The following is a 121896-nucleotide window of genomic DNA, read 5'->3' on the forward strand; positions in this document are numbered from 1 at the left end:
GATAGAAGTGTCAACCAGGCAATTTCATGGTAGAAAAAGGTGCACTCTACATGCCAAAGCCTTGCATCCACTCCAAAGATAGGACTGAAGCATAAGATCTCCATAGTCTTTGTGCTCATATGCCCAATGCATATACAACAACATATCTAAGTGAAAATGAGATAGTCCATGGAGAAGAATTGGGAAGATATACATATGGTACAATTTTCAAAGTGAAAATTACAGGTGTAGTTGGGTTTGATCCTAGTAGAATCTATGCTGGAAAGTGTTATAAAGGGACAAATTATAGAAGGCAAGCAGAGTAATGCAAGGAGATCATAATGCATATTAGATACCAAGTACTGGTGCGTGTCATTGCAACCACCGCTGAAGAGCCCCTATGGACAATTACATTGTACTTTAATGGAGGTAGTCTTGGGGACTTCATGACCCAGCTCCCTTTATCGCATGGACGATTCACAATATTTTTTCACCCATGCAGTGGCAAGAGAAGGCCTGATGAAGATAGTCAATTATCAAGTGATCAAATATGATGAATTATTATATTTTGCAAATGTGTCTTGTCTATTATTCATGCTTTAATTTTGGGAATGTGTTGGCTACACAGAAATATTGTTTTGGATTTTGTTTCTGAAGTGTGTCGTGTGGGAATAATAGACTGGGGCAAGGCTCTGGATTTCTTAGAGCAACGAAGGGCATTTGCAAAGCCACCTAGAGAGTGGCGTGATGATGAAGAAACATATGCAAGAAAATTGAATCACTGCAAAGTAGATCATGCACGAAGAAATATTTTTTTGGATTTTGTTGGTAAAGTGTGTCGTGTGGGAATAATAGATTGGGGCAAGGCTCTGGATTTCTTAGAGGAACGAAGGGCATATGCAAAGCCACCTAAAGAGTGTCATGATGATGATGAAATATATGCAAGAAAATTGAATCACTACAAAGTAGATCATGTTGCACGAAGGAAATGACTAGTCCTTGAGTTAGAAGATATAGCATTGAAGGGTTATCATACACCCATGTCAGATGTTTATGCATTGGGATGGGTGCTAAGAGAGATTTTTCAGTTCTATGAGGATGCCTTAGACTACTTTGACTTAACAAAAGCTATTGCTCCCTCCTTTCAAATGATAAGACACATGTCTCAAACTTTTGAAGAAAAAATGATGAATATAGATCTAACAACAAGTAGAGTTTCCTCTGAAGAGATGAATGAGCTTGTTTGCAAGCATCCTAGCATGAATGGGGAGTTGGCTATGCACCCCTTTGAGAAAATGGAGCCAACTTCCACATGAATAATTTGTGGCACCATGGAAATCATGATAAATTACTGGTTACTGACTTCACTTCACACTATCTTAGGCCATCTCTTTTCTATTGTTCTTTTTTCTGTTGAGCAATGGAATGTCTTGCATAGAGGCATGTATCATTTTGATATTGCTTCAATTTGGTGAATTGTATCTTATTTCTAGATAACCTAGGTCTTTATCCTTGAACGTCTATTGTAAATGTAAATTAAAGAAGTAAAGTATATTTGTTTAGCGAGAAAGAATTTGTGCTTGTATACCAAGTAGTTGAACCATAAATCATATTTGCATTATATGGTACAATTACCTGTTATGCACGTACTCTTGTATAATACAATCATTTGTGAATTTTTTCGTTGGTGTGACTGCATGTTTCCTACCCCTAAGAAGCTATTGATTAATATCATCTCTTTTTCTATCCTATACCTAGATACAAGGCTGACAACTCATGGCTTTAAAGACTTGCATGAAGATTTTTGAGCATAAATCTAGTGAGAAAGTGATTTTGGGGCATGTCCGAATTGTAGCTGATTCCATATATGGTGCAATATGACAAGAGATAATATAGGATGGGCTTATTTGTGGTTCATTTAAATTTATCATTGAATATGAAGATGAAAACAGTGCATGTTGCACACTAAACCAATACAAGAAGAACATTGGCACGTAGAAAATGTCAAATTTATCACTATAAGGAGGGATTCAATCATAGTAGACGAGATTGGGGGTGAGGGTCAGCCTAGAAAACGTATGTGTAAGGACTTGGATGCTATTATAGAAGTTACGGGCTTCAAAGCAAGCAAGAAAGCTATGCACAATCAAGTTGATAACCCAAAGCAAGCTATAAATAAGCTCAAGAGCACATTGCTTTCAAACTCTACATTTGAAAGTTGGCTAACTCAATGTGAGAGTACTTGCAAGAAGTTGAGGGAGCTCAATCCACCAAGAGATGATAAGTTTGAGCTTACCACAAAAGATCTAGATGGTGGACCCTTGGTTCGAGTATGGTGCCATGAATGTGGATCTCCTTATGGATCATGAGAAAGTGCCATGCAATTTGCCTACTCATGCCTTTCCAATTTCATGAGAGCCCATGTATTGGAGAATCAAGCACATCAGAGAAGGTATCTAACAAACCAAGGGTTGAAGGTTGGAGCAATATCTAGCTTAAAGGATTTAGAAGAAAGCAATGAAGATGACATGACAACAATTTTAGTTGCTTTAGAGGAGATGAATATTTTCAATAGCACTCATGAAGGCAAGTCACTTTTTTTTTTAAATTGAGACCTTGAGTAAATTGTTTTTTTATATGTAGCAATTGCTAGTTTAGGAAAGAGATGTAATTTGGATTCATTTAATGATCGCATGTGCAAGCATTTTAGAGTTGATCCCTAATCCCTTTGGATATTAACTTTGTGATTTTAGCTTGAAATCATGCAAGATCTAATTTTGAGCTTGCTGAGGCAACCTTACATGACTATAAAGATAGAGGAAGAGTAAGAGTTGTATGTAAGTATGATGAGAATTGGTTGCACTTGTGTCCTTGAAGACCAAACTTGCAAACACTCCTTATAGAGCATTTTAAGTCAAAGTCTCATATCATGGCTATATCCAAAACATCATCCACCAACCAAGTAGTTTCAACAATTTCTCGAGTACGACCAAGAAAGATTTTTGAGGTGGATCCATGAGAAAAGTCATTGGGTGCCTTTCTCCAATCAACCCAAAAAAGTGCAACACCAACAAATTTGGAAACACCTTCTACTTGTACAGGTGACTCAAACATGTCTCCTTCGTGTGAGTTGAATTTGCTTTGTTGGGGATTAAGGCAAAGAATTGTAACTTACAAAGCTTGTGATTCAGATATAAAATCTATGCTACATGACCTTAAACTAGGGAATGTGTGGTATCTAAAGCCATACATAAAAGTTACCTTATATAACTAATCTATTGAAATCAAGCTAGATGGATGCTATAGGCTTGTGAATTGTCTTCATATTTTGTATGGTGGAAAACCCTTTGAAAATTTCACTTGTGATTATTGCAAACAAATTTCCACTTGTGATTATTTTTGCATGAGAGTGTATAGAGAGAAGGCTACTATTGAGAAGAGAGGGGCTAGGAACACAGGAGGAGGAAGACGATTAGATTATCTTAGTGGTGAAGAGCTAAAAAATGTGACAATTGAGACCAAGAGTAACTTGAAAGAGGCCAAGAGGGAGCTATGGTGGTTGCAAGCAAGAGTTCTTGTGCTTTTTGTGAGGATCAAGTCCTTAAAAGAAGCAAACTTTGAATGCCTAAATAGGAAGGACGTGTGGCGCTTTTGTAATAATATAGTTGAGGCCCATTGACAAGGTAAATTTGAAGGTAAACCAACCTTGTGGGACTTTTTTCAAGATGTAGCAAGGAATGTAGTGTGAGCCAAGTAGGTAAAACGATTCATCGAGTCTTCAAATACCATATTTGAGCTTGGGGTGGGCCATGCTTGCATGACTTTTTGAGTGCCAACCTTGGAGGGCCATCCATGTCTACTACAAAAAGGCAAGGAAAGAAAGAAATTAACTTCATACCTAGAGAACATGAATACATCTTTTGAGGCGGTGGGTAAGATATATATGGATGCAAAAATAAAACATGGATACCATCAATGGTTTTGATCATCATCATTGAAGATGAGACAACCATTGAACATCGCACAAGGTAAGCTTGGATAGCTCTAACATGTTGTGGCTTACATTTTTCTTTACTTTCCATCATGTACAGAAGGTATACAAGTGATAAAAATCTAAAGAAGACTTCACTTTGTGTAGGTGAAACACAAAGGATGACACTCTTATTGGGTTTTGTGCAAGTAAGGGAGAACATCATCAATGTTATTGCAATGATACAATTGTTGTGGGAGAGGAGGGATCACAAGGTTATGACAGGATAGTGGATGCCTTTCAAAACCGTGTGGTGGGGAGCTATGCAAGACTTTTGATATAAACCCTCTTCATGAGAGTCTTCCACAACTAGCTTTGGTGGCATAAGCCACGTGTAATTGATTTGATAGTGTTTTTGTCATAAATCAAGGGAGTCTTGTGGAACGTTTGTGGGATGCAAAGCTAAGGGATACAATAGGCCGGATAATTGGGCATGCTTTAAATGGGGACAATAGACGCTGCAAGCTTATGCTTCAAGATTATCTTGGAAAGAACCTTGGAAAGAAGAAGGACCAGTTCTTTATTAATTGGTTTGGATGGAAATTAAAAGGAAGAATTGTGGAAGGACATCTATATGGTCTACATGATCAAGACTTTATACACTGTGGAAAAAAGCTTGTTGGTACACTCAATAGCCCTATGACAACTTGCAATTGGTAAATGTTTGGATTACACTCAATCATGTACAATGGTCTACAACTCATATTCCATCGATCAACACAAGCTATGAGATGGAGATATACAAAGAGATAACCGCTAGAAGTGGGCAGTTGTCCAGAGGATTGTAAGCAAACAAGTGCAACATTGTATGAGGCAATGACAAAGGAGAGAGAGAGAAGTATACACATATAACTTGAAGACAAAATGCATAAGCAAGGAGACCTACACAGATATTCAACTTTCATGCCATTTTGTTGTGCTTCTCATAAACATGTTTTGTGAACTTTTTCATGCTCTCAAGTGTCCATTACATCTCACTGTATCAAATGCAGCTAAAATTTATTTTAGTAAAATTGGAGGTATGGTGGGACAAGAAAGAACCTTTGACTATGGAGACCTTTTGCATAGTGTTGGTATTTTGAATAAGATCACCATGCATGGATGTAATTGAAATGGGCTAATCTTCTCAAGGGCTCACAAGAAGCATGAGCAAATATGGAAGTGTTTGAATAAACAAGAAAAAAATTCAGATGTAGATCTAGGTAACTATGAATGTGTGGCTTCAAACAAAATAATAGTAGATGCATTGAAAAATATCTTACAGCAAGCACAATTGTTGTGTCACTCATTGGGATTGAAACCCAGCAAGGTAGATAACTTGAAGTGGTGGTCACAGCCTTGGGAGGATACAAATTCTATGTGGTCAAAGATAGATGACGAAATGGGGGAGGTTGATGAATATGATGACTCTGGACAACCAACTAGTGATGAAGAACAATTAGAGGATTCAAATGGGGATGATGACACCATTGCTCTTAGTGAGATTCAACATGAAATTGATGGGCTCTTAGATGAGGTTCATGTCTCAAGTATTGTTACAAAAAATTAGAAGATCAACCCAATGGTGGAAGTTGATGGAAAGTATATCTTCAAGACTACGTTGGTCATTCAATTGAATGGGAGTTTGACTTTGTCAAAGGATCGATTGACAAGAGTGAGGCAAGGTGTCTACTCTAACCCTAAACCAAAATCACAATCGTCAAGCAATGTGAATTTCTTTAGGATAGGTTCTGATTGTGTAGTATATTTTGTGTATGATAAACAAGATTAAGGAAGTGGTAAGAATCCAAAGAGAGATGGAAAAGCCACAAACTTGAATAAAATGGATGGGTCTTGTAGCATGTGATACCTTGGTAGAGTTCAAAAGATGAGGAAAAAAGTAGGAGGTAGATATGTGGATTGTAAACGAGGCTTTGATTTGACAAATCGAACCCAAGGCATAAAAGTTCAACTTGATTGGTACTAGAGGGTAAAAGAATCATGTATGTTCACATATGACTTAACAAACTTGAACATGATTTCCGTAGAGTCGGTGATCACATTGGAAAATATAACATACAATCCATCAAATGAAAAATATAAATTTAAGTTGTTCAATGACTTTCTCAAGTGTGTTGAGTAATCACATGCGTGCTCAAAGTAAGTAATTTCAATTTGGAACAATCTTTGTATTTTCTTTCTAAATAAGCTTGTTACGCTTTTTATAGAGTCTTTTTTCCTATAGGAAATGGATCTTCAAGCTAGCACCTCACAACGCTAGGACATACTCTTTGCAGCTGAAGTATAGCTACTAAAGGGTTTTTTTAGAGCTCTTCGAACTAGTCTTATGGTAAGGTACTAGGTTGACTGAAGTATATTTTTGTTGCTAAAGTATTAAGGTGATGTATTGGGATTATATCATGGCCAAACTATATTGTATGTAGTGTTTGTATTGTCTAGTCTTCTTTTGATTTTAGTTGTGCTACATGCTTTGTATGTGCTGTTGATAAGAGCTTGACACAATAGATTTGTTTTTGTCTTGCTTTCAGAACAATTTTGTGTCATTTTGATCTTTTGGGATTCTCCAACGACATTATGCATGGAGATAAATAGTGATGAAAGCAATGGGAGACAATATACTTATGTTAGCTTCTTTTATATAGTGCATGTATATGGATCTTCTTACACTATAGAGTCCAAATGTATGGGATATACTTTGGACATGTGGGTCTTGGAGATTTTCACATATAGCTTTATGTCATAGTGCTATTGTAAAATGTTGTAACATCCTTTTTGCAAAGTAGAGAAAGGATTCTTGCACATATTGTAAAGTCTTGAGTTTTTTTTAAGTTAGAATATGAAAATTTAGAATGCTTGTACGATTATTTAGTAGGTGGTGTCAATTATGGTGTTGGTTCTTATGTTAAAATGTCCTACCGTCAAGACCATGATCTTGGGAGACGATGAAAGCTTCAATTTATTTGCTAGTGATGTAATGAAGTATTGGGTGCATAGGAACATTCTTGAAGAGAAGAATCAAAGAAAACTCGAAAAAACATGGTTTTAGCATGGTGAATGTGATGCCATCTATATATGTTATGAAGTTGTATGGAAGAACTACAAGCATGGATTGGAGGTTACAATCATAAGCTTTTATTGGGGCTATCTTGAAAATTCACATGAATTCTTTATGTTTTAGTTTATCACTTTTTCTATAGTGAAGGTTGAGATTGATGCTATGCCTAAAGTTGGGAAATCCATTGGTTTCTAGAGACCCTTTCATAAATGGGAGTTTCTCACATTATCACAAAATTCTTTAAAATCTGATCCTGAGCCATGGTCTTGGTCTTGGTCTTGAATGGAAAATCTATGTTTTATATTGTGTAACTAGATCCATGGGTCTAGAAAATCCATGTAATGGGTGTTTCTTATATGGGATGTATTCACCTTTTCAAAGATAGAAACTTTTACTCAAATGAGAGCCCCTCCAAATCTCCCTAAAGGTGTAATTGATATCATTTTCTGTCTTAAGCTAGTCTAAAATATGTCCCTTGTATATTTTTTTGTATCTACTACTCAAGCTCATGACCTTGTATCTTATCTTGGCTCTTGTACCCACGATTAGGCCATGATTATCTATAGTTGTTGTGTATGGTTCCCAAAGAGGAGTTTGCCCTCTAGTAGGTGGCTCTTGTATAGGGTTGTAAAAGTGTACAAGATTGTGCACTCTAGTGTTTGGATATTCAACTCAAATTATCATGAAAAAACTTGACATAAAGTAGTGTGCCATTGTGTTTTTATTTGAATTGTATATAGAAGGGGTTATAAAAATGAACCTTGTCTCAAATTTTAGATTTACAAAAGGATATAAACATTGCCTTCAAAATTCACAAAAGGGGTATACAAAATGGTGCAAGGGGGTTTTAAAAATACCATTTGAACACATGTTATATAGAGGGTTAACCCAAGGTGGACTCCCCGGGGCTCAAGCTCACGGAGAACATGGCTTTGATACCACTTGAAGGGAGAAGCCCAAGTGGAAGCAAGCAAAAGCAAGAGAGGTGTGAGCTATGGCAAATGGAGCAAGAGAGTAAGAGAGAGAGACTCAAGATGTGGGAACTCCAACCGTCACAATGTGTGACTAGCCTTCCTTTTATTCAAATGTCTCTAAAAGAATCAAGAATGAAGTGACAATGATGGACGCCCATCGCCACCTACAGTGTGTAGGTGTGGGTATTGTCAACGTAGTAATACACGGGCAACTAGGCACAAGTGCCTTTACCCCCAACAAGCTTGAGGGTGAATTTTTTACTGATGTATGAAGCTGCTACCCTTAAAGGGTGAAGAAGCGGGCTCAACCCCGATAATAAACATTGCATAAGATAGTTAATCAATTTTATATATTATTTAGAGTTTTTCTTGAATCCTAAACCAACAAAAAGGCTCTCAAGCCTACATGGCACAATGAGAAGTCTGGTAAACACCCACATAAACAAACACACATGCATTCTCTCTCTCTCTCTCTCTCTCTCTCTCTCTCTCTCTCTCTCTCTCTCTCTCTCTCTCTCTCTCTCTCTCTCTCTCTCTCTCTCTCTCTCTCTCTCTCTCTCTCTCTCTCTCTCTCTAATATAGAATATGACCATGGAAAGGGGAAAGTGAGCCTTTGAAAAATTGTATATTGTGTGTGTGTGTGTGCGTGTGCGCGCGCGCACATCTCTCTTTGTGTTTTTCCTAGAGAGAGAGAGAGAGAGAAGAGAAGATATGAAGTTTCTTTTTTAGTGAATATATAAAATCACATGATATTTTAATGGTTGACTATGTGCATGCTATGTACACATACTTCAAAATATTGAGAATGTATATACACCATAAAAAAGGTTTAATCTTTTTAAATTGAATATATGAGACTAGATAATTGTTTTAATGGTTGAACATGTTCATATAATGTATAGATACTCTAAAACCACTCACTAATGCGCACAAACTATAAAATCGTGTGAACAATAAATGTATACATACACATGTACACCTGCACACATATGTGCAAACACATATCTACATGTACAGATATACAAATGCACATAGACCATAAAACCACATAAACAACAAATGCACACATATGTACGCATTCACACATATGTGCAAACATATATGCACATGTACACATACACACATAACTATGCACATATGCATACATGCTCATACACACGTAAACATATGAGTGAGAAAAAATGTGGAGAGAGGGAGGGAGAGGGAGAGGGAGGGAGAGAGAGAGGAGAGGAGAGGGAATGGATACACACTTACAAATGCACACATGCATACATGCATACACACATCCCCACACAAAGATATACATGTACACATACAATGCATACACACACGTGCATAAACATGCACACACACACACACACACACACACACTCTCTCTCTCTCTCTCTCTCTCTCTCTCTCTCTCTCTCTCTCTCTCTCTCTCTCTCTCTCTCTCTCTCTCTCACTCTCTCTCTCTCTCTCACTCTCTCTGTCTCTCTCTCTCTCTCTCTCTCTCTCTCTCTCTCTCTCTCTACAATCGAAGCATTATCATTTTCAAAGTCCTTGACAATTCACAACCATGTGAGTTTTCTAACCCCATATGGCCAAAGCACCCTAGTGTAAAAACTTGACTTCTGGAACACACGAGAGTGGTCACACCCATAACTAAGCCTTGACACTACTCAATGAGGGCCGATACGACAAGAATCCCTGCATTCACATTGAGCACAGAGAGAGAGAGAGAGAGAGAGAGAGAGAGAGAGAGAGAGAGAGAGAGAGAGAGAGAACAAAATGCATTACTATATTATTACGTTTTATTATATTGTCATTACATTTTTAGTATTTCATATTATACATTATTATATTCTTATTTTATATTAGAAATGATTAGTATGTACAATATTCATATTATCATCATTACATAATATATTGATGATAGCATTATCAAGATAGTAATTAAAAATAACAATATGATATTAAAAATGTAATATAGTGTATACATTTATAACATACATGTAAATAAGTATATACTCTCTCTCTCTCTCTCTCTCTCTCTCTCTCTCTCTCTCTCTCTCTCTCTCTCTCTCTCTCTCTCTCTCTCTCTCTCTCTCTCTCTCTCTTTACTCACATATTTGTCTATATGTATATGTATGCATGCATAAATATTGATGCATGACACAAAAGCTTTAGGGTCTCTCATGATTGATTTGTTTGTAACTCAACCACCCATTAACCCTCTTGCCACATGAAACATGCATTAGATCATGAAATGTACTAACTATTATTGATGTCAGTGCTTCAAACCCCAAGAGGACACATGGGTGAAGTGCTAGGAGAACATTGATGTGAAATGCCAAAATAATCTAGGCACGAAGCACCTGGTGCATTAAAAAGAAGGACTCACTTGGATAAAAAAGATGCAATGTAGACTATAAGATGTCACTTTTAAAAATAATAATGTGTGTGAAATTTATATTATCAATAAGTATTTACATTTATAGGAATGGACAAGCATAGGCCAAAAACTTATACATTCTTCAACAACTTGACATAAGCTACTTTGAAGATGTGGCCTCTCTTCCTAACAAGACTGAACTTTGGCCTCTTTTAGCCACTTGTCCTCTTTCTTGTGCAAAATCTCTATCAACAATATAGATTCCTAGTTTTCAAAGCTAAACTTGTCTTTGGCCTCTTAAAATTCTAGGACATTGAGGTTACTACTATCCCAAAGGTCTATCCATCTAATTAGTCCTTTGCCACCATCTTCTTATAAATATTTGCATTGGAAGATAATGGGGCTTTCTTGTCCTAAAATGCATAGGGGAAGGTCTAGAAGGACTACAACAATTCTATGTCCCCCTTCCTCGAGTCACCCCTTCCCCATTCCAATTCCTCTAGTTGTCTCTTCCACAATGCTAAAAGTTTCCTAATGGAGGCATGGTCTTTTAATCTAGATCCTGAAATCAACAACTAGTACATTGTCTTTCCAATTGAGCTCCTCCCATTAGCTTCCTTCCACCCAAGCTTGACCTAGAAATGACTTGGTGATTAGGGCACATGACTTTTCCAAATCCAATCTAGAGAACGACTTGAAGGCATGCCTCTTAGCCTTCTCATGCATAGGCCTAGCCCCAAACCACAATATATTGTATCTATAGTGACCGTCTTCTAGGAGATGTTGAGCCATATCTACTTCTCTCCATAGCTCCATAGATAAGCTCACATGATCTTTTCCGCCTTCTCCCATTAGGACGTTGTAAAGGGGTTAATTATGGTGACAAACCTAATTGCATGTGATGGTATTTTGTCTAATGCCACTAGCTTGCCACCAAAACTTATAGGAATATAGGCTAGCTTATCAAGTTTTTGTTGGAGCTTGGTAATTATCCACTACATTTTGGCTGATGTAGATGAGCCAAAACTCAAGGGGGCCCCAAGGTACCTAATACCTCCCTTGGCCTTAGAACCTTGAACCCCAACATTGTTATATAGTTGGGTTGGTCATCACCTCCCAAGTAGAGGAGCTTTGATTTTGTTTGCTAATGTACTTCCCCGAGGCTTTGGAGTACACCTCAAAGGTGGTTAGAAGCTCCTTGATGTTACTATTTTGTGATGTGCCCACTCTGAGGCATCCTTAGTGGTATGATTTAGTGGTCTATCGAGATGATTTTCTAGGCAATTCCGCTCAATACTCTTTCAAATAACGTAAAGTTTGCTGCCTAGACTCTCTTGAGTCTACTTCACAATGGAAGGTCTTGGCCCTTCCCATGAGAATCAACTTAAATTTTGGGTTGTAAGTAAACTAAGGTCACCTATTTAGATTAGGTTTTCGAGCATCTACTTATGCTAGATTGCTTGAACCAAAGGTGACTCATATTACACTTGATTCAAGGAGAGTGAGAAATGAGAGGGAGTATGGTTACGTTGACCCCTTTGCCCTTGCTCACTCTGTTCCCCTAAAATGATATGGAGTCAAGGTTCTAATCGATTCTATGGGTCAATGTTCCCTTTATTATAATGCATTGAAATGCAAAGAAGCTCTTAGTTTATCGAAACCACCTTGCCTTAGGGAAAATTTGTCAGGAATCTCGTCCTTTCGCTTCCATTGGTTAGACAGTTCTAGTTATCTACTTACCTAACATATTTATGTTATACAAATAAAATAAACTTCCATAATTAATTCTTTTAGTCATAGTGTTTGTCTATGTAACCTAAACCACAATAAGAAGCAATGAAAACGATCATTTCAAAGCAATCATTCATTTTCGTCCATATGGAAGAATGATCTGAAGGCCTTCATTTTACTAATATTTTTATCTCTAATTAGTACCAAGGCCCTCAATAAGTCCATCTTTAGTCACATAGGGGTTTGGACAATTCCTAGTAGCCTAAGAGTTTATTGGCCAGAGCTCCCCTAACATCCTCAACTTCTCTAGTCCAAGGATCCCCCTACAAAACTACCTCTCACCATCAAGGTTGGTCTGAACTCTTTGAGAGGCAACAAAAACCAATCCCCCTTGTTGGTGTTGGTGTTGGTGTTAGTGAAGGGATCCACGGCTAGCCTTGGGGAAGGTTTACTGCACTTTTCTTTTATCCTGTTGTAAAATTCGTACACTAGGGTTTTGGCTAGTTCAATCAAACTTCCTAAGTGCATCAAGTAAACTCCTATACACCATTTGCAAGCACAAGGAATTCTTTTTCAAGCAAAATTTTTACACAATAGGGAGGCAATCACATTAAGGTTTTAACCTAGTGGCAATTCTTTCCAACTTGGTCTTGTCCCCTTCTTGGATTTTTCTTAGGTTCCCTTTGGAATCTCAATTCTAATTAGTCTTATTCATTGAATCTTTCCTTAGTTTTTATTAAAAATTTCAAATTTTTTAAACCTTTTCTCACAATCTTTTTTGACCTAAACCTTTGTGCGAGTCGTGACTATTTTTCTAAACTTTACATGTTAGGACATTGTTAAGATTTTTCTTAGCTTGTGGAAGCTAGTTCGAAAACCTTGGAATGGAATCTATGTAAGCCAAAAAAGTGAGTATTTTCCTTAGGAATATTAGGCTTCTATTTTCTTGAAAATTTTTATATCAGCTTTTCAGTTGCTTCATGAACTAGGGTTTGTACTTCACTTTGTCATGTTGGCAAAATGAGTCAATTTGAATATCCTAGACTTCTAGTGGCTACATACGCAATTTTGTAATTTCTAATGGTTACGTATGTAATTTAATAATTTTGTCTTAATTAATAATAGTAATATTTTCTCTATTAAAGAGGGTATTTCTACACAATGAATTTAATGACCTGCTTTTAACTATCTTAATTCACTTTTTTCTATATTCATATAATTCATAAATACTAAAAAAGTATTATTGATGCAATTACTTGATTCCTAATTCTTACTAATATTTATTGTTAAATTTTCTAATCATTCTTTTTGAATTAAAAAATTAATTTATTGTATATATGTTGTTTATATGTAGCTAGAATAATAGTTTAATTCAATGCATTATGATGTCATGCAATTTATCCTACCTTTTAAAAATTAAAATCTAAATTAATTGTTCCACTTTATTCTAGCATTCTTTTCTTGTTGAATTTCTATTTTTGTCTATTTGTTGAGCTATATATTTTTAATCAAATATTGAAAGACCTTTGATTTATGCTCCTAATCCTTATAAAATGAATGAACATTAACCTATGAAGGAACCTAGGTTTGCATTACATGTGATGTTGTGTTGTGCATGCTCACAATTGTGTTTGTAACTCTTGCACTCCTCGCTCCAAGGTATTGTCTCTTCGAGGCCATTGTGAATAAGATCCTCGTACGCTAGCCTTCCAAGCTCCATCGGTCTTGAAAATATGATTGGAAAGCTTGAGTGGCTAGATGGATCCTTAATGGAGACTTTGTAGGGAGAAGAAGGAGCCATTAGAGGCAAGAGGGTGGACAAAGTTTTTGCAAGCCAAAGTGCCGCTCTCTTGTCGATGATTATGGTCTCCTCTTGCTCTTCTCTTCCCTTACTACTTTCTCTCTTCCTCTTCTATCTTTCTTATTCTCCTACTCCCTTTCCTCTATTATCTTTCCCTTCTTCATCATTCCTATATGTTCTCTATTACTTCTTTCTACCTCCTCCTTCCTCTCTTATTTTCCTACTATTTTCCTTTCTTACTCTTCTTCTTCTTTTCTCCTTCTTCTCTTCCTCTCACACATCCTATCTCCTTATTATTATTATTATTATTATTATTATTCTCTCTCTCTCTCTCTCTCTCTCTCTCTCTCTCTCTCTCTCTCTCTCTCTCTCTCTCTCACGCGCGCACACACACACACACACAAAAAATTTGATTGCAACAATTGGTGCACTAAAAATTTTTGAGCCCTTAATAAAGGCTTTTATAAGCCTTAGTTCTAAGGCTAATGCTGATGATATTGGGCATCCCCTCCTCAAAATTGTCTCGTTTTTATCCATTGCAAGGTTCATCGCGTGGTGCAGCATGGTGACTTGCAATTTTATCATTGAGCATGGCAATTATGATTTTGAAGGTGAATGCAAGTCGCACAATTGGGGGGAGAGGTGTCAGATCACAATGATGATGAGGCGGTTGGTGGTGATGAGCTCAAGGTCATTTGGTTTGATGGCAGCATGACCAATTGGTAGTTCACTTATTTTCTTTTCCTTTTGTGTTTTTGAAAGGTTAAGGTTCAAAGGCCAGGACACACCTAGGATATTACATCCTCTTTCCCTAGAGGAATTGAGATGCACTTATCTCGAAGTTAGGGAATAAGTTGGATTGTAGGACTTGTAGTTAGGGCCCATCATGCTTTTGCTGCACTACTCTAACTACATGTAACATTGAAAGTTTAAAGCAATGTAATGATTACAAGGACAAGGTTAAATAGCCATTGCAAGGTAGTTCTTATTACATGTGTAGGGCTTATTATATCTCACGAAGATCTTTCTAAGATTTCTAATCATCTTCAAGATTTCACTGGGCTCTAGTCCTTCATCACGAAAGAAACTAGGGATGTTGCTTATATAAGATATCTTCATCTATCCAAGTGGCATCCTCTTCAAGATAGTCTTTCCACTGGTGGATGAGATATTCCCTAAGGGGTGTGTATTCTTTTACATCAAGTATTTTGTCAAGTTTAAGCTCAAGGATTCCTTATAACTTGTTGATCATCAAGAATATGATTAGGATTGGGTAGATGAGTAGGCTAACATGAAATAGATTGTGAACTTTCAAGTATTTAGGAAGGTGTAACTTGTAAGCATTGAGTCCTCGACACTTAAGAATCTTTTATGGCCCACAATATCTTAGGCTTAGCTTTTTTAATTGCCTTAAGGATAGAGAACTCTTTCTAGGACAAACATAAACAAAAACCATGTCTCCTTCCTTGAAGATCTATTCTTGGCTTCCTAGATCAACATATGCTTTTTGCTAATTCTTGGCAACTTGGATATCTTGTGTGATAGCCTTAACTTGTTTATACATCTCTTCCAACATCTTCTTGGAAGCTTCTACATTTAGAGTAGGGTCAGAAAAGTTTAGTGGAGTTAGGCATTCTTATCCATACAAAGCTTAAAATGGGGTCTTCTAGACGCTTTGATGATAACATGCATTGTAGACAAACTCAACCAAAGGTAGGTGTTGTATCCACTGCTTAGGTTCTCAGTAGCAATAGTAAGCTCTAGTGCATCTTTGATGACTTGGCTAAGTCATTTGGTTTACCCATTGTTTTTGTGGATGATAGGCGGTGTTGATGGCTTCAAATAAGCTCTTCCAGAAAGTCCCTGCGCGCCGCCAGTCCCTGCGCGCGCTCTGCACCTGCGCGTGCTGACGCTGCTCCTACAGGCGCCACCTCCTGAACGTGCAGCTGTCCGCCACTAGGTTCGCCAGTCTGTTCCTATGCGCAGACATTGCCTCGGGATCCGTGCCCGTCGTCAGTCAGCTGCAATCATTCTGAGAGGTAAAATTTTGCATTTTTTAATTCAAACACAGGAGTTCGTGCAGAAGCAAAGTCAGTTTTCTGCCTTGGGACACGTGCTTGTGTCTGTGACAGACACATTGAATGCACATTCTGGGGTATTTGTGACAGAAATTTTGGCAGAAATTTTGGGGATTTTGATATAACAGTGTTGCTGAGCACTGTTTGCACCTTGGGAAGCGTGCATTAAAAGACAGTTTTTTGACAGAGTACGCCCTTGCACATTAATTGCAGAAGTGTGTTTGCTGCAATTTTTGGAAATTTGCAGATTTCCAGTCCTTACTGCTTTGACATTGCTCATTTGTCTTTGGAAATTTGTCATCATGGCAAATCAGGGAGGTGATGTCTTTACATATGTATCCAGGAAGACAGATTGGACGGAAAGAGAATCACAATCACTGATGATCCTTTTAGGCGATCCATGTAGCCTCAAGGTCTCCTTCATAGAGATTCTTGCAATATCTAAAGCCTTGTAGTTGGTTTTAATTGGCATAAGATGGGCAACCTTAGTTTGCATATCCACAATCACTAGGATTGAATTGTATCCTCCTTAGACACAAGGTTATCTAACTACAAATCAATGCTAATAAATTCCCACTTCATTTGCGAGATGTCAAGTAGTTGGAGCTTTCTTGGCATCTTAACATGTTCAACCTTTACCCATTAGTAGCTCAAGCATTTAGTGACATATTTAAGTACATCTCCTTTGAGCTTTTCCCAATGGAAGCTTCTTCTTATAGTGTCAAGAGTCTTCACATAACCTCGATGCCCTAAGAAAGGGGAATCATGGGCTTCCCAAAGTATTTTCTTATTGAGAACTTGACTCCTCGGGATGCATAGTCTTCTCTTGAAGTAGGCAACTCCTCCCTATGTAGATAAGTTTAGATACTTGAAATTGTGCTTAGGGTTTATCTCCTTGGATAGGACCTCTTTTATCATATGTTGATACCTTGGATCCTTACCTACTTCTTCTTAGGCCATTCCTATGATTAGATTACTAGGCATTGACATCATTGCCATTAGCAACCTTTCCTTAGAGGATTCCTACGAGATAAGGGCATTGAGAAATACTTTGTAGCTTAGGGCATCCACAATGGCATTCTCCTTACCTGGCTTGTACTTGACCTCAAAGTCATACTCTTGCAAGACTTCTATCCATCGTCATTACCTCATGTTTAGGTCTGGCTAAGTGAAGATCCATTTGAGACTCTTATGGTTGGTGACTAAGATAAACTTGCTGCCAATAAAATGGTGTCTCCATAATTTGAGAGCATGAATTATAACAAGTAGCTCCAGTTCATGGGTAGTGTAATTCTCCTTGTGAGTTTTCAACTTCCTAGAATAATAGGCTATCGGATTTTCCTTCGTGCATGAGTATACATCCTAATGCAAAAAAGCTTATATCAATGACTTTAAATTCTTAGCTCAAGTCACGTAGTTTCAAGATAGGATTTTTGATCAAGCTTTGTTTAAGCTTCTCAAAGTTAGATTATTCAATGGGAGTCTACATGATAGCAACTTGCCTCTTGAGTAAATTAGTGAAGGGTACAAAAATCAAGGCATAGTCCTTAATAAAAATATTGTACCATCGAATTAAGCCCAATAAAGATTCAATAATCAATGTTGGGGATCCCCATTCTTGCACATATTTAACCTTAGCAAGATATACTGCAATCTCTTCGTAAGAGACTATATATCCAAGATACTCAGTCTGCCTCTTGAAGAAGGCACATTTCTTCTTCTCTTAGCATAAAGCTTGTGTGTCCTCATTGTTTCAAGGACAACTCAGAGTTGTCGCTCATGATCCTTAGCTTTGTTTGAGTAGGTCAAGATATCATCGAAGAAGACAAGGACAAAGTCGTCAAGATAAGGCTGAAAGATGTCTTGCATTAGGATATTAAAGATTGCAAGTGCATTGGTTAATCCAAAAGACATCACGATGAATTCGTAATAGTTGTACCTTGTATTAAATGCAATTTTTAGAATGTCTTATTATTTGTTCCTTATCTGATAATAACATGATATTAGATCATTTTTTGAGAATATCTTTGCACCTTGAAGATGGTCAAGTAATTCATCTATCCTTGGAATTGGATACTTGTTGTTGATCGTCACCTAGTTTAGGCCACGGTAGTCGATGCAAAGATGGAGGGTTCTATAATTCTTTTGGAATAGCATCGAGGCTCCCCAAGGGTAATTACTTGGCCTAATATATCATTGGTCTAAAAGTTACTTGAGTTGTTCTTTCAACTCAATGGCTTTAGAAATTGATATACGATAGGGTTGCTTTGCTACTAGAGTAGCTCTTGGTGTTAGCTTAATCTCATGATCAAACTCTCTTGGCGAGGGAAGTTCTATCAGCTTGAGGGAACACATCTGCATATTCCTTTAACCAGGGTGGTTATTCTTTAGCTTCATTTCCTTAAACTTATTAAGTTTGATTAGGTAGATAGACAATCCTTTTCTTAGCCCATTCACTATTTGAGAAGCTTTTGCTAGTTGGATTCTTGGGTTTTCGGGTTCTCCTTGAGTAGTTACTAACTTCCTTTTTTATCTAGAAACGTGATTTGACCTTTCCCACAATGAATATGAGCATCATTGGGGATTAGCCAATATATCCCTAGCAAACACTTGTAAACTCCTAGATTCATAACTCTGAACTACATGTTGGAAAGATTGACCCCTAAGTTAGATTCCACTCTCCTTGTTTATTGAGTAGAAATTACCTCCTTCCCATTTGCTAATTCTACTAATAACTTAAATGCGGGTACATTGTATTTTTCTAGTCTTTTTACACACTTCAAAGACAAATGAGTGGGTGCTTTCGCAATTAATCAAATATTAAAGGCTTTACCTTGATTGGTCGTGGGGATCTAGGTCACTGAGAACTAGTGATCAGGGTCCTTATTGAGAACAGCATGTATTGTTGCATGTTCACTTCTAAAGTGGGATCTTCACCTTTGTCTACTTCTTTGTCCTTTCCCTTGAAGGTTACCTTAGTAACCTTTTTTTTTCTGTTAAACTTGCTCAATCTTGGCTACGAATTGTCCTTGGGGGATTGTTTAGCCTAATTTTGGGCATTGTCTTTTGAAGTGGCCGAGTTCGTTGTAATGGAAATACCTTGGTGCCTCCTTATTTGTCGACCACAAGGTGCAAAGTTTCCAACTGTGCTTATATTGGCATTCTTCCTTTGATTAGTTTGGTATTGTCCTTGGATCCTTTTGACATATCCACATGGTTCTTTGTATGGAGGATTCTATCCCCAAAATCTGACACTCTTGGATGTTGTTTGAAGCTCTTGGACAATGGGCCTTACTCAAATTAATGTGTCTTGTAAGTCAGACGGGGCACATTGCTTTGAGATGAGTATCCAATGGATGGTCTAGTCCATGGGAAAACTTTGATACTGCTAGGTGATGTTCATGGTGGGTGGGGCATACTTCAAAAAGGGATACAAAACTAGAATAGTAAGCTTCCAAGCTCAATCCATATTGCTTCAAATAAGGAATTTATTCATCTTTAATGTGCGGTATGCCGGTGGGAGGTATCATCCGCATATATCTTCCTTTAGCTTTTCGCCAGTGTTGGTTGCTTCCAAAACCCCTTGGTCCTTGCACCATTGCTTCCACCAAAGTCAGACTTCACCTATCAACTTTACCTTAGCTATCATTGCTTGGTTAGAAGGAGTAGAGTGTGTGAAGCAATGAAATAATCCTCCATGGATTTTATCCAATTTTCTGCTTCAGACTCAACATCCTTTCCTTTGCCATCAAACTCAATTAGTTTAATTTGCTTGAGAAAGAATTTATTCTCTTGTTTTTTAGCCAGAGTAAGCATAGGTGGTGTAATACCCTGGGTTTATTAACATTTGCAAGATTAGATATACATTTTATGTTTAAATTTACAACATAAGTCTAATATGAAAGTACACGTTCTTGCAAAGAATTCAAGACTCTTTTATTATTTACGATTATAATAGTGCTAACCAAATTTCATTATTACATCAAATAGGGATAATTGAGATCAAGCTAGGAAGATTTTTGAGTTACAATAGTCTAATTGTGAAATTCAAATACATCCATAATTTTTAGGTTGGAGGCTTATCAAATATATGTAAAACTTTGTATTTTTGGGGGATATTTGGAAAAACATCTTTACAATAATTATTGTAGCATGAGCGTCCTAAAATGACATCGTGCTTGGCTAGGAGAATGGGGAGCACTTGCTTGTAAAGGTAATGGTTTTGGTGAATTCGTTCTCCACCTATGTTGAGGATGGGATTTAAGTGTGATTCTTCAAATATGAATAGCTTCACTAACTTAAGATCTTCCATCCACTTGATTCTTTTGAGGTTGTTTTGAAGACGGGTAACTCAATTGGCATTGATGAAGCAATAGACTTTGTTTCACATCCACTAATGCTCCTGATATAATGGTGAAGGGTTATACATATGCTCTAAGATTCTCACAAAGTAATCTTGCCAATCAAAATCAAGGGAATGCATTGCAAAGGTAAACATTGCTCAGAACACCAAGAATGTTTTACCAATCTTCAGTATTTTGAAAGAGATTTCATTGATTTGTTAGAGGGTGAATCATAATTGCATTGAACTGTCCCTTAACCAAGGTTGCAAACAAATCTTTCTAAGAATTCATTCAGTTTTCTTCTTTGATAACATGTGTGATATGCTCACTTAGAGACATCCTCAATGGCATGATTTAGTGGTCCATTGAGATGATTTCCTAGGTGACACTGCTCGATACTCTTCCAAATAACACAAGGTCTATTGCCTAGACTCTCTTGAGTCCACTTTACAATGGGAGATCTTAGCCCTTCCTATGAGAATTGACCTGAATTTTGGGTTTGAAGTACACTAAGGTCACCTATTTAGATTAGGTCTTCAAGCATCTAATTGTGCTAGATTGGTTATTGCACTTGGTTCAAGGAGAGTGAGAAATGAGGGGGAGCATGGTTATGTCGACCCCTCAGCCCATAGGGCAAATTCTCACTCTATTTCCCTAAAATGATATGGAGTCAAGGTTCTAATTGATTATATGTGTCATGTTCCCTATATTATAACATGTCAAAATGTAAAGAAGCTCTCAGCTTACAGAGACCACCCTACCTTAGGGCAGATTTGTCAATAATCTCACCCTCCCACTTCCCTTGGTTGGATAGTTCTAGTTATTTACTTATCTAATATATTTATATTATACAAATAAAATCAACTTCCTTAATTAATCCTTTTAGTCATGGTGTTCACTTACATAACAACCTAAATCACAACTAGAAGCAATAAAAACAATCATTTGAAATACAACTTCTTTATTTAATTATAGAATTTTATACAAGCATTCATATTTCACCCATTTAGAAGAATGATACAAAGGCCTTTATTTTACTAAGATTTTTGTCTCTAATTAGTACCGAGGCCCTCAAGAAGTCCATTCTTAGTCACACAGGGGTTTGGACGATTTTTAGTAGCCTAAGAGTTTACTAGTGAGAGCCCCCATAGCACCCTCAACTCCTTTGCCAAGGATCCCCATATGGAACAACCTCTCACCATCGGGGTCAGTCCGAACAAAAACCAATCCCCCTTAGTGAAGAGATCTATAGCTAGCCTTGGGGGAGGTCTAGTGCACTTTTCTCTTATCCTGTTGTAATATTGGTATATTAGGGTTTTAACCAATTCAATCAAACTTCCTAAGTGCATCAAATAAATTTTATGCACCATTTGCAAGTACAAGCATTTCATTTTCAATCAAATTGTTAACATGATAGGGAGGCAATCACAGTAAGATTTTAACCTAGTGGCGATTCTTTCCAACTCAGTCTTGTCCCCTTCTTGGATTTTTCTTAGGTTCCCTTTGGAATCTCGATTCTAATTAGTCTTCTTCGTTGAATCTTTCTTTAGTTTTTATTAAAAAATTTAATTTATTTTGATATTTGCTCGTAATTTTTTTAAACCTAAACCTTTGTTGAAGGCTGGTCAATTGACCTTATTATGAGTCTTTACTATTTTTCTAGACTTTATGCATTAGGAGATGGTTAAGATTTTTCTTAACTTGTGGAAGCTAGGTTGAAAACCTTAGAATCTTGATTTTTACCTTGGAAGCTACACGAGTCAACAAAACAAGTATTTTCCTTAGGAATTTTAGGCTTTTATTTTCTCGAAAGATAATTATGTCGACTTTTTAGTTGCTTCATGAACTAGGGTTCATACTTCACTTTGTCATGTTGGCGCAGCGAGTCGATTTGAATATCCTAGACTTTTAATGGCTATGTACACAATTCTATAATTTTTAATGGATATGTACACAATTTAATAACTTTGACTTAATTAATAATAGTAAGATTTTCTCTATTAAAGAGGATTCTTCTACTCAACAAATTCAATGATCTCTTTTTAACTATCTTAATTCACTTTTTTCCATATTTATATAATTCATAAATGCTTAAAAAATATTATTGATGCAATTACTTGATTCATAATTCTTACTAAAATTTGATGTGGATTTTTCTAATGATTCTTCTTGAATTTAAAAATTGATTTATTTGATACACTTTATTTATATGTAGCTAGAGTAATAGTTTAATTTAATGCATTGTGATGTCGTGAAATTGATCATACCTTTCAAAAATTAAAATCTAAATTAATAGTTTCAATTTATTCCAACATTCCTTTCTCATTGAATTCTCAAATTTACCTATTTGTTATGCTATATATTTCTCATTGAATATTAGAATATGCTTTATTTATGTTCCTGATTCTCGTAATAAACAAACATTAACTGACGAAGGGACCTAGGTTCTCATTGCGTGCAATGGTGTGTTGTCCATGCTTGGGACCACATTTGTAATTCTTGCACTCCCTACTTCAGAGTCTCGTATCTTCAGGGCTATTGCAAATAAGGTTCTCATAGCCTTCTGAGTCTTCTTGTTCTTATTCTCTCTCTCTCTCTCTCTCTCTCTCTCTCTCTCTCTCTCTCTCTCTCTCTCTCTCTCTCTCTCTCTCTCTCTCTCTCTCTCTCAATTTGATTGCAACAACTTGCACACCAAAAAAAAAAACCTATTGACCCCTTAGCAAATGCTTTTATAAGCCTTAGTTCCAAGACTAATGATGACGATATTGGCCATCACCTACTCGAAGTTGTCTCCTTCTTGTTAATTACAAGATTTGTCATGTGGTGTATGGTGACTTCCGATATTATCATTGAGCATGGTAGTGATGATTCCGAAGGCAAGTGCTAGTCACACAATCTAGGGGGGGTTGATCGTGAGATGACAACGATGTGGTTGGTGGTGATGAGCTTGAGGTTGTTTGGTTTGGTGGTGAAATGACCAATTGGTAGTTTGTTTATTTTTTTATAGTTTGGAAAAGGTTAAGATTAATACCTTTATTGAATTTTCATTCACTTAAATCTCTTTCACATGCGGGGATTATCGAAGGTCGAGATGCACGTGGGACATTAGATCTTCTCAACCCCAATGATACTCAAATTATCATGAACTAAGAGTTGAGTGCACATTTGATTTCCATCAAGAAGAGGCAACCCCCAAATTATGCCCTATTAGATTTTATGGCCAGACAGTCTAAATACAGGTTCTGCTACCACAACAAATAGTACTAGGGCAAGAGGGCATCGTTGCCTCACTGATCTCTTAAGTTAAAAACCATGGGATGTAAATCCATTGATTCTCACTTTGGCAATTGGACTAGTGAATAAAGTGGCCACCATATGGACAAATCCCACCCCAAATTCGAGCTTGGGCATAACTGCTAATAGAAAATCCCAACAGAGCTAGTCATATGCTTTGTCCAGATCCATATTAAGTAGTGCGAATTTACCTTTGCACTCCACCGTCTCTTCCATTGCTACCGCCAAGTTTAGGATTGCATCTTGGATCTTGTGGCACCAGAAAAAGCCATATTGGGATTTGTGAAGCACTCAATTGAGAACAAATTTGATTCTTAGAGCTACAACCTTGGCAATGATCTGGTATATTGAGTTGGGCATAGTTAAGGGCAGAGGCACAAAGAGAGAGAGAGAGAGAGAGAGAGAGAGAGAGAGAGAGAGAGAGAGAGAGAGAGAGAAACACATTCATAGATTATTATATTTTTATTATATTTGTAGTATTTCATATTATATAGTATTATATTTTTATTTTATTAAAAAATGATCAGTATGTACAATATTCATAATATTATTATTACATAATATGTTAATGATAGCATTATCAAGATAGTAATTAAAAATAACAATATGATAATAAAAATGTAATATGATGTATACATTTATAACATACATGTAAATAAATATATTCTCTCTCTCTCTCTCTCTCTCTCTTTCTACTCACATGTATGTTTGTCTGTATATATGCATGCATGCATACATATATACATTCATAAATACTTATACATGACACAAAAGCTTTAGGGTCTCCCATTACCAACTACACTAACTTGGTATAAAAGATGTAAAAAGACACTTTTTTTCATCATTGTGCTATAATCTTCTTTCTCTTCTCTCTCTTCTTTAGATCCTTTATTTTGATAGTCTCTTGGCACCATACCCTTGGGGTGGGATAACAATTCTCTATTCTAGATGTGTAGCAAAAAGGTAGAGCTAAGAGCATGAGTTGTCAAATTCAAAATTTAGACATTGATATGAAAAAGAAAAGAAAAGAAAAATTACATTGGGAGGAAACATATGAAGAGTTAGAGACTTTGAACAATTTAAAAGACAATAAATATGCAAAACTAGTAAGAGAGGAATATAAAAACACAATTAGATTAGATGACAAATGCATGGAAGGTGAAAAGTGCTTAACAATGTGGAATAACTCCAAAACTATTGGCCATGCATACCACATACGATTGATTTCTTTGTAACTCAAACCCCCCATAAACCCTCTTACCACATGAAACATGCATTAGAACATAAAGTGCGATAACTATTATTGACATCGGTGCTTCAAACCTTGGGAGGACATGCTTAAAGTGTCGGGAAAACATTGATGCGAAATGCAAAAAAAATCTAAGTGCGAATAACCTAGTGCATTGAGAAAGAGAACTCACTTGGATGAAATAGACGCAATGGTAGACCGTTAGAACTTTAGATTTCACTTTAGTGGCCCCTTTACGTGAACTTTGAAGCAGGCCCTTGTGACGACATCACCTCCTAGGTCGTGTACAAATACTACAAATGTTTCATTGCCTTGAACCGAAGAGCGAGGGAAAAACTATAAAAGTTACCGTCGAGTTCGTATATTCTTCTCAACTCAAGCTTCCTCGCGTCTGCCATCAGCAAAATGTAAGTAATTCGCATTCCTCCGCGCCCTCCCTCTTCCATTCATTGTTGCTCTTCTTCTTGCTGGTTTGCCTATTGAGATTACATTTTCTTGTGTGTGTTTAATTTCTCTGTTTGGCTTGATTTGTGGAAGTTTTCAGCTCCAGTTCTTCATGAAATGCATGTGTCCCTTTGAGGATCATTGCATCATTACCACATCATTTGTTTTCAGTTGTATTTGGATCAGTGTTCACGGTTAACCTAGGGGCGTGTCAAGTGAATCGGGGGGGGCGGGGGGGAGAGGAAGTCTAGGAGAAGGTTTTAAAATTCAAACCGATAGTTAATTTCAGTTATGTGATCGTGAAATGCCATTCTGAGCCTTGGAAAAAATTCACATCATTTGAAGCTGAAGGGTTTTTTTGTGGGTTCTTGGAATGTTTGTGGAGAACACTCGGAATGTTTGTGGGAAGTACTCACAGTTTTGCATGCAAAAGCCTAAATTATGCGATTTTCAGGATATATTTTGGATCAGATGCGTCTCACACTAGTTGATGTTGGCAGTTTTATGCACTAGGTGCCCAGCTTAATAACAACATAGGTCACAAATACTATAACGATTGGGAAGCCAATATTAGTTTCCAGCAACATATTATATGATAAATCTGCTTCAACTTCCCCTTTTACCTGCAAAGGTACTTCAAGATAAGTCTGCTTGAGCTGCAAGGATGAATTTTCCTTTCCCTCAACCCGTTTTCTTGTCACAAGGGTTTAACCCTTCTTCACATGTACGTGCGTGCACACACATACACACAGAGGTATGATTGTGGTATGCTGTTTTCTATGTATGTAGACTCTTGTGGCTTTCCAGCATACACAGAACATCTTGGATGGGTTATATTTGAGTGGCTACATAATATTCAGATGTAATCATTATCCAGAATGACAAAAAAATTTCACCCAGGAAGTACTCCAAATAGTACCAATTGATAGCCTGCAATTTCAGCTTGATAACAAACTTTAGTAAAACATATGCATCAGCACATGTTTCTCTGTGCTCTTAATATTTCCAGGTTTTCATAGGAGTATTGTTTTATTATATGCATTGAATTACAAACTGAACATCCATGCAGGGAGGAAACTCAGGATAATACACTGCGGATTTTAGTGGCGACGGACTGCCATCTTGGCTTTATGGAGAAAGATGAAATAAGACAACATGATTCATTTAATGCCTTTGATGAGATTTGCTCAATAGCTGATCAGCATCAGGTTTGTCTAGGTAGATGATCCTTGAGTTTGTCATGAACCTATTGCATACATCAGAATTCTCATGGTTTCTTTTACCCTCCATGTTTGGAGAGCATTCCATGTTTGTACAGGGTGCACATGTAGCTAATACAGGGCATGCAGTAAAGCTCTTTTGATTCTCCCTTTTCTGTTTTCCTTTGTTATGGCTCATTTACTATAATCATGTTACATCCTTACTTTCTTGTTTACACCAATGAGAAAGCTAGAAACACTTTTTATAGATGGATTTCTAGCTAAAAGAAGTTGAAACATTGAATTGAAAAAGTGGGTTTCCCAAAAATTGTGTGGCAAGGGAAATGTCAGGGTATGTTATTTGGAGGCTTTTGTTGCTCCCCCTCTTCTCAAGTGCTAGGGAGATGTTTCTTACACCCACTATCTTTATTGAGGAGGCCCTTGAGCTGGGACTGCATTTCATTTCATTGAATTCGAGGCAGCATGTGCAGCTATTAGAAGTTAAGAGCATTCTGGATAACAGTTGTCTTACAGTGATTTTTTGGGATTTGTCACTTGCTTAATTCTCCTCATAATTTATTAGAAACGAGGCTTGCAGGTCTTGCAATTAACCTTATCTTGGAGAGGGCTAAGTGATGCTGAGCCCAAAATGTGAAATGTGCAAAGGATTTGAGACCAATGACTTTGCTACTAGTTTTGTACAAATTTGTTACTTAGATGACGACATATAGAGGCTTGGCTCTATTTCTCTTTGAGGGACTATAATAATATTGATGTATAAGGACTACGAATCGTGGATAATGTTTGAAATTGACCGTATGCTACATGTAATACTTCTTTTCTAGTTTGATGTGGACTATACATATAACCCATCGGGATCATTTGGAAAAAGTTGTGGAGGTTGTAGGGTTTGTGCTTTAGTGGATGGGGGGGGAGAGATGAAGGAGGGAGGGTTTGAGGAAATGCTAGGGTTTTTGGAGAAAGGATTGCGAGTGACAATTCAGCAACTAACAAAATGATCTCAAACAATAGGGTTGAAAGAGAAAAAAAAGTATACAAGAACTTGAAGAACAAATTGATAGTCTAATTAATCTAGTGCAACCAGTGAGCTCCATGAAGCAAAAGGCTGTTCGACATTGTATCTCAAGGCTGAAGTCTTTAGATTGTACGGTTGTGTTGGCCATTGGGCCTAAATCCATGAATGGTGATCACACAATGAATGTGCACAAGGGGCCTTGAGTCCTATAAATTGGACTTAGGAGCCGTAACCCTAAAGTGCCCCTAGTGGAGCATTAGGTCATTCTATGACCCAAGGCTATGACCAATGTTGCTGGTGCCCACCCAAATATCCAAGGATGTGACAATAGGGAATCCACTATGAGAATCAAAGAGTACAATGGTTGAGTGCCAAGGCTCTTCAACACTGTATCTTAATGTTGAAGCCGTCTGATTGTACAGTTGTGCTGGCCATTGGGCCTAACGTCCAATGGTGATCACACAATGAATATGCACAATGGGCCTCGAGTCTTATAAATAGGACTCAGCAGCTGTAAACCTAAAGTGCCCCTAGTGGAGCACTAGGTCACTTTATGACCCAAGGCTATCACCAATGTTGTTGGTGCCCATTTGAATTTCCAAGGAAGTAACAATAGGGAATCCACTATGAGAATCAAAGAGTACAACGGTTGATTGCCAGTTCATACACTCCATAAGATCCCTCTCTTCACACTAAGAATCTAGAAGTAAAAACATATAAATGGCCACAATGCCCAGACCAAGAATTTGCAAGTACAAGTATGGTTAGATGTTGTGTGCAAGCTTGCAAGGCCTACAAAACCTTGTTCTAGTTGCATTTTGATGTTTTGGACTTGGTGCGATTGTTGGCTAGTCTTCTTCATTGTAGCACGGTGTGTGACTCTCTGATGATCAAAAGGAGTAAACCCTATTAGTAATTACAACATAAACAATAAAGTTAGCAATTTAAATAATCACAAATGGGAACTAGGGTGCTCCTACTAAGTAGAAAGACATCAAGTGGCTCCAAAGATTGGTGCCTCTTTTGTTATTTGTTTAGATTGCTGAGAATGGCTTAAAATGGGTACAACTTACTGAAAGTTCAATGGTTTCTCACATTGTGGTTGATCATTGTAGGCTTCATGGCTTTGGCACCTTGAGAGAAGGTCTTGATCAAACTCTAGATCAATTAGAAACTCATTTGATGACTTCGGCCTACTAAACTTAAGAAAAGGGCCTCAACACTTTGCACCCCAATCCAATGCGCATTCGTTCCTTTGGCTGCCTTGATGTGACCTGTTGACTCCTTGGTCAGTCTCTCTTGCAAACAAGGTTGGTGCTTATGACAGATCTACCGTGATTGACTTTTTGTGTTAAAAGCATTGTAATGTTGAGATCTAAGAGAAACAAGGGTGATCTCAGCCCCTTGGAGTTGGAATAATCGATCCAGGAGAGAAAAACATGAAAATCGACAGTGGAGAAGGCTAGTTTCATTGCTCCAAAACTGCCATATTGATTCCCAATGGCACAAGAATGTGAAACGTGAATGAACTCTTAACATTTTCATTAAACTTCACATAAAATTTCCAATTAAATTACTTTAACTTAGGTAACCCTAGCTTTGGGCATGGTGAGAATTGCATTGGTAGTGAAAGATATGGGCGCTAGGCATGCAATAGACGAAGTCTAGACCATGTGGCACAAGTACAAACCAAGAAATGAGTCTAGAACTTACAAGATATTGGTTTTCTAAGGTTAAATGTAAACTTTCAAATATTATTTTTAAAACCTAATTTGCAAGCAGTAGGACCTCAAAACTTAAGTTTGGGCAGTCATTTAAGTTTTTTTAAGTTTTTAAGTGTGGATGAGCGTATTGGAAAGTTAGGGGCAATTTCAACTTTTGAATAGTAAGTAAAGATGTGAGAACAAGTTTAGAAAGACTTTTCTTGCCACCATTGCTCAACATTGTAGACTAGTACCTCCTTTAGCAGACTTACCATCTTGGATCACCCCAGGATAGATATCCTTGCCTTGAGGAGAGTACAACATTTCTAGTGATGCCTATTGATCAGGTTGGGATCATATAGATCAATTAGAGGGTCATTGAGAGATCACTTCGTACATGATAGCGGTCTATACTTGTAGTTCTTATGATTGTAAGCATTATGTTGTTTTCATTGTTGTTCTCAAGTCAAGACAACATGGGTCATCTTCCTTTCTTCTCCTATCTTGGCATTCCATCTCTATCTTGCCAAAAGTGGTCTACCATGATCTTGGAGTGGTAACTCCCCAAGATCCAATTGCCAGCACTGTCAAAGAAGCTTGCACAAAAGCATCACTCCAACACCATCCCAAATATGAGTATAGAAACATACCTTGGCAGACTTGTCACCTACAAAAGATGTCCCTTGTGTACACCCTTCTCACTAGTAGCGTCCCATACTACCCTATATCAGATTAGAGTGTACTTGTTTTAAGTGTGGACCATCACAATCGTGTGAGTAAATCTTAACTTTGTGCATATCATTGTATCCTACACCACAAAGTAGGTTGATACTTTAATACTAATGAAATGTCCCCCTAGGATCCAACCCACACACGAGATGTGACACTGATGTACATTGACAGAACAGCCTGATTTCAGCAGTTCCTTCAGTTGAAAGTGTGAGAAAGGTGAGAATAAGCACCAAAGGCTGAGAGGACAACTTGCCATGGCTGATACACAAGGTCCAATGGCTACTCCACTCTTCATCAAGGCTGAATTGAAGAAAAACGAGTCAAAAACCAGTAGGGAATCTTTTTGGGAGGACATCAATAACAAACATGAATGAGTTTTGATTACCTTATAGCGTTACCAGGAGTAAATATGAACAATAATTCAATTGAGCCCTAAGAGAGAAGATTGGTTTGTGCAATTGTAAGTGCGCATGCAAGCAATTGATCAACAGGCTGAATGCAGATTTTGAAACGACCTTCATCAGAACAATACAAACAGATACAATAAGTTCAATAAAAGAACAAAGGCAGCTAGAGGTCTCTTGCACAAATACTTAAGTAGATCACAGGATTGGCCCAAAATCTTTGTGCCTTTTGCATTATTTCTTCTTTATTCCATGAGTCCAAGGTATATAAAAGCACAATTACACGGCACTTCCACCACTCATGAGTGATCCAAGATCTCCCTTGAGTACAAGGTTTGGTACATGATCGCAGTTGCAAATTCATATGCACTGAATCAATTCAGCCAATCTAACACAACCTTGGATCTCTTTCCTCATATGCCGGGTCAGCCTCCACAAAGTCAGAACAATAGCTTGACAGCCAATTAGCCTCCACAACAAAGAACCCAGCCAAAAACAGCTTTGTACAGCTTTGTCTGAATATTGCTAGGGCAGCCATCAACTTCTTTGGGCAGAATCAGCAATAGATTTGTTGTAATCTTGCTGTAAACAGCAGTGTGAGCATCTAGAGCAACAATGCTACTGTCAAAGCATGTTGTATTGATCACTAGATGCCCTGCTTTGCCTGGAAAAGGCAGCATTTAGCCCTTTTTATGTTGCTTTGTACTCCTAAATTGGTAATTGGGGTTTTTCCCTGCTAGAGATGCAAAGCAAAGAACAAAAGTCCAGCTTTAGAAAGCATAACACAGCCACAGAATCTGAAAAAGAAGAAATGAGCTAGTTGCGACATCAATAGGCCTGTTGAGACACATGTCATGTTTGTAGTCAAATTAATTGTCTCTAGTCATACTTTTGATCTTCACGATTTCTTTCTCTAGATGATATTAATACAAAAAGTTAGAGACTTGTTCCTAAGCAATTTTTTACACATCCATGGACTTCTTGACCAGAATTTCAGTCAAGGTTCCATACATACACCACCACATCCCCTTGTCTCCCCTTGGTGAAGATATGCTAGGGTTTGCACTAAGAAAACACAAAATGTACGGACATAACTAAAACATAGTAACTCATACAAAAACACAACAATGCAAAATAGAAATGAAGAGAAATTGATGAAGTTGAACAAATGCTGAATGTAAATGACTACATGGACACAATTCTCAAAGGTAGGAACTGTCCAACAGCCAATGGCTCTTGTGGGAGCAGGTTGAGGGAGGTGTTGGAGTATGATGTCCACTAGAGATGGATCCCAAGTGTTGCAACCACTAGTTGGAGCTAAGAGAAGTGGGCAAGCAACAAAAATGTAGCAGTAGCAATGTGTTGAAGTAGTATGTGACCTCTAGAAGCTGTATAGCAGCAGGGTGGCTGATCAGACTGAAAATGCAGCTGTCCATAAAGATTGGATGAACAGGGCAGTCCTTGAGAACACCTTGATAGGAGCTAGAGCAGTCGAGGAAGCTTTCCAACATGCAGTAGACAAGGACCAGCAGGCAGGCAGCTGTAGAAAACAGCAAAATGCAGTTGGCCTGAGGTCATGGAGTTGTAGAAGATGATGACACTAGCAGTTGGGAAAAAGCGCAGCCTGTAGGAGCCTCTAAAAGGCCAGGAGGTAGTTTAGGATGACCATGGCAACAACTGGAATAAGGTGGTGGCAGCAAGCGATGGGGTTAACATCCATGAGGAGATATAGACTAAGTGGGGCAGATTGTAACTGAAGACAAGGGATGCTAATGATCATGCACACCATCTATTTATAGATAAGGAACTGACCGAAGTATGGAGGTTTGCTCATAGGACACCAGAAACAATTCTAGCATTAAAGTTTGAGTTTTGGGGCTGGTTGAATGAGTTAATTAAGGTTTAATGTGTAATGCATCTTCTTTAGCTTAATACCCCCTCTCAAGTCCAAAATGAGAACTAGAAGGGATTGTCAACATAGCTCACCCCATTTTATCTCGAGATGTTTGACCCCAAAGTAGCCAGCACATCAATCAATTGGTGCACGTTGGTTGCCCAAGAACTTGCCAAGACTATAGGCCATGGTGATCTTCCCTTGGGTATCCAAAGGGCCACCTTAGAGAGGCCAAGGGATTGGACAGAGGTTGCTTCTTGGTTGTCTAGTGGCCTACCAGGACCTAGAAAGGTGATGTGAAACCACACACACACACACACACACACACACACTCTCTCTCTCTCTCTCTCTCTCTCTCTCTCTCTCTTTCTTGGGGGGGGGGGGATGATATATGTGCCCATCCATCTGGAAGAGCTAGGGAGAAGCTACCACCATGGTAGTTGTTGGAAATGGAGAGAGAGAGAGAGAGAGAGAGAGAGAGAGAGAGAGAGAGTGGGCAGCTGTTAGACGCTCAAAAGGGATTGGACAGAGGATGCTTCTTGGTTGCCTAGTGGCCTACCAGGACCTAGAAAGGTGATGTGAAACCACACACACACACACACACACTCTCTCTCTCTCTCTCTCTCTCTCTTTTTCTTGGGGGGGGGATGATGAATATGTGCCCATCCATCTGGAAGAACTAGGGAGAAGCTACCACCATGGTAGTTGTTGGAAATGGAGAGAGAGAGAGAGAGAGAGAGAGAGAGAGAGAGAGAGAGAGAGGGCAGCATTTACGAAAAAAAAAAGAGAGTGGGCAGCAGTCAGACGCTCAAAAGATGTAAAAACTAGAATGATAGAATGAAAGTACAATAGACCTTAAGTTCTGCTTCAGACGCTCAAAAGATGTAAAAACTAGAATGATAGAATGAAAGTACAATAGACCTTAAGTTAGTTATCCCTAACTCAACTGGAGTCAAATTAACTCTCAAAGTAGTGACACAACTTATTAACTTGATTGTGTCCACACCACACACTAAAACATTGGGCATTGACCATAATTGATCAATTCTAGCACCCCTACAGTGCTAATGTGATGATGTACAAGGAGTGAATCAATCGACAAAAGGTAGTGAGTTCAAGGATTTTCAAAATTCCTCAAACTTTTCATATGATAGTTCCTTGTGTAAATATCTGTAACATTCTTTTGTGTGGGGATGTAGATCATGCCAATGTCCCTTGCATGTGATCTCTCTTTGACATAGTGATAATGTATCTCAATGTGTTTCGTATGAGTATGAAACACTGGATTCTGGCTATTGCAATAGCACTCTGACCATCAAAAAGTATATGAGTGGGTCTCTCCAAATGAACATGAAGATCGACCAAGACATGGCGCAACCAAAGTTCAAACACATTCGAATGTTGCTGTGAAAGCTACCTTGTACTTAGCTTTAGCTTTCATAAGATGAGGTAGCCACAATAGGTTGCCTCTTGCTTAGCCAAGAAATGCATGACTAGCCTATGAAGAAACAATGTCCACTAATAGATTGCCTTGTATCATTATCACCAACCCAATCCGAATCACTTGTAAGCATGCATTTGCAAGTTTTCCCCTCCCCCTTGGAAAATAGCAAACCATACGACCATGTTTCTTGCAAATAACGAAAAATGCACTTAACAACTTGCCAATGTAATGTCCTTGGATTGTGCATGTATTTGCTTACCTGTGATACTACATATTGCATGTCAGAATAGGTGTTACACAAATAGATGAGACAAGCAACAACTTGGCTGTAAATAGCAACATGTGATAGATTACTACCATCATGCATTGAAACTTAAAAGCTTCAACTCTATTTCCATAGGTGTGCTCATAGGTTCACAATCTTGTATGTCAAACCTTACTAGCAACTTCTGAACATATTGTGACTAAGACATAACAATACCTTTCTGATTTTGGGTGATTTGAATCCCAAAAAAGTAGTGAATCAGCCGTTGTGTATTTGACATATCAAAAGTAGACTGCAATTCAGCCTTGAAATCTAAATTTTTTCTCTTATTTGGTCCAATGAGTAGCATATCATGTACAAAAAGAATGACGATGATTAAATCTGTTTTGGAACCCTTGTGCGGTCAAGAATGCATCTATCTTGGAGTACTAAGCACATGGAGGCCTGTTTTAAGCTATACAAGGCTTTATTCAGCTTGCAAACCTTGTGTTCTTGGCCTTGCGCAACAAAGACTGGAGGTTGTGCAACATATACATTCCCTTCTGAATCTCCATTTAGAAATTTTGTCTCTATATCCAATTGATGTACATCCCAAGTGAAATGTGCAGCCATAGCAATCACACATCTAATGGTGGTCATCTTGGATGTAGGAGCAAACTCTTCTCATAGTCAGTGTCAATTGGCAAGCTGAAAAGGAAATCTGATGGGTCTATTGACAAATACAAGGCAATGTTGGTTGCGAAGAAATATGCCTTTGGACATGAAAGAGGTAGCTCATGCGGTAGAAGCAACAATGAATTGGACCTAGGTGATTTCCTGAGGCCATCCAATAGTTAGTAAACAAACAGGATGCTCAAATGCGACTAGAACACCGAGGTAGACCTATAGAGGACATCATAGCAGATCTTGAGGAGGCCTAGCCATGTACAATCAGGATCAACAAACTAGGAGTTTGTGCCAAAGAATGGAAATGTGAGTGATCTAGAGAGTGCTAGCCCTAGCAGGCAGAAATCGATCGGAGAGAAAAAGAGCGCTAGAGGGAGACCTCACACTGAGCGAGCTTTTGATGAAGTGACTGCTAGATAACACGGCAGCAGAGAAAAGTGTTGTAGCATTGGCAGCATCACTGCTAACAGGGTTAGGGGTTAACTAAACCTCTAAGTGCCAATCAAAAATTCCTATGGTGGTGAAGCAATTGGACAAATACCAAGCAAACGACGACCCTTACAGCTTTATGGAATAGTTCAAGCAGGTCTACAAGGCCAACAGCCTTACGGATCCTACTCAATGCTCCCAAGCTTTTGGATTGTGCTTAGGTGACAAGGGTCGGGGACTTGGTACACGATTTTGGATGTTGCAAAGCATGCCAATTTCAATAGCTTGAAAAATCTCTTCATTAAGAGATTTTCCAAACTTGGGTACTCTGATAACTTGCTAGTATGACTCATGAATGTCAAGCAAAGTGAGAAAGAGGATATTCGAGATTATGTGACCCAACGCCACCCTAGATTGATTGTGCCTATTTATAGGCCACTCTCTCATTCATTCCTTATGGCTGATTCATTCAGTCTGTCACCTCTTCTCTCTAGCCTCTCCACTGCCTTCACACCCCATCAGGAGGACATTGCGGTTCGTGGTTCGTGGCTGTCTTCATCATCTTCCTTGTGCTACGACACCCTTGTTCCCTTGTTTTACATTCATTCCATTCATCAGAGTTTCTTTTCTCTTCTCTTCTCCATGTTTGTCGAGTTCACTCCGTGTTCCTCCCCGCAAACCCTATTGTCTCGCTGGTTTATCATATTTTGACATGGTATCAGAGTTGGATTTGCTCAAACAACGGCAAAGATTCTCCACTCCAGTGATGGCAAAGACTAGTGGCGGGTTTGGCATCCACTTCTCATCTTCTTCCACTGCATCAAAATCTTGTTTTTGCAAGTTTCAGGTGTTTTCGGCTTGCTGCCCACATCCCTTTCGCGGAGGACATCGCAATCTCAGCTGTCCCTTGCTGTCATCTACAGTATGGCGTTTGTTTCTAGCCTTCCACCCACAGTTTGCAGCTATTTACAGCAGAGCGACTGTTGCTGATCACTCTCCATTCAGAAAACGCGTCTTCCACTAGACACTCCTTGTGCCACCTCTCCTTTCTGGGCCACAGAGATCGCTCTGCATCGGCTATCGGAGTATTATGCTCAAGGCAATAAGCTGCACCCAACGCACACTAAGACCTTTCGAGGATACGGAGGCTCTAAGACCTCACGAGGCGATAAGCCCTCATGGAGACCACCCCACAGCGCAGAGGTTTCCTTCACTTACTTTCAAGTACAGTGGCTTCCATGGGCCACATCTCCTCCATAGTCCACTCTCCTGAGAGCTTGTGATTGTTCCCCAGCCTTGGCTCATCCTGAGCCTTCTTTTTTCCACCCTCTTTCACTCAGGTTCGAGAGGCCACTTTTGGGTGCTTTTTGGCTTCTTCTTTCGAGCCCCAAATACCTTCTTCGGCACAACCGGGGAGACTTTCTTTGTCATCAGATGCTTCGCAGTCCGTGAGCCATGAGTGGTTGGATTTCCTTTCTCTCTCAGACTAGGATTCAGTGGGGGATTTTCTTACTTCGCCCTTAGAGGGGGCTTCCAATTCTTTGGCTTCAGAGGGGGCTCCTACTTCTATTGCTTCCGATTCAGAGAGGAACCCTATTTGCCATGAAGTTTTTCACACACCACCACCTTTCACTTTCAAGGAGTGGCTCTCCATAGGGCAATCATTTTCTCTACTCATACCTAGGATCTAGAGGATCTACCTAGATTGGGGCCCTTGGGTCTTCAATAGCGACTTGGTGCCTAGGCCTTCCAGCATGGAGTCACGGAGCTAGTGGCTTCTCTCCCAAGGTCATAGCAGCTAGAAACGTCAGAAACATGTTTTGTAAGTTTCTTTCAAGAGGGGGTAAAATAAGAAACGCGGGTTTTTTTATATAGGGATTTTTAATAGTTTTGACGGGGGAAAGAGGTTCTAAACCTCTATGGAACTCTCTCTTAAACAAAGAATGGCTAATTGAGTTTGAGTGATAATAGAGTCAATTGAGAATAATACATTATACGTTACGTATCCATGATCCATTATTGACTTGTCACTTATGTCAAAGTTAGTCTTTGGACAAGCTATACTATGGTTTAGAACTCAAAAATTATGATTCATACATATCATACAAAGAAAATTGAAATTAACATGTAAATACCCTATCTATAATATGGATTGGGTCAAGTTGCAACATCATGATTCTCATTTTAAAACAAACTGACAAAATGGCAAAATCAAGAATGATTTGTGATATATCATAAATAACTTATAAATGAGACTAAAGTCGTATAATATTCAAATCTCAAGACAAGAATAGATACTAGATTGACAAAGTCCAATAACTAAACAAAATCATAAAAAAATCTGTCTCTCATCCAAAATCTTGAGTCCTCACGAGTCATTACACATCATCATCATCATGTTTAACATTGCCCATTAGTTTTTGTCAAAAAAACCATGTTTTGGATTTCAACTCACCAAAAAAATTAAAAAAAAGTTAAAAACGTCCACATTCTTTACTCTAAAAACGTTTCGTACTTTAAGAAACGTTTTGTAAGTTTCAAATTCAAAGAAACGTGTTTTTTAGCTGCTATGCCCGAGGTTGAGTTTCGGGTTCTATAGCTCATCCTGTCTCTTGACTATCTTCAAAGGTCTCCTTTCAGGTGGTATTCTCAGATTACAGCGTGGATCTTCTTCGTCTCTTGGTTAGCATGGAGCCAACTCTCGAAATCGAGTACGGGCATATCCTTGTGGTTCTTGGCACCACACAAAGTCTAACATTCCTTCTATGCATTGCATGTTTTCATCATCTTTGTACTAGGGGTACTTGGGTAAGTGAACAATATCCCCACGAGGGACACTGTCCAAGTGGCACTTGTTGCATGAGCATTCTTCAGCATGTAGAAATGCATCTCCACCTCACTCTTCTCTTGTTCCCCTTTTTGGGCCTAAGAGGGGGTGTTGAGAAACCCTTCACCCGCAGTTTGTATTTTTGCGTTTTTGTATTTTGCGTTTAGGGTTTGCAGCCCCAAAAAGGGGTGCCACCGTAGACTGATTGTGCCTATTTATAGGCCACTCTCTCATTCATTCCTTATGGCTAATTCATTTAGTCCATCACCTCTTCTCTCTAGCCTCTCCACTGTCCTCACATCCCTTCAAGAGAACATTGTGGTTTGTGGTTCGTGGCTGTCTTCATCATCTTCCTTGTGCTACGGCACCCTTGTTTCCTTATATTACGTTCATTTCATTCATTAGAGTTTCTTCTCTCTTCTCTTCTCCATGTAACATGTTTGTCGAGTTCACTCTGTGTTCCTCCCCGCAAACCCTACTGTCTCGTTGGTATGTCATCTTTGGCATCAATGGCCTTTTTACTAGAAGGCAAGTCAACAAGACTGTAGGTGTTTACTCAATAGAGTGCATCTCATCATTTCATGGCTTGCGCCCAATACACATCTTATTGTGCATTCTTAAAACATGTTGGCTCATCTTCTTCCAAAAGAGTACTAGTAAAAGCATATGCTTCCTCATCATCAATAAGATGGCCTATATTGAAAAAACGTGTCCCCCTTGCATTTCTAGCACTGGAATGTGTACATTGAGGCAAAGGAGCATCCATACTACTCGCTTTAAGAGTTTGTAATAGTCACCTAGGGATTGTTTTACCTGTATGTATAGCAACCCTTTCTTGCATAACTGTGTCATTCACTTCCCAGTGAGAAACTAGATTAGGTGGAGGCTGATTTTGGGCAAGTGGGGCAGGTTTAACATCCTTTAATGGCTGATTTTTAGCATCAAAATCAACCCCTGAACCAATAGCATATGGAAAGAGACCCTTCAATACATCCAAAGAGTCCGAGAGTCTAATGTGGCTGGCATTTCAAATTCAGCATGTATATGTGTTGAATTTTCAAAGGATATGACATCTCTACTCACAAAACCCTTGTGTGTGGAAGGGTTGTATACCCTATACCCTTTGTTTTCTATGCTATACTCAACAAAAATGCATTTTATTGCCTTGTCATCGAGCTTTCCACAAAGCTCTTTGGGTACATGTGCATATGCAACACAACCAGAAACATGAAAGTAATCCACACAAGGCATCTTGCCATACCATGCCATTACATAGTGTAATGGTCTTCAATTCTTTTGTAGGAGCACGATTCAAAACATGATTTCTACACATAAGGCCTTCAAGCCAAAATCTATGAGGTAGCCCTTTGCTCTTCAAGATGCATTTAGTAATTTTCATAATAGTACAGTTTTTGCGTTCCAGCACTCCATTATGTTGAGGAGTCATCCTTACTATAGACTAATGTGCAATGCCATGGTCTAGCATATAAGCCTCAAAGGCTTTAGACATGTACTCTCCCCAACTATTTGTTCGTAGAGTCTACACTTTCAAACCAATTTTAGTTTCCAATTTGACAACCAAATGTTTGAAGTATATAAATACATCCAATTTGGCCTTCAAACCATACATCCAAGTGTACCTAGAGTAGTCATCGATAAATGTGACAAAATAAAGATGACCTATGTATAAGTTGTAATTTTTGGACTCATGTGTCCATATTGAGCATGCCATAGCTTCGGCTTTTGCATAGCAGGACTAAGTGTATTGACTGCTAGAGCATGATGAGGTCTCTTATCATAAGTATCCAACAGAAAGAGACCTTTGTACAAAGCACTTGACAAACAAAGAGTATAATCAAGCTCTCTATCTCTGACAATGGATTTATCATCTTCAAAGATGATCTGAAAGTGTCATGAGGACATATATTTTTGAAACCTCACTTAACATGTTGATTAATTTTTAATCACATGGTTAAGTAAATGTTGCACATGTGAGGTGTAGTTGGGGTTAGAGTAAATTTATGAGCTCAGGACCTGAGGAAATCACGGGATGTCAAAGGCAAAAGCTGCTATAAGTTATACCGCACAAGTACTTAGTGGTATTTGATGCCAGTTGTTGGCCTAGGTCATTCATTTGGCCATAAGTGTCAGTTGGTGACACTAGAGAAGTGGCGTTTAATGGTACCTAACTCTAATCTAATGGTCGAAGATGATGTAGAGACACTTGGGATTGGAAGTTGCCTAGCAAATTTAATTATTGGCCAATCAGATGATTTTTCAAGGCCCCAAAATAATTATTAGATTAATTTTCAGTATTTAAAGATTAAAAATTAATATTTAACTATGGATAATGCTGGAAAAATCATTTGGGAAGGTTGTCACTTGTCAAAAATGCCCATGCAAGGCTGAAAAACGTCTTTAAAGGTAGGTTGGAAAGAGACATTTTAGTGTATTCATCCTGCAAGAGAGAGGGAGGAGACGTGTAGCGTTCCGCATGGGAACCACCTTCCCCCCCTCCCCCCACCCAATAATTAACAATAGTACAATTTTTTTTCCTTTCTTCCTCCCTGTCATCGCCGATAGGTGGCGGGCGGGAAAAACAACGAAGAGGAGGAAGTCCAAGACGGCAGGAGATGTCGATGTGGAGGAGGAGGTTGAGGATGATGAACAATATTTACGAGGGAGATGTGACCGCGTTGATGATGGAGAAGGGAGGCCATGGGTCTACTACTCCTCCCTTCCTAAAGCTCTTCGATCAGTCCGCTATGCGATGCAACAGGTGGTGGGTGGGGAGACCACCACTACTCCATGTCTCTCCTAATAATACCCCACCCGTCCCCTATATAACCCCTCCCCCATTGTAAGGGAAGAAGGGGTATGCCTCCAGACTGTCGACTACTAAGAGAGGGAGAGAGAGGGTAAGAGAGAGACCTCCCCTTTTGCTACCGTGGGATAGAGAGAGAGAGACCCCCCCTTGCTGCCGGCTTGAGGTAAAAGAGAGAGAGAGAGAGAGAGAGAGAGAGAGGATTTACGAAAAAAAGAGAGAGAGAGAGGAGAGAAAGGGAGAAGTGTCAAGAATCACGCGGTGGGGGACTTTGCTTGAGCTGCTGCGCCAAACACATACTGTACACGCAAGAGGAAGCTCACTCAAGAACACAAGAAGAGAGATGGAGGCCAAAACGTTTTCTTGCTGATTTTTCTTCTTGTTCCACACACTATACAATGTACACAAAGTATAGATAAGATACAATATAAAGAAAAGTGACCTTCTAAGTCAAACAGTGTATAACCGACTACACTAATCGACTGGCACTATATCTTTGCCAGCTGTAGGTAGATGTAATAAACTAAATATAATAAGTGATAAGTCAGTGGCCATGTGAGTATCATAATGACCACCAACGTGCTAAGTGTAGACGTGTGGACTCATCTAGCCAGGCGGTACATCATCAATATCCGCACGTGTTGAGCTTGCCATCTCAACACTCCCTCTCAAGCTTAACTCTATCTCTGCAACTCCAAGTAAGCTTCGGAACTTTCGAAGCTTCTCTGCACCCAATGCCTTTGTGAAAATGTCAGCTATCTGATCCTGTGTGCTGACATATACCAAGTCAATCTCTCTTGCAAGTACCTTCTCTCTTTCAAAGTGGTAGTGCACCTCAATGTGTTTTGTCCTAGCATGGAACATTGGATTCCTAGCTAACTGTATGTTGCTCATGTTGTCACAATGAATGACAACTGGACCATCTCCCTACACGTCCAAATCACCTAATAACTTTTGCACCCATACCACCTCACATGCTGCCATAGTAGCACCTCTATACTCAGTCTCTGTACTCGATAAAGCAACTGTAGGTTGCCTTTTTGTTGCTCCATGTAATTGCTGCACTACCAAGGGAAAACATGAATTCACTTGTAGATCTTCTGTCTGACATGCTACCAACCCAATCTGCATCTGTGTATCCAAAGACCTGTACGTCCTTACCTGCCTCATAAAAAAGTCCATAATGTAAAGTGGATTTCACATACCTCAATATACGTCTAACTGCATCCAAATGATGCTTTCTAGGCATCTGCACAAACTGACTAACAAGGCCAACAGCATAGCTCAAGTCTGGCCTTGTGATAGTCATGTAAATCAAACTCCCTACTATCCTCCTAAACATAGTAGGGTCTTCTATCTCATCCCCAATGTCGGCACTCAACTTCACATTTTGCTCCAATGATATTGAAAGAGACTTACATGCTGTCATACCATACTTGGATAACATATCCAACTGCCTTGGGGATAGCCATATACCATCATCACATCTGATCACCTCAATACCAAGAAAGTGTCTTAGCTCACCCAAATCTTTCATCTCAAACTTCTTCTTTAAGAAGTCCTTAACTTCAGCAATCCCATTGTCATTGTCACTTGTAATAATCAAGTCATCCACATAGATGACTATGATTATCAAACCTGCATCTTCCTTTCTCACATAAAGTGAGTGATCAGCATCAGAAATACAAAATTCAATATTGACAAGATACTCTTCAATCTTGTCAAACCATGCTTTAGGTGTTTGCTTCAGCCCATAGAGCGCATTCTTTAACCTGCACACATATGTGGGATGCTCTAAATCCTCATAACTTGCTGGTTGCTCCATATACACTTCTTCTTGTAATTCACCATGCAAGAAGGCATTCTTAACATCCATTTGTTGCAAACTCCAACCTTTGGCTGCTGCCAAGGCAATCACACACCTAACAGTTGCCACCATAGCAATTGGATGTCTCTTCATAATCTATGCCATATGTTTGAGCATAGCCTTTTGCAACTAGCCTAGCCTTATACCTACTAACTGAACCGTTTGCATTATGCTTGACTTTGTAAATCCACTTACAACCAATAGCTTTCTTATCCTTAGGTAAGGGTATGAAATCCCAAGTCTTATTGGCTTCTAATGCAGCCATCTCCTCATCCATTGCTGCATCCCAATGAGCATGACCAACAGCATGCTCAAAACAAGTGGGCTCAATATCCTTAACTAGTTTCACCATATAAGCATAATGGTGAGCTGCATAACCTTCAAAACCAAATCTTTTAATAGGGTATGTGACCTTGCGAGATCTGCGTATCACCGGATTACTCAATGGAGCCTTTACATTACTATGAGCTCTCTGACACCTGGTGTCTTGACCGAAGGAATGCCAAGCTCATCATCCAAACTCTCCGAACCACTAGAATCTCCATCAAATCCCAAATGACTAGTAGATGCATCATTACCATCCAGCACTTTCTTCTTTCCTTTGTCTATTCCTGTAACACTTATAGATCCACCTGAAGATGTAGGGCTACTCAGTCTCCCAGACCAAGGGCTCACTGTAGATGTAGTACCAGATGATGTTTCTGGTTCACTAAGACTCCATGATTCTTGTTTATCTTTCTGCACATAGCTGTTCTGATCATTATCGTCATCCAAAATATCACCAACAGGTGTATACCAACTTCCCATCTCATCAAAGATAACATCCTTGCTCACTCTGAACTCACCTGTGACAGGGTTATAACAGCGATACCTTTTTTGCTCTAAAGAGTATCCAATAAGAACACATTTTTCTGCCTTTGGATCAAGCTTCTTTCGTAGCTCATTTGGCATATGAACGTATGCAACACAGCCAAATACCTTCAAGTGCAATACATCAGGCTTCTTGCCAGTAAAGCATTCTTCAGGAGTCATCCCATGAACTGTAGCTGTGGGAGTTCTGTTCATAATGTAGACAGTAGTAGGGACAGGGTTATAACAGCGGTACCTTTTCTGCTCTAAAGAGTATCCAATAAAAACACATTTTTCTGCCTTTGGATCAAGCTTCTTCCGTAGCTCATTTGACACATAAACGTATGCAACACAGCCAAATACCTTCAAGTGCGATACATCAGGCTTCTTGCATGTAAATCATTCTTCAAGAGTCATCCCATGAACTGCAGCTGTGAGAGTTTTGTTCATAATGTAGACAATAGTAGGGACAGCCTCAGCTGTCTTAAAAGATTTGAAGTGCTTAAACACATCACTTTTTTTCTTCATGAAGTATACCCATAGCTTCCTTGAACAGTCATCAATAAATGTGACAAAGTATTTACTGCCACCAAGAGATACATTCTGTGTAGGCTCCCAAATATCTGTATGTACTATATCAAGTATATTTTTGCTCACTTCTCTATCATGCATGAAGGATTGTCTCGCCTGCTTACCAAACTGGCACGCTTCACAGACTTTATGTAATTCTACAACTCAAAAAGAAGGCAATTCTGTAACCAATCCTCTGGACTGCATTAATTTCAGCCTTTGTACATTTGCATGTCCAATACGTTTATGCCATATTTCAATATCTGCAACTACTTATTTTCCTTTAGCATATATAGCAGCATCCATTGCAGGAATTCCAGCATCTAAAGTGAACATTTGGCCAACTCTAATTCCTTTTGCGACCAACCTGCACTTATCATTAAAGTCTTCTACAAAACAACCTTTAGCATTGAATCAGATATGCAACCCTTGCTCTACCATTGCCCAACAGACACTAGATTCTTTGTAATTGATGGCACATGTAATACATCTGTCAAACTCTTTGTCTGGCCATCATACAAGGACAAGGGAATCTTTCCAATGTGTGAAATTGGGTGGCATGAATCATCACCCGTCTGCACATAACGTGGGTTTTGTAAGTCTTGCATCTCTCCAAACCATTCAACATGACTGGTCATATGATTAGATGCATTTGAATCGACATACTATACATCATCATGTGTCCCCTTTCCTGTAACTACATTCATCATATGCTGCATAACAAACAAACGCTCATTTTTGTCTTCATTCTGTCGTGAAGACGATGCATAGTTTTCTTGCTGCAATTTACCACTGCGAATATAATCCTTCTTAGCATAACAATTGATTGCAGTATGTCATGTTTTGCCACAATAATGACAAACAATAGCAGAATTTCCAGAGCCTCTCTTCTGCCATCTACCTCTTTCTCTAGAGCTCCCCCTGCCTCTAAAGTTTTCTCTACCTCCAGAAACCTACATTTCACCAAACTGTTGATTGAACATGTTTTGCTGGTTATCGCTAGCACGTTCCATATCACAGTCTCTTGAAGAGGATCTACCACGTCCCCTTCTTGAACTCGAGTAAAATACTTAGACCTGTTCACCATCTTTTTCAGACAAATCACCGAGCATATTGATCTCTTCAGTAATCATGAGAGAGATCAACTCATCAAAATCTGAAAATGGCTTCCATATATATACTGAAGTAACAAATGATTTCCATGCCTTCTCATTGTTAAGGCCACTCAGAGTGGATGAAACCCAATCATCATCATCCGGCATTGCATCAATCGTTGCTAAAGCATCTACAATGCTCCTCACCTTCAACATATACTCATTGACAGACATTTTCCCTTTCTTCAAGGTATTCAACTCTTGCTTGAGTTGAATCTTTCGCATATTTGTATTTACTGAAAACATGCTCTCAAAAATTGTCCAAGTTGCATATGAAGCTTCTACATTCTTGATATGTCCCAGTATAGTATTATCAATGACTGCAGATAGCCAGTACATCACCTTTTTGTCTTTCGCATTCCACTCTTTCTATGCTTTTAACTCATATGTAGTCGGAGGGATACCCAGCTTTGGCTTCTTTTTTTCACCTGAAACAAACTCATAAAGGCTCTTTCCAATGAGGAAGTTCGTCACACGAAACTTCCATGAAGGGTAGTTGTTTTTGTCGAGCTTCTCAATAATGGGATTTCCACTGTTCTCTGCCATTATCGCAAACAAGGATACAACACAGCAAGCTAGCCTTCAACAATCTTTCACAATACGTGCACATCAACACACCAAGCAACCTTTTTCACTGATTGCTCAATAGTACATGTAATCTGCAACCTATTTGTAGATAAACCTTATGTTTGCTTTTTGCAAATACCTCAAAATTTACAGATTCGCAATATGTAACTGGTGCACCCAATTTCGGTCAATATAGCCGAAATCACAGTGTACCTTGAAACTGCTGTCCGCAACCTTGCGGCTCTAAAACGGGGCTTGAAACAGCCTCAGACGCCCAAAATAACTGCGGACAAGTGTAAAGGGCTTATCTACAAAATATACAATGATCTGCTCGCATACCAAATCTCACAGGAATTTGAGATTTTTGCTCGACTCTGCTTCCGGTGTCTCCACAGGCACTATCCAAGAGAGAGAGTGGAAGAATGGGAGAGCTTCTTACCTGTTGCTTGCTTGCTCGAACCTTGCTTCTTCTCCTTCACTTCAGCCTTCAAAATTAGCCTCTCTCAATGGTGCAACTCTGATACCATGTCAAGAATCACATGGTGGGGGACTTTGCTTGAGCTGCTGCGCCAAACACACACTGTACACGCAAACACAAGAAGAGAGATGGAGGCCAAAACGTTTTCTTGCTGATTTTTCTTCTTTTTCTACACACTATACAATGTACACAAAGTATAGATAAGATACAATATAAAGGAAAGTGACCTTCTAAGTCAAATAGTGCATAACCGACTACACTAATCGACTATCACTATATCTTTGCCAGCTGTAGGTAGGTGTAACAAACTAAATATAATAAGTGATGAGTCAGTGGCCACGTGAGTATCATAATGACCACCAACGTGCTAAGTGTAGACGTGTGGACTCATCTAGCCAGGTGGTCCATCATCAATGTTTGCACGTGTTGAGATTGCTATCTCAACAAGAGGTGACAGAGAAGGAAAGAGAGAACGGAGGATGACGCGCACGAATAGTAAACCCACAACGAGCAACGACCAATCCAATTGTAATACCTGTCATGAGTAATGAATTCTCAAATTAATAAGAAGCTTGTTTTGATTTCCGCATAAGGTATGTTAGATGCCACATGAGAATAGGTCAGGGAAAGGGATAGGTTTCATCTCAAATATTTGAAAGATAAAGTTGCAAAGCCCGGGTATCAAGAGAAGTAAATTAGATCTTGTGCGATAAACTCGCACATAGCATAATAGTATTCCAAAGTATTGTCGACTCTCCTTTCTGTGAAAATAAATAGATGGGTATTTTTCCACACTGAAAGTATGTTGTAGCTTGCACGCTTGATGGATTGCATGATAAGTAATCTAGCCTAGGGAAAATTCAATCTCGAATCTATTGGTTCATTGGGATCTTGATGATGTGCTTAGTTAACACAAACAACGACCATAAGGACTAAGACTAAGAATGCCTTGAGACCGTCCAATAGCGACTATGTTTATCAATCCTATTCGGGGTTGGGCTAGATGCAACAACAACTCTAGGGCAAGCAAAGAGCTTAAGGATTAGGAAATTCTAAGTCAAAGGAAAGATCGATGCTTTTTTACTTGTTGGGAATAAAAAGGTTAGGTTATTGACCAACGTAAGTGACTACTAGATCTTATGTCTTGTACAATGTTTGAAACCCTAACATATGCCGTAGCCAAAATAAGAGAATGTTAAGTAAATTTTACTCTTTGGTCCCAAGGGGAGAGAGCAAATGTGCAATGGAAATGCTATCACGTCAATTTTTGCAATGATTGGAAAAGAATACCATTGTTTTGTTGGTTAATTGAACAACACGCTAAATGCTTTTACAATCAACTGATTGTTGGATTGTGGTTTGGATGATTATTCCAAGTACTTGTGTTTGATGGTAAATGCATGGCAGGGGTCTGTGATGACAAGTTGCCATAGGAATAAAGGAATGTTTTATTGGACAATGATATTAGGGCAAAATGTCTTGATTGTGCTTGATTCTTAATTGGATTAATTAAGGAAGGATATTTTGCGCGGGTGGATCATCTCTAAGGTTACGTCACGCTTCAACCTCTGAGGACACTGCTCGATTTATGCACTCCTAGGTCGCTTGGGGTCAGTGGAACCCTGGACACCCCTTGTCGAGTTCGGAACGGAGTTGTAGATTGCTGTGAGCCCAATGTCTGGGGGGTTGGAAGATCCTATTCTAGATACTGGATGGAAATTATGGTGCCATGTGATTTGGACCAGGTACTTTTGTTGGACAGAAGGGATACACAATTCTCTTGTATGGGCAGGAGAGAAAGATTAATTGGAAAATAAGTTAAGAAACTTGTTTGTCAAAAGGATTGCTTGCTCTGTATTCATGTTGGTGCTATAAATTACGCAAACCCACCCTGTTCCCTAAAAGGCTTAATTAAGGAAGTTGATTTCAAATGCCACCATAAATGCGATAGGATCTAATTAGAAAATTAAAGCTATCAAGGGAAGCGGATGGGCAGAACTCTCGACGGGTCTATCCTATAGCAAGGTGGTCTCGGGAAACTAGGAGGCTTCTCACAAATAGGCTCATGATGGTAGCCTTAGTACTTTATATCGATGATATGTTGATTGCTCGAAGAGTTGGTGATGATGAGTTAAATACTTTGAAGACTCAGCTCAAGAAAAGCTTTGAGATAGCAACTAGATACTTTCAGCAATATAGCCACAAAATAAAGGTGGTCTCTGGAAACTGGGAGGCTTCTCACAAATAGGCTCATGATGGTAGCCTTAGTACTTTATATCGGTGATATGTTGATTGCTCGAAGAGTTGGTGATGATGAGCTAAATACTTTGAAGACTCAGCTCAAGAAAAGCTTTGAGATAGCAACTAGATACTTTCAGCAATATAGCCACAAAATAAAGGTGGTCTCGGGAAACTGGGAGGCTTCTTACAAATAGGCTCATGATGGTAGCCTTAGTACTTTATATCGATGATATGTTGATTGCTCGAAGAGTTGGTGATGATGAGCTAAATACTTTGAAGACTCAGCTCAAGAAAAGCTTTGAGATAGCAACTAGATACTTTCAGCAAAATAGCCACAAAATAACAGCTAAATAAGTATCCAATTCTGGGCAACAATCGCATATTCTCTCAACAGTATCTGGTTAAAATAACTCTCAACAATATCTTGGTTGAGCTCATAAAACTAATATATACAATGCACTTGGTCGAATTTACACACACATCAATCCATTTCTTCAGCAAAGCAGGTGAGAAGTAAAGAAGCTCTTAGAGTGATTTTGCGTGATGCACATACTAAGAATATGCAAGGCTTGTCCCTTTAGCTATTGTTAGGTTAGAACCTGATTTCATGCTGTTTTAGGGGACCGAAATGGGACTATGCCCTACGGGTAGAGAGGTTGAGCGATGCATCCGTCTCGTTTCCCATTCTCTTTGAACTAAGTGCGGTATGGATTTGCTTCGGATTGGGTATCTCTGCGTAAAGTAGGATGTCCAAAACCCGATGCTAGAATGCTGTCAGGAGACCTTGACCTTAGGAACCCAGATTTCAGGTTGATTCTAGTGGGTTCAGCCGCGAATGTTTCGTTGCGAGGCGGACTCAAGAAACCTTGGGCGATAAACCTTGGAACATTCTATGGGAGTGCCAGGCGGCGACGCTTAGATTTGTTTCTTGATGGACCGCTAAAACATGCTTGGGCAGCAGATAGAGATGGGCACGTTACAAGATGCTGCTGGTCTGATTTGCAGCCATTGGAGGACCTTCTGAGGCAACTAGGGGTAGGAGAAAACCAATCAACAGCAGGTGATAGCATCTACAAGGTGTTGAGATAGGGCAGCAGTAGTAAATGACTGATTTTTTTCAGTTCTTTGCATCTACAAGCTGTTGAGACAGTGCAATAATAGTAAATGATAGATTTTCTTCAGTTCTTCGCAAAGAAAGTTTGAATTTTCTCTCTCCTTAGCATTCTCTCTCATCTCCCAGCCTTTCTATAGCCTTGCTCCAGAGATTACAGCATTGAGATCACTAGAGGTTGAGAAATTTCAGATTTCTCTATTGTAAACCCTAATCTGTAGAGCAGAAATTAGGGTTTAGCAGCAACCTTGGGAAGCATGCTGAAATCAGCCTTCCTTCTGTGGATGGGTGGTAATCCCTGATTACAACTTAATTATAGCAGCAAACAATAAATGCAAATCTGAAAATACAAATTTACCTATTGATCTTGAACAATGTACACCTGATTGGTCCCAAAATCGGCGCCCCTTTCGGTATTTCTTTAGCTTTATTGAAGAAGAAGTTGATTTACAATGGGATTCTCCCGATCCCCTTCGAAATCCAAACTCCCCTTGCTGTCCAAAGTGACCAGCAAGTCTTCAATCTATTTTGCCTCTTGATTTGGGCTCTTAATTGGCCTTCACCCACTTCATAGACGATGGAGATGCCCCAAATTCAATGGCCGGCAATTCACCTTCAGCCTTTAAAATTCCAAGTCTTGGAGCTTCCAATTTTTGGCACGCTTCTCGAGGTTGCTGGTAAATTCTAATTTTTGCTGTAAATTAGGGTTTACAACAGAGAAATTTGCAATTTCTTAGTCTCCAAGGGTCCAAATGTTGAGACCTTCGAAGCAATGCTGTGAAATGGATGGGGGATGAGAAAGCTGTAGAGAGAGATAATTCAGAGTTTTGTTGTGAAGAATGACTGAAAATCAGTCAAATGCAGTTGTTGCCTCAACTAACACTTATGGCCAAATGAATGACCTGGGCCAACAATTGACACCAGATACCACCAAGTACTTGTGCAACATAACTTATAGCAACTTTTACCTTTGACATCTTGTGATTTTCTCTGGTCTTGGGCTCGTAAATTTATGCTAACCCCAATTGCACCTCACATGTGCAACATTTACTTAATCATGTGATTAAAGATTTATCCACATGTTAAGTGAGGTTTTAAAAAAACATGTTCTCATGACAGCCCTCCCCCTTGAAATCCTTGCAAATCGTCCTCAATTGCATTGCCAAATGCATTAAAAGCAAAGTGCTACACTGGAATTTCCATAGGGCATCATAGTCAACACAACATTGTGGACTATTGTTCAACCATTGCATATACCGAACATATGCTGAAAATTACCAGCCAACATAACATAACATAAGACGCACAAAGAATCGCAAAAACATTGCTAGATTATCATGTGACATGTCCATTTCTCATGAGCTCAACTCATCTGGCAAAACCAAACCATAGTATAGCGAAAACCAAGCATAAACCATGGCTGAAACATCAATGGCATTATAAGACATGTTGTCCACAAAACCAGCTGAATACCACTGAATATTAATGATCATACGCTAAAAACAAACATTCAATAATCATCCTGTGATGATCATTAATTGATGCTACACCAAGCATAACCAATGCCATACCAAGCGTAACTAATTACACACCGAGCATAACGGATGCAAATGTATACCAAACATAGTGACTAGTACACTGAATAGTGATCTCCTGGCAAACATATTGTTCAGCTACAGTACCGTGAATGTATGCTAAATACATTTGAGGTCCACTACTTCTAGAGCCGTCCATTATTGAGGAGCGGAGGTGCTAGCTCCCTCATAAGCATCAGGTAATACTTTGGACCTTTACTTTGCTGAACCTGATTGAGTCCAAACTAGAGTTGACTCTAACTGGAAAGCATCAAGGTAAAGCTGCAACAACTAAGGATGGTCTGCCAAGTCATCCTTCTCCATCCATTTGGCATCCATTGGTGAATAATTTTGAAACTTCACCAAGTACCTTCTGGAACCCTTACCCTTGATCTTCCTCTCTTTGTGTGCCAAAGTCTGCTCTGGTACTAGTATTTCATCAAGCTCTTCAACCTCCGGCTGAATTTCAGCAGATACATTCTCTGGTACATCTCCATGAAAAGTTCTAAGTAAGCTCACATGAAAGGCATTGTGTATCTGCCAGAGTGGAGGCAATTTCAACATATAGCATGCATCATTGATCCTCTCCAACACTTGAAATGGCCCATAGTATCTCATAGAAAGCTTTGGATACAATTGCTCTTTGCCCTTCATCTTTTAGTAAAAGTTGGAAGTGAAAGTAGGTTTTTAGTAATCCTAGGTACAAATAATACATCCATAAGCTGAAAATCCGATCCATTTGTAGCAGTGATCACAACTATACCAGTGCCACAAACATCATAGCTAGAGCTATTCGCACAAGAAACTCTCTTCTCCATAGGGGTTGATTGCATGAATGTGAACAAACACTTTCAAGAAGTGATGTGCTTGGATGACCCACTATCAAAATACCATGTATGGTGCATTTTAGCAGCATTAAATAGCCATAGATATGCCAAAATTGCAAGTGAGAAATGCATAATCCTTGTCAACCAAGTTGGTTGTAGCATCACCATTTGAAGACCAAGTGGTTGATGTTTCATGCATAGCCCAAGCTGGAGTCCTCCTTTTTCTCATTTGCCAACCTTTTTTTGCATTTGTGTATGTAATGGCTGGGCTTCTTGCAGTAGTGGCATTTATCCTTCTTTTTCCCTTCGTTTGAGTCTTGGGCAGCCTTGCTAGATGGTTGTCCCACACCAGCCTTGGGCTGATTTTTCACTTGTTGCTTGTCTTTGGCTTTGTTTTATACCTAGAAAGTGGCATTTATCCTTCTTTTTCCCTTTGTTTGAGTCTTGGGCAGCCTTGCTAGATGGTTGTCCCACACCAGCCTTGGGCTGATTTTTCACTTGTTGCTTGTCTTTGGCTTTGTTTAATACCTAGAAAGCATAGGTACATCACGTGATCTCATAGCCATGTTCTTTTGAGTCTATTCCTCTTGCAATAAGAGGCTGGTTACGCCATGAATGTGAGGGGCTGGTGTGCCCAAGGACAAATTTATTGAAGTATGAAACCGAAATAAGACTTTGGAAGAGAGTTAAGTGTGATGTTAACCATCTCTTCATCAGGTATCACCTCATCAATATTCAGCAGTTGCTCTCTAATGTTGATAAGGTGATCTGTCATGCCATCGCCCTCATCCATGTGTGTATGCCAATTCTCTTCTCAAGTAAGAGATTATAGCCTCATTTCCAGCTGCAAACATCGGCTTAAAGATATCCTATGTCGCCTTCGAGGTCTTACAAGACTGAATATGAGGTATTATTGCTCTCTTGATTGGTAGAGCAATTAAAGACAAGGCTTGTGTATCTTTGGAGTCCCATTTCCTTTGTTCTTCTGAGGAGGAATGTGGGTAGCAGCAGCAAGGCAGCTTGTTGTCCTCTAGCCGTTTGAGGCATTTGAGGAGCAAACCCTCTTGGTCTAGCCGAACTAGCGGTTAGAAACTCCCAAAGACCCTTAGCAACTAGTAGATTGTGCACCGTGAAATTCCACAAGCAGTAATTGGCGCCATCCAATTTTGTCCTCTTGAGTAAGAACCCCCAAAATGTTGCGATGATCATTGTGACCTTGTTGAGCCATTGCTGCAATGAAATGCATAAACTACAACCAAACACTTTCCGGCTGAAGTGCAAAATGTACTCACACGAGTATTGAAATCCCAACACACGATTGGTAATGTAATCATAAAACTATCCCAAAATTGTCTCAAATCAAAATCTGCCTTAAATGCTTCATAAAGCGTGTCGATATTACTCAAAACAGCAATACACTACTGTACATTGAAATGTGTGCAAAAAGAGAGCTAATTTCAGTAATTTATTGCTGCAAATCCCCAAGTTTGCATAAATTTATGTTCCCATTGTGTATCAATTAGCAAATAAATGTTGTATGTGCACCTGTTTGCTGCCTTGGGATGCATGAAATGCAAAAGCATTATCCTCGAAGAAACTTGAAGAAATTGAAGAAATTTTATACTTATAGCCTTACAATTCGAAGAAATGCCACCTTGGGATGCAAATTGACTACAATCAGCAACTTCATTGCACCTTGGGATACGTGCTGGACTCAAAGACCACAAAGTCTCAAATTTCTCGTGAAAATTTCAAAAATTGGGAAAATTGGTCAAAAACCCCTAAATTTCTTAGCACCAAGTGTAAGCAATTGAAAATTTCTTTTGAAATTGGAGATGTGATGAGCAAGGTGGATGAGAAATTGCACAAATGTTCAAAAAGTCCCAAATTCTAAAATTAGGGTTTTTGAGTATTTTTGCACAAATGAAAATGGTAGACATGGACAAGATGGATAGAAAATTGCACAAATTCAAAAACCCCAAAATTTAGAAATTAATATTTTTTACATTTCTACCCCCCGCGGGCCCCTCCAAGATTTGTAGAAAATAGTAGGCAAGGTTGAGAAAAGGGTGAGTAGAGAATGGCTAAGAATATCATGAGCAGGGTCGATATAGGCTTTGTGTGCAAGGTTGCGTACAAGACTGCGTATGGGATTACATGCAAGCTGAAAACTACAACTCCTCTTGCTTAAAAACAATAGCTTCCATTCCAAAATAACTTCTCCCTTCAAAACAACAGCTCCTTTTCCTTTGTTAGCTGAGTGGACTTTGCATGGGTGGTGGCACTAGCTGAGTGGTGGTGAGTTGGAATCCATGTGTCTAGCTCTAATACCAATTGTTGGAGAGAGAGAGAGAGAGAGAGAGAGAGAGAGAGAGAGAGAGAGAGTGTGTGTGTGTGTGTGTGTGTGTGTGTGTGTGAACACAAGATAGTGGGTAATGAAAGTACACTAGGTCTTAAGTACATTAGACCTATCTTTAACTCAATTGGAGTTAAAGTAACTCTAGAAGTAGTGACACAACTTATTAACTAGGTGTGTCCACACTGCATACTAAAACATTGGGCATTGCCCATAATTAATAGTAGCAACAAGGATACTTGGTGATCTACTTCAGGAGATGAAGCCTCCATGTGGATAGAAAAACAAGGCTCGAAGAAAATTGAAACTACAAAGGAACAATAAAGAACCCATGTCTTCAGTTTAGGAGTGCAAACTTGGCATGTTAGTCCTTAATTGGAATACAAAACCCAACATGTAAATATAAAAAAGAACTAGAATTTGCACATTAGTGCTTCATATTTAGGTGCTATGGTGCTAGGGAAAGAAAGCACTACAAAGCCAATGGAATAATAAGATTAAAGGAATGAGTTACAAAATTAAAGGATGTGTGCAATGGAAGACAAATAAGAAGTCCTAAAGCTAAGTAGCCTAAAGGACAGGCTAGCATGTGCGCTTGACTGCTTAGCATAATGAGGCAAGAGTAAAAGTAAATACTAGACTAGCCTAAGGATGTACTAGCCTATGGTACCAGAGGAACCTAGAAGGTATGAGAATTTGGATAGGTTGCAGCCTTTGGTAAGACGTGACTACCATCATGCATATCTATTAGTATTTCTCTACCAAAGAAACTTGTAACAAGGTGGAGAAATGGATTTAAGTAAGGGTGCATTAGGATTCCTTGAAAGAGTGTCTAGAAGAGCATGTGGTGTAAAGTCTAATGGATTGAGTGTGGTAGACTAATTAGCCAACCTTTAGTGGTTTTGAAAGGTGGGGATGGAGGAAGTTGTCCATTTGCCACATGTCCAGTTGAAACTAGCCTTCCTCTTCGGATAGGGTGGTAAATAACCAGATTAAGCACTAATTACAACAAGTATAAAAATTCACATAAATTGAGAATGCACAATTTACCACTTTAATCTTGGACAATGGACAATCTATTGGCCTCAAAACTAGCTCCCCTTGTAGAATTTCTTTAGCTTTTGTTGCAAATGGATAGAGTACAACTAAGATTCTTTGATCTCCTCTGCTCATCCAAGTGTCTCTTGCTGTCAAAATTGACCAGAAAGCCTTCAAACCAATTTGTCCCTTGGTTTGTCTGGGACTGGTTTGCACTGTACTACTTGAAAGACAAATTAAGCCCCAAATTTGATATGGATTGCTTGAAATTCTTTAATTTCTGTTGTTGGAATTCAAGTCCTAGGCTCTCAATTTTGAGCACGTACCTTGAGATGGTTATCAAACTCTAATTTCTGCTGCAAATTAGGGTTTATAGTAGAGATTAATGAAAATCTTCACCTCTGATGAATCAAATGGCAGATTTAGTTGAGATTGCTGCTCTGTCCAAACAGCCATGGAAGCTGTCACCTTCATCTTATGACCATTGGAAAGGTTGTTGCCCCCCTTCTATATGCTATCACTTGCACAAAAAGGCCTTGAGTTGCTTTTGCATGTACTTGGGGGGACTCCAAATTGTTGTTGTTGGCTGTAGGAGTGGTCTTTGGTGGTTGGAAATCACATCAATAGTATCTCCTTGCTCTCTAACAGCCTATTTCTCTCTCTCACAATGGTTGGAATAGACTTCTAGCAGTCCCCAAAAACGTTTTTTCCATGTGTATGGGCAAGTTTTGCCAAGTGGCAATCTTTTAATCCCATTTTCTATTATTATTCAACTTATTAAATTGATTTTCAGAATATTAATCTGAGAATCAATTTAATAATTATTCTAGTTCTTAGAAAAATAATTTCACTAGTGAATAATTAAATTGGCTAGTCCAATTTGTCTCCAAGTGTCCTTGAGCAATCATTGACCCCTAGATTAGCATTAATTAATTAATTAATTAATGCCTAGTGTCTAATGTCACCACCCCATTGACATCAGTGGCCAATAAATTGGTCTAGATTCCAAATTTGACACCGCGTACCACCTAGTATGTGTTAGACATAACTTATTACAACTTTTGCCTTTGGCATCAACTGATATTTCAAGGCCTAGGTTCCACACTATAAAATAATTCACTGCATCTCACGTGCAAGTCACATTAACACATTTGATTAACTTTTAATCAAATGCTAAGAAAAGCAATGAAATTTCACATCCTCGTGACAAACCACCGCCTTGAAATCCTTGCAATTGTTCTCAATTGCATTGCAATGTGCCAAAATAGCCATTTCTACTATTGGAAATACATGTTGGTATTGTATTCAAACAATATGTGCACATTGTATATTGGATGCAAACCAAGTACTTTGAGATCCTCTACATAAATGAGCTATCTATCTCTAGGGGAGTAGAGGTCACAGAAATGTGAAACAAGGGATGGGAACGAAGACGGGGTTGGGGACAGTGGACGGGGGTGTTGAGAAACCCTTCACCCTTCACCTGCAGTTTGCGTTTTTTGTGTTTTTGCGTTTTGCGTTTAGGGTTTGCGGCCCCAAAAAGGGGCGCCACCCTAGACTGACTGTGCCTATTTATAGGCCACTTTCTCATTCATTCCTTACGGCTGATTTATTCAGTCCGTTACCTCTTCTCTCTAGCCTCTCCAATGTCCTCACACCCCTTCAGGAGGACATTGTGGTTTGTAGTCCGTGGCTGTCTTTATCATCTTCCTTATGGTACGGCACCCTTATTCCCTTGTATCACATTTACTCCATGATTCAGAACTTCATCATTCCATTCATCAGAGCTTCTTTTATCCTCTCTTCTCTTCTCCATGTTTGTCAAGTTTACTCTGTGTTCCTCCCCACAAACCCTACTGTCTCACTGGTACGTTATCTTTTGATATGGTATCAGAGTTGGATTTGCTCAAATAGTGGCAAAGATCCTCCACTCCAGTGACGGCAAAGTCTGGTTGCGGGTTCGGCATCCACTTCTCTTCTTCTTCCGTTGCATCAAAATCTCGTTTTTGCAGGTTTCAGGTGTTTTCAACTTGCTGTCCACACCCCTTTCGCGGAGGACATCGCAGTCTCAGCTATCCCTTGCTGTCATCTACAGTCTGGCGCTTGTTTCTAGCCTTCCACCCACAATTTGCAGTTGATACAGTAGAGCGACTGTTGCTGATCACTCTCCATTCAGTAAATAATCTCGTTTTTGCAGATTTTAGGTATTTCAACTTGCTGGCTACACCCGGGACATGGAGGACATCGCGGTCCAAGCTGGCCATTGCTGTCTATAACAGTCTGGTGCCTGTTTCCAACCTACAACACACTGTTCGGAGCTGATTTCAGCATATTAATTGCTACTGTTGGTTTTTCCTGCGTTTTTAGTCTTTCTCTCTTCTCACCTGCGTTTGCCCACAAAGATCCTCCTCATTAGAGCAGACAAAGACCAGTGGTGGGTTTGGCATCCACATTTGATTTCTCTATCATTTCCACTAAGCATTGGGAGATATCATTTTTCTCCCTTCCACCCTCCCTTCTTCAGTTTGCCACACCAGTACTATGACGTCTCCACCGACAGATTGTCCTTCTATTGGGTGCTACTACTGTGGCATGAATGGTCATCCCACCGAAGACTGTCAACATTGACCTTTGCTCTCGACCCCTCCGGAGTATATGCATCTTTCACCAAGCACTCCTTGTGCCACCTCTCCTTTCTGGGCCATAGAGATCGTTCTGCATTGGCTATCGGAGTATTATACTTAAGGCAATAAGCCACACCTGACGCGCACTAAGTCCTTTCGAGCACACAGAGGCTCTTAAGACTTTACGAGTCGATAAGCCCTCTTGGAGACCACTCTCCTGCACGGAGGTCTCCGCCACCTACTTTTGCGAACAATGGCTTCCACGGCCCACATCTCCTCCATAATCCACTCTTCTGAGAGCCCACGATTGTTCCTCACCCTCGGCTCATCCTGAGCCTCCTCCTTTTCCACCCTCTTCCACTCAAGTTCGAGAGGCCATTTCTGGGTGCTTTCTGGCTTCTTTAGAGCCCCAGATACCTTCTTCGGCACGGCTGGTGGCGCTTCCTTCATCATCAGATGCTTCGTAGTCTGTGAGCCATGAGTGGTTGGATTCCCTTTCTCTCTCAGATTGGGATTCAAAGAGAGATTTTCTTACTTCGCCCTTAGAGGGGGCTTCCAGTTCTTCTTCAGTTTCAGAGAGGGCTCCTATTCTTCCGCTCTTATTGCATCAGGGTGGGAGCCGACTCTTCGATGGAAAGAGTTGGTTCTTATGTTCTTGGACCAGGAGGAATAATTGAAGGGACAGAAGGCTTCCAAATCGGAGTCATTGGTTGGTCAAGCCTCTTAGAAGAAGGGGAGGGACCAAAAGAAGAAGGACAACAAATCCAAGAAGGACAAGGAGAAGGAATTGACTTGCTATGTTTGTGGAAAGACCGGTGATTGGAAGAAGGATTGCCGCGACAAAGACAAGAAGGATACCAAGAAGAAGGATACGAAGGATTCTAGAGCGGTGGCTGCACCCTCATCAGTTGCTTTTCTACACTTAGCAGTCATTGAGGACTCTATACCGAAGATTGATGTTGCGATGACAGCTCCCCAGGCTCGAGAGTGGATTGTGGATAGTGGTGCCTCATGGCACATGACTCCTTTTGTTGGTGTTGCCCATTTGCGACCTTCACGTGGGCAGATTCTCATTGGAGACAGCTCTTCTGTGTCTGTTGCTGTGCGGGGTGAGATGCAGCTTATTCCAGATGGATGTGGTGGTACCCACACCTCTGAGGTGTTGCATGTGCCAGGTTTGGGGTATCATTTACTTTCGGTCCATAAGATTTGTGCTCTTGGCCTCTTGGTGGAGTTTGACAATGATACTGTTCGAGTCCTTGATCGTGGATCGAGGAAGGTTCTCTCTGCAGGGTATGAGGAGAATGGCGTCTACAAATTGAAGTCTTTTTTAGCTCTTACTTCTCTTCTTCTTACTTCTCAGACACAATCCGAGTTATGGCATGCTCAGTTTGGCCACCTGAACTACGAGTATCTTCGGAAGGCGTTGCGAGGGTCGTTTTTCCGAGGAATGCCAGACATAGTGGTGAGCCATCAGCCATGTGTCTCTTGCATTCGTGGGAAATTGCATCGGGTTGTGATTCCCAACAAAGCTTCTAGGCAGTCTACTTCACCCATGGAGCTTGTATCTACTGATCTTTGTGGCCTGATGATGACCGAGCCCCTGAAGGGGAGCTTTGTATTTCATGTTGATCGTAGATGACTAGAGCAGGATGACTTGGGCCTATTTCTTGACTTTGAAGTCGGAGGCTTTCTCTCACTTCAAGGATTGGCTTCTCTTTGAAGAGAACCGTTCTAGCCGGCAACAACTGAAGACCTTGTGTTCAGACAAGGAAGGTGAATTTATGTCTAATGAGTTTACTCATTTTTGTGTAGATAGTGGCATTCACCAAGAGTTTGCTAACACCAACACTCCCCAAGAGAATGGCATTTTGGAGCGGAAGAACCAAAGTGTGATCGAGATGGCGCACACCATGATGGAGCACCGACAGACACCTCAGTTTCTGTGGGCCGAGGCAGTGGCTACCGCAAATCAAATTCTCAATCGATCTCCCACTTCGGCCATTGATAGGATGACACCTTTTGAGACTTACTTCGGGATTAAGTCCTAATGTCTTTTATTTCAGGATCTTTGGGTGTGACGCTTATGTGCACATTCGAAGACGCAGCGTGATAAGTTCGAGGCGGCTTCCCGACGACAGGTTTTTGTTGGCTATAGCCCCCAGTTCCAAGGTTATCGTTTGTTTGATCCCGTCAAGAGGGATGTCTACACGAGCCGAGATGCTCGGTTCGTGGAAGTTGTGGCCACAGACGGGGGTGAGGAGCACCCCACCCTTGGAGATCCAAGGCAGAGTTGGGCTCTCGAGACAATTCCTTTGGAGCCAGAGTCTCTTGATGGAGATTATTCTTTTGATTCAGAGTCTTCTCTTCCACCAGCCACCCCGAGGAGTTTCCGCTGGTGGATGTTCCTGAGTCTTCAGCAGATGGAGAGTGATGGGGAGAGGTTCGTCCTTCTCCTCGTTAGGCCCGTGACACACTTTGAGATTCAGGGATCGAGGGGGTCCTCGAGGAGTGGGAACTGTAGGATGGACCGTGGAGGTCACGGAGGAACCGTGCACATTCTTCGGAGCTTGTTTGCTCCAACTATTGTTTACTGACCCGTGTTATGCAGGATCGAGAGCCCACTTCAGTGAAGGAGGCTTTGCAGTCTGATCATTGGCGGAAGGCCATGGAAGCTGAGTTGGAGGCTATTGAGAGGAATGGCACTTGGTCTCTTGTGCCTCGTTCCTCTCACAAGAAGGTGATTGGTGTCAAGTGGGTCTTCAAGACCAAGTACCTTAGCAATGGTTCTTTGGACAAGCAGAAGGCTCGCCTTGTTGCTAAAGATTTTGCTCAACGCCCAGGCATTGATTTCTATGATACTTTTGCCCCCACTGCTCGTATGGTGACTATTCGCGCTGTTCTTGCCTTGGCTGGCCATAGGAGATGGCTTGTTTATTAGTTGGATATGAAGTCGGCCTTTCTTGATGGTGACTTGCAGGAGGAGATCCATATTGAGCAGCCTCTTGGCTTTGGATCCTCAGATGGGAGAGTTTACAGGTTGAAGAAGATCGACTCGTTTCTTCAGTTGAAGTTGGGATATCGGCGCTCTACGGCCGATCCGCAGCTTTATGTTCACACTTTCGAGGTTGGTCGTGTGTTGTTTGTGTTACATGTTGATGATTTGATTTTGACAGGGGATCATGCACAGAAGGTTCGAGAGACCAAGACAGCTTTACATCAGGCATTCGAGATGACGGATTTGGGGCTTTTTCATTTCTTCTTGGGTCACGAGATTTATCAGTCTCAGAGGGGGATTTTCATCTCTCAACAAAGGTACATTCAAGAGCTCTTGGTAACTTTTGAGATGGAGACTTGGCGGCTCATTACTACTCCTATGGATCTGAATTGGAAAGCCACTTCACACTTAGAGTCTCCCGTGAAGTCGGCCTTTCTTAATGGTGACTTGCAGGAGGAGATCTATGTTGAGCAGCCTCCTGGCTTTGGATTCTCGGATGGGAGAGTTTACAAGTTGAAGAAGGCCTTGTATGGCCTCAAGCAGGCTCCGTGTGCATGGAACGAGAAGATTGACTTGTTTCTTCAGTCGAAGTTGGGATATCGGTGCTCTACGGCCGATCCGCAGCTTTATGTTCACACTTCCGAGGTTGGTTGTGTGTTGTTTGTGTTATATGTTGATGATTTGATTTTGACAGGGGATCATGCACAGAAGGCCCGAGAGACCAAGACAGCTTTACATCAGGCATTTGAGATGACGGATTTGGGGCTTCTTCATTTCTTCTTGGGTCACGAGATTTATCAGTCTCAGAGTGGGATTTTCATCTCTCAGCAGAGGTACATTCAAGAGCTCTTGGTGACTTTTGAGATGGAGACTTGTCGGCCCGTTACTACTCCTATGGATCCGAATTGGAAGGCCACTTCACACTCAGATTCTCCTATGATGGATGCTTCATGCTACCGTTAGTTGATTGGATCCTTGATTTGGCTTCTCAACACTTGTGTTGATCTTTGTTTTGTTGTGGGTCTTTTGGCAGGGTTCATGATTGAACCGAAACAGGTGCATTGGCAGGTTGCCGTGAGGATTCTTCGGTATTTGAGGGGCACTTCTGACTTAGGGATTTCTTATCCTGCAGGTACAGATGCTTCTGATCTGGTTCTTGTAGGTTGGAGTGACTCGGATTGGGCTGACGATATGGATCACCGACGGTCTACTACAGGCTTCTGTTTTATCTTGGGTACAGGTGTTATCTCTTGGAGTAGCAAGAAGCAGCCCACGGTAGCCCTTTCTTCTATTGAGGCGGAGTATCGGGCTGCGTCTTCCACCACATGTGAGGTTGTGTGGCTTCGAAGATTGTTGGAGGAGCTTGGCGGTTTGAAATTAGAGTACAGCTCAATCTATGTATCAACAAGGAAACATTTGACGAGTGAGAGACAATGGGAGCAAAAAGTAGAGTGCAAGAATGATAAATTATTAATGAGTTGAGGCCTCTTTTATAGGCAAATACAAAGTGTTGAGAGCCAAACCAACTACCTAGATATCACCATCTAAAATACCACTAGCCACCTAACTAATTACGCCAAACTTGGGTCCCCTTTTCACCATAATGGAGATAGTTCCTATGTTGTTAGATTTCCACTAATTGTAACTAGGATAATTTCAACAAGGAGCAATAGAGGGTTTTCCCTCTTACGTCTCAAAAGGGGCTTATGGATGTGCCGGTAGGCTTGGCTAAGATGATGTTGGATGGCCTGCTGAATGCTGTTGCAAACCTAGCTCTCACAAGAGTCATGTAGTATACACTTCTGAAGAGTACCAGCTTTTATACTATGTGAGGATACACCATGGTTTGCAAAGAAAGCACAAAGAATGTAGGAAATGTGTAACACAATGAACCCAGACAAAATGTAGAAGAAGAAGAAGAAGAAGAAGAAGATGAACGAGTAGCGAAGAGATACAACTGTGTGCTCAAGGAGTGGAGGCTGTCCAACATCCAATGTCCTCCTGGGAGTAGGCTTAGGGGGAGTGTTGTCCTGCAAGAATAGACGTCAAGTGCAGCAGTCCATTGAGGTTGATGCAGAAATCTGTCATAGGCAGCAGTGTCAGCCAGTGGGACAGCAAACACAGCATTTCTTGATTAATGTAGGGTGTCCAGGGCAGGAACAGCAGCATGATGTCACCACCAGCAAGGTGGTGCATTCTAATGATGGAACACACCCATAACAGATGGGCAGTATTCAAACATAACCTTATGGATATAAAAGCAGCCTCTTGGAGAAGACCAACAGTTGACAGCTATAGGAATAAAATGTAGCCTCCAGAAGTGGTGCGCCACAGGCAACAACAGTAATATGATGGCAAAAGGGTGGGAGTGCCAAATGCATGCAGGAGCAGCACTTGAAGATTAGTGGATAGCAAGGTGGCAGCTTGGCGAGGGAAAATATGATGATGATGATGGAGGAAAGCTGGCACTGAAGGGTATGTGAGATGAAGGGATGAAACTGGTAGTGCACACACTGTCTCTTTCTTATAGAACTTTATGATCCAATTATCCCACTAAATATTTTGGAGCTTCATATTAATTGATTTAATGCATTTTGGAACTGTTATAAGAGCCAAAAAATGCTAGAAAAGTATGAAAAATGAAGTGGTAATATCTTGTGGCTTAATACAAGGGGCAGGACCAATTACCTATCTGTGGGATGCACATGTGAACAGTGGCAATGACTAAACACTTTACAGGCCTAGGCCAATTAATATTGTGGACATAGACTTACACCACCATGTGAGTGGGTGATGTGGTAGGCATGTTGTGCAAAGCTTGGGGGGTGATTCTTCATAATTACGTATATGTAAGATATATGTATGAACATGGGCTAAGGCCAAAGAGTTTAGGGGCTTAGGCTAATTAATGTGTGAATGGGGACTAAAGCCAAGTAAGTGGGTGATGTGATAGGCATGCATTTCAAGTATTGAGGATTAATTTGCATTAGACGTATTGAGGATTAATTTGATAATCAATAAAGTAGTTGTGCAAAGGCTGGCAAAGCTTTTGAAGCCTTAATACTCTTGGCAAATCTTTCTTCTCTTTTGTAAACCCAAGATTCAACGATGAAGGACAGATAGAAGAGGTGATGAATAATTGTTCAGAGGTTGTGACCATGATTTCCTCTCATTTCTCTTGCGAAGATCGATGATAACTAATCTTTCTAGCAAACTGTAGTTTGTTGGGTTGAGTTTTGAGGACCATATTAACAGATCGTGCAAATGATCCTATTTAGCCTACAGTATTGCCACAAGCATTTCCTGTTAACAAATGGGTAAGAGCCATTGAATTCAAACATGTCCTTGAAGATCATGTTCTTGGAGGGCTTGCTGTCATTTTGGCAGGTTTGAGACAAGAAATTGAGTTGGGAAACCTCAAGCCAAGCTAAACAAAAAAGGAAAATCATGTTCTTGAAGATCATGTTCTTGGAGGGCTTGCTGTGATTTTGGCAGGTTTGAGACAAGAAATTGAGTTGGGAAACCTCAAGCCAAGCTAAACCTCAAACATGTCCTTGAAGATCATGTTCTTGGAGGGCTTGCTGTCATTTTGGCAGGTTTGAGACAAGAAATTGAGTTGGGAAACCTCAAGCCAAGCTAAACACAAAAGGAAAATTCATAAGGATGGTGGCTTTTGAATATTTCTAAGACTGAATATTTGAGATCCTTGATTTGTGTTTTTCAGCTATGACCTTCTCAACGGTTGAAGTAATTTCAACAAGCAGCTGGAACGAATAACGAGTTTCACTACTGGGTCTTGGGTCTGCTAAGATGAACGGTCTTGTACAATGTAGTTTCAAGACCAAAAGTAAAATACAATATAAAACACAAAGAACAACATAATTCCCTAGAAGCTAATCACAAGGAGATTCTAATATAAGAGTTGCATGAATAACTGTTCTGGTGTCTGTCATGCTAGATTGTATATAATTTCAGCTGAAAGAAGGTGCTAAATAACATTATCAAGAAAAGCTTCTCTTGCTCCTCGTGCTTGGAGTTATTTTGTAGTCTCTACCACTCCTGATAAAGAGTGTGAATGATCTCTATCCATGAGTGCGCATCATGCCACGTAGTTATTCCGAGCAATGGTACAAGCAATCAAACCTCATATATGACAATGTCCCAAAGCTCACAGTTTGTGATATGTCTGGTGTAGGAATAATGCCGTGCAAGCTTCACATTTACTAACACATTTAGTGACATTTGAATTGAGTTCCTTGAATTGACGGATTGCTATTGCCAGTTCTCGTATGGTTAAAGATTTTGAAGTATGTTTTTTGCAATCGCCTACTTTTCTTTGTTTTGAGCATTGAGTGCATCAGGCTTCTATACAATGAGTTAAAAGGAGTTCCATATCAAAAGCATTGGGAGCAGTGTAGTTCCGTTTACGCTGTGTTATTCATGACATGAACTACTTTCACATATGGCCTTTCTATATGATGAAAATGCACGATTTAACTCAAATGGAAAAACACAAAGAAGCAAAGGAGCGATGAACATTGCCTTTTCCCAAATGCTGACCAGTGATTTGTGCTTTCAGGTCGACTTTCTACTATTAGGGGGAGACCTTTTCCATGAAAACAAACCCTCACGGACAACTCTAGTCCGAACATTGGAGATTCTACGACATTATTGCCTCAATGATCGACCAGTGCAGTTTCAAGTTGTTAGTGACCAGACAATAAACTTTCCTAACAGGTTAGGTGAACCTCAAAAGGTTATGAAGCTTGAATTCAAAGTGTTTACTTGTACAAAGACGCTCTAGCTCAATTGAGCAACTGTATTATGAAGTCAGATATATGCTAAATGAGGAGCACAATCTTCTTTGCTTTCCAATATCCAGTTTGGGACCTATGTCGGTCTTATTTCTTTCACTGATATTGCCTGGTTAATTCTTGAAATCCAAGAGATGTGTCTGCCAGCAGCACCAGTTTTGTAAGTGGAATTTGGCAGTTCAAGATTCATTAGGGGTGAGCTGTGGAGGTTAAGCAAAACTGTACCTTAGATACTCTTTCTTAATTATTTTTCTCCATTATGTTTTAGATGATGGTTGGGATTGTTATCATGCAATGATTGTGTGGGCTAGAGATAAATGATGTGCGTGTCAACAAGCCTTGATGGATGGGAAACATGAACCCTATGTCCAGGTTTAGTCTTGTCGGCAGAAAAGGTGGAGTGCTGGCTTGTTAATGCAACTTGGGCAGCTTACTGACTTAGGTGATTGACTATGCTGTCTTCTATCATCCAACACGGTCTCTAGTGTTGCTTGACTTGAGTGCTTAATGCTTCTCTTGTTGCTCTTTATTGCTCTCTGATGGCCATGTTTCCTTTCTGGGATCCTATAACTTGTGTACTGTTTCGGAGAAAAAGAACATCAGCTCGTAATTGAGTGTGATTTGTCCATTGACCTTCCTTGTGATTCATGCCATATCTAGCAGCCCCACTGCTTCGTTGTATTTGTTACTGCTGTCTTTTTTTTGATTGACTCATTAGTTTGCTGAGGTGCTGCCACCCCTGTGCTGTTTCATGCTTTGCCATCTACATGCTTTCTGCATGGCCATACCTGCTTGCAATCCTTTTTTTTCTGAGAAAGGACTCAAATTTTTTCGGGGGGGATCCCCTCCAAATATTAGCTGAGAGAACGGACAAGAGCCATGCTAGCAGTTTTTCCTATATGCAGATAGGATAGCTCGCAAGCTGAATGAACAATGGAGCTTGGTTGCACCGGGACCCCCCCTTCTCAGTAAACCTCCCAAGGCGGTGGAGGACCGACCAAGTGTTCGAGTGGGCAAGAGCCTACCTAGACTTACATGAATAGCATGTCTCTCAAGATGAGAGCGATTGTTTGCAAAACTATCCAAGTGTAAATTTTTTCGCATGGAGCTTTCATATCTTGAACATGTCATCTTGATTGATGGCATATGTCTTGATCTTGAAAAGGTTCAAGTAGTGCTCGATTGGCCTAAGCATGTTAGTTTGCTAGTTGTTTGGACCAATCAACACGATCAACGTTTTTGAACATTGAAACGATTGGTTACTAGGGTGTCTTTATCAAGATGGCTGACGTGTTGCATTTGCGAGCCATAAGCTCATGGATGCCCAAACATGTTATGCCACTCAAGAAAAGGAATTGTTGGTGGTCATCCATGCATGATGTCCGGTTCATTATCTGGATTGACTACCATTCATTGAAGTACCTCTGTGCTTGGCCTGATCTCCATAGGTAGAAGGCGAGATAGATAGAGGTTATATAGGAGTTTGACTTTGTAGTTGTTACTGAAAGGGTGCAACTAATATGGTTGCTGATACCCTTCGTGAGATCCATGAGGATAATGCCTTGTTGTTCTCTGAAATTTTGATTGATTTCTATCTTTCGCTCAAAGGGTATTGCCAAATGATCCTTACTTTGTTATATGATTTGTTGATTAGTTCAAGATGGATCTAGTAGCTCAAGAAGCTTTGGTGGTTTAGATTTCCAAAAGCTAGCTATTGAGTGAAATATGGTGGAAAAGTATTTCTTTCATAATGGATTACTTTTTAAACAAGGTAAAGTGTGCGTGCTTGACGATTGGGATATCCACAAAAAAATTCTGTACGAGTGACATGACATTTTGAGCGTAGAACATCTTGACATACACTAGACTTTGGCCTTGGTTACTTGCTACTTTTATTGGTTGCACATGAAGTCTTTGGGTGAGTAATATGTGCTTGAGTGTCCATAGTGTTAGCTTAATAATGTTGAGTATCGCACACAAGTGGAGATCTTACATCCTTTACAAATTCCCAATAAGAGGTGGAGTAGTATTTCTATGGATTTTGTAGTAAGATTAACCTGTATGAATTGAGTGGTCAACCGATTAATCAAAATGGCTTGATTCATTCTCACAAAGATGACCGTCAGAATCCATGAGTTGGCTGGTCTCTTTATTGTTATCTTTACAGGATTTATGGTTTACCCAATGAAGTAGTTAGTGATCAAGACCGTAAGTTCATTGGTTGTTTCTTATAGATGATTTTTCAAAAATTGGAAACTCCATTGTTCATGTTGTCCTTTGAGTATTCTTAGATTGAGTTTGCTTCTAACAATGTTAAGCACTTGGCTATTGGTTATAGCCTATTTATGCTTATGCACAGTTATGAGTCGAAGAAACCACCGATTGCCATTGAGCTCAGGGGGTAAAATTGGATTTCGTGTTGGACTTTTTGTAGAATACGTAGGAGACGTTGATGATTGTGAGGGAAAGTATTAAAATGGCCCAAAATTGTGCCTTTTTTATGTTAATCAACATCACTTCTCTCGAAAGCTGCAAGAGGATATGTGGGTTTACCCTAAAGTCCCAAAGGACTTTGATTCAATGATTATTGGCAAGTGCCATAAGTTATCTTTGATGCATTGCAGTGCTGTCTAGATTATCAAGAGCCTGGAGGGTAAGTATCATATCTTATGAGCTTGATTTACCTCTAGAGATCCAAGTTCACCCTATGTTCCATGTGAATCGTTTAAAAAAATGACTTGGGCAAGATGAGTTGATAGTTCCGATTGAGGAAGTCCCATGGCTTGAGGGCGCATCTCGATATATTCCACTCGAACCGGAATTGGTTCTTGACCATAGGACTAAACAATTGTGCTAGATTGTTTGTCTTGAGTATTTGATTAAGTGGAAGAATCACCTAGGAGCTGGAAGGGGGAAAGTTTTACATCCTTGGACATTTGGATGAATGTTAGTAGCATTGGTCACAGTGACTTAGTGTGAATGCACAAAGGACACTTCAGGGTTAGGGCATTCGAGTCCTATTTGTAGGACTCAAGAATGTGAAGATATGCTAGGGCTTGCACAGAGAAAACACAAAATGTATGAACATAGTTAAAATACAATAACTTAGACTATAATGCAATAAACACGAACCCTAAACACATAATGCAAAACACAAAAATGCAAAACGCAAACACAAAGACAAATAGAGAAGAAATATAACTTTGAAGTGAATGAATAAATAATGTAAATGCATGAGAGAATGTACAGAATGCTTAAGGGCAGAGGTGTTGAACAACCAATGGCTCTCATCATTCATGGGAGTGGGGTTGAGGGAGGTGTTGATGTGTGTCGTCCATCAAAGTCGGATCGCGAGTGTAGTAACCGCTAGTCAGAGCAAAGGTTGATGAAGCGAATTGCTGAAAATATAAAAGTGACTTGCAATAGAGCTAAATGTAAATTAGTCCGATACAAGAAATGGAAGGGCAACATGTTGAAAACTGGAATGCAACAATTTAAAATGCAACAATGTAACTACCCGAAGATGATGGTAGTTGTGTCAAAAATGACAGAGATTAGAGAGAGAGTAGGGTTTGCGGGAAGAAACACCGAGTGTGTACGGCAAACACTGAGAGAGAAGAGAAACTCAAAAACATAAGAACACGGTGATGATATTTGGGGTTATTAGTGCGAAACCTTAAATGAAGTGTGTAAACTGAACAAGCGGTTTCTCAACAAGTTGATCATCGATAGCAATGGGGGGCTAGGTGATAGCTGTAGACCACATAGCAATAGTTATCGGGGGGTGGATAGCCAGTCGAAGAGGGCTGATAGTTGAGACTTGCAAGACAAGGATGGGTTGCAGGGTGGGCAGCCTCTCTATTTATAGATACAAAAGGATTCTCCCAAATTAGGGTTTTGCATAGAAGCTCTCTAGGACCGTGCACTATTTAATGAAACTTTTGGTAATTTACATGTTTTGGGGCTGTTTTAAAAGAGCTAATAAGTTTGTAATGCATTTTTAGCTCAACAACCCCTCTCAGGCCCAAAACTATGTTTTACCCTAAGGCATCCTATCCCAAAGGAGCTAGGGTATCATACAAAGGGTGCATGTCGGTTGCATAGTGGCCTACCAAGACTATTGAGGTGATGGTTATCTTACCAAGGGAGCCCAAGTGATCACCCTAGAGAGGCCAAGGCATTAGATAGAGGATGCTTGTCGGTTGTCTAGTGGCCTACTAGGACCTACAAAGGCAGATGAAACCACATTGAACTTTTTTTTTGGGGAGAAGATATGGCTTGCGACTTGTGAAGTAATTGTGCCTTGGAGGGAGAATAAAAAGGGATGGTTAGATCCACCACATCACAAAATAAACAAGCTATCCTGACCACTTGTGAAGTAATTGTGCCTTGGGGGGAGAATAAAAAGGGATGGTTAGATCCACCACATCACAAAATAGGCAAGCTATCTTGATCACTTGAGAGTGTCAATGATGAGGAAAAAAGGAGAAGATTTATATAGGTGTGGTGGTAAGATGGTGAAAGAACCGCCGGTGGAAACTGCACATGGATCAAGGTGCCACTTGGACATTGTTCCTTGTGGGAAATTGTTCACTTGCCCAAGTGCCCTACTAGAAGTGTAGAAAATGGTGGTTAAATGATAAAAACACCTCAACTAAAAGGAAAGAAAGATAGTCCACCAGGATTAAAAGGAACATGCCCACCGGGGTCAAATGGGAATCTATTAGCAACCTCATAAGATTGGTCTGGATTAAGATCCTCATCATACTCTTCAAATTCAGCTTGTGCACACATAGTTGGTTCTTGAACAACCCCTTAATCCTTATCCTCAAGTACTATCATGTTGTATTTCTTGGCTTTAGCATTTTTGTAAGTGCACTTAGGTTCATGATCAATCATATATTTTTCACCACATTTAAAACATAGGCCATTCTCTTTGCACTTTCTTAAAAGGTCCATAGGTATAAACTTGCCATTATTTGCTAAATTATTTCTAAGTGTATTATCATAGTTGGTTCTTGAATAACCCCTTAATCCTTATCCTCAAGTACTATCATATTGTATTTCTTGGCTTTAACATTCTTGTAAGTGCACTTAGGTGCATGATTAGTCATATATTTTTCACCACATTTAAAACATAGGCCATTCTCTTTGCACTCTCTTAAAAGGTCCATAGGTATAAACTTGCCATTATTTGCTAAATTATTTCTAAGTCTATTATCACCTTGTTTTGACTCAACTTTGTGGCTGATTGCTGACTTTGAAGCACTTTGCTGTCTTGAAGCATTGAATGTGGGCAGAGCAGTCCAATAGTTGGTGGCTCTCACAGCAGTGGGTTGAGGGAGGTGTCAATGTGTGTCATCCAGTGGAGATGGATGCCGAGTGCAATAACTGCCAGTTAGAGCACAGGCTAATGAAGAAAAGTGCTGAAAACACAAAAACAACACGTTGTAGATGCAAATGCAAATCAAGCCAATGCTGGAACTGGAAGGGCAGCAGGGTGGAAATGTGAATGCAGCAGTTTTTGGGGCTGGAACTAGTAAATGCAGCAATGTAACTGCTTGAAGATGATGGTAGTTGATCATTGGCAGTAGTGGTGTGGTGGGTGATTGGGTGACAGTTGTAGACCACATAGCAGCAGTTGTTCGGGGGTGGGCAGCTAGTGAAAAAGGGCTGATGGCTGAAACCTACAAGACAAGGATGGGCTGAACAGTGGGCAGTGTCTCTCTTTATTGATGTAGAAGGATCCTCCCAAATTAGGGTTTTGCTTATGGAACATAGAAATTCTCTAGGACCGCACACCGTTTAATGAAACCTTTGGTAATCTACATGTTTTGGGGCTGTTTTAAAAGAGCTGGTTAGTATGTAATGTATTTTTAGTTCAATAGAGGCTCTGTTGTGCACATCTTGTGTGATTACCACTCTTGGACTCTTGGCCCACATGCAGACATGTTTGTATTTTGGGATGTTGTGGACTAGTGGTATGGAACGCCAACCCTTGGAACATGGTTGTGACCCGGAGTGTGTTGCTAGCTCCTAGGCTTGAGGTAAGCTTGTTTGGCTCTATGGCTGGGAGGTGAGTTTGATGTCCAATCCCTTTATATTTGTGGATACAGCTTGTGTCGCATCTTGTGTGCAGGTTGGATATTAGGTGGACATTTGAGGTGGGCTGGAGCAAGTCAACATAGAGGGGCATGGGCTGGAGTGGGGTAACACAAAGGGTAGGTAGTGCCGAGGGTGGGCCAGCAGCGCAAGGGGGATAGGACCGGCAACAAAGAGTGGGGCAGCATTGAGGGCGAGGCAGTGCATAGGGTGGGGCAATGCGAGGTTAAGGGATGGTGGTTGCAGGCAAGTAGGGTCATCAGGTATGTGATGGTAGCTCATGGGGGAGGGGGTGACTGCTTGCTTGCAGGGATATATCTAAGATATTGATCTATGCTCTAACACAAACATACCTGCTAGAGAGGGCTACATCATATTTTTGCATCAATATTGGTGGTGGTTTGCTGAACTTCAGATTTGTTCTTGGAGGATGACTCTCCCTCACACTCTCCCTTGGCATGCTCCCAAGAGACAGTGGCTGTTGGACAGCTTCCACTTCTTGAGCCTAAGTTGTATCTCTTCCTCACTCATTCATTATTGATTTATACTGAATTTATATTTCAAGGCTTTCTTTATTTCACACTGAATTCATATTCCAACTGTGTTACCCTTTAAAGACCTGGGGAATGCTAGAATCTTTTCTGATCCTAATGTTGTGGGGTAAATGTGTATTCTGATAGTCTTGTCATTTAGAATGGGGTGTTCTTAAGAAAAATTACAGCATAAATGCCTTCATGAAAAAGTCTGTTGCATTTCCTTTAAAAAAATCTGAGGGTGCAGGCTTTATAGGCTGATTGAATATGTTGTTTTCTCTTTCTGGACTTTCTCATTGATGGGAAAAGGTTTTACTTCAAGATAGCTGCTATATTGTTTGTCTGTAGATTTGGACATGTCAATTATGAGGATCCACATTTCAATGTAGGCTTACCAGTGTTTACTATCCATGGCAACCATGATGATCCAGCAGGAGTGGTATGGTTTAAATTATTTGGTTTAGAAATTGACATTGTCAACTTTTGTTTTGCCATGGTGAAGTGTAAAATTGTTTGGGCGTGCTTTCTGCAGGACAATCTTTCTGCTATAGACATCCTCTCTGCATGCAATCTTGTCAATTATTTTGGTAAAATGGTGTTAGGAGGTTCAGGTGTGGGCCAGATTACTCTGCATCCCATCCTTATTCAGAAAGTGAGATATCCCCTAATAGTTACAGGCATTGAAAGCTTTATGGTCACATAATCAGAGTTATAGTGATGAAAACAAAAGTAAGGGCTTTTTTTTTGGCAGGGAACAACGAAGGTGGCTCTATATGGTTTTGGAAACATACGTGATGAGCGCCTGAATCGTATGTTTCAGGTCAGCAAGTGTGAAATATATTCTCCTGGAGCCCATACACTACTCTGAATGCTGAAAAATTCAACAACACTTCTTATCCTCAACTTTTGAAGATATTCATTTCTTATTAGTGTTTACTACTTTTTACAGACTCCCCATGCAGTCCGGTGGATCCGCCCAGAAGTTCAGGATGATAACGCTGTCTCTGATTGGTTCAACATACTTGTTCTCCATCAGAATCGGTAATAAATTGTGCTGCAGATTTTTGACATATCCACTTGTTGATTTGACTACACCTTCGTTTGGCTCATATGCAATTACAGGGTCAAAACAAATCCCAAAAATGCAATCAATGAGCAGTTCTTACCACGCTTTTTGGATTTTGTAATATGGGGACATGAGCATGAGTGTTTGATAGATCCAGAGGTCAAATTCATGCTCACTGTATACCTTCTTATCGTCCTCAAAGCACTGAAACGACTATGAACATCTGCTTTTTGGCATGCAGGAAGTAGCTGGTATGGGTTTCCACTTGTCTCAGCCAGGATCATCTGTAGCTACTTCTCTCATTGATGGTGAAGCGAAGCCAAAGCATGTGCTTCTGCTAGAAATCAAGGCATGTCTTTAGTCAAATATAAGCTTTTTGGCATTTAATAGTTAAACGTGTGTTCACACCGATGTGGAAACTCGGGTTACCTCAGTTTGTAATATTTTTCATTCCTCTCTAGAACTTGTAAAAAGAGATTTGCCAGATTTAGAAAGCAGTATAACTGTGATATGGACATTGCTATGCTGGAGAGTTTCATATTTGGACAGTTATCTTATTCAGATACATATTTTTAAAAATTCCTCTTGATATTTAATTGGGCAGAAGTGGTTGGGTGAGCTTAGAATGGTTGTTTGCAAACATCAGCCATTTGGGAGTGCAAATTTACTAGTCTATCTTGAGTAGGCTGAGCTGATGTTACCTGAAGTGAAGAGGTAATGCATCTCAACTGGTTGTAAGTCTCACCAACTTGCAGCTCAGCAGCAGTTCATACTGTTCTAGTTGAGCAAATTTCTCTGAGAAGATGGACCCAGATCAAATTATCAAGCTTTCGCTTGAGGTTTGAACACTTCATATATAGGATAATATGATTATGTCCCTTGCTTTAGCAGCCTCTCAAATATTTTTACTCTTGACAGAAAGACACAATGGGTTGCCTCCATATAGGCTGCACTGACATGGTAGAAAGTTTGCAAACCTTGGAACATACATTTGTAAATCTGGCGGGGACCCTACAACACCATGTTAGAAAAATGTGCTGATAATGTGCATTATCTTGTTTAGACAAGATTGTGGACTGTTTGACAGTTCGGACTGGCTTTAACAACTGGTTTGAAAAGTATCTCAGATTGTCAGCTAATTTTGCTTCCCTCATCTCAGTATCACTGCTGTATATCTGCATATCCACTCCACACCACAGATCTTTACAAACTGCAACTTAATTTGTTTTTTCACATATGATTGAGAAATCACAAGAGGATCCCTGGTGTCGATTTCTGTAATAAAGTGATGCAAACACTGGTTTTAGAGTCCCCTTGTGTTCAAAGGGTGTGCTCATAACCAAGATTGCGAGTCCAAGTCTCTCTAACACAATAACACCATTGACAGGGATGCGTATGCTCTTTCAGTGTTTCTGGTATGCTATCCATATTCAAACCTTGTTTACATGCTTTAAAGAGCAGTCATTTATCCATAAGTCTATCCTGAGGGGGCAGTCTGTGATTGGGATTCGAGCAGCTGAGAACTAGGTTCTGAAGTCATGCCTAAAGGCCGACCTAATCCATGTGATGGAAAATATACCACCCGACCTTCAGGTTAAAACCATGTCTTGAAGAATCATAAATTATTTCATGGATAGCAATATGTTCTCAAGGATTCAAGACTAACATTGGAGCAATGATATTGTGATAGGCATTGCATAGGGCAAAGCAATGGACTTATTTTGGGAAGATTTTGGAGGAGGATATCATAATCATGTGGTCACATTGAACTTTGGATGATCTATTCTTTAATAAAATGGATATTTGCATCATTTAATAAACTTCAAATTATCTTGGTTTTCTATTTAGCTCGAAAATGTGGATGGATGTAGGGGCATAAATCAAGGAAGTACAACTTTTGGTAGACAACGAACTAACATCGAATAATGGGCCACCATTCAGGAAGATTTTTGAAGCACTTACTTTTGAAGTACCAATCAGTTTTTGCAGGATATGTATCTGAGGAATAGTCCAAGCTGGAGCTGCATTGAGAACTTAATGCATAATGTTTGGGTTGTTTACAAGAAAATTGTAAGATATGATGCTAGTGGTAGAGGAAATAGTTGTCATTGCAAATACCATGATTTTTCACAGAAGTTACATGAAGGGGATACAAAGTGCCAACTTTGGCTCCTTTAGCAACAACAAATGATTCCTTGTGAACTTTTCTTGACTGACTCCCAAAAGTAGTAAGAGTATAGACTAGTAGATGTCAAGCTCTTAGTAAGCTTGGGTATATAGCACACATTCCGAAGAGTAAAGGTAGATCCATTCTAAAAAGCAAACTGCACATCACTTTCACCAACTATGTCACATACATGTTCATTACTGAGATGGATTGATCCATGTCTGTTGTTGTGTGTGATTGTGCCACGGGGTGAACCATGGATTAGATTTTGTGGGAATTAGGGAAAGAATTTGTTTGGACATTTGGATTGTGGGGGGAGCAATACAAAAGAGAGGGGAAATCTTGGGGTGCATGGTGGGGTTATGCTTATTTAGCAGCCCTATAAGCTGATAACAATGTGAAACATGATGAACTATGAGTAATGGTCACAATTTAAAAGTCATATCAAGTTTCAAACATCCAATTGTCAAGGGTGTTACACAAACATGGATGGCAGGAGTTATTGAAAATGGGAAATGGAAATAGGTTCCAAAGTTGCGAGATAGATTTTAGATTATACACAAAAGGTAAGCTTGTGTATGTATTTGAACTTCTAACTAAGACTATTCAATATTTGAAACTCAAGAGTGTACAATACACACGATGTCATATAAGCTCAAAAAAGAGAGTTTGAAATTCCAGTCAAGACTCAGGACACAAACACAATCTACAAAACAAACTTCCAATAATCATCATGTTCACAATCCATGAAATGATCAACTATATAATACTAGTAAAATATATGTCTAGTCTTGGACATGATCGCTTTGCATAATCCATTATCTTGTGTGATGCATGGGTTTTCTTTGCCTCCTTGTCCTCTTAGTTGCTATCAGTACTACTATATACCACTAGTAGAGGAAGACGGGATATCCTCATTTGAGTGAGACTCCAATGAAAGCTGGTGTTGACACAGCAATGTTGGCTGAGCTTGGTGGAGATGATTGTGAGGTGGAAGTAGCACATTGACCTCAAGCTTCTCTCATAATTGTGACTTAGTGGTCTGATTTGCAGTTGTAGATATCTTCTCTTAAAGCATCTTATAGATAGTAAGATCACCCATCTTCTTTATGTTGATTTTATCCACATTCACTTGCTTCGACTCTAGAGCAAAGAAGGATCTCTCAATCAAATAGAGGTTGCCATGACAAAATGTAACTCTCTCCAATTGTGATTGCCTCAATATTTTTGCAATAGGGCCCCATCTATTATATTTCCTCTTAGTAGAAGGTGAATCACAATGTTGTGAGAAAACATGTTTTCTTCATATACAAAATAGGAAAATATGAGCTAAAAGCCATGAAGATGATGAATTTCTACTATTTATACATGTCCATTGTTTACTTATCAATATTAGAGCGTTCAGATACTTCTTCCACAAGAAGTTGGCTGAAGTTCTCTCTTGCAACTTGCTAGTGGGATGATAAAAGAGATTGTTATGTGGAATCAAGAGATCATCCTCAAGACAGGTAGTAACATCTCCATCAACCACTTTTTAAATTACTTCGTAACCCCGCTTCTAGCTTGTCATTTGAGAATTGCTCTTCATTACACCACAAGTGATATATGGAATGTGCAATTGTATGATTGGCTTGTGAAACCAATCCCATCTGTTGTTCCATATTGCACGAATGTCATACATCATATAGTAATTGTACTAGTTGCAATCACATGTATAAATAACTCGTAGTAATTGCTAATAGAAAATTAACTAATCTACGAGGTAATGTAGGAGAAAAATGAGCAATTTACTTTTCTTGAGATTAGTGCATGCTTCTCTTTAACACTTTTTAATCTTTTCCATGTACTTACAGATCTAAAGTGTTCTCCATATTTGTGATCCGCAACATCATATATATGGGACTGATAGATGCCTTGCATCCTACCAGTAAGCTTTATCCATGTCATTTTGGCAAAGGCTTTTGCTTGAAACCTCTTTCCCCAAGCAACCCATTCCCTCGAGAGTATTGTTATTAGAAGTCCATGATGGACTTTCCAACCATAAATATATAACCAAAATGGATGACTGATGGGTTTAACTAATCCAAGTCATTGTTAGCCATGTAAATAGGATGCACTCCAGGCGTGTAAGTGGCAAACTTAACAATGCTCTTTTCTCTTTTGAATATTGAATCTTTCCAAGATTCTTCATAATTAAGTTCAATCAATGAGATGCACATTGAGTCCACCCTATCTTGGAAAACTCTTTCTTGCTACAACTTGTACTACAATTTTTGTCAGATGGGAGAGGATCGAGGTGCAGCTGAAGTGCAGTAGACAGTGTGAGAGTGAGAGACAGAGTTGAGCACGATACCCAATGCAATAGTACTGAATAGAGTATTAGCTGAAAGTACAAATGATAACCCTTATACCTTAGGGTTATAAGGGGCTGTTCACACCCAAACACAGTAAGTGCCCGTAAGTGTGCACCACAAGCACATACAAAATAGTACACATAATCTGGGGAAAAAACCTCTCCTACCGAGAGTAAAAAGTGCCCCAGTGTCCTAGTGATCACCCGCACACTCCCATATGAGCGTAGGCGTAAGTAAGGCGTGTGAGATACCCAACAAACCCCCTTGGAGTGAAGAGTGATCAAGTGTACAAGGATCATCCGCCACCAAAGGGCGTCAAATTCAAAGCATCGCGAAATGCTTCAAATTTGTCTCGTGGAAGAGCTTTGGTGAAGATGTCTGCCACATTGCTGGTGGTAGGACAGTAGACAAGGCTGATATCACCTGCATGTAGCCTCTCTCTGACAAAGTGGTAGTGAATCTCTATGTGTTTCGTGCGAGCATGAAACACAGGGTTCCGTGCCACTGCAATGGCACTCTGACTGTCAGTATATAAAGGAGTAGGCTCCGTAACAGATACATCCAAATCAGCAAGTAAGCGTCTAAGCCATACGCACTCAACTGCAGTAGTGAAGGCTGCCTTGTACTCAGCTTCACATGACGACGTGGCAACAGTGGATTGTTTCTTGCTAAGCCAAGAAATGCATGACGAGCCAAGAAAGAAACAATTGCCACTAGTGGAGTGACGAGTATCAAAATCACCAGCCCAATCAGAGTCACTGTAAGCATGTAACTGCAGTGGTCCCCCCTTGGCATAAAGCAATCCAAGAGCTCTAGTACCCTGCAAGTAACGAAACACACGCTTCACAGCTTGCCAATGCGACATACGAGGCTGATGCATGTACCTGCTCAAAACTGAAACGGCAAACTGTATGTCTGGCCGAGTGTGGCATAGATAGATGAGACATCCCACTGTTGGAGCATAAGTATGGATATCAAACAAATCACTGTCATCATGTAATGACAGTTTGAGCCCAGGTTCCATGGGTGTACAAACTGGCTTGCAATCCTGTAAGCCAAACTTCTCAAGAAGTTGCCCAATGTACCTTGACTGACATAATCCAATGCCTCTAGCATCATGTACGAACTGGATGCCCAAGTAATAGTGCAAAATACCCAAGTCAGACATGTCAAAAGTTTGCTGTAAATTATTTTTGAATGCTGAAATCTGATCAGCATGTGTTCCAGTGAGCAAAAGGTCATCTACATATAGACACAAAATCAGCATGGATCCCCCCTCTTTATGTACATAAAGGGTAGACTCAGATGGGCTGTTTACAAACCCCTGACTAAGCAAGAAAGCATCTATCTTTGCGTACCAAGCTCGTGGAGCTTGTTTCAAACCATATAGAGCTTTTTTCAGCTTGCATACTAAATTTTCTGAGCCTTCAACTGCAAAACCAATGGGCTGCTGTACATACACTTCTTCCTGAAGTTCCCCATGTAAGAATGCAGTCTTTATATCTAGCTGATGCACTTTCCAACCAAAATGTGCAGCCAAGGCAATCATAGACCGAATGGTTGTCATACGGGAGGTAGGAGCAAAGGTCTCCTCATAGTCAATGCCCTTTTTCTGTGCGTAGCCTTTAGCTACCAGCCGTGCCTTGTACTTATCTATGGATCCATCTGCATTCCTTTTCAATTTGTAGACCCATTTCGTACCAATGGCACGCTTGCCAACTGGCAAAGACACCAAATCCCAAGTATGATTCTTATGAATAGAATCCAATTCAGCTTGCATGGCTGCCATCCAATGCACACTATGTCGTGCATCCTCAAAACATTCAGGCTCCTCATTATCATGAGTACATGCTGCCATAACAAACTCCATGGAATGTGCTGAATCATGCAGTCGAGTTTGCCTTCGAGTACGACCAGCCAAGGGTGTTTCCAAATGACTATCTCTCATAGTCTGCGTGTACCATCTAGGCACCTGTCTTGCTTCCTGACTGTGTACAAGTTCCTGCTGAATTTCAGTTTCAGCAATGTGCTGATTTACTGCATGTTCCATAGGAGCAGCTGGCTGAACATTAGGTTCATTTGCTGAAGTACCAGCTGAATCACCAAATGTGATGGGCAGCAGCCCTTCAAAGACATCACGGGCAGCCTGATATGTATCAAAACCAGTCAAGGATAATTCTGATTTTTCATCAAATACAACATCCCTGCTGACAAAAACCTTCTTGGTCACGGGATCATAGAGTCTGTAGCCTTTGCTTTCGCTGCTATATCCCATAAAGATGCATTTTACAGCCTTGTTGTCCAACTTCTTTCGAAGTACCTGTGGAATATGGGCATATGCAAGACACCCAAAAGTACGGAAGTGGCCAACAGAAGGTTTGCGGCTGTGCCAAGCCTCAAAAGGTGTGGACGGTTTTCAAGGCCTTGGTAGGGCATTTGTTCAAAATGTGGCAAGCGCACATGACGGCTTCCATCCAAAAACTATGAGGCAAACTCTTTGCCTTTAGCATACATCTGGCCATCTCCATGAGTGACCGATTTTTCCTCTCTGCTACCCCATTCTGCTGTGGAGTATATGCAGTAGTGTACTGATGGATAATGCCCTTCTGCTGCAAATAAGAATTCAGCATAGAGGACATGTATTCCCCCCCTCGGTCCGAACGGAGAGTCTTAATCTTGCAACCAGACTGAGTTTCCACAAGTGCACTGAAAGCCAAAAATGCATCATACACTTCTGACTTCTTTTTCAAGCAGTAGACCCAGCAAAAACGTGTAAAGTCATCAATAAATGTTACAAAATAGTAACAACCACCCAATGACTGTGTCTGCATGGGCCCACAAACATCCGAATGCACAAGCTGCAATCTGGCTGTTGCTCTAAAAGCAACATCACGGGGAAAAGAGAAACGATGCATTTTCCCCAAAATGCAACCCTCGCATAAATGCTCAGGAGGTCTCTCCAAGAGAGGTAATCCATCCAACATCTGAGTACGCTGTAATAGCATCAAGCTGCCATAGTTTACATGCCCCAAACGAGCATGCCATAACTCTGCCTCTAACATAGCAGGAGTAAGAGTGGATGTCAAATATGCAGACTGATCTACCGAAAGAGCATCCAACTCATATAACCCATGACACAGAGAACCTGTCAAGACCAATGTCATGTGTTCCTTGTCACGGACCATGCAACGGTCATCATCAAAGGTGACCTGCAAACCACAACGTGCCATAGAAGAAATGGAAAGCAGATTCTTCTTAATGCCAGGCACATACAAAGCATCCTGTAGGCGGAAAATAGAGCCATCAATGGCTGTAAGCTGAATCTCCCCAATACCACGAACAGGGTATGATGCATTATTAGCACACTGAACAGACTTCCCAACGGGAGGTGCACCAAGAGAAGCAAACAAATCTCTACGAGATGTGATATGCCGTGAAGCACCACTGTCAAAGAACCAAGTGTCAGCATCCTCTGTAGAGCTAAATGCTCTATCAGCCCAAGAGACATCATAACTGCAAGTGTAAAAACAATAGTCCCTGGCTACAACAAAGGACGCGGACTCGCTAGCAGTGGAAGGAGCTGTAGAAACAGACATCCCTGACTCCTTCTTCTTCTCTTTGGCGATGCGCTTCCTGCATTCAGTGATATAGTGGCCAGGCTTCTTGCAGTAATGGCATTTTCCTTTCTTGGCTTGCGTGCCCCCCTGTTTCTGACTTGTCTGTGAAGTGCTACTACTACCAGAACTCTGCGAAGCATTTTTCCCTTGGCTGTTTTTACCCTTCTGCCTTGACATAAAAGCCTGCTCAGAGGCTATACCATCCACACCACTGTTCCGTCTAGTTTGCTCCTCCTCTAGAAGCAAACTGACAAGCTGAATGAAAGTGATGGGCTCTTTCGAAATCCTCATAGTGAGGTTCAAGGCAGTATGAAAAGCCAAGTAAGAGGGAGGCAGTGAATTCAATGTCGTAGAAATCAGCTGCGCATCTGAGTAGTACTCATCCACATTCATGAGTTGCTCCCGCAAGTCCTGAATTTTGTTGAGATGATCCTGCATAGAATCACCCTCATTCATCTTTAGAGTCTCTAGCTCTTTCTTCAAGAAAGAGATGCGAGTCTCATTCTTTCCTGCAAACATCTGCTCCAATGTCAACCAAGCTTCTTGTGAAGAAGCTGCTGAACGAATATGAGGAATGATAGAACGCTGAACTGCCAATGCAATCAGCGACATAGCCTGTGCATCCCGTGTATCCCAAGCTTTCTGAGCTGCAGTTCTTGGGGGAAGTGGCTGAGCGGGCTGAGGTGGAGGGGGCTGAGGTTGCCCTCTTGCACGTCCTCCTGGAGGAGGAGTAGCGGGAGCCACAACTCCCGGTCGTGCTTCCTCTCCACTGACATAATCCCACAAATTTTTGGCCACTAATACATTCTTCATCATGAAAGACCAAAGGGAATAATTGTTCCCATCCAATCGGTCTTCCTTGGACACATAGGTGAATACATCTCCTCCCTGATTTGCCATTATTTCCCAAAAGGCAATAGAGCAATGTCAATGCAGTACGGGCTTGAAATCTGCAAATTTCCAGAAATTGCAGCAAACACAAGTCTGCAATTAATGTGCAAAGGGTACTCTGTCAAAAAAAAACTGTCACTGATGCACGCTTCCCAAGGTGCAATTAGTGCTCAGCAGCACTAAAACATCAAAAGCCCCAAAATTTTCTGCCCAAATTTTCTATCACAAATGTCTGTTACAAAAGCCCCAGAATGTGCATTCAATGTGTCACAGACAGACACAGCACGTTTCCCAATGCTGAAAACTGAACCTGCTGCTGCTGCACGAATCCCTGTGTGGAAATAAAAAATGCAGAAATGTTACCTCTGCAGGTCGAAGACGGGCATGGATCCCGAGACTAGCACGAATCTCGAGGTGGCGCGTCAGAGGCGGCGGCGCCTTAGGGTACTGCACAAATGGCGGACTCCACGGGAGGTGGCGCTGGCTGAGCTGGCGCCTGCCGGAAGCAGAGTGCAGAGGCGACGGCCCTGCACAGGTGGCGTGTAGGTACAGGCGTGCAGGTCCAGGGGCGCAGCAGGGGACAGAGGCGGCGTCAGGCTGAGCAGGTGGCGGGCGCTCAGACGGAGCTGTGCACAGGTGGCAGCGACCTCTGTAGGTGGCGCGCAGCTGGCGGAGTTGGCGGGGCTGCAGGCGACACACAGGAGGTGACGGGGTCACAGGATGTGACGGGCACAGGCGGCAGAGGCGGGAGCTCTGATAGACAGGTGGCGGGTGGCCTTTAGCAGTGACGTGGCGCTGAGTGACTGATGACCTGATGACGGGCAGGACTGAGCTGCAAGTGACGTGGCTGCTGACGAAGGTACAGGCTGCACGTGCTGTACCAGACAGGTACTGACAAGCTGTCAGTGCTGACGCAAGTCCTCGGGAACCGAACAGAGCTGCTGACCAGCTCTGATACCAAATGTCAGATGGGAGAGGATCGAGGTGCAGCTGAAGTGCAGTAGACAGTGTGAGAGTGAGAGACAGAGTTGAGCACGATACCCAATGCAATAGTACTGAATAGAGTATTAGCTGAAAGTACAAATGATAACCCTTATACCTTAGGGTTATAAGGGGCTGTTCACACCCAAACACAGTAAGTGCCCGTAAGTGTGCACCACAAGCACATACAAAATAGTACACATAATCTGGGGGAAAAAACCTCTCCTACCGAGAGTAAAAAGTGCCCCAGTGTCCTAGTGATCACCCGCACACTCCCATATGAGCGTAGGCGTAAGTAAGGCGTGTGAGATACCCAACAATTTTCACACAAATATCCAAAATGGCAATTCGATGTGTCTTTTTCACTCATTTAATAAATTAGTACTAGTCCTTCCTGCAAATACACAAGGACATGATGCCTTCCCACAACAATATTATATTGTAAATAGTGCTGCCTACCTGGAGCAGTGGGAACAAGTCACTGACTATTTGGAGTATTTACTGTGGAAACATGTCATAACCTATCTGGAGCATTTATAGTGGGAACAGGTCACTGACCATAGAACGAGCTTAACAGTGTAGCAAGAATGGTGGGAAGAGGTCACTGACCATAGAACAAGCTTAATAGGGTAGCAAGAATGTTCCACCAATAAGGAACACGTTCCCTATTGTTGTACGACATCCCCATTCCTAGCTGTCATTCTATTGATTTCATTTTGGGTCACATATTGGCTGGAGTCTCTTACCAGCAATCTGCCCTTGCACCTGCTCTTCACAGATCATCCCAACACTGTGCTTACTAAGTCACTAGTTGGTCAGCAACCATGGCTAATAGACTCTAGAACTAACTAGCTCTGCCTTGAAACATCAATTTCTGTAAAACCACCTCAAAAAGTGCTTACATGAAGATCAAGACCATTGACAGCAGCAATTCCAATGCCCTCAAGTGAGAGAAATTGCTGTACACAGCCTGCACACAATCCTGGAAAACAAGTCTAAATTGAATAGAGAAGTCAGAGCTGTTACTAGCACAAAACACTTCAGCCCATCCCTGCACGATGCTCTATGCACACTGGAGGGAGAAAACATGGTGAACTGCAGAAGAGAGGAGAGAGACTGTTAGTGATGCATGCAAACGGCCACAACTGGCTGCCTAGATTGCTATGATTGTTGCAAAAGTTGTGGCACTACCCCCAACTTGCCATGATTAGTCCAAATCAGTCCCAATAACTGCACTCTCAGCTCATGTTTTTCCAGCTTTTTCCTTGATGTTTTTGCATAGAAATGTATTTTATCCATAATTATTACGTTGGGTGTCTAGACCCAAACTTTGGCCTTATGCCCAAATGTAATAATTCAAATCAAACTTTTGCATTGAGGTTTTAAAAGCCCCAGTTATTACGATGTGCGCTTTGCAGTTTCATATTAAATAATCAATACATCTTTGGCTCTCAACTATTGATTCCCTACTAGTGATGGACTTGCCCATGTCTTGGACAACTTATGCAATGTCTTGCTTGCCCAAAGAGTTAGGATTCAATCACATGTTTATCTTAAATTCAGAAAACATCCTGGTGACATACCCGTCTTTTGTACAATACTGCATGTGATACAGTCTGGACTCTAGATAAACATTCACGTACAACTATTGAATTGAAGTATCTAGATTACTCATTGTCAAAGTCCCAAAGAAGATATACTATCAGCAAATAGTACCTTGGACAAACATTTAGTATCATCAAGCGACTTTTAGTTCTCCAAGCCCATTCGTATTGAGGCAGTGGAGGTGCTATCCCTATCTTGAGCATTGGCCTTCATGCAATGCTCTTGATCTTTGTGGCTCTGTTGAAACCAAGGAGCTTCTCAACCAAAGTCAACCCTAACTCAAAAGCCTCTAGGTAAAGTTGCAACAACTAAGGTGAATTTGCTAAGTCACCTTGTGTTGAGAATCAAGCTCTAGCACTAACATCGGATACTTGTAGGACAACTATACACTATGTGTGCTATAATGAATGAGTTGGTATGACTTGATTACGGTTAGTCTGTGTGGTCAGTTAGTGACCTATCTCTTTAGTTGTATGTGTGACTTAGCAGTGAGTGTGTGTGTTACACTGAATGAATTGAATAAGGAAGAAGATGAGGGTTCTTTGCCCTTTGACTTGATAGCTCCATCTTGTGTCTGTCTCTTTCCCTCTCTTTGGACATGGTATCAGAGCAGGCCTTGCGGGAGCTGGAGTTGAGGAGCTGGACTTGGTCTTCCGCTTGTGAACTTTTAGATCATCAAGGCATGTGGAGCTGGGTTTGATCTTCAAGTTTGTGGATCTTTAGGTCATCATGGCCTGCCAAGACATCATCTTTAGGTTTATTGGAGCATCATTAAGCGGTTCTCGACCTTTGGACTGATCTTATGTGGCATAGCAAGCCTTTAGGCTGCTCACGCTAATTGCACCTGATCTCTGCTGCTCAAAGTCTGGCTTAAGACAGCTCATACGTGCTGAGTTTGCACACTTGGATGTTGAAGGGATACTTTGGCACTGAGATTGGCATCATATTCAAGTATTTGGGCACTCCAAGGAGGCACTAATCTTCAGCTATTGTTTGTATACAGCAGACAGAGTGCTCTAATGCACATTTAGCATGCATGTATGTCATTGCTTGAAGCTCACTGTAGCTCATATGGATGCCTACTGATGCCCAAATGATACTTGGCTAGTCTAGGATGCCTTTGAGATGTTTTGAGCATTGTTTGCTCAGCTTACAGTTGATACACTGTTGGTTATAACAGGCTGCTTGCTGGTCAATTGGCTGTGGGAAGACTTCTCTTCATGTTGGCATAAGATTTATGCACCTATTGATACTTATATGGACATGTTTTGAAGCTGGGATGCTATGTGATATCTTAAGATGTTCTTGGACTGATTTAGGCTCACATTGTGCTCAGTTTAATTGTCATTTTGCTGCTGTAATACAGTTTACAGCCAACACTTATCTGGACAGGTTATGCCTCAAGGGATTTGATGCTATTTGGGTACTCTCAGTGAATGTATTGATCCTTTGGTTGTCATGTACACATATGGGGGAGCTGTATTTGATATTTTTAGAACTTGGCTACATTACTATTGGCTGTGACAAATACACTTTGTTTATGTCATTTTGAGCAATAAATGCATACTCATAATGGGCTGAACATGAACTACAGCCAGCTTAGTTGATCATATATGTCTTAGGTAATTGACATTTGCTGAAATCTTCCTTGGTAGTTATTTGCAGCTACTGTTAGCAAACTGTGACAGAGTTTTGTAACTATTTGAAGGCATTGCTATTGCCTAGTAAAAAGGCATTGCATTGTCTTGAACAAGTGATTATAGCATTATTGCAAATGCAACAAGTATCGATAACATTACACAGATTGTGAGGGAGAAACTCGACAATAAGAACTTTGCTCTATGGAAGTTCAGAATGCAAAACTTTCTAAGTGGAAGAGGTATTGGAATTTATATATATAAGAGATGAAGCTGAACTCAAAATGCCAGAGAGGAATCCCATTGTTGAGTGGCTGAGGGCTCATAAACAGTGGATGAAAGTAAAGTTTTATATTGATTCTCATTATGCATATCAGATGTTATGGCCATGCTGATCACTGATTGTTGATCTCCAAAAAATGCATGGGAGATTCTTTAAAAATTATAAAAATGTAACATATGCAAGGAAAATTCAGCTCAAGCAGTAGTTTAATAACATGACTAGAAATGGTAGAAGCATACAAGCATACACCACTGAAATTAAAACCATTGTTGATTAGCTTGCTTTATTGGTTCGAAGTTTGAGGATGATGATATGGTTGCAATTACCTTGAATGGTTTGAGTAAAGAGTACAAAGCCTTTGACACATCTATTTTTGTAAGACCGGAACCCTGTGATCGAGATGAGTTGCTTTCATTATTGTTGTATGAAGAAGTCAAACTTGGGTTGAATACAGGCTCAAGTTCCTCTCAAAGCAGAGGTATTGTCTTTTACTCTAGTTAGAGAGAGAGAGGTGGCAAGGCTTGAGGAGCCTCTCGAGGTCGTGATAACACTAAATAACTATGGGTAGTAGCAACAAAATGCTTGGAACAATCAAAATGCACGAGTTCAAAGAGGATCAAGATCTTTTAGAGGCAGATAGAGATCACCTAGAGATAGAGGCGGTTCTTGGCAGTTCAATGATTAGTCAAATAGAGACAAAGATTGTCATTATTCTGGTAGGTATGGAGATATAGCAAAAAATTGTCATAAAAAGCAAGCTGATATGAAAGCTAAGAGTAGACAACATGGTAACTATACGCCCTCTAGTAATGCTGTTGATGATTAGACTGTTTGCCATGACATATGTATCGAAGAATATGCCTAAGCAAGGCAAGGTTGATGAAAAGTAGTATATTGACTTAGGTGCCTCAAATCATATGACTCCGTATGGAGAGTCATTTTATGAGATGACTACAGATTCTCATGGTTATGTATGTACGAGTGATGATATGCAGCATGACATCAAGCATATAGGTGTTGTACCATTAGTCATGCATAATGAGAAGAAAAATATTATTTACGATGTTTTACATGTACTGTCTATCACTAAAAAGTTGCTATCTATTGGACAAATGACTAAGCAAAATTTATAAGTTAGATTCAATAGAGATGGTTGTTTTATTGAAGAATATGCAAATGGCTGCAAGCTGATTACAAAAGGTAAATAGGATGGCAAGATGTTTACCTTGGATGCTACTATTCTTGAACTAAAGGCAGCCATATTTGCCCATGATAGTGGAGTAGTTTGAGATGTGAAAATATAATATAAGTACATAAGACATGTTAACGTACAATGGCTAAAAACTATGCACCATAAAGAGATTATACTTGGTCTTTCTAGATTTAAGTACATGGACTTAGGATATGTATGTTTAGCTTGTTAGTTTGGAAAGCAAGCAAGATTTCCGTTTGTTAGACATGTCAAGAACAGCACTAGACCATTACAGTTTGTGCATTAAGATGTTTGGGGTCCAACACACAATGCATCATTTAGTGGTGCAAGATATTATATCTCCTTTTTTTATGATTTCAGCAGATACACTTGGCTGTATATATTGTGTTGGGTATTTCACTCACGCCTCACCTACGCCTACGCTCACATCGGAGTGTCGGTGATCAATAGGACACTGGGGCACTTTTTACTCTCGGTAGGAGAGGTTTTTTCCCCCAGACTTATGGTATTATTTTGTATGTGCTTATGACACACACTTACGGGCACTTACTGTGTTCGGGTGTGAACACCCCTCTACAACCCTAAGGTTTAAGGGTTGTACCTTGTACTTTTAGTTTACACTCTTTCAGTTTCTAAAAACGTGTTTGTCAGAAGCGATGTACTATTTGATGCAAAATCAGAATTGTCCCTGGCTGGTTTAGATACATATCAGGCTGCCCGTAATGTATTTGAAGGGCTGTTGCCCATTACATTTGGTGATTCAGCTGGAGTTTCAGCAAGTGAACTCAATGTTCAGCCAGCTACTCCTTTGGAAAATGCAGAAAATCAGCCATTGGCTGATCTGAATATTCAGCAAAGTGCTGAAACTGAAATTCAGCAAGAGCTTATGCACAATCAGGAGGCAAGACAAATGCCTAGATGGTATTTACAGACTATAAAATGTAGTCATCTGGATGCACCCATGGCTGGGCGTACTAGAAGGCAAGCTCATATGCATGATACTGCACATACCATGGAGTTTGTTATGGCAGCAAGCACCCTTGATGAAGAAGAGCCTAAATGTTTTGAAGATGCACAACAGAGTGTGCATTGGATGGTAGCGATGAAAGCTGAATTGGATTCTATCACTAAGAATCAAACATGGGATTTGGTGTCTTTACCATTTGGGAAGAAAGCCATTGAAACAAAATGGGTCTACAAGCTGAAACGGAATGCAGATGGATCCATTGATAAACACAAGGCAAGGCTTGTAGCCAAAGGCTATTCACAGAAGAAAGGCATAGACTATGAGCAGACATTTGCTCCTACTTCCCGTATGATGACCATCAGGTCTATGGTTGCTTTGGCTGCTCATTATGGATGGACTGTGCATCAGTTGAATATTAAAACTGCATTTTTACATGGGGAACTTCATGAGGAAGTATATGTACAACAGTCCATTGGTTTTGCAGTTGAGGGCTTAGAACACTTGGTCTACAAGTTGAAAAAATCTTTGTATGGTTTGAAACAAGCTCCTAGAGCTTGGTATGCAAAGATAGATGCTTTCTTGCTTAGCCAAGGGTTCATAAACAGCTCATCTGAGTCTACCCTTTACGTATGTAAAGAGGGGGAATCCATGCTGATCATTTGTCTTTATGTTGATGATCTCTTGCTTATAGGAATACATGCTGATCAGATTTCAGCATTTAAACAAAATTTGTAGCAAACTTTTGACATGTCAGACTTGGAGTCTTTGCATTATTACTTGGGCATTCAATTCATACATGATGCTAGAGATATTGGGTTATCACAGTCAAGATACATTGGTAAACTTCTTGAGAAGTTTGGTTTACAGGATTACAAGCCAGTTTGTACACCAATGGAATCTGGACTTAAACTGTCATTACATGATGACAATGATTTATTTGATATACACACATATGCTCCAACAGTTGGATGTCTTATTTACTTATGCAACACTAGGCCAGACATACAGTTTGCAATTTCAGCCCTGAGCAGATATATGTATCAGCCACGCATGTCACATTGGCAAGCTGTTAAGCGTGTCTTCCGCTACTTGCAGGGTACTAGATCTCTTGGATTGCTTTATGCCAAAGGGAGACCACTGCAGTTACATGCTTACAGTGATTCTGATTGGGTTGGTGATTATGATTCACGTCACTCTACTAGTGGCAATTGTTTCTTTCTTGGCTCGTCTTGCATATCTTGGCTTAGCATGAAACAGTCCACTGTTGCCACATTGTCATGTGAAGTTGAATACAAGGCAGCTTTCACTACCACAGTTGAATGCATATGGATTAGAGACTTGCTTGCTGATCTGGATGTATTTGTTACAGAGCCTACTCCTTTGTTCACTGACAGTTAGAGTGCCATTGTAGTGGCACAGAACCTAGTGTTTCATGTACGCACGAAACACATTGAGATACATTATCACTTTGTCAGAGAGAAGTTACATGCAGGTGATATCAGCCTTGTCTATTATCCTACCAGCCTTGTCTATTATCCTACCACCAGTAATGTGGCAAATATCTTCACCAAAGCTCTTCCTCGTGACAAATTTGAAGTATTTCGCCATGCTTTAAATTTAATCTCCTTTGGTGACGGATGATCCTTGTACTTTTGATCACTCTTCACCCTGTTAAGAAGACTGCTAGGGTTTGCACTGAGGACACACAAAGTGTACGACCATGACAGAAACACAAAGACATAGACACAGACACAGAGGGAAAAACTCAAACCCTAAACGCAAAAATCAAAACTCAAACACAAACAGAAGAAGGAAGAGAGAGAATACAAATCTGAAGTGAATGAATGCTGTAAATGAATGTAAGAGTGTACAATGTGCTCAAGGGCAGAGCAATGTCGGAGTGTGACGTCCACTGAAGACAGATCCCAAGTCTGTGACCACCAGTCGGAGTGTAGGAGTGTTGAATAGTGAATGGCAGCAGGCTGGTCACCAAAACGCAGCAGTCTGGAGGCTGGAAACTGGTAAACGCAGCAGTGTACCACTGATCGAGGGCTGGAAACTGTGAGTCTGCTGTAAACAGCAGGTTGAAACAGTGTCTGAGAGTGTCAGGGCCTGCAATGCTGAAAACGTAGGTTGGCTGACCCTGGAGATGATGGACAGCAGTCTGGGACAGTAGCAGTTGCCAGTAGCTGAGACCTGTCGCCTAGAGCAATGGACAGGCTGAAGATGATGTGGCTGCAGTTGATGATGGCTGGACAACAGATGGAGGTTGGCTGCAGGCTAGAAACTGGGCGCCAACAGCAACAGAGGATGTGTGGGTTGGTGTAACCTACAAACAAGGATGATTGCTGAATGGGGGCAGCCTGTCTATTTATAGATGTGGAAGGGCGCCCCAAATATTACGATTTCCACTAAACTTCCTTGAACCGCTCCCTATTTTAGGGTTTTACTCTAAAAGAGCATTTTTAGTGTGTTTTGGGGCTGTTTAAGAGGCTAATCAGCAAGTAATGTATATTTTAGCTCAACAACTCCAATGGGGTTTGTTGGGTATTTCACTCACGCCTCACTTACGCCCACGCTCACATTGGAGTATCGGTGATCAGTAGGACACTGGGGCATTTTTTACTCTCGGTAGGAGAGTAAAAAACCTCTCGGTAGGAAAGGTTTTTTTCCCCCAGACTTATGGTATTATTTCGTATGCGCTTATGACACACACTTACGGGCACGTGCCGTGTTCGGGTGTGAACACCCCCCTACAACCCTAAGGTTTAAAGGTTGTACCTTGTACTTTCAATTTACACACTTTCAGTCTATTGCATTGGGTGTCGTGCTTCACTCTCTATTGTCTATTGTTTTTTGTGCTAAGCTTCGATCCTACCATCCTCTCTCACATATTGAAGCACAAGGATGAAGTGCTACATGTTTTGGGTGTTATATCTTATACTTGAGATTTGACAGAGGAGGTGAGTATGTCTCTTGTGATTTTGACAAGTATCTAGCTATACATGGCATTAAAAGGCAGCTTACATGTAGTTATACACCACAACAGAATGGTGTGGCAAAGAGAAAAAACAGTGTTTATGAAAGTTGCAAGAGATATGCTGAATGAGAAGAATTTGTTGAATTGTTATTGGGCTAAAGCAGTTATGAATGCAATGTATGTCTTGAATAGGACTCCTATAGTCAGTATTCATGATCTTACATTGTATGAGAAACTGTATAGGCATAACCCGGATATCGACCATTTGAAAAGTCTTTGGATGTCTTATCTATGTGTATATGCTCGATGAGAAAATAAAGAAGCTAGATCCGAAGGCCATCAAGTCTATCTTCGTCGGCTATACACATGATAGGAAAGCATACAAATGCTACAATCCTTCCATGCGTTAGACGTTTAGCAGAGATATTGTATTTGATGAGCCGGCTTCTTGGTATGGCAGTCAAAATATGGTTGTTTTTGAAGAACCGACAGATGATACTCATGCTGAAATTCGTACTATGGATAGTATCACTTACTAGGTTTACCAATGACACCTTTACTACTATCAGTCCATGGACAACAGTCCATGGACAGGTTACTTGTGTAGTTATGGTTCTATGTCCACTGACATGGATATATCGGCGAGGGGGAGATTAGATAAAGGAAAAGGAAAACTCTTTGAAGATGTTACTGGGCCACTTACTTCTGATTATGAGTCATGTGGGAGTGACAGTCTAGGCAATGAACTTGGTATATTGTCAGTTACTATGGCAGGAGTTAGGCAAAACAGGTATGTGCCACCTCATGAGAGGGAATCTTATAGTGCACTATAGTTAAGAAGGTGAGAGAGAGTCAGAAAGCTTATTGATAAGCTAACTTATAGTGGATATTCAGCCAAGCATTTTGCTTACATGACAAAAGTGATCGTAAAGAGCCGACAAAATTTAGTAAAGTAGTTGTTGATGAGAATTGGTGTGTAACTATGGATGAAGAATATGTTGCAGTGGTTGAAAATGACACTTGGAATTCGATCAGATTGCCTAAAGGCAAAACACCTATTGGTTGCAAATGGGTTTATAAAGTGAAATGCAATGCATATGGATCTTTAGAGAGATACAACATATGGTTGGTTGCTAAAGGTTATGTGCGGTAATATGGCCTTGATTATGAGAAAACTTTTAGCCTTGTTGTAAATATGACAATTGTTGCCACAAGGACATGTATTTTTGAAACCTCACTTAACATGTGGATTAATTTTTAATCACATGGTTAAGTAAATATTGCACATGTAAGCTGTAATTGGAGTTAGAGTAAACTCAGGATCTGAGAAAATCACGGAATGTCAAAGGTAAAAGTTGCTATACGTTATGTTGCAGAGGTACTTGGTGGTATTTAGTGCTAGTTGTTGGCCTAGGTCATTCATTTGGAGTTAGCTGTAATTGGAGTTAGAGTAAATTTACGAGCTCAGGATCTGAGAAAATCACAGGATGTCAAAAGTAAATGTTGCTATACGTTATGTTGCACAGGTACTTGGTGGTATTTAGTGCTAGTTATTGGCCTAGGTCATTCATTTGGCCATAAGTGTCAGTTGTTGGTGACACTAGAGAAGTGGCGTTTAATGATACCTAACACTAATCTAATGGTCAACGATGGGGCAAAGACACATGGAAATGAAAGTTGCCTAGCCAATTTAATTATTGGCTAGTCACATTATTTTTCAAGGCATCGAAATAAGTATTAGATTAGTTTTCAGCTTTTAAAGACTGAAAAATTAATATTTAATTATGGCTAATGTTAGAAAAACCATTTGGAGCAAGGTTGTAGAAAGGTTGGGAGATGAGAGAAAATGCTAAGGAGAGAGAAAATTTAGACTTTTTTCGCAAAGAACTGAAGAAAATCTGTCATTTACTGTTGCTGCCTTGTCTCAACAGCTTGTAGATGCAAAGAACTAAGGAAAATCAGTCATTTACTGCTCCAACACTTGCAACAAGGACAGATTCCCCTTTCAATTTTACATCCAAAGTATGAACTTTGCCTCTATGAAAGAGGACTAGTGATGCATGCTATAGGCTGAAATTGCCTCTACATTGGCGGATACACAATGCCTTTCATGTGAGCTTGCTTAGACCTTTTCATGGAGATGTGCCAGAGGATGTATTTGTTGAAATTCAGTTAGAGGTTAAAGAGCTTGATGAAATACTGGTACCAGAGCAGATTTTGACACACACAAAGGAAGATCAGGGATAAGGGTTCCAGAAGGTGCTTGGTGAAATTTCAGAATGATTTACCAATGGATAGCAAATGGATGGTGGAGGATGACTTGGCAAACCATCCTCAATTGTTGCAACTTTACCTTATTGCTTTCCAGTTAGAGCCGACTTTAGTTCCGGCTCCATCAGGTTCAGTAGAGCATATGGACAGCTTTCGTATGTAGTGGATCTCAAATGTATTCAGCATGCATCCAAGGTACTGCATTGACAGTATGTTTGCCATGAGGTCACTACTTAGTGTACTAGTCACTGTGAGATGTATGCAAATAAGTATGAGTTTCATCGGGGCACTAGAATTATACTTTTGCATCAACTTATGATCAATTTGGCATGAATTTTGCCTCAATTTTGAGACAAAAACTCTGATCAGTTTCAACTCAGTTTTTTATCAGCTTGAGAACCATTTATGGTCACTTTTTGGATCAGTTTTACATCAGTTTTTGCATTGATTGCTGGTCAGTTTTTGCAATGAGTTTGTGAATAGTTTGGGGTTACATTTGCAGCAGTTTGTGATCAGTTCTCAGATGAGCTAGTGATCAGTTTATGATCAGATTAGGCTAAGTTTTCAATGGTTTACATCTATTTTTATTGACAACAGCATATGTTATGATGCCATTGATGTTTCAGCCTTGGTTTATACTTGGTTTTCGCTATACTATGGTTTGGTTTTGCTAGATGAGTTGAGCTCATGAGAAATGGACATGTCACATGATAATCTAGCAAGGTTTTTTAGATTCTTTGTGAGTCTTATGTTATGTTATGTTGGCTGGTAATTTTCAACATGTGTTGGGTATATGAAATGGTTGAACAGCAGTGCGCAATGTTGTGTTAACTATGATGCCTTTTGGAAAATTCCAGTGTAATACTTTGCTTTTGATGCATTTGGCAGTGCAATCAAGGACGATTGCAAGGATTTCAAGGGGAGGGTTGTCATGAGGACATGTATTTTTGAAACCTCTCTTAACATGTGGATTAATTTTTAATCACATGGTTAAGTAAATGTTGCATATGTGAGCTGTAATTGGGGTTAGAGTAAATTTACGAGCCTAGGACCCGAGAAAATCATGAGATGTCAAAGGCAAAAGTTGCTATAAGTTATGCCGCACAAGTACTTGGTGGTATCTGGTGCTAGTTGTTGGCCTAGGTCATTCATTTGGCCATGACATTGGTGACACTAGAAAAGTGGCATTTAATGGTACCTAATGTCAATTTGATGGTTAAAGATGGTGCAGAGACACTCGGGAATAGAAGTTGCCTAGCCAATTTAATTATTGGCGAGTTAGATTATTTTTTAAGGCATCAAAATAATTATTAGATTAATTTTCAGTATTTAAAGACTAAAAATTAATATTTAATTATGGCTAATGTTGAAAAACGCATTTGGGAAGGTTGTCACTTGTAAAAAATGCCCAGGCAAGACTAAAAAACGTCTTTAGAGACTGGAGAGTGGCATTTTTAGTGTATTTAGCGTGCAAGAGATAGGAAGGAGATGCTCCTGGTCTGATTTGCAACCATTGGAGGACGTTCTGAGGCAGCTAGGGGCAAGAGAAGACCAATCAATAGCAGGTGATAGCATGTACAGGTTGTTGAGACAGGGCAGCAATATAAATGACTGATTTTGTTCAGTTCTTTGCATCTACAAGCTATTGAGACAAGGCAATAGTAATGAATGACAGATTTTCTTCAGTTTTTCGCGAAGAAAGTCTGAATTTTCTCTCTCCTCAGCATTCTCTCTCGTCTCCTAGCCTTATTACAGCCTTGCTCCAAAGATTGCAGCTTTGCTGAGAAATTTCAGATTTCTCTGCTGTAAACCCTAATTTGCAGCAAAAATTAGAGTTTAGCAGCAGCCTCAGGAAGCATGCCAGAAATTGGAAGCTCCAAGACTTGGATTTTTCAGGGCTGAAGATGAATTTCAGCTAAATTTAGGTGGAGGACTAGCGAGCCATTGAATTTGGGGTGTTTCAATCGTCTATGAAGTAGGTGAAGGCCAATTTAGTGCCCGAATCAAGGGGCAAATCAGATTAAAGACTTGTTGTCACTTTGGATAGCAAGGAGAGTTTGAATTGTGAAGGGGATCGAGAGAATCCCATTGTAAATCATCTTTTTCTTCAATAAAGCTAAAGAAATACCGAAAGGGGCGCCAATTTTGGGACCAATCAGGTGTGCATTGTCCAAGATTAGTAGGTAAATTTGTATTTTCAGATTTGCATTTATTATTTGTTGTTGTAATTAGGTTGTAATCGGGGATTTACCACCCATCCACGGAAGGAAGGCTAGTTACAACTGTCATTGCTATGGTAGCATTCAAGGGATGGAAACTATAGCAGATGGATGTCGAAAATGCATTTCTAAATGGGGATTTGATTGAGGAAGTGTACATGGAACAACCCAAGGGTTATGTACATCCTACTTATCCTAATCATGTGTGTAGGCTGAAAAAGACACTCTATGGTTTAAAGCAGGCATCCAGAGCACGGAATGCTCGGATCGGCTCGTATTTACAACAACTTGGATTTCATATGGAAAATGCAGATCATAGTCTCTTTACTAAGAAGATGGAAACATGTCATGTATTCTTAGTCATTTATGTAGATGACTTGATCATCATTGGAGATGATAAATTTGATATTGCTGAAATTAAATCCATGCTACAAGCTTAATCTATCTTACTATTACGCATCTTGACCTTAGTTACTCAATGGAGCTAATTAGTTAATTTATACAGAAGCCATGCAAGCCTCACTTGCATGCAGTCAGAAGGATTATGCAGTCTGTGAAGGGTACATTTGATTATGGGTTGTTTTATGAGTTACGAAAGTCACTTGAGTTGACAAGATACACAGATGCTGATTGGATTGGTTGTGTATATGACAAACAATCACCTAATGGTTATGCCTTCAGCCTTGGAAGTAGTATGATCAATTGGAGTTGCAAAAATGTAGCCTACAATTGCTCTCTCTAGCAGGCTAAGTATAGAGGTGCAACCTTAGCTGCATGTGAAGCAGTTTGGCTTTTGAAATTGCTAAATGACTTGGGTATAGAGATGGACATGAAGGTCACATTGCATTGTGACAACATGAGTAGTGTGCTTTTGGCCAGCAATCCAGTTTACTATGCTAGATCAAAGCACATAGAAGTACATTATCATTTTATCAAGGAGATTGTAGTCGCATGAAAGATAGATGTGATTTATGTGAAGATTGAAGATGACGTAGCAAATATCTTTACCAAATCACTTGGTAGAGATAAGTTCATTAACTTCAAAGAGCTATTTGGAGTACAACAGTTGACTCAAGCTTGAGGGGGAGTGTTGAGAATCAAGCTCTAGCACCAACATTGGATACCGTAGGACAGCTGTACACTAGCTATCATCAATCATGTGTGCTATAACAGATAAGTCAGTGTGACTTACCTATGGTTAGTTTGTGTGGCCAGTTAGTGATCTATCTCCAGTTGTATATGTGACTTAGTAGTGAGTGTGTGTGTTACACTATATGAATTAAATAGCAAAGAAGATGAGGGTTCTCTGCCCTCTGACTTGATAGCTCCATCCTTTGTTTGTCTCTTTCCCTCTCTTTGTACACCTTGCTCCTCCCAATTCACATCCACAATGAATACTTATGAAGCTTCACTAAATAGCATGGGAAACTTTGCCTGTTGTCATCCTTGCTTAATGCAGATCTATAGCATTAATGATAGACAAAATCATACTTTTAAATTGTAAGGTATTCTCAGAGACTTTATTCCTATACAACACACTTTTATTTGCTTCCTCCTCATCAAAATGAAATGCATCCATCTATTAGCCTTGAACTAACTGTTCAAAGGTATGTGCACAATTTTACTATCTTATGTCACTACTTGTCCATCTTCCATCAGAAGGGAACAATCTGTTGTTTGGGCATGCATCATACTGGACAGCAAAAGCGTTGCTTTCAACTTATTACATGTTGCAATATGCAAAAGCCCAATCGAAGTCCACGACTAAAGCTTGCAAAGTCTTGAGCCCATGGGTCCTGGAAATCTGCAATGAATTCCATAACTGCAGTCCCTGTTGTACTGCTATTGCTCTAAGTTGCGATCCTCCATTACCATAATAATGTGTGCTTGCATGTAATTACCAACAACACACAAGATAGCAACATTCTCAAGCGCACTCCAAAAAAAACGGGAAAGGATCCTTGAGCAAAGGCAACTCTTATGACAATAAGACATGCCTCAATTGTGCTATTGCAAGGAAGCAATCATCCTGCATGCTGTCACAAGCACTCTGGTCTACAAGATGCCTTAGTCACCCTAATGACTGCTTTACAAAACTTGTGTTCATGCCCATCCTGGTGTTTGCTTTATCTGACTCGTTCTGATGGCCATCCAAAGGATCGATCTGACTTTACAAGACTTGTCTATGGCCATCCCAAAGGACCATGACTATTGATGCAACATGAGCATGAGAAAGCATTCAATATAATCAAGCATACACTCTATGCAACCAAGCACACACTCAATATACGTCAGCTTGTACTTTCCCTATATGTTTGTCTTAAGGATTTACCCACTTGCATATGATCAGTCCGTGTATGGCCATCTCCGATCTCGTAAGACGTACATCCAATGGTTCTCAAGTGTTGAACCCTTGCTCCTGATGGACAACTTATGCAATGTCTTGCCTTTCCAAAGAGGTAGGAGTTAAGCACAAACTAGTTTTGAACTTGGAAAAACACATCCTGCTGATAGCTTCTATACCACAAAGATGGGTGTGGGTACGAAACTTGGTGAAACAAACCTAGCCATAAAGAAGCTTATCCAAAACAGCCAACTGCATTGGCACTAACACAATGGTTCTCAATTGATGATGGGACAAATTAGCACTAGTACTTTGCACCGAGTCAAAGCTGGCCCTTTGACCATGGTTGTGGCTCAAAATGGTCCATCATGAGCCACGGGAAAATTTTGGCTTGAAATGCAGTGGTCACCACCATGAAAACAAAAAGTATTTGGCACTTAGGGATGCATTTGTAGACAAGGGAGAACTCACCAGCATCCATTGGAATTTGGAAGTATCCGTCACTCAAAGACATAAGATTTTTTGGTTAGAGGCAACTAAGAGAACAGCCAGGTTTCTTAGAAATATCTGTCACTCAAAGATATAAGATTTTTTGGTTAGAAGCAACAAAGAGAACTGCCAGGTTTCTTAGAAGTATAGGCATCTTGGCTGATTGCAGCTAGAATGCATAAACTCTCATACCCGCAAGCTTGATAAGCCATGAAGATGGTGGAATCAAACATTGTAAACTATGGAAAAACTAAAGGCTTTTGAAGGATTTCTCTCTAGGATATCTCACTTGAGCTGCTGCCTACTAGCTAGAATAAAAACTTATTGTGCCTCTTGCTTGCAATGCTCTTCATTTATGAAATGGTGCCATGTATTATTGTGCTACTCAAATATTGGAATCTATTTGCATAAACTATCAATTCAATTGTTTGTCATTTTCTTGGATTTTGTTTCTACAGTTCTGGGTTTGGCAAATGCAACAAGAGCATGTCTAAGCATGCAATCATTCTAGTCTAGATCTCTTATTGGGGTTTGGATATTGTGCATTGGCAGAGCATATATATATATATATATATATATATATCACAGACACAGAGCGGAAAGAAGAGTAGTAGAGAGCGGAATGCACAAGTAGGATCTAGAATCGGAGAGCAAGTGCAGATACGAGATATAAAAGAAAGTTGTATTGCCTCTACCTTCATTTTGAATTACAAGAGGTATTTATAGAGTTTACAAAGTGTCCAAGATGCAAATTGAGTCAGCAATCCACTATCAAAGTGGAGGTGAGACTAATTGTACATGATGGATGACAAGGCATATATATATATATATATATATACATACATACATACATACATACATACATACATACATACATACATACATACATACATACATATATATATATATATATATATATATATATATATATATATATATATATATATACAGACACAGAGCGCACAACAGAGCGGAAAGAAGAGCAGTAGAGAGCGGAATGCATGAGTAAGATCTAGAATCGGAGACCAAGTGCAGATACGGGATATAAAAGAAAGTTGTATTGCCTTTGCCTTCATTTTGAATTACAAGAGGTATTTATAGAGTTTACAAAGTGTCCAAGATGCAGATTGAGTCAGCAATCCACTATCAAAGCGGAGGTGAGAATAATTGTACGTGATGGATGATAAAGCATCCGAATATATTACACTATCGGAGTGGCCACAGTGGTTAGTGGCTACATTAAGATTGCACCATTTGCTACAGTAAAAGTTGTCTCATGGTGGTTTAGTATCTTGAGTGCGGAAGAGTAAGTCGGCAAGGACATTCTTTTTTCTAGGTGCATGTTCAAAATTGATGTTGAGTGCGGAAGAGTAAGTCGGCAAGGACATTCTTTTTTCTAGGTGCATGTTCAAAATTGATGTTGAGCTTATCAAAGAATAAAGACCACATAAGCAATCTTTTATCCCCTATTTCAGTAGGAGGTTTTTTGGTCAGATAACCCCGCTCATGTTGCAAATCTATCTGAATTGTAAAAGGGACAAACTCTTCAAAAATTTAGAAGGCTTCAATAGCTTTTATGATGTCAAGAATTTCTCTTTGGTAGGAGAGCGAATTTTTTTGTGTTGGAGAAAATATGCCAGAAACATAGCAATAAATCTGAAGGGAATCGGGTTTGGTGAAAATTTTAGTCTGTGAAGGGTGTGGTTGAGAGAGATCTTCACATAGGACAACACCCCAGTCAACATCAAAAGCATTAGTGTAGATGACAAATGGGTAGCCAGTAGAAATATATAGTGGTGGAAGATTTTGTACAAGGGCCTTTATTTGTTGCTGAGCAGTTGTATGTAGCGACTTTCAATGGAAACCATTTTTCCTTAGTAAGGGATAAAGGTCTTGCGTATAGAGGGCAAGATTTGGGATAGAAGAGTTGATCCAATTTAAGCAACCTAACAATTGCTACAACATTTCACATTGGGTACTTCAGTTGGGAAATTTAATGGTTTTTAAAACATGATCTTGTAATTCCACCGTATCATGATGGAGCTTTAATCCTAAGAAATCTACTTGTGTGACAAACATAATAGACTTAGTAGGAGATAAAATCATCCTAGCTTCTTCCACTAACAATATAAATTGTGTCAGATGATAAAGGTGTTCTTGAATGGTCTCTGAGAAGACCAAAATGTGATCAATATACATTGTACACTAAACAAAAAGGAAATTTTGAGAAAACTAAATATGTCCATCCTTGGAAGTATGTGGGGGCTGTCTTGATGCCAAAAGGAAGAATAGTCCATTGGTAATGCCCTTGGGAAACACAAAATGTTGTTTTGTATCGGTCTTCAATTTTAATGGGTAGTTGCCAAAACCCAGATTTCAAGTCAAATTTACTAAATAATTTTACTTTTGTGATTCTCTTAATCAAAACTCTTTTCAGTAATGGAATGTGTGTCTTCTCCTCTTGATAGGAAAATACAACATGATCATTCCAAAAGGTATAAGATGTTAGATGGTGGAGAATGTCAATACCTATCACAAGGTCATAGCACAATTGGGGCATGAGTTGAATCTCAATAGGGAGTTTAATTTTTCCAAGATATAAAAAAGCTTTGACAATTTTGGAGAGTGTTATCCTTTTATTGTTGGAGAGTTCAACTATGATAGGACTATTGTCTTGGATGCAATCCGGTGAAAACAACTCGTAAGGGGTTATAGTTAGACTAAAACATGTGTCAAGCAATGCATCCAAAAACAATGTAAATTTACTAGAGGAATGAGCTTTACACAAATTGTAGGAATGGGTTCTCCACCTTTCAAAATATTGAGTTTACGTTGAGAAGAGGAAGCACAGATTTGATTGATTGGTTTGGGGGAAGATCCTTGTATGGGAGAGGAAGGCATAGAAGCCAAGAGATCTCGAAGAATTTCAGTTGTAGCTTGTGCAATTTGCTTTTGCGATCTAATTGACCTTTTGAAACTTTTACACAGTGTGTAACTCCATCTGCATAATTTGAAAAGCCACAACCATCTCATTCATTTCACTAGAAGTTTTTGTAGTAGTCTTGGAGATATCATCTACAAATTGCTGTAGAGTTCAGGGTTTATGCATTTGCTTCAACTTGTGTGGCACAAAGATATTTGCCTTTTTCAACGTATTTGTACTCAATGTGGTATGTCTAGGAAAGTCATGAGGATTGGAAAAAAATTATGCTTTGATCTTGTTTTTCTATTTCTGCTTCTTTTATTTTGAAGACGTAGTGTCCAAGTCATCAAAGGAGGACTATATCTTTGAAGATTCTTTATCTAAGGATTCTTGTTTGCTTTTCCCTTTGTGGTGTGATTTTTTGGAATAAGAAGGGAAATAATTTTATTTTCCCTTTGGAGAAAAGGCAAGAAGAATGGCATGTGCATTGAGAGTCTATTGTTGTGTCAGGGATTCTTCATCTTCATCCTCTTCATCATCAGTAGAAGCATCATCAGCCCAATAATTGTGAGTATCTATTGAATCAGTTGAGTATGTATCGAACATCGATTCAGTAGTTATAGTTTTAGAATAGCTAGAATAGGCATCCAGAGATAAGTTGTGTTCAGATGTTGAGTCGAACTCATAAAAGTCATAAGTGAGAGACTCCTCCAAAGTAGAAGAATAACTAGAGACTGAAGAAGTTGCTTTGAAAAGATAGTGATGGAGATTAGCAACTTTGGGTTATCATCTTTTTTAGCTTCTTCTTTGTCTTTTTTGGGGACACTTATTGGCTAAACGACTGGTACTGCCACAAATATAACATTTCAAAAGCTTCTTTTGAGAAGACCTTTGTGCAAACGTGTTGTGTCTATCTTTTGCCATATTGGTCGTGCTTGTGGTAGGATTGTGTGTGATTTATGATTCTGGCAATGCCAATGTTAATAGTGGGACGAAGAGTTAGATCTCCACCAGTTGGATTGGATGGGGAAGTATTCCAAGGGGAGCAGTTCCATTTATCACATCCAAAATCCTCGTAATATTTACAAGCATGCTTACAAACCTCACTAGGAAACTTTTGTTGTAAAGATCAACTTCTGTTGATGGTCCACTTCCTTGATTGTCTGTTTAATGGTTTGGATAATCTGGCCTACACTGTCCTTAAAATCTCTTTTCTCCTATTGCATTTTTTGTTTATAGAAGAACGGGATCATGAGCACCCATACCTTCATATAACATATCTCTCATGTAAATGAGATAATCTTTGTACTCTCTAGGGTCACATAACTTTGCCTTAAAAAATGCTTTCCTAGCTTCAACAATGCCATCTAGTTTCTTACCAACTAATTCACCCAACAATAATTGAAAGAAAAGTATGATTGGGTCGAGTTGTGCAATTGCCAACTTAATTTGGGGATGGATTGAGGTCCACCATTGACAAAGACCACCCACAAATCCATAGGTCATGGCATTTAAAACATCTAACCGACAGGTTGTAGGTTTTTCCAACAATTCTTGCACAACATATGCCTACATCATATAGATAAGCAATTGGATTTCATGTGGATTTTTCCATCAATAGACTAAATGGGAAAACTTCACACTTTTTCAAGGACACTAAGTTTGTTAGGCTTGGAAGATTTTGCATCCTTAGAGTAGTGTGCATTAAGGAATTCAGGGTCAGAATCAGCATGTTGATGAGGATTAATAGGGATGAATTGGTCATTGACCAAGTCAATTACACGGTCACCATCATCATTAGAAGAGAAGATGCTATAGATCAAATGATTGTGAGTATTAGCATCTAAGATTTACCATGTAGGAATATTAGATGTGGCAATTTGTTCAAAAGACTCACCCATCATTCCTGAATCATATTTATTTTGTACATACTTGCCAATGTCATCTTTATCAGTATGTTCAGGAGCAATTTTCAAAGGCATTGCTCGGAGTAAAGCATGTTCTTTCTGTTGTGCCATTCAAAATGCTAAGTGATCAATATAATCAAAAGCATTTTTGTACTCCATAGGATCCCATTATAGATACATTATATCCATATACTCTTCCAATTCTTGTTCGGCAGGTTTTTCATGGGGATCGACCAAAGGCACTTTGATAGCTTTGCCTATACAGCTAGGTAGCAGAGTAGAAGGTCCAACTTCATCATTATGCTTAGGCTTGAACACAATGTCTTTATCTGCTTCCTTTGCAAGAGGAAACATGTAGGGGACATAGATCATTTGGATATCAAGCAAGATAGAATCTAGTTTTGCTTCACCAAGATCTTCTTCTTTTCCTTTGCCCTTACTATCCTTTGAGAGGACTGAATGGACATTGGGAGTTCCTCTTGAAGGGGAACTGAACATAGATGACCAGCCTTTGTGCAATCTTTTCTTGGAGAAAGACTCTTGGAACTACAAGGGACATACAATGGAATACCATTTTATTTTGAATAGCTAAGTGAGCTGAAGAGGTTTTCATATAGAGACCAAAAATTCTTATATGTAGGAGGAGTTGTTCTGGAAGACAAGGATCTTCAACAGAAAGTACATGATTAGGGCGTTATTCAAAAAACATGAGACCATTAGATAGGGGTGATACAATAGCACCTACTATCATATCCATCTTTTCATGATGGCGTGTATCTAATACAGAAGCCATGCAGCTTACATTTAGCCCACAGCGGAAAAGAGGAATTATGCCTATTGCAATATAGCCTAAATGGGGATAGGGATATTTTTGTTGAGTTTTTTGTTTCTATATCTTATACATTACTAAAGATAATAAATTGACATGTTGGTCTTGAGCAAGAGTATCGCCAACAATTAGAATACCTTGATCTTCGATATAGAGGGTAGAAGCTTTAAACTTGAAGATGCTATTTTCACCATAAATATTGGCCGCGCCGATCTGAGGCAAGATCCATTTAGCACTTCGGTTTGCTTCATCCATTACAATTGTGGAATTGTCCACAGCGACTTGTACCAGTTAGACAAGCCCTTGAAAGCAGTAGATAAACCACCTTGAGTAGCCATAGGAATTATCGGACTTAAAAGAGGATTTATGAACTCATTCAAACTACCAAACACACCTCAAGCCACATGGCACCACGGTGTCACAATGCGGCTTAACAGAGTAATCAACCTCACATCACTTAAACCTGTTTTGGCTTACACAAGAACAAGGCTCTGATATACCCCACACACACACACACATATACATACCTTGTGTCTCTCAATCATTGTGCCAGCACCTTAATGACTTCTTTTAACTGAACCAAATAGATCTACCTCATATACTTGATTTTTTCAATGATCTCTGATCACCATTCTCATTAAAAATTCCATTTATGCTCTGTAACTATACAGAAAAAGTCATGTAACAGTAACTTTACAAAATTCAAGACTTGATTGCAGATGAGTATGGTCAACTTAACATGGGCTGTGCAGGATGTGAACAGAAGATCTAATGTTCTAACCAGTTGCTAAATGTAATCAAGTCAAGTTGCCACACAATCAGCTTTGAAGTAGCACACAATTGGTCCCTATCATGAAAGATGGCAACTAACTGGCAGCAGTGGGTCCGGAGGTCTACATAAAAAATATCTGCATTTGCATTCACACATAATTCACAAAACTTGTAGGATAAACCCAGCTGTACAGTGAATTTGAAATAGATTTATTGCTCATCTGACTGCATTTTCTAAGTTCTCTTTCAATATCTCTGCTGCATGAAAGTTGTTCATCATCCAAATATGTGAGCTAAATATGTATGCCCAGAATCGCGTAACAGTTTTATATGGTCATAAAATGCAGGGGAGCCAGTATCGGCCAACAAAAATACCTTTGCAATCTGTAAGGTCTTTTGAGTTTGCAGATGTAAGTTGATGTTCCTTGTTGAAACACCTTTTGTAAGGACAAATGGGTCCAATCTTAGCATGCCTTAGTAGATATTACCTGTGTTCTGTTATAATAAGTTACAGCATGCCCATTTGTGGAATCTCTTAGGCACAAGGTTGCATTGAAAGATGAAGTTGATCTTGACCCTAATGACCCAGAAGCTGTCCTTGATCATCTAAGGAAGATACTTGTGTTCTGTGCCTGCAAGGTTGCATTGAAAGATGAAGTTGATCTTGACCCTAATGACCCAGAAGCTGTCCTTGATCATCTAAGCAAGACAGTATGTTTGTCACTTAAAACCTTGATATGAACTCTCAGCTCATATTTGCGTCATTATAGATTTTTCAAAGTCTTTCCCACTAACAGTTTATCTTTATGCTTTTGGTTTCAGGTTCATGATTTGATAAATCGTGCAAATGCAAGGGTAGTTAGCCGTCCTGAACTGAGGCTCCCCTTGGTCCGCATAAAGGTTGAATGCATGCTGATTTGAATTGTATTATAGAGATCAGGATAAGACTCGATCATTTGGCACTAACTGGAGCACCCATCTTTGTCAATCCTCTTGTAGGTGGACTACACAGGTTATACAACAATCAACCCTCAGCGTTTTGGACAAAAATTTGTGGGCAAGGTGTCTCTTTTCTCTCTCTTTTTGTTGAAAAAGACACAAGAGCAGTGCTTCAAGAAAGCTCAAGGATCTCTACTTGCATACAGGTTGCCAACCCTCATGATATTCTGATATTCACAAAGGCTGCAAAGAAGAGGCAAGGAATGCAAGGTGAAAACACAACCACTTTCGATAGACTAATTGGATCCAAAATTTACTTGTAATTTATAGACGTTGAACATAGTAAGTTGACATGATCGCTTTGTTGAGCAAGCTTAGAGGGGTCGATATACCATCCAAGGTTTCTTTGTAAGGTCTAAGCATACGTAAAAATTCATGATGTGTTTAGCTTGCTGGTCTCTTGATCAGAGGGCTAACCTTAGTTGGTCCATTGACCCAACATTTGATCAAGTCAGACACAAGTTGGGGATACAATTCATGCAACAATTTGACATCAGTTTTTTGTATCCTGGCATGTATACCACTAGGAACCCCCTTAGTGCTCATAGAGACAGACATGCCTTGTTGTCTTGATTACCAATATGATACATGGCTGTTGGCATATGCCAACAAGTTCAGCCAAGAGGATGTCAAATGCATAGGTCCTAAGGTAAGCCTTGTGGATGTTTTTTGCATACGACTGTTTTGTTCGTCTCTATATGTCAATATATCAGTTGTGCAGCACAGAATGTGCTCAAGTCTTGGGATCTATTCCTTGTAGGGCATATAACTTCCCATAGACTTTTGTGCATACAACTGTTTTGTTCTTCTATATATGTCAATATATCAATTGTGCAGCACAGAATGTGCTGAAGTCTTGGGAGCTATTCCTTGTAGGGCATAGGTCCTAAGGTAAGCCTTGTGGATGTTTTGTGCATCCGTCTGTTTTGCTCTTCTCTATATGTCAATATATCAGTTGTGCGGCACAGAATGTGCTCAAGTCTGGGGATCTATTCCTTGTAGGGCATACAACTTCCCATAGATCTTTTGTGCATACAACTGTTTTGTTCTTCTATATATGTCAATATATAAATTGTGCAGCACAGAATGTGCTGAAGTCTTGGGAGCTATTCCTTGTAGTTCATATAACTGCTCGTAGATCTTTCTGAAACATGTTCTTCCCAATACAATAAATTAGTACCTTCTACTCAAATATTGCTCTTGCAATGTAAGATGGATCATGTCCACAAGCATCCATGAGCAGTGTTTCATCTCACGCATGGTGTTCTGGAAGTTCAAGCCTAGCAAACCAGCAGGTTATTGTAAAAATGCTGTAGAAATGATGGGGAGGAGAGGACCTGGTCAATGATATTGTGGATGTAAGAGCATCAATTTGCGATGGGCAGGTTGGCTATTGGGCTTTGTGAAGCATCCCACATCTCTAAAAGGCACATATATGGCTGGACACAATGCACTTCTCAAACCTCATGAGGCACACAAGTAGCTTGAATGATCTAGTAGTTTTAAAGCTCAAAATTTCAAATATTAGCGGCATTCAAGAATATCGGAACATCCGAGTTTCTTGAATGCTTATCATGAACTTCTCTTTTAAGGTTGTGGCTATTTCATGTCAAAAATACAAGTTTTCTTGGGTCTCAGGATACTCCTATGTCCTTCAAGACAGATAAGGATCAGGAAAAGGAGCTTTTGAGACCAGAGGAGTTGAATCAACAGAATATTGAAGCTCTAGTTGCAGAAAGTAATCTGGTAAGATGCATCAAGTTTTGTACATTTTGATGAACCAAGAAGATATTGAAGTTTCCCTTTAAGCCTGTTGCTATTAACCTTTTTGAGGGCGCTAAAACATTTCTGTTATTCCAGAAAATGGAAATTCTTCCTGTCAATGATCTTGATGTGGCTTTGCATGAGTTTGTGAACAAAGATGACAAACAAGCCTTCTACGCATGCGTACAACATAATCTTGAAGAGACAAGGGTATACATCATATCTGCTAAAATGATCTGCCAATTGTTACACACAGAACAATAGCTACTCTTAACCTGCTACTCCCAAGGAATTTTGGTCTGTCATATATTTTATTGCAACCAGTGCAGGCTAAGCTTATTCAAGAGAGTGATGTACTGGAGATCAAGGAAGAGAAGGATTTGGCTGAAAAAGTCAGCAAGTGTATGCAGGTGTGCCCCACTGAGTGCTGTAAACATTGTGTGCACTAATGCTTCATAATACCTATCTGTCCTTTCAAGAAAGAGTATTTTCTGAGATGAAGCTTTTCAGGAGCGTATAATAAAAGGCAGCACTACTAAAAGAACAGGGACAGCATTGCCTCCAAAGGGTACATCTTACTCACAGGTAAGGGTACATCTTACTCATAGGAAAGGTTATCTATAATCTTGGGTTGGATGCAAGATTCTTCTCGTCTGTCATTGTAATGCTAATTTACTCGTTCCTTTTCTTCCACCTCAGCTCAGGGCCACCACTTGCACACCACACCTCAACCAGCATTACTTTCTCAAGCTCTCACGTCTCTGAATCACACATGCTGTTCACCATCACTCATTTTCTATTGGCCCTCATAGCTAATGTGCTTGCCTCTTGGCTTCCCTTTAGTATGCTCTGTAATGGTTGTGGGGCCACCTCTTACACACCACACCTCAACCTGGATTTCCTTTCTCAGGGAGCTCTTGTGTCTTTCAATCACACACACTGTTCATCATCACTCATTTTCATAGCTAATCTGCTTGCGTCTCGGATTCCCTTTAGTATGCTCTGTAATGGTTGTGGGGCCACTGGTGCTTGTGATCATACTTGAGTGTGAAAAGGGAGTCCGCAGACAAGTCCCTAAAGCCATATGCCTTAGTAGACTAATGTTGCTCATGTGTGGACTTTTGTCTAGGTGGGTCACACTTCTGCAGTAGAATTGTGGTGGTTTTTATTCATACTGCTCCAGTCCATAACCTCAGAACAAGAACATACTTCTAAATGTCAGGACTCAGCACATGTTTTCAGAACGATTGTAGATGCCTTCACAATGGTGCCTACATTCTTTGGTTAATACTCTTCACACATTGCTAGTTTTTGCTAGTATAGCTCTTGCCTGATGATGGATATTTACCAGATGTCAGATCTGGGAGTTCTAGAGCAGGTGGTGGAGACTAGGAGGGGGTTGAGGGCTTGGCAGGAGATGGTTGACAGGATTCAGTGCACCTCAGGAGTGATTAGATAGGTTGGCAGGGTGTATTCTTTGGTGCTCCCAAGGCACCTTTGTAGTCCATGTGGGTGGGAGACTTGCTCTGGCAGAGGACAACTAGCCTTAGTTGACCTCCCATGGATGGAGGAGGATCCATGTCATTGGGTTGCAGGGAAAGTCATGGAAGCTAGACCTTCACATTGCTTGCATAGGCATTCATGAGTGGCTGGCTATGGGGGTGGGGTGCTGCGCTCTGGATTAGCTGGATTGGGACCCTGGAGTGTGAACCTGGCTAGTCACCTCTGTTTCACAGAGTCCCAAGTTTTTTCTCTGACGTGGGGTAGATAGGTGGACATATTGTGATGCAGGCTGACATGGATTTGGTCCCCATCTGTAACTGGCATCTAGCAGAGCAGAGCATTATAGAGCCATTTAGATGTACTTTCCAGAAGCATCTCTGGGACAATTGGTGGCCTAGGAGAGTCTCCTTATGGCTGATAGCCCATGGGGGTGATCTTGCAGTAGGTAGCTGGCTTGGCATAGATCTAACGGGCCAGGGTTTGTTAGTGCTGTTTCCAGGAGTGCTGGTGTGACATGTCCAAGGATCCAGGGCACAATCTTGAAATCTTCATCATAGAGGCTTTCTTATTTGCTGTAGTAGGACTAGAGGCCTTAACCAGGCATTATGTGCTAGGTCCCTCAATGTTGGATTGGAGGCTTGGGGAAGGCCCATTGCTACCTGGTCTTCAGTGGGGAGAGACCTTTTGTGTACACCAAGCTGGCAGAGCTCTGGTTCTCTGTTCTCCACTCTCTTTGTGGGCGCTGGGAGCAGCTCTAGGGAGACTCTTCACTTATACAGGAGGTTCAGCAGCTGTTTCCTTCACACCTGGGTTTTCTGAAATGTTTTTCACTCTATGGGATGGCAACTTCTGATGGTGTTGTTCTCTCCCACCCTGGCTTCTCTCCCCATATGCCCCTTGGACTGTCTTGAGAGGCCTTGTATTCATCCAATTTAGATTAGCCACTCTTTATCTCTCCCACCTTGGTTTCTCTCCCCATACCCCTATGAAGATATGCCAGGGTTTGAAATTTGCACGGAGAAAACACATACTGTGTGAACACGACTAAAACATAGCAACTTAAACAAAATACCAGATGTCAGATCTGGGAGTTCTAGAGCAGGTGGTGGAGACTAGGAGGGGGTTGAGGGCTTGGCAGGAGATGGTTGACAGGATTCAGTGCACCTCAGGAGTGATTAGATAGGTTGGCAGGGTGTATTCTTTGGTGCTCCCAAGGCACCTTTGTAGTCCATGTGGGTGGGAGACTTGCTCTGGCAGAGGACAACTAGCCTTAGTTGACCTCCCATGGATGGAGGAGGATCCATGTCATTGGGTTGCAGGGAAAGTCATGGAAGCTAGACCTTCACATTGCTTGCATAGGCATTCATGAGTGGCTGGCTATGGGGGTGGGGTGCTGCGCTCTGGATTAGCTGGATTGGGACCCTGGAGTGTGAACCTGGCTAGTCACCTCTGTTTCACAGAGTCCCAAGTTTTTTCTCTGACGTGGGGTAGATAGGTGGACATATTGTGATGCAGGCTGACATGGATTTGGTCCCCATCTGTAACTGGCATCTAGCAGAGCAGAGCATTATAGAGCCATTTAGATGTACTTTCCAGAAGCATCTCTGGGACAATTGGTGGCCTAGGAGAGTCTCCTTATGGCTGATAGCCCATGGGGGTGATCTTGCAGTAGGTAGCTGGCTTGGCATAGATCTAACGGGCCAGGGTTTGTTAGTGCTGTTTCCAGGAGTGCTGGTGTGACATGTCCAAGGATCCAGGGCACAATCTTGAAATCTTCATCATAGAGGCTTTCTTATTTGCTGTAGTAGGACTAGAGGCCTTAACCAGGCATTATGTGCTAGGTCCCTCAATGTTGGATTGGAGGCTTGGGGAAGGCCCATTGCTACCTGGTCTTCAGTGGGGAGAGACCTTTTGTGTACACCAAGCTGGCAGAGCTCTGGTTCTCTGTTCTCCACTCTCTTTGTGGGCGCTGGGAGCAGCTCTAGGGAGACTCTTCACTTATACAGGAGGTTCAGCAGCTGTTTCCTTCACACCTGGGTTTTCTGAAATGTTTTTCACTCTATGGGATGGCAACTTCTGATGGTGTTGTTCTCTCCCACCCTGGCTTCTCTCCCCATATGCCCCTTGGACTGTCTTGAGAGGCCTTGTATTCATCCAATTTAGATTAGCCACTCTTTATCTCTCCCACCTTGGTTTCTCTCCCCATACCCCTATGAAGATATGCCAGGGTTTGAAATTTGCACGGAGAAAACACATACTGTGTGAACACGACTAAAACATAGCAACTTAAACAAAACACAAAGATGCAAACATAATGTGTGTGTGTGTGTTTTTTTTTTTTGGGGGGGGGGGGGGGGGGGGGGGGGGCGTGGTGTGGTGGGGTGTGGGGAAGGGGGTGGTGGGGGCAGGGGGGATGTTACACTGTCCACACAGTACTTGACCAAGAAATATGACCTCTGTTTATGTAAGTGGTGATCCTGTATGTTGCGGGAAAATGAATAAATAAATAAAGACTGTCTCTCTTTTTCAGGTTAGTCATGCAGCAAGTGTGAGCAAAGGGGCCTTCAGTGATGAAGACGACATTGACACAGAGCTCAGAGTTCCTCAAGGAAGCCAATCCACAATGTCAACTAGGGGAGCACGAGGTGGAAGATCCACAGCCTCACGAGGCCGGGGTAGATCTTCGCAGGCCTATAAACAGACTACATTAGATATGTCGATGAGCACTACTCGAACCCAAAGGTCAATCTTATCAGACTCCGTGGCGATGGCTTTAAAAGTCGTTTATATTTTTCTCTTTTGTGACAGTGTCCATTAAGAATTAACAATGATTCATAGTGGTGCTATCAAGTTCATGTACTCATCCTCGCAAGTAATATAAAGACCTTTTTGTTGTTAGTGATGGTAATTGCTGAAAGAAAAGCTGGAGTATTTCATAGACTTAGGTAGAGAGCATGCTGTAGAAAGTGGAGTCGATCGAAAATGAGGAGTTGGCCAGTGGTTGGTAATGCGGCTAATCACAATATATCTAGGCACTTAGATTACTTTATATTACTTCTTCATATTCACAATTGTCCTAGGACCATATGTCTCAAGCACCCATTGTTTCTGGCCATGATGGTAACTTGCAGATTTTTGATAATAGAAAATTGTGTGCGTATCTACTGAAAACTCCCCCAAGTCATGGCAGCAAGCTTGGAAACAAGCTTTTTGAACACTTTAAAAGCTTTGATGATGGCTGATGTAAAAGTGCTCTCCAGTTGTGTGCTGAAAGGTAGCTCTGACCTTGTGAAGTTCAATCTAGTACTCAGTCCCCCCAGCTCCAAACCCAACATGAATGGGTCCATGTAGTCTATGAAGCTACAACTCCTTCCAAGCCTCCATGTATGGGAGTCCTTCAACTACAAGTTTGCACAACATATTGCCCTGCTCTAGCGAAAAGTATCTGCAATGCCCAATCCTCCACCTCCTTGGGCTAAATGCTTACTGAGCAAGTGACCTTTGCCCTCTTTGGGGCTAAGTCTGTCTTTATCAAATGAACTAACTCAAGTTGACCAATACAAGATTAAGAAGACCCTGAGCAGGAGGTGAAGAACTAGGTAGTAGCTGGTGAAGTTGGTACCAAAGAAAACTTTGATTCAGCTACAATACAAGAGCTTACTCTTGATGCTGAAGAGTGAGGGCACAATCAGCTGCTCATGGTGATATGGATTCCAACATGACAGCCAGAATGTGTATCTTTTCAGTCTCTCCAAGAATCCACTGAAACTCATCAATTTGCCATGCAGGATCTGTTAGCCATGCACATCATCAAGAAAAGGAAAAGAAGAACTAAAGGGAGAAAATCAAATCAGAGTCTTCTTCTAACTTGAATTTTGACAAAGAGGACATGTGCAAAGGGTTTCCCAAGTATCCACGCTATGGGAAGACCTTGCACGAGGAAAACCACTCAAAGAAGTATCCTCAACTTCATCTTAGAGCAAAAGTTGGAGTAAAGGAGCCTATGTATTCATGCACATCTGCTCCCACTATTGTGATGGAGTGAGTCTTCCTTCACATCCATTAGGTAGAGGACTCTCCCTTGGCTTTCTTGTCTTCAAAGAAGCCTTGGTTCGTGGATAATGATGCTTTGAGTCACATAACCTACGGGTGTGATTGGCTTAAGGATCTCCATTCCAAGGAGAGTACCATCATCATAGGTGAAATATTATAAATGCATATCAATGGTGTAATGGCACCATGCCAGTTCTACTTGGCCATCCTTTGAGTTTCATAGCAGAGGTCTTGCATGTACTGAATTTAGGCCTCCATCTCTTCTCAATCTATGGCCTTACTTATCTTGCTACTTGAGTTCTCTTTGTTGACTCCGTCATTCTTTGTAGAGGATCCTACCTTAAGAGCATTCCTTTGGACAGGTTGTTAGGAGTGTGGGATTTATTGACTCCATTTCCCCTTCTCTTGTGTAGGGTCCTACTCAACATCTCCCCATTGCCCCACCCATTAGTTTTCTCCAAATCCCTATTGTCACGAGGATGTGAAACTCTGAGATGCTTTAATCTTGCTAACAACATTGGATTAAGTTATTAATGAAATGCGCAAGGTTGTTTAAGCACATGTGATGCACATGGTAGTTATTTCATAGTAACAGGCCAAGGACTCTAAGGATGCAATAGGTGTCAAAGGCAAAAGTTGTGATTAGTTATGCCGACTAGGTTTTGGTGGTCAATTGGTATCAAATTTGACTCTGGGATAGTTGTTTGGCCAATAAGTGTCATTGGTGACACTAGGGACTAGCATTAATCAACTAATTAATGCCAGTCTAAGGATCAACAGAGGTTGGGGACCACTCTAGGTTACAAATGGCCCAGCAAGTCTAATTATGGATGGATACATTTAATTTTGGGTAGGGTTAAAAGGGTTGAAATTAATTTAATGGCTGGATAATGCTGAAAAATGAGTCTAGAAGACCACCACTTGGCAAAAATGCCCAAGATTGAAAAAAAATTTTGGGGATTGGGTTTCAATCATTCAGTTAGTTTACAGCTTGGGGGAGAGAGAGAGGGAGCTGCTGGTTCATTTTCTAATTAGAGAACAGCCATTTGCTGCAAAAGACAGCCACTAGGAGATCTTAGCAGGGAGAGGACAGCAAGGAGACGCCTTCTAGGGGCTAGCAATAGCATTGTTGATTAGATGACAGCATTTTGGAGGTGCTTGGCAGTAGGTGATTGCATTAAAAGCAGGCTAGAAAAAATTTTTGGGGATTGGGTTTCAATCATTCAGTTAGTTTACAGCTTGGGGGAGAGAGAGAGGGAGCTGCTAGTTCATTCTCTAATTAGAGAACAGCCATTTGCTGCAAAAGACAGCCACTAGGAGATCTTAGCAGGGAGAGGACAGCAAGGAGACGCCTTCTAGGGGCTAGCAATAGCATTGTTGATTAGATGACAGCATTTTGGAGGTGCTTGGCAGTAGGTGATTGCATTAAAAGCAGGCTAGAGCAAGCAACAAGTAGAACTTAAGGTTTTCTCGCGAAGAAAATCGGATTTCTATCTCATCTTGGCTTTCTCTCATCTTCTCCACCTCGTTTTCAAGAGATCTCAACATTTCTCAACCATTTTGAGCATATCTCAGGCAAATTTGGTGGACAACAAAGTGATCCTACTGTAAAGTCTAAATTTTTATAGAAATTAGGGCTTATCAGTCACCTTGGGACCCGTGCCAATAGAAGGCATCATACATTGAAATTAGCACTTGAAATTCGTGGCATTGACAAGGATTTCAGATGTTAGGCTATCTGTTGTGAATTAGGGCAACATTTGGCTAGTAGTGGTTTCATTTGGCCTCGAACCAAGAAGCATATTGCCCAGAAATAAGACAACAAACCTAGTCATCTTGAATGTAGTGCAACGTTTTGCCTTGATTTTTACTATTGCCGCAAAATCTGAGCCAGTGAGGAGTATATCATCAATATACAACAGGATATAGTTGACCTTGACACTAGTGGGTGATTACATATTTGAGTGCACCTATGCTTGCAAGTGACCATGGTCCCATTTGCATGTAGTTGTGATTGTATGATTGCCTATCATGTTATTGTGTCTCATGTCTACATGGCCATGTGTCATGTCTACCTATGTCATGATCGCATGCTCGTGTCTACATAGTCATGTATCATGTCTGCCTATCTTATGATTGCATTCTCATGTTTGCATAATCATCTATCGTGCCTGCCTATCACACAATTGCATGGTCATGTCTCATGTCTGCATGGTTATTTGTCATGCATGTGTCTGCTTGTCTCATGATTGCATGCTCATGTCTAGACGGTCATGTGAAATGCCTACACGATCATGTTTTTAACGACCAATTTCGTTATAAACCAACAGCACCCAAGCACTGAAATAAGTGAAGGCATCTGACTTGTGCTTGAGGAAGTACAACCATATGTATCTAGAGAAATCATCTACTATCAAAGAAAAGTACAACATGCCATTCAAGGCGGTAGTGGATGTGGGACCACAAAGATCTACATGAATGAGCCTAAGGGGTTCCTTAGTATGGGTGGTAGATTGTTGAGGAAAGGGTGTACGATGTTGTTTACCTAGTTGACATGCTTTTCAGACCTCACAAGATAGTTTTAGGCATAGAAGACCCTCAACCATCCCTCAATACAACTCAAAAAGAGTCATAGCCAAGATGTCCTAAGTGAAAATACCAAAGACACTCAAAGTCTGTGGCCTCCCGTGTGGTGGCCAAGGCCTAGATGCGATGAAACTCAGAATCATTGGCAATTGGCTCAGTAAGAAAATAGGTCATGTAGTAAAGATCATTAGGTTGTACCTTGTTGCGAGCAATCACCTAACTAGTCTGAGAGTCTAGGGCCTCAACTATGGTTGCGGTGAAGAAAATTGCTCACCTCAACTAGTAAAGCTGTTAAACAGACAATAAGTTTACTCCAAGCTGGGGGACATGATAGACATCATCCAAGGAAGCAAGATTTGGACCTTGGTCAATGGAAAAACTAACACGACTCTGGGCTTGAATCTTGGCTGAGGAGTTATTTTCTACATGGTCATACTGATGTGCTCAGCTATGATGCGTAGGTCTCTGCAGTCGCTGGGTTGAGAGGCAACTCGCAGATGTGAACAAGACTTACATCTGATGTCTCTAAGGAGACGATATGGGCCTCTGCAGACGAGTCAAACAAACCCTTTGGAGTTGAGTAGTTCATTGATTACGACGGTTAACCTGTGGCAATGTGGTTTTGGCCTTCCATTGCTCCTGTTGGGGTTTGCTACCACCTTGCTTCCCCTGCTCAAGGTTACCCAATTGGGGTATGGGGTCTAATTCTCGGATTTTGGTTGTGCGCCTCTTGCTTTAGATCAACACTCATCATCATAATGGCTAGCATTTTGACTTGACAATACCTATTCTTCTTAGATACATTCTACCATCCAAGTTTGAGAGTAGATTGTGTGGTTCCTTGGGATTCACTAACCTTGTTTTGATTTTGATTTTGATTTGAGTTTTGCTTGCCCTTGCCTTGTTGCCCCTTCTAGGAAGATGCAATGAGAACCCTCTCTATGGAGGACATGTTATGAAATCGATCGAACAACCATGCATAATATAAGAGTTGACACTCAAATTCATAAAATGTAGACATTTGAGGCTATGAAATCACCTGCTACACGAAATTGAAATATTTTCTCGACAACTTTTTAAGGAACAGGATAACCTGATTATCAAAGGACTTAGGAGCCCTAGTGGTTGAGAACTCAATGAGGAGCCACCGATACTCAACCAACTTGACTTTTAAGTCATCCTTATTTATGATTTTAAAGTTTTGGAGCTCATGATCCAAATTGATGCGACGGGTTTTATCCCGAGCCATATAGCCAAGTGTACCCAACGCTCAAATGCTAGGTCAAAATGTTGAAGTTGAGAGTGAAACTCAAGCAATAAACCTTGCCTAAGCTCAACAATAGTAGAGGTGTTATGAGCCTTCCATGAGCGGACAACCTTGTATGAAACAAGGACAAGATCAAGTTGAGATTCCAACACCTACACTAAATCCCATAGGTTTTGAGAGTTTAAGGCATGCCTCATAGAATTTGACCACATGGTATAGTTTAACCTGTTGAACAAGTCTTGCCATTAAAACCATGCTTGTCGAATAAGTAGCTAGAACCAAGAGGTGTCTAGAAAGATAGATAGGTGGGGTAAGGTGGAGGATAAGATGGTGGTGGTGGTGGATAAGGAGGAGATAATAGTGGATGGGTAGAAATAGACTGTGGATGTCCAATGAGTGCCAATTGATGTAGAGATATCAAAACTACCATATTTCTAGATGGTACCAAAGGTGGAGATGGAGACATTGGGACACAATAGCTATGTCCAAATGTCAGCTAGGGTACAACATAATGATCGAATGGTCCACCAAGTAATGCCATAGTGGCAAACTACAACACCAAATGATTTACACTCCAGTATGTTTGGAATGCACTCCCAAAGGGATAACCTGAAAGTATGTGTGGGAGATCGAGCCTCTGTCACAGTTACACCACCTAGAAACGGGTATATAGAGGTCCTAAAGGTTGTGCCTAAGTGTGCAAAACCCCCCGGTGTGGTGTGTGGTTGTAAATGCGGTGCATTTAATGAAAGTGGAAAGGAAGGTGCAATGGAACATGGGGGAGGGATGAGTGGAAGCCCAAATGGATTAGTGATAGATATTGTTGTGGGAGACATCGTTGGTTTCCTTTGTCCATTAAATCCATTAGATGAAGATGCATCTATTCAAATTGACCATGAGAAACAAAATCATTTGAAGGAAAAAAAAGGGACGGAATACTTATAAGTTCTTCTTTTAGCTTCTTACTTAGTTTTAAGTTCATAAAGAAATACATGTCTTCCTCATTACTCAAAAACCAAAGGTTATTTTGAAAAGTCTCTTCTTGACAAGCATCCCCCGATCCAATAGAAGATATAGAAGAATCCAACATAATAGGGTTTGTACCTGGCATTGGAGAAAAAAAGTAATGTGGAAGTATAGTGTAATCCGAGCTAGGTTCCACTTGTAGATGGCTAGTCTGTAGTGGAGATTTTGAAGATTTTGCAAGATCATTAGTTCTATGCACCAAATCTAGAGGGGATAACTCAGGTTTAACTTCAACCTCCTGCTGAGCCCTATGCATAAGAATGAGATCGTACTCAACAAAAATCTAATATGGTTTGTGGACTCCATGGTAATCCGCTGCTCATGTCAGATTGGGCAATAATAAGCTGGGAGGCCCACTTCTAATTGTTTCTATCCATGTTTGGCTGTGGATACTGGAACGGTGGTGTGAATGCATTCAAAGTCATCTGATCCTTCCATTGTTCTTGCTTTTGCGGATGAGCTTTCTAATCAAAGGCTAAGGTTTCTCAAAGAGTACCTAGCTCTAATACCATGTGAAGAAATGGTCTGAACGCAAAAAACACAAAACCAATCATACGACAAAGCACAAATTGATAAATACAAAACCAGTTAGGATTAGGGTAACTCAAAGACAGTGAACACAATGAATAATGAAATGAATGACTACTGAATATACGGTGCTCATGTAGCAAACACACTATGCAATGAATACTAAATCTTGAACTCTCGTATCTTTGGGATCAAGGCAGAGGTTATGAGTTGGAGAGAGTATCCTCCAACAGGATCCCGAAATGTAGCAAGGTAGCCTCGGTATGTCGAACACTAGCAGACAGCCAAAGAAGATTGGATTTGATGCAAATAGGCAGTAGGAGGGAGAATATGCAGCAAATGCATATTTGTAGATGATAGAAAACCTGGCGACAGCTATAGGAGGCAAACACAAATAGTTTGATGAATAAAAAAGATACAGTCTATCCAGAAGAAAGGGGTTCATCTTAGAGCATATGCAGTTGAATCAATTCAATTCAAGTATATTATACTAGAAAAATTTAGTTCTTTTTTATTCTCTAAAGTCCATGTTTACTCTGTCACTCATAAATATCATGGTTGGTAACAGAGCAGCATCTGTCTCAGATAGGGCAGCTTTACAATCTGTTGATCAAGATGAGGAAGTCATAGGTAGTTCTTCCAGTGAAGGGGTAATGCCAGATCGCATTCAAGAATCTGACAGTGAGCCAGTTAAGATAGTTATTTCTTGTTTGCAATGCCTATTTAAAGTATAGGGAGGGAATTTTCAACTGCAATGTCAAATTTGTTGTTTCTTTGATATACTTTAAATTTGTCAGGAATCTATTCCCACTAAAGGCAGAAAAAGGCAAGCCCCCAAAAGAGGCAGGGAGAGAAAGGCACCTGATTCAACACACAAGCGAGGGAAGAAATCAGGGAGTGGTATAACACGGGCAGCTTACATTGATATGGAGGATGAAGATGACGATGATGACAAGTCAAGCACTCCTGTGGCACCAACTCCGGTATGTTTGAATAAATTTCTTCTTAAGTTAATGGCCATCAATGAAAATATAGCTGTGTTGAAGCAATATATACTGGACTTTGGTTTTCAAATTGATAGCCTAGAGGATTTATGATTTATGGGCTCGCATCTCTCTTACCATGGATAGAGTTCTTGGCGTATGTATGTGCATACATGCATGCATGTGCGCATGCTTGTGTGCATGCATGCATGTGTACATGATGTGTGCATGTACAATCTACCTAAAAGAAAAGTGTGTGTTTGTACAATCTATATTGAAATGTGGTTTCTGAAAATCTGTGTGATGACTGACAAACTACGTGCAACAGGCTCGACGCAGTTGGGGTTCACTTCGTCGGTAGGCAGGAGCTATTTATATATTGTATATTAGATGCCATTATTTTGGGATCTAACATCCATGATCATTGTGGTAGAGACCACACATCTATGTTAGGTAATGCGTGACAGCTCTCCTCTGCAGGTCTTGTTTTTAGATGGTGATGAAATAAGACCAACTATCTGTCAGTGCAGCCCTACTTGATTTCTTCTAACTGATGTAAAGATTATCTTCAGTAGTTGCATGAGCAACCAGAGTTCTTTTTGTTATCAGCATCAACCTATTACTGTTCTTATTTCTCAGGGTCTAGATAAGGTGTATTTGTGGTTTTGCTTACACCCTATTTTGTGAAGCACCAATGTTAAAATCGCCACTCAAGAAAAGGTCAATCGGACCTGCCAGACTTGGTATATATGCTGTTCTATTTGTATCTCATCTATCAGCAGGTCTCTTCTATCACATTTGTACATGTGCTCTCCTAGTGCAGGAGCTGTTTTATCCAGAAAATGATGTATGTCAAGTGATGGGGGGAAAAAATACAAAAGGCATGTATATTATGTGGAAGAATATTATACTTGATAAAGATTGACTTGGAAGGGTGATCACCTCTTTCAAGATTGATACATTGATTGTAACTCAAAATATGTGCAAATCTCAGATAATGACCTTCAATTTCAAGATATTCAATTTCAAGAGAGAGGGGGAACCTAATTCAAGAATTGCGAAAAATAGTGGTTATTAAAAATAGCAATTGTAAGAATCTAAGAGTTTAAAGGAAGCTGCCAACAATATTAGGAGCTATGGAAAACATTAAATTTCCAAGTTGGCACAAATAACTACTAATAGTAGTAGGTGATGG

The 121896-nt window shown here is 40.2% G+C and overlaps 1 protein-coding gene across 5 annotated transcripts; it reads left to right on the top strand.

Moving 5' to 3' along the window:
* The first annotated feature begins 25122 nt into the window (after positions 1-25122).
* On the top strand, positions 25123-121670 carry MRE11 (DNA repair and meiosis protein (Mre11)). Of its 5 annotated transcripts, XM_087671056.1 has the most exons (23): positions 25125-25315; positions 25853-25983; positions 26422-26560; positions 65609-65766; positions 72827-72917; positions 73011-73130; positions 73230-73298; positions 73428-73519; positions 73601-73703; positions 73786-73893; positions 106340-106402; positions 106632-106703; positions 106815-106892; positions 106992-107054; positions 107138-107201; positions 108655-108737; positions 108852-108965; positions 109085-109165; positions 109266-109340; positions 112789-113000; positions 120287-120407; positions 120516-120701; positions 121030-121666. In XM_087671056.1, exons 3-23 carry the CDS (start codon positions 26483-26485, stop codon positions 121060-121062), a joined length of 2064 nt encoding a protein of 687 aa, XP_087527182.1. In that variant the 5' UTR covers positions 25125-25315; positions 25853-25983; positions 26422-26482; the 3' UTR covers positions 121063-121666. The 5 variants fall into 5 exon arrangements, 4 of the variants coding, with proteins under 4 accessions (XP_087527181.1, XP_087527182.1, XP_087527180.1 ...); XM_087671055.1 differs by lacking the exon at positions 25853-25983 and having other exon boundaries at positions 25124-25315; positions 120287-120368; positions 121030-121668; XM_087671054.1 differs by lacking the exon at positions 25853-25983.
* Positions 121671-121896: the final 226 nt, after the last annotated feature.

The sequence above is a fragment of the Lygodium microphyllum genome, chromosome 29 (genome assembly GCF_053477565.2).
Source record: "Lygodium microphyllum isolate KBCC chromosome 29, Lygodium_microphyllum_v1.1.10, whole genome shotgun sequence".
Lineage (NCBI taxonomy): Eukaryota > Viridiplantae > Streptophyta > Polypodiopsida > Schizaeales > Lygodiaceae > Lygodium > Lygodium microphyllum.

Bases quoted from the DNA above. Each gene is read 5' to 3' on its own strand.
- MRE11 (XM_087671054.1), top strand. The intron at 72,918-73,010 runs GTATGGTTTAAA...TGCTTTCTGCAG, and splicing joins ATGATGATCCAGCAGGAGTG to GACAATCTTTCTGCTATAGA. The intron at 73,299-73,427 runs GTCAGCAAGTGT...TACTTTTTACAG, and splicing joins GCCTGAATCGTATGTTTCAG to ACTCCCCATGCAGTCCGGTG.